Consider the following 144,179-nt stretch of genomic DNA (forward strand, 5'->3'; position numbering starts at 1 on the left):
AAGTGTTATAAATTGTAATTCTTAATGGCACAGATGAAGACCATCATCCATATGACTATGGCTTTTTCTTTCCCTATTTCAAACTTGTGGGATCAAATGAAAAGACTGAATTAGAAGATTTTAAGACTGTGATATGGTTTTCTTACTTTTATACACATTTTTAGATGGCAACATACACCATAGGTCCCTGGTCTCTGGAATTACTATTCTGACATTTATACAAACAATAACAGATCATCTGCTCAGCCTGGTGCAGAGCTATGAGAGGAAGGAGAAAGGTTAAGGAGCATCAGGGAGTCTGAGAAAGAGGTAGACTGGTGGAACTGTGTTCTGCTCTTCCTGAGACAGAAACACGAACAGCTATCAGAAAAAAATAGATCAAGGGGATCCTGCTTCCTCCCCCCACAAGGCTGATGGCAGTAGCTTAAAAGAAAGGAGTGAATGGAGGCAAGTCCATGCTTGGGGTGGCAGGTGAACCGCCTCCTTCCCCACCTCACCTTCGCAGGTGCCTCTGTACAACAGGTATGAGGGTCTGGACATGGAAAGTCAGCCAATGGATGATGTGTATGACAGTCCATCTATGCTAGAGGTGTTGCCAAGGTCAGAAAGGCCTACGTCCTGTACCACAACCACCTCCATGAGGAAGAAAAGATGGGTTATAGTTGTAGGTGATGCCCTTCTGAGAGGAACAGAGGGTCCAATATGCTGGACAGACCCTCCTTTTAGGGAAGTCTGTTGCCTTCCTGGGGCCCTAGTTAAGGACGTTGCTAGGAAACTTCCTAGTCAGGTACGGTCCTCAGACTATTACCCATTACTTCTCTTCCATGTGGGTGGCGATGAAGCCATATCACATAATCCAAGGTCTATCAAAAGAGACCTCAGGACCTTGGAACAGTTGGTGAGGGAATCCAGAGCACAGGTTATTTTTTCCACTCTCCTTCCAGTTGTGGGCAGTGACATTGGAAGAAACAGACAGGCCCAGTCTATTAACACACGGCTCCGTGTCTGGTGTCACTGCCACAGTTTTGGGTTTTTAAATAATGGGATGGCCTACATGTCACTAGGATTGCTGGCATCAGATGCAATTCACCTTTCTTAAAGGGGGAAGAGTGTCTGTTTTGGTTTGGCTTTCCTCATGAGCTAGCAGGTCTCATTGACAGCGCTTTGAACTAGACTTGAAGGGGGAGGGGGATAATATCAGACTTGCCCATAACAAGCTGTGGGATGACATGCCAAGGTTAGAGGGACAGGGTGTTAGTGAGGCCCCTCAGATCGTTGCTCTGAGACATGCTGAGCACACTGCAGTACACTTGAAGTCTTACAGAGATGAGCCAGGGGCTCCTCAAGTAATAGGAACCAACAGGGAAACACCAGTGAAATATCTCAAAAGGAATTAAGGAGTGCTCCTCTAAGAAGGTGACACAGCTGACAGCCCAGTTGAAGTGCTTCTACACAAACGCACACAGCATGGCCAACAAACAGGAGGAGATGGAAGACACCATGCTGCTAGAAAACTACGATCTAGTTGCCATTACTGAAACTTGGTGGGATGAATCCCATGACTGCAGTGTAGCTATCAATGGCTACAGGCTCTTCAGAAGGCACAGGTGAGGAAGGAGGGGTGGAGGTGTTGCCCTCTACATCAAAAAATGGATAGGGTTTGAGGAGCTGTCTCTGAAGAATAGCCACAATCAGGCTGAAAGCTTATGGGTAAGAATCAGAGACTGAGACAACAAAGGGAACCTTGTGGTTGGTGTCTACTACAAGCCACCTGATCAAGGGAAGCCTATTGACGAAGTCTTCTTGCTCTGACTACAGGAGGCATTGCACTCATAGGCTCTCATCCTGACAGGGGACTTCACCCACCCTGGTATCTGCTGGAAAAGTTAGCACGGTGAGCTGTAGGCAATCCAGGAGACTCCTGGAGTGTATAGAGGGCAACTTCTTAAGCCAGATAATAGACAGCCCTACCAGAGGGGGTGCAATACTGGACCTGTTGGTCACCAGCTCAAGTTATCTAATTGGTGAAGTCAAGACTGGAAGCAGCCTGGGCTTCAGTGATCATGCACTGGTGAAGTCTGCAGTCCTAAGGGGTATGGGTCAGGCAAAGAGTAAAGTCAGGACCCCAAATTTTAGGAAAGCAAACTTCCAGCTTTTCAAGCATTTAGTCAGTAGGACCCCTTGGGAAACTGCCGTCACAGACAAGGGAGCAGAACAGAGCTGTCAGATCTTTAAGGACACATTCCACAGAGCACAAGAGCTCCTGATCGTGAGGTGTAAGAAATCAGGAAAGAAAGGCAAGAGACTGTCATGGCTGAATCGAGACCTGATGGACAAACTAAAGGGAAAGAAAGATATGCGCAGACAGTGGAAGCAGGGACAGGTGTGCTGGGAAGAGTGTAGGGATGGCATCAGGAAGGCCAAGGTGCAGCTGGAGCTGAACATCACAAGGGATGCAAAGAATAATAAGAGCTTCTAATGGTATGTCAGCCAGAAAACGAAGGCCAAAGAAAGCATACCCTCCCTGAGGAGCAAGACTGGCAAACTGGTAACAGACGAGGAGAAGGCTGAGGTACTCAACAACGTTTTTGTCGGCCTTCACTGACAATCTCTCTTCCCACACCTCTCAAGTTGATGGACCATATGATGGGGACTGGAGGAGCAAAGTCCCCCACTGTGAGAGAATACCAAGTTTGTGACCACCTGAGGAACCTGAACATATATAAGTCTATGGGAGCTGGCAAGATGCATCCCAGAGTCCTGAAGAAATTGGCTGATGTAGCTGCCAAACCACTCTCCATGATATTTGAAAAGTCATGGCAGTCAGGTGAAGTCCCTGGTGCCTGGAAAAAGGGAAACATTTTGTCCATTTTTAAAAAGGGTAGAAAGGCAAACCCTGGGAACTACCTCAACTCTGCGCCTGGGAAAATCATGGAACAGGTCCTTGTAGAAGCTATTCTAAGGCACATAGAGGACAGGGAGATGATTTGAGACAGCCAGCATGGCTTCTCAAAGTGCAGGTTCTGCCTGACCAACCTAGTGTCCCTCTGTGATGGAGTGACTTCATTAGTGGACAAGGGAAGAGCTATGGATGTCATCTATCTAGACTTCTGTAAGGCCTTTGACACTGTCCCCCACAACATCCTTCTCTCTAAATTGGGGAGATACATATTTGATGGGTGGACTGCTTGGTGGATGAGAAATTGGTTGGATGGTCGCATCCAGAGGGTAGTGGTGAACTCTCCCCTTGTAATAGTCACGTCATTTAGTCATTTATATTGTGTTGATTTGAAATTCTTTGATGTGAGAAAACTAACTCTATCCCAGCTGAAACCAGGACACATATGTATTATGTTCATTTTGATATGCTGCCATGCCAGCTGGCAGACTTGCAAGCTTGGAAGACACTCTCTTTTTCATTCACTCACTTCCTTCCCTCTCTGCCCTTGTAAAATATAACTGTTCCGTACAAAATGGAACAGATGTAACAGGAGAGACTGAGAGGGTACTTCTACGCTGCCATGTTATCACAGATTTCCAGCTCATATTTGAGTTCAAGTTCTCCCATCATGCACACTGTTCCTGCTTTGAATTAAACCATGGACTCAAGGCTATCGTTAGTCAACTGTCTCAGCAGTAAGGAGAGACTTACTTCAGAGTGCTCTAGAGACTGGGCCATAGGATGAGGTGGGAATTGAATCCAGGTGTCCCACATCCTGAAGGAGAATTTGGACTACTCTGTCCTTGAGAAAGAAGATGGGGGAGATGACATTATGTGGAGGGCTAAATTCAAGAGATGCAGTCTGGGAACCCACAAGGAGCTGGACTCTGCAGGGAAGTGCAGAGGGACAGTTTCACATACGATCTCAGGTGAGTACAGCAACCAGCTACTCAATCCTGTCAACACTGTAGCAATTCTAAAGGGCTGGTACCCACGAACCTCATTCAGAAGACAAGGGGAAATGTAAGCACAGAGTTTATAAATGTCCAAATTTTTAACCAGCAGATAATGCTGGTTATGTGCCTACTAGGAGAGTACCTGGGTAAGTATTAACATTTTTGTGAACTTCTAGGTGAGTAAAAATGGGAAAACTGGAAGCAGGACCTATGGACTATTGGAATTCTGACACTGGGACAGACTGAGATCTACAGCTGAAATTAGAGGAGTGTGGCACATAGAGATGGGAAGGTTTAAGAGCCTGAAAATAAGAGACAGACAACTCTCTCTAAGCAGTGAGGACAAGGCAAGATGTGGTGGTGAACAGGAAGTCCTCTGAGGAGCTGCAGAAGGATTGAAGAAGAGGTATATGGAGTCCAGAGAGAAAGACTGTAAGTGGAAGATGATTCTAAGGAAAAGATACGTAGATGAGAAGAAAGACAGAAAGAAGGAAATAGACTAGTCATTGCCAGAGAAATGGGACTGTTATGAGAAATCAAGGGAGGGAAAGAGTTAGGAATGGTCCTGGCTTAAAGTTAGAGATCATACAAAAAAAGAAAACAGACCACCCTTTGAATGAATAGGCAAAAACATACGTATTCACAAGAGACATCTTTTCCAAAAGCCTGCAGTGGAGCTGGCGTGGCCAGAGTCCCACTCAACTTAATCTTGGTGATATTTACAGTTAGAATGTTTAGGTTGAATCTTGCAACTTTCTCATAACCAGAATTTATAAAAGTCACTAATGAAGCAGATGTATAAATTCTCTGTTTGTTATTAATAAATGATTATACCATGAAGCTCTTATTAAAAATCAATTTAATATATTAATAGAGAAACCATAAAAACAGAATGTTGCACAATCTGCTTTGCTATACTCTTGGCCAGAGTTAAATACAATCCCATAACGAAGTGGTTCAGTTCTAGCAAGGCAGCTCTGGTGGCTATAAAGTAAATGCTAGCATGCATCTTAAAGGTTTCATTTAGTTTTGCTACACAGTGTATGGTGCTATGTGAGCAGCACGGTAACAGAGGTAGAACTAAAAATCTTTTTAATCTCTCAGATGGCCAAAGGAGAGATCCACAGAGTCATGAGTACTCTTACAGTTTTCTGTCCCTGAAGTCATTTCCAGGGAGGAAAAGCCAAGGATGATTATATTATTCTTCACATGACTAACAGGTGTAATTTCCTCCTCCTTTGATATCTGGAGTTTACGTGTAATATTTTTGTCATCCCTGTCTCAGAAGGAAGGAACTGAAGTAATTCCTTACATTGACAACATCAGGAATCTTAATCTACCCTCCTCGAAAGAAAGTTAAGGGGAGAAGCTGTTAAATATCTCCTCAGACATCTGCACATATCTGAAAGTAAAATTGTATTTTATTCTTATCTAAATCTATTTATAAAGGTGGATCTTTGGTCTTAAATATGTCATTCTGTTCTTAGAAAATAAATTGTGGAACTGGCATTATGCTGCTAATTTTTTGTGCCGTATCTGTTCAGTTTACAAATAATAAATGTTCTTGTAATTGTGCCAGCCTTGCATATGCATTCTGAAATGTCACACTGTGTATGTCAAAGAACTGGCGGAAACACAATTTGAAGTTAGTACACACACATCCAGTGAAACACATTCAATGGGCTTAAGACTAGACCTAGAGATTCCAAAGATAAAATTTACATCTAAATCCGAGCTTTTTCAGTGGAGTATATAGGTTTAAATAATCCCAGAACGAGACAGTGGAACATGAACAAAATATTCTGTCATGATGCATGAGCTAAATATTAAATATGTGTGTGTACCTGTATCCCCTTAGGACCCAATTAGATCTCAACAAACTGTGCAAGTGTCCAGAACAAACACAGAAAAATAGCCTGTCGTACGACACAGATGGCAGTGTATCGATGCGACACATGAGCAAGCTGTAAACAAGAATCAGAACATACCTAGCCACAGTCACAAGATCCAGCGCAAACGACTGTACTTTGTGTGTCAGAGATCTAACCACCCTAAGTGCCATGCCAGATTGCTGCTAGTACTCTTGAGAGGTGTCCTGGCTGTCCTCACACAGCACTGCAGGGCTGGGGTGCAATCCAATCCATAGCCTCTGTGCAGAGGTGTTTACAATTACAGGAAAACAACATGTGAAGGGCAGAGGAAATGACAAAATGTTAATATATTGTATGTTTTCATTTTCAAATCTCCATCACCTAATTTACAAACCAGACACTTAATTTGCACAGCAACAGTTATAAAAACATGTAAAAATTTGGCTTTGACATTAAAATAAACATTAGTTCCTAATATGCAGAGGTCAGATGCATGGAGTAAGTGTGCTGTTTTTACAATCTAATTTTAATTGCAAATCTCTCCAACACCAGTCTCCAAGCCTCTGTATTTCCATGAGTTATACAAAATAATAAAATATATGATTATCAGTATCTTAAACACGGTTATGTAGAACAACATAGTGAGTGTTATTGTAATTCTAAAGTAACATTAGGAAATCCAGAACTGAAATTTAAGAACAAACTTTTAAGCTTTATCAGACAAGCCCTCCACGATGACCAATTTGTAATGCTGCATCTCATTAGTTATGTTCGCAGCACCATCCATTGTCAATTAAATTGCTCTCTGTCCTTCTCTGTCTGTGATGATAGACATCACAGATAGAGATGGATCTCTAGCTATCACATCATCAAACTAAAAACCAAGCCCAGCTCACTAGCAAGACTGGTCATATAATTAGTTGGCTATAAAAAATCTTCTCACAGCAACCAAGCTCTCCTCTTTCACCCGTTTTTCACTTCCCGCAATGTCAGGAGTCATGCTTCTAAACTACCAGGCTCCTACCTTTCAGGTCTGCCCCAAGCTCTGTGCATTAGCACTGCAGCCCCCTTCATTTCAAGCTGTTTCCTCAAAATCACCATGCCGCTTCCCAAATTCCTCCTGCCTACCACATAAATTAATCCCACTCACCATGCCCTTGCCTAGGAAGCTCTCCACTTGTCCTCACCTCCAGCAGAGATCTGTCCAATGAAACCTCTGAAACCAAGTGTGCATCTCCCAATGGCAGAAGACAAGGACTTCTTGGGAGACCTCTGAGGAAAATAGTCATCTCCACCACTGCAGACAGGTGGGGTTGCTGTGGGACAGCCTGCTCCCTTCTGCAGGGCTGATTGGCCAGGCCAGGGAATTGCAGGCTGCCGAAACAATTCTTTCTTCTCAGAGGAATTAGACAAAGAAATTCCTTGCAAGGTTACTGGTATTAACACAACAACATGAGAGAAATGTGATCGCTATCTAGTAACTCATGTAAAAAAAAAAAAAAAAGGTCCTCATTAACTGATTGAAATTTAAGTAAACTTAATGTTTGTTAGAATTTCAAATTCCTTCATGTGTTTGGCAAAATATTGTTCCTCCTTCTGTCAGTTTTGCCCCACTTCCAAAGTGAAATTAAATCTAATCATGTTAAGAGATTCAAAGTCTTTACATGTATGTCCCCATTAGCTTCCTTCATTTAACACCTTCAGACTACTTGCACTGCAGTCATTAAAGAAGTACCAGGAAGGTAGCTTAACTGCAAAGTAAAATGCTTCATTTTTGGCACCACATTGCAATCTAAAATTACAGAACATTACAATATATTTGGGGTAAGCAATTAAGCTAATCAAACTAAAATGTTTCAAATGTTTCTTATAGACAACTTGGCAACAAATTCATCTCTCGTGAATTTCATTTCCTAAATACAAGAGGCTAAAGTAAGCTGATTTATTATACAGAAAAAGAGATGAAAGGAAGATACCTGTGGAGCCAAAGATCTATATTTGATTTTCACTGCAGACGAAGATCCAATCCAAAATGTTTGGGAGTGGGAGTAGCCAAAATCAAAGAACAGTCATCCAGATACATGTGCCACAAATCAGCAGTTAATGAGCTTGTACATAAGCTTATTATTTAACAGCTCCGTACTTCAGACAGGGACACTGTACAGCCAACAGTGCTTTGAATACAACCAGCTTATGTGCTTTTCTTCAGTCACTAGTGTTCTTCGGCTGAAGTCTCGTTCGTCCAGAAAGACAAAGGAATCATCCACTAAGAACAAGGGCAACATGCCCTATTACTGTTGACCCTCATGAAGGAATAGAGGGGAGAAGGAAGTTTTGGTAAACTTTTCTCTCAGACACTGCTCTGTTGTTGGTAAGTAGCTGCAGCTGCAGGAGGGTCTGATCCAATGTGGTCCAGCCACCAAAATTGGGAACATAAAGAAATTAACCCAGCATTTCGGTTGGTTTTTTTTTTTTTCTAAAAAGGGAAGGGATAGATTCAATAGGCAATAAATTGAAGTAAAACTTAAAAAGAATTGTCATACACAATTACAAAGCTAGTACATGATGGGAAATAGGAGAGGTTTGATATTTACTCTCTGAGCTTCCCATCTTACCCAACAGCATTTTAGACCGTACAATCCTGCTTTAGCTCCATCTCCCAAAATAAGTCATGGGATAGTGTCTGAAGTAAATAGGGAGCTAGCCTACCATGGCACAAAAAGACCTGAGCTCCAGACTTGGCAGCTAGATACCTCACATCCTGTGCAAAAATGTGAAGATTTCAAAATAATCTGAATTGCCCAACTCTGGTGGTTTTCTCATAGCTTGCCCTTTCATTGAAAGAAAATGTTTTTATTTTTTCTTGCCTAAAAATATAACATGTAGTGTAAACCACTGTAGTGCCAACCCCTACACCCAGATTTATTTTAAAATGTCCTCTGACAAGAGCAGATACAGCAAAAATAACTGTAGTGTCTCAGTGAATATATCAATTCTAGCAAGGCTGTAAGACAACGTGGAAATTGGGGAAAATTCCAGTTTTATTAAGCAGGTAGGAAAAAGTTGTTACCGAAGGCAAGGTACGTTTGAAAACTTTTGCTTACTCTTCTCCTCTTTTTGCAAAAAAAAAGCTCTTTCTGTACTCTTCAAAATACAATTTTCTACCAGTCACTACAGCAAATATTTTTCCTGTTCATTCCACCTATTTTTTGTTGTTTCAGATTTTCTTCATTTGTAGCAACTGCCATTAAGTATGGACAGCTGGTGCCTTGGAAGATGGCTGTAAGCAATCTCAAAGGCTTTACTAATGCCCATTGTCACAAAGATCTAGCTAACAGTGAAGTCAAAGTCTATATACATTGGCTATATCTTCAGAAACTTCTGCTTTTAATGTTCCCTCCTCTGCCCTTACTACCTGTTCTGATTCTTTGCTAACTCCATGGTGATATGAGAGCTAGCCCAGCAGAAAATTAACTTTAAAAAAAAGTGACATTTTCTTTGTCAACGTAGCTTTTTGAACTGACTTTTTGCAGAGTCAGGTGACTGCAAGTGCTGACATGAGGGGTGTTGAGTATGGAGCTGGAGAGGACAAATACTAGGATCCTGGCAATGCCAGTATGGATTCACTTAAAAGTTAAGTTGCTTCTTTATGTTCCTGCTTGAAATCCTCCAAATTAAATGTTTAAAACAGTTTAACTTAGACTAAACACTCTATCTTTTGTGCCTTGCTAGGGCTGTACATTGATATCTAAGCAAGGGCTCCAGCTGTGCTGAAGACAAGTTGCTAAAAATATGCAGTCATATTTTGATTAGCTGAAGAAGAAACTTTTTAGAGCAATAGGACTAGGAGAGTATTAACATACCTATGTGGATTTATTTTGCTGTGTTATGCACTTGGAATATATTTGGAAAAAATATAAAGCTGTGCAGTTTACTTTTTAAACAAAAATAACACGTTATGTATTCTGCAAGAAACATGAAACAAAACAAGGTGATGTACTCTGTACTGTATGTTCAGTGACCAGCGAATGACATTCCTTATTGATAAAAATAGTCAGAGGTGGCCAGCACTACTAACACAACTCTTTTCTGATTAATTAAAGACAACAGTACAAATTGGTATTTTGGTGGATATCACTGTGCTACCTAGAGAAAATTCAGCAGGCTATTTCACCAGGTCAATTATGAGAGGTAAGAGAAGATTTATAAAGAGAGGGTAAATGTATATATACTCAATTCATGTGAAAAATATACACTATTTTATGTATTTTGAACACATGTTACTAATTATATTGAAATAATATTAGTCAGATTGAATGCAGTGAGATGAAAGGGCTATAATCGTGTTTTAAAGAGTCTCATGAAGATTTCTCCAGGTTAGGTGAATCCCTAGGGTCCAAGCAGCCTGGTTTATTCTGCTCTTCTGACATTTATTAGCTTATGACTGTGCCAAGACATAGGTAGGATGCTTCTGCAACAGAGTCTAACCAGATATACTAAAGCATTTTAAAAATAATTGCCTGTATGCTTTACTCACACTCTTAAACAGACAGACACTGAAACAGTAGATTGCACTACACAGAATCACTTAGCCTGTCTCCAGCCTCGATCTTAGAGACAAGCTCAATTCCAAACCAAAGAATTCTAGTAAACCTTTTAGGGGAAATAACGATACTTAGGAAACTGGACAAAAAATTTGTGTGTTTTTATCCTCTGGATATACGTTCTATTTCAGTTTAAGTCAGCTGCCTTCACCATGAATTACTGACAAAGAACAACTCTGTGAAAGTGACCACAAGGTGCTTTAAAACATTGGCAGCAGCAAAAACAAAAACAAAAAAATTAAAAAGTAATTACGAATATGGTCAACTCCAAAAAGAAGAATTACCTAAGAATAATGAAGCATGTTAAAAATAAGCTAAAAAGGGTAGCTAAAAGGTGATAAAAAGTTGACTAAAAGAGTTAAGTCTCTGTCAGCAGCATGAGAACAATTTAGAGACTACACTGAAGGTAAAAAGGATATGCATACTTCCTGTCCTGTAAGATCTGAGGAAAGCAAAGGAAGCCAGCATGGCTAAACAACAGTGCAAGAAAGATAAGGCAAATGCAAGAAGGCAACCTTGAAAATGTTGAAGTGGTGTCCATATATGGAAACTAGAGAGGATGAAACTTTGGCAGGTTAAATATAAAAACACAGTAAGGCAAACCAGAAGACCACTTGAAGGAAGCTTGCAAAAAACAACAATAAATTTTTTTCAAAGATGTCAGGTATGGGAAGCCAGTCACAGAGTCTAAAGCATCAGCAGATATTCAGGGTATAAAAGGAGCACTCAGGGAAGACAGGGCCATAAAAAAGAAGCAAAATTAATCTTTAATTTTTGTGTTCACTGTGGATGCATATGAAAAGGCCAAAGACCTTCTTTACTGGGAACTCATTACAGCAGTTGATGCAAATTTAAGTGTTGGTAGAAGCGACTACAGCAGAAATAGATAAAATGAATGATAATAGCTAGGACCAGATGTTATTCACCAAGAAACTCAAGGATAGAACAGCTCAGCTAGTAAGTGTCACGTGCAACCTTTGAATTAGAAGTGCCTGAGTGCCTGTGGACAGGAAGGGGGCAGATGTGACGCCAGTTTTTCAAATGGGTTCTAGGACAGACCCAGTGGTCTAGAGACCAGTAAGATTATCGTTTGCACTGGACAAATTGGTGGTAATTACAGCAAAGAACAGAATTAGCTGGCACACGAACAAATCCAATATACTGCAGAAGAGCTCAAGGCATTATTGGGAAGGAAGGCTTTGCTTTACAAGCCTCCTGGCATTCTTTGAAGAAGGCAAAAAGCTTTTTCTTAGCAGACATACAGCTTGTGCTGGTTTTGGCTGGAGTAGAGTTAATTTTCTTCATAGTAGCTAGTATGGAGCTATATTTTGGATTTGTGCTGGAAACTGTTGATGAAGGGATGTTTTAGTTATTGCTGAGCAGTGCTCACACAGGGTCAGGGCCTTTTCTGCTTCTCACACCACCCCACCAGTGCGTAGGCTGGGGGTGCACAAAAAGGTGTGAGGAGCCACAACCGGGACATCTGAGCCCAGCTGACCAAAGGGATATTCAATGCCATACGACATCGCACCCAGCAATAAAACTAGGGGGAAAGTTTGGTGCAGAGCCACTGTGCAGGGACTGGCTGGGTGTTGGTCAGTTGGTGGTCAGCAATTGTTTTCACTTGCATCATTTGTCTTCCTTGGGTTTTATTTCTCTCTCTTTGTTATTTTTCTTTTCATTGCTATTATTTTTAATGTTTCAATTATTAAACTGGTCTTATCTCAGCCCATGAGTTTTCTCACTTTTACCCTTCCAGTTGTCTTCCCCCCCATCCTGCTGGGGTTGGGGGGGAGTGAGCAAGAGACTGTGTGGTGCTCAGTTGCCAGATGGAGTTAAACCATGACACAGCTGCTGCGGTCTACCTGGATTTCAAAAAAGCATTCAACAAGGTGCTTCATCAGAAGCTCTTGTGGGGACGTAGAATAAGAGAGAACATTTACTCATGAATTAAAGACACATAAAGATAGGAAACACCGGGGAGGATCAAATTGATTTCCTGGAGGAACGTCTACATGTATGCATGCTGAGACTGTGCTGCTCAAAATTTTAGAAAATAGCAAGGTGTCGGTGTTTTCTGTGACTATTACATTATTCAAGGATAGTAAAGATAAGCAACAGCTATGAAGTGTAGAAGGAAAGCGTGAGACATAGTGACCGGTTGCTAAAATAGCAGATAAGATTCAGTGGAGATAAATGTGAAGTGCTGTCCATAGGAAAACAGAAGTGCTAATGGACCAGTACCCCATAGGAATGAGTTCAAGGATTATATCAGAAGTTTCTATGCTCAGAACTCAGTAACAAGTAGAAAAACAATGTTTAAAAGTATTAAGAATAAAACAGAGAGCATCATTATGCCACTGAATAGACTGTCCCCCCTTTCTTCCAACAGAAAAAGTAGGAGTGATCAAACAAAGCTAGTGATTGGCTGGGTCAAAATAAACAAGGTAACACAGCTGACCTACGAAGATTTTCACCACAAAATTTTTGAGTTAATGAAAGACAAAATGGTCAAGGGCTACAAAAAATTTGTCATGCCTGACACAGAAATTTAGGCACTGAGCCACAAATTCTTGGAAGTCAAGAGAGTATTCTGGGGAAGTAACACTGTAGGCTCTCTCTACTTCTGTATTTGTTGTCCTGGAAAAGAGCAGATTTAGGATAGACCTAACAGCAATCTTCCAATACCTAAGAAGAGGCTACAGAGAAGATGGATGTTGGACTACAGTTCTTCTACTATCCCCTTCAACCTGAATGATTTTGTAATTCTATGATTCATTAAGTTTTGGCACTGCTGGAGACAGGCTACTAGGCTAGCTGGGCTCTGGTCCAATCCAATATACCGATTCTCATCTTATACACATGTATGCATTAGAACACACTGTTAGAAACTCAAGGTCAAACTCCAGCTCAGTAGCAACTCACCATCTCTGCAAGCTGAAAGACGCCAAATGTCACATTTGCAGCTTCAAGAAATAAAATTGGCTTTCTGAGTTTCACCTTCATGCTTTCAAAAAGAAAAAATATTGAAGTCCTCACAAATAATGTAGATTCATATATCATATCTGAGTCCTTTAAGAGAAACTTAGTATTAGAAACTCATTCATGAACTGAACGTATATAGGGTTTTGCTAAATAATAAACAGAGCAGTTTAATTGGCAATTTAAAAGCCAGTCACAGGACTGACATATTTCTGCCAAAAATGTGACATGTTCAGGAAGAACAAGCAAGGAAACATTGGAGAAGGCACTCTACTGTGCATTTAGACTGCTATATGTCGTATAGATGTACAAAATGTCAGATGTATAAATTATATTATCTGATATACAGGAAGAGCTGAGAAGCTGAATGGAAGAACGTGTACAAATGAAAGTAAAAGAGGAAAAAGAGTTTGTGTGTTGTCAGGGCATGAGACTACTATATTACTTTGTTAAATTACTAAATTTAATTCAAAAGAAGATTATTTTTCCCCATACTCTCCAGTAAGATATTGCAATACACTCAAGCTCATTTTTTTGTCTTGGAGGTAGAGGGAATTTTTAAGGGGCTACTGCTTTAGAGGAGACTAACAGATAAAGGAAGTGGTTGAGAACATGAAAATGGACAATCGTTTGTACGCAACTGATCAGAAAACACTGCAGTACCACTCTAAAAAGAGCAAGGAAGGGAAGGAGTGAAAGCAACAAAATAATGGCAATAAACAGATATTATAAAATCTAACTCAGGAATGTGTGGTCTTGATCTCCTGGGAAGGTACAGGAAAGGGAAAGTAAAGTAGAAAAGTGAGTACTTACTGAAAGAAACCTTATCAAACACGCAATTAGTCTGAGACACAAAGAAGAGGAATGGAATGGCTTTTGCTTCATTAGGCACAACTGAAGCAGAAACTAATCATACAAGAGGTGAAATACGACAAAAGGCACAACAGAAAGAATCAGTATAAAGGAACAGCAGAAGTACATGAGGTAAATAAAGTGCTATTGTTAAGACATTGAGAAGTAGCAGGTGAAGAGAGCTGGATGAGAACACAACGGGATAGCAGGAGTGCTAAAAGACAAAGCAGCGTGGTGTTGGAAAGAAGGCCAACAAAGGACCACCTGAGCTTGAGTCCTGTAACTCCCAATCCTCCAGAAAATGGGCTATGCAGAATAAGAACTGGGATGGGCAAATACTTAAGAGCTGTGTAGAAACTGCAGGCCTGGGCCATATGAAGGATATGCCATTTTTCTGACATTTCAGGATTTCTGCCATATTGTGCAGAAAGAGAATCCAGTCAGACTCGATGCCTATAAGGCACAGTAAATTAAATAATCTGGCTTGGGTTTTCTTGAATAGTTATCTGTTCAAAGTAGCCTGAGCCAGTGACCACCTAGGTGGATATGTCTGTCACAGACATTTTTGCATTAACTGATGAGACTTTTGGGCCTTTCCTGACTGAATGGTGGAGCCCCCAGGAATGACCACAGCATAGCTTGGGTACTCCGTAGGAGGGGCAATGATGTGATTTGCACTCGCATCTTGAAGAACATACGTACTATCACACCACTGCAGAAAGCAGACATTTGAGTAAGCACATACGGCTTCTATGGGAAGGCCACACAACATAGTTACACAGCAGTATTGCATCCAGAGTTAGTCCAGCCCAATACAGGAATGACTCAATCAAAATCCAGTGGTCTTTATTTTGTTTGTACCTGCAGTACTGTGGGATTTTTTTTGTAGACTGATAGTCATATCCATTAATAAAATCCAGTGATATACAGCTTACTTTATGGGCATATACAAGTCTTTCATCCAGATCTGATTTATGGAAGTTGACTATTTTCTGAAATCTTGCATACATCCTTGATACATGTGAAACTACCTATTAAAATGTATCAAAGTGCAAAATCTTAACATCTTCTGTAAATTCATTAGCTTATAGACCTTGCTTAAATATAAAATATGCAGTACTCTAAACTGCAATACCTTAGATACACTAGTTTAGGAAAAAAAAGGCTTCCGGTCTTGCCAGAGTCAGGCAAATACAGCACTCTTACTCCTTGTCCTTTAGAAGATCTTTAATGGCATGTAAAAATCCAGGAATCAGGGCCTTGTCAAAAACTTAAGTCAACATTTATGTCCCAAGTTTGTAGCTACTTCTCCTTTTTCTCTATGCTAATTATGAATAATTATCTTGCTTAAATGCTTTTTTAAAAACACGAAACCTTTACAAAATGTATAAAATCTGAGTTGATGTAAAAAAACAATTCTATATACAAGAATTTTAAAGTATTAAGCTATTCTACATAGACTTTAGAAGTAAACCTATATAGTTCTTTTTCTGTAATATAATTTCTCTGAACTCTTTGTATTAGTCTGGTGACTAATTTAAAAAGTTGTCTAAGCTCTCATTTAGAACTCTATTAAGAATGAAATGTGCAACACGTAGGAGTCCAGCAGTTTCACCTGCCTTCTTAATGTGATCCTCATGCCTGCGTATCCAGTTCTGGGAGATACAGGTACCACTCTTACTAATGTATGTGCATCATCAACATCAAAGGGAACTTCCCTTCAAAAGGAAAGGAAAGTATTCATCATGACCTAAAAACGAAGTCTTATCTGTGAGGAGTTTATATTGAGGTTCACATTTGCACTGAGTGGTCAAGTGATGGAGAATGCTACCAGTATACTAATGAGCTTCTTCAGAAACCCCAAAATTACATTAGTTTGGATAAATCCACACAGTTAAGGTTCAAATAGAGAAAGCAATAATGCATTGGAATAAATTTCTCTTGCTTCCACTGAGTTAGGTATTCATAGATTTGTACTCATTTTCTCTTGTTCATTTTACAAAAGACTCAGGATGCCAAGTCAAACATTGTGAAGAATATGCAAGAGTAATATCTCTTTTCCCCAAATGACTAATTGTTCTAGGGACACGGTGTGATTTTTCCGTTGAAAGAGATTACAAAAGGCTTATGATCCTCTGATTTTCAAATTACTATGAAGTTGTTATCAGAAAGATCCATTTAGAGGAAACATAGTTTCCTGGGCTATAGTCATATCACGAGTTGAAATTTTATGCCATATGTGATCCATGACATTACAGTATGTGATTCTTATCTCATCTGTGTGTAGACTGTAATGATGAAAATTATATAAAATATATATAAAATATATAATGTAATACATATAAAATATATAATGTATAATGTATAACATATACAACATGTACATGTATGTATATAACACATAATATGTAATATTTAATATGTAATATGATAAGTATTTATGTAATCATATGAATTATGTAAAATAGATCAAAAGGAGGAAAATTTTCAAACACAGCACACATTGCCTACTTAAATACATAACATAGTATGAGAAATAAGTGGGAAGACTGTGAAAACATCTGGAATTCATTCAGAAAATCAAAACTAACACAAAAAAAAAGACATTTAAAAAGCTAAGAGTAAGTTTATTCTTTCCTCATCTGGGTTTCTTTCTGGGTTTTTTTGTTTGTTTGTTTTGTTTCATATGAGCTACGCAAGCAGAATTTTATGAAATAATTATTTTATAACTAATAATGTAAGCAAAAAATTCTATTTGTTCTGCATATGTTTAATACCTTTGTAGAACATCAAATATAATTACTTTCTAGATAAGGACAGAAAAATGGCATTATTCATGTAACTACTCAGGAATGAACCACAAGAGTTATTCAAGAGCCAAGTAGCAATGCTTGATTATCCAGTCAATAAAAATATTGTCTTAGAACTTATTGTCTGTTAAATTCTGTGACATGGATTTCTTCACTTTCATCACTTTGAGTTTAACCAATAAAACAAGAATCAAAAGGTACATAAAGTCTACACCTCTCAGCTTTTTACGCCCACTGGCAAGTTCAAGAACTGATCAAAGTTAGAGCTCCAATTGTGCAATGCAGGAAGAGTGTCTGAAAATGTATCTGTTTTGTGGAGTGAATTTTGCTTCCCAGGAAACGATGGCATGAAGCATGCATTCCCACCAAACAACTCTCTAAAATATAAGCCTCTAGGTGTTCCCATAGACATCATCTACCACAGACTATTTAGCCTTTCCTCCTTCTAGCTCTGGGCTAGTTCCATGGAAAGTCTTGAGACCATAAATCACTCTTCAGGCAACTAAGGCTGCACCTACAGTAATATGTAATTCAGCAAACAAAAGTAGATTGGCAGGCTGAAGCTGCTGATGCCCCTACATCCACATTATGTATGTTTCAGGGCTTGTTCTTCAGATTAGATCTGGCATGATGGCTTGAACTGAACATCTCCACCATGCATGTGATTCATAGCTGCTCCAAGGACTGGTCAGTGGCTTGGACTTCCACTAGGGCTTAGAGCACATCTGTAAGTTCCTGGAGAAAAGTTTCTGGTTTAATTTTACATGGATGGAAGCTAGTACGCATGCACAAAATCTGCTCTAGAAACCATGTCAACGTGCATTAAGTGGGGATGACTCAGAGTTAGTTTCAAAACTGCACTACTGCACTGAATCAACACATTCAGGCACATGAAGCCTGCATCCAATACAGGAGCACAATTGTACATAAAATTTCTGTTGGTGAAAAACTAGCTCAAAGCTTTAGCTGTGCAAGCGAAACCAAATTCTACCTTAATCTTCAGGGAATCAAAATTTACCTTCACATTAGAAATGGACGTACTCCAGTGACACCGCCCTTCTGGAGGGTGGTGGCGAAACGCTGCTGAAAGTGCTGGTTTGGCTGCAATGCACTCATCTGCAGGAGAGGAGCAGGGCACAGGGCTTATGGTCTGGAATCACTTGGCCACCCACGCCTCATGTTCCTCCTTCCGCTGCTGGAGCTTCCCACTATTTGCATGGCATCTCCTACAGCACAGAGGTGACAGGGTAGAAGTGAGTGACTAGACAAATGCAGGACCACCCCTGCAAGCAGCAGGGCTATGGCTGCCTGTTACTGGAACAAGAAAAGTCACTTGGTCCTGTCTAAGGAGGACAACTTCTGGAGAATCACTCCACTGTAGCAAGCTGTGACACTTTTACTCCTGTTAGCTCCAGGCACCTAGCCCTAAAACAACTGGAAGGGTGTTGCCTGTTCTCCATAACTTACTGTGTGATATTATTCTGTGTTTCTTGGGCTGCAGCAGTCACCCTGCAGAGAGCTGCTTGTGCTGTGGAAACAAGGCACAGGCAGAATCAGTCTAGGGTACAACTGATCCCAACCAAGCAGGGTTGACTTGGAAACCAGGAGGACAATTTAAATGCTATACCAGGTAATGAAGTGAAAGCCCCAAAACTCCAAGCCAGGCAACTCAATTTGTGTTACTGGGCAATAAAAATTATCAGACACATATCACTGCCACTGTCAAGGAAGACAGGCAGGTGCTAAAGGCCAGCTGTGTGATAAAATGATTGTAACTGGAAGACCTGATGGAATGAAACCTAGGGGAGGGAAAGACAGCATGGTTGTACAGCAGTTTTGTTTCTCAGGTTGATTACAGTGATTAAATAAACTTACAATTTATCTGTAAGTCTTTTTCCAGGGCAACTGCTCTAATGCTTTTTTCCACTCACAGCCTTATTTAGACAGTAATAAGACAAACATCAAAATGTCTTTCTCAGTGTATGACTTTCTCTATTCCCTAGTGCAAAGCTGGCTTAGCACTTACAGGTCTAACCTTGGCCAAAATGAAATTGGAGATCTCAGGAAAAAAGAAAAAACAGTGAGAACGTTGTTAGTCCTATCAAAGTGCTTAACATTGGCCTAAACTATTTTTAAAGCACTTGTTTAAATTTTAAAGCACTAAGGGATTAAGAACAAACACAGGCATTTCTTGTCTCCTTTGTGTATAAGTAATTTTAAAGGTCATGCAGAGCTTTTTTGGTTCCTGAAAAAGCCCTCTGCATTTTTGAAAGTGAAAAAACATAGGCCAGACAATCAGCGAATGTAAATTAGCAGAGTTCTATCATAGTCAATACAGGAGGCCAATTTACACTGGCTGAGGTTCTGGCTGCTGTTTTATAACATTCCAGAAGAAAAAGATTACTGTGTTTTTAAAGAAATATATCCTGGAAGAGGAGATGCAGATTTCCCTGTTTGTTTCTGCCAGAGGGAATCAACTCATAAGTACAATAAATCAAGACAATAAAAACAGGCAGGTAAAGCCCAGTTCTTGTGATGACAGGTATACTGTTTCTTTAGGTTTGTGATAGAAAGCCAGGCTGTGCATGCAGGAGGTCTTTACCAAGGCACAAACAGCACCACATCTTGAGGATGTCATTCCATTAATTCCAGTAAGTGTCCGAACTTCACAGTCTTTAGAAAAGAATCACACACACCTCTGACACAATAGTTCGCTCAAATGATTTTAGAAGCCCTGTTGGTGTCTCTTGGACAGAAGCAGCAAGTCAGCAACATGAAGTTCTCGAGAACTAAATCAGGAGTTTCCTAAAGCTGACTTTAGAATATGACACTAATTACAGTGTTTTCATCGTAACATGTACAGTGTTTCTTCTGGGATATCAGAGACGAGGTTTGTCATTTTTTGAAAAAGATTATAATTCACCTCTGAAGTGTCTTTTTGCTGATTCTTGCTGTGATGATGAAAAAAGAGCAGAGTGGTATTCCAGAGCTCTCCTTCCAGATCTGCAGCTAGCACAGATCTGAAAGCTGCTTAAGACCTGTTCCAAAGGCAAATCAAAGCAATGATATACCTGACCACTAGAGCAAACAAAATCAGCATTATCAGCCTAATCCTGCTTCCATGGAAAGAAAGGAAGTAAATTTTCAATGGGAATAGCATTAAATACTTAGGCTTCTCAAGGAAGGACTAAAAAGTCCTTAACTGAATACCTTTTCAAGTCATTTCAGTATGTACTACTTAACTTAAAATTCCCCAACAACAAAGACTCCTGAAAGACAGCATGAAAAAAATTAGTAGCTCCATATTACAAAATTTAGCTATTAAAATCAGGCTTTTAATCATTTTCCCAGCGCTTCACAAGAAGACACTTGCAGATCTAGGAGAAGAATTTCTGAATCTTTCTTCTCCATTCCCATGCTGTAATCACTGCAGAGTTTAGAGAGCATATTCGTATGAGAGCACTTTGTTTTCTAAACATTGACAACTGATACGTTTGGGTGATTATTTTTCTGAGTGAATTTCTGAATAGACATGATCCTTCTCAGAAGGTCTGGTATTACCGGCTTGAGTCAAAAGAAACGTGTTTTGTTTCACCTTTTCTTTCCTATTTCAATGCGTGTAAATAATATCCAGGTTTTAGTAAGTTTGTAACTTACTTCTATACCAGAACTGACTTGTAATCACTATTTAAAGACCTAACATAATAAATGTTTATGTGATTGATTACTCTTAACAGAAACTGACTAGTAACAGAATAGTTATATAAGGATTACTCCCAATGAATAAAAGTTGAAAAGTATAGGGTCAAATACCCATACTCCATTCCTGCCTGTCTGAGAGGTTTCTAATTCCAAAGAATTTGAAATTAGAATTGGCAAGCAAGGCCAAATATTAAGCTGGTCTATACCCCACATATAACGAGTCTCTCCTAGCAGACAAGCACTCTGAAATAAGCATGTGGCTGGGTACTGGAATTTAGGCCACCTGAATATAATCCCTCCATAGAATCCTTTAACATGTCAGGTTTTATTATTTTGTGTTTTAAAAATTCATATAAGTTCTACACCAGGATCAAGGTATAGGATTCAAAACCAAAGACACGAGTATCAATATACAATCAAGACTTAAAATGCATCAGTTCAATGATGTTTTGCAAAAAAGCACTCTTTCTATGCTCAGGAGGCATTTCAAACTGCATTAGACACAGAAGGCAATTCATTCCTTTTGGTGCGTTTACATTATCATCTTCTGCTCTGACACCCAATATGGTAAAAAAGCTGCTTGTTTCAAAATTTACAAAATGATGGGGTTTAGCTTTGCTTCCTGGGGGTTTCTATTCTAAGGTGACTATTTTCCTCTTCTCCTCTGTTTTCACTCTGTTCCAAAACACTAATAAATCTGTGTGATAATTAACCTACTTGAACTTTTTTGTTTGTAGTGAGTGATACATACTTAGAGACTGGATTAAATATTATAAATATGCTCACAGGGAGGGAAATCATGTTCTGGGCAAAGCATCTTTATTATCTCTGCTCCCTCAAGAAACACTGATATAAAGTGTCACTATATAAGGAACCTCCAGAATTACAAAGCTTGAGTTAACTTTTTAAACCATATGCATAGATTACAGCTGTTCTGGCATGCATTTTCCAGCCTATGAAATACTATCCTGCTCTTATTAAAATACTTTTAAGGATGCAAAAGCAAGGACTAAGAATCTGAGGAAATGCCAAATTAATGGTTAGTTGTGCATTGGTTAGTCAGGACATTTCATCTCCTTATGCGTCTGTCCTACACATTAAATGAAATGAGACACAGTAAATGGACATATAACTAGACATTCAGTACAATTAATTCATAGAAGACATGCAAGTGTGGTTTCAACAGACACAGTATGCGTACCGTTCATTAAATTTGGGAACATTCATACATATGGTCTAATGGTCACCCTTTCTGTATAGAATTTCTTTTTTTTTTTTTTTTGAAAGAGGGGGAGGGGGAGAAAATTTTCTGATTTGAAAATTAAGTGACGTGTCCAGGGAAAACCCCTAAACTTAATTCTTCAGCAAGCAAGTACACCTGAGCTTGAGCTGCCAGTCTCATTTTAATAGCTAGCAGCTAAGGCCAGCTTCTATTCCACAGCAGAAAATGAGCCGCCACCGCCATCACCATTCCAGAAAGCCAAGTCCATCCTGTTTCCTTTTCTTTCCCACCATTAGAAGCTTGTGCTTTGCTGAGTCTGCAAAGCAGAGACAATATACCTGCCTTTCTCCTTTACTTTCCACTTTCACCATTATGACTCCAAAAGCCTTAGGGCATTTGCTGTTCTGCATGTACCTGTACAGAGCAGAACAGATTCACTCTCAGGTTATTCATGTTGAGCTCGTATTTTAGCAGATTTCTAAAGTTTTCCTGGAGAATACAAGTCCCAGAAAAGAAACGGCATTTTTTTTCAGTTTCTAATTTAGACAAACTCAAAGAGAGTTTCATGAGACAAAGGCAAACACGTTTTTCTAGACTAAATTGTTGATTTGTAGCAGCCTTAGAGGAGGTATTAGAACATTTAACACAGATACAAGAAAAATGTATAATGAAAAGGAACGTATTAGGCAACCAGGCTGTTTCCAGCTCACTGCATAATTAGAAACCTGTTTCCACTCATCCTGTAGATGTTCTGTATGTCTGGAGACAGAGCGGAGCCTCCTTCCAGTATGCAAGTTCCCCTTGTATATAATTCCTTTTCTACCAAGTAAGAAACCAAAAGACCTAAATTGGTTACTGGACGTTTGTGCGGGCCCAGAATTCCAGAAGTGAATGCTGCCATTTGTCTCTTCCTAATTACCATGAATTCTTCCTTTGTGCATTCAATGGAGATTGGATTAACGCAGCTATTCTGTTTAAAAATCAAACCTCAGCATCGTCACTTGCAGTGCTCTAGTAGCTAAATTTATAGTATCTTATCTTGCTGAGGAATCTTTGCTGTGTTCCAGGACCATTTGTCAATGTCAGTGCAGCCAATAAAATGACACAAGTTCATTATACTGTCATTGTACATACAGCATGACAAAAGACTAAACAGAAGGTCAAATTCTGATCATGTGAATATGTATATAAATCAAGAATATTTCCACTGAGTAAAATGAAATTGTTTGAATAGCTGGCCAAAGACCTAATTTATTATTGTGGCCCACAGAAATAGCAATTAGAAGCAAATACATGGACACACATATAGTGAATAGAATATATAATGTTATATATTTGTACATTTAGATTTCTCTTAAAAAGCAAATTGGAAAAGATCAAAAATACAAAGAGATTTTCCATTAGCTTACTATAAAAGAAAATCCACTATGGAGCCTAAACTGCTTGAAATAAGAACTAGTTGACTAAAGGAATTTTTCAATAGGATGAATATATTTTGGTTTAACCCGTTTAGTTTTGTAGCCTTCCTTCACTGCTCCACTTACCCCAGGAAAACTGGCAGTTGTGAAAGCAGATTTCTTAAAATTGAGTGCAGCCCTTTTTAACCCTGTGCTTTGGCCAAGAGTTAATGCAGGTTTTGTAAAATGAACAGAGGTGAAACCTACTACGAAATCTGTCCCATAACATTTCCCCCCTGGGTCAGAGATAGGATTAATTTCCAAGAACATTCTTAGTTCTTCTGTTTCCAGTACTGTTCCACACTCTCAGGGTACTGAAATAGGCAGGCATGCTCGAGGATATCTGAACGTGTCTGAAACTTCCAAAGCCTGACACGTCATATCGCCCCTAGACAAGAGCAAAGTACAGAGAGAAGAGTTTTAGACTGCTGTAGATCTATTTTACATCACAGCAACAGCAAAGGGTCAGTCTCTCTTCTTATAAATGTACGGACACATCCATACATGTTTTGAAAGACCACTTCTTGTTGGCATTCTTGTCTTGTAAAAAAACTAGTTTAAGATATTCCCAAGTCCTTCCAACATAATTTATTACATTTGTAGCTTACCTTTACTATGTAATGAGGTATTTTTCCTCATTCACAGTGTGGTAACATATGATTTATGAAGAACTTACAACATCTACTGATCCTTACAGCAACGAAGAGATGTGCCACTACCTTGTGCAAGCTAGGGAAGACTCTTTGTCCTTCTCTCCTTTGTATCAACCACTACATCCCACATAAAAATCACGTCAGGTGGTTCTATTGCTGAAAGAACAAAGAGAAGATTATAAAGGACATCAGTGACAATGCTTGAGAGGGAAATGATTCTCGTTGTTGTAGAGAAGCATCATATACCTGTCTAGTGGGGCACAGCATATTTGGACATTCATTTGTCGGGAAAACCATACACTGAAGAATTTCATGCACTAGCATTCACCAGACTGTTAGGATTACTATCCCCCTTCTGACAGAACAGCAAGAGACGGCCTTGGTCTCCAGCTCCTGTCACCTGCTATTGTTTCCTCCAAGCACATGATTTCTTCCCTCTGCTCCTGTCAGGAGGCTGGTCCAGCATATCAGTCCTGTGTGGTTTCTTTGTTTCCAGGTTAAGCTGGTTATCGGACAGTTTATCTCTACATATCCTTGTGTGAATATTACTACCTTCTTGTTCCTGCTTGATTTTTTATATCCTTGACTTCCACGAAAAAGTATGTCTCAGCTTTTGTCCTACCAGACCAAGTAAACCAAGATCTTTTACCCTTTTCCACAAAACAGACTTCATTCTCCAAACTAAGCCTTCTTTATTGGTGTTCAAAATGAATAACCTTTTCTTAATCCAGGGTTAACAGAACTCTTCATCCATTATTAAAGGCGAGACCTTGTGTGGGCCTCGTGCCTTGATACTTCTCTATTGCTGCAGGGTGTATGAAGGACCAACTATCATATCTACCTTTTCCACAGCTACAAGTGTCTCTGAAATATTAAAAAGCACATCTGTTCTTACTTTGGTTCATTTACAAAGCTTTTTTTCACTGAAAAAGTGTTATTTCAAACACTAAAGCAAACCATCGTCTACATTCATGATTTCCGTCTTTTAGAAGTGGATTTTATATTTCATTTTACAAAGAAAATGAGTGTGTTCCGAAAGTAAATGTGTTAGAGAAAATGAAACGGGCAGCTCGAAGCTGTCTATTTGTCACTAGCTGCAGCGTACAGCTGTAGAGCTCCAGGATCACGCACTGCCAAGGGAACAGCAACCAATTTCAGGGCCAGGGCCAGGAGGCAAGAAGTTGGCAAGGATACACTCTTCCTTCTCCTATACAGACAAAAAGACGTACAGGGAAGGGAGGACGGCTAGGGCTCAGCCTAAGAGAGGAGGAGGAAGGGTTATTCAAGCACAGAGAGCCAAAGCTCCTGGGGAAAGGCTGCTGTTAGGGGCAGCAGAATTTATTGATGGAGACTTTTAGCAGCTGGGTCCTGTCAGGTTTAACTGCATCATTTCCACTACTGGCTTGAAGCGTGGTGTCCATGTCACTGCATAAGCTCAGCTCCTGTCCATCAGAACAAACACGCCTTCTTTCAGCCTCTTTTTGAGAGGGCAATCTATGACAAAAGATAGAGAATGGAATTTATCTCAGTTATGGTATGATTTTCCTATAAAAATGCACCAAAAAGGTTAAATTATTAGCCTAGAGAAAAGATAAGCAGATATGTGTTAGATATGTAACAAATAATGAAGGACCAAAAATATACTAAGTGCTCTTTTGTAAATTCTACATTAATTAAAGAGCACAATGCAACTAAATGATACAGAAAGGCAGTTTGTTTAAAATAAAGAAGTACTTATATTTTACAAGATGCGTGGTTAGCTTATGAAATCGATAGCAACACAATAATTGAGGAACAACTTCAGAAAATTTAAATAAGACCAAAATATCTACATTACATTTTCTCTCTCGCTCCTTTCCTAATGTTTTCTGAAATAACCATTCACTAAACCTAGGACTAAGGGAGAAAATATGGCAAATTATCCTTCTGAAACAGCTGAGGACGATGACTGTTAGACAGTATTACACAATGCAGAGATAAAGAAAGAAAATCAAAGTCTTTAAGCACAGTCCTCCAGAGTTGGAAACTCTGTGGAAAGAGTTGTCACATGAATCTGTCCTTCTAAAAACAATACTTCGAGTTTATATTACCTCATAAATAAAGAAAGCAGGCTGAACTATATTTCCTTTTTATTACTATTCTTTAAAATTAGTGAATGACAATATATTGAATATATTAAATGAAAATTGCCACTGTTGACAAAATGTTAAGAAAAAAGAACATGCAAACACATTATTCACCATACAAGTGGCAATTTTTTCACATCCAGTAGAAAAGCAATGTAGTGGTTAACCCCACATGAAACTGGTCTGAGGAATGACTCAGGCTTGTGTATGTGTCACAGCTCTCCATTTTGGATTACTTCCAAAACTGGGAGGCGGCGGAAATCTCATCTCCACATTTCTTAATTATCTATCCTGTCAGAGCTCAGGGCTTGCGTGTGGATTATTACTGCCATCTTAATGAAACTGAAAATCAAAGCAAAGTAGCTTAATTCTGTTTTTTCTTATGCAAGTAAACACATAGTAAACTGAACAGTCAGTTTGGGGGATTTAAACTATCGCACAAAACTGATTTGAAACATTTGTCATCATTCTAACTGGGACTCCACTTCTGAACAGGGCCTCTCTCTACAGCTGCACCAAAACCAGCCTAGTCATATCAAGTCCTTTTAAATAGGGAAAAATCATTAACTTTCTACCTTTCCTCTCTCTTTATCTTTAAAGGGATATCTAAAGCAAACCCACGGTCTCCTGCAAAAGGTCTGGACTCACTGTCTGGTTTCCCCATCCTCCCTTCTTCAGCAGTTTGCAAGCTTTAGCTGAGTGTTTCTCTGCAGTAATACACAGTGACAACAAGAGCAGACAATTTCTCAGCGCACCATAACCTTTTCTTGGCACAGTGAGATCTTACTCCGTGGTGAGCTCCAATGGCAGAGGACCTTCTAGTCAAGGTAAGGGTAATTCGGCATGAGGTTGTTTCTGCATTCTCCCTCTTTTTCATGTTAATAGAATGCTTTGATTGCATTTCCAAACCTCAAAAGGGAGGAAATTCCAGAACTAAGGTTGACTTTTACTGCACAGGTGCTGCTGTTGGGCATTTCCTGAACATCTGTTTTACCAAATATTTTTTTCCCTCCAATATAATTTGCAAATACTATTTTTAGTGTGTGCATTAAAAGAGGCAATCCAAACCACAGCTTTAGACCTGGATCCATTCTCTGGCCCCAGGGTAAGTGGCAGAGGATGGTTTGCATCCACGCAGCAAAACTCTCTTTCTTCACCGGAACAGGGAGGAACTGTGTGCTGGAAACAGGTCCTAGCTTGTACCCTTCCTCTGGCTGAGCTCAGGCCTGGAGAACACCAGCTGGCTGGGCCAAAACTGTGCCAAACCAAGTGCTAAAAATTAAACTCCAGAGACCATTGTCTACCAGTATATGAGCCAATGCTTGGTCTCTGTTTTGTTTATTAGTGTGCATACTGCCAGCAGGCTGGGCAGGAGGATCAAAGAGGAGTAGGGAAAGGAAAGAGCTATTTATGGTAAAGGACAACTTTGGCCCAAGAACAAACATGTATAAATTAACAATGAATATATTAGACTTCAAATTAAAAGAAGATTTCCAACCATGAGGTGAGTCAAATTCTGAAATAACTTTCCTATAGAAAAGCAGGGGCAAGAAACTTGACTCATTTTATGCTAGAAATGCATAAACCTTCAAAAGGACTGAATGATAGTTTCTCTTGATGGCAGAGGGCTCAGCCTAGGAAGTCCTTTTACCCTTACCTAGGTTTTTGTCCTTCCTGCACTCCTAATGTAATCAGACTTCATCAAACAAAGAGAAAAGTGATGACATAATATGGCTCTAAAGTCACTGTACCTGATACTGTACCTCTCCCTTTCTTCAGATTAAATGCACTATAAAAAAAAAAAAAAAATCACAATTTTTCATTGAACAGGAATAGTCTCAGTTTTCCCTGTAAACAGTGAATATTTATATCCAATCCCACTTACACAGTGTTTTGATTTCAAATGAACCCATTTTATCATGAAACTCCCTAGGGTTATAATTACTGTGAATAGGATGACATAGAATAATGCAAATCGAGAGATGTAGGCAACAAATCTTGGAACAGAGATATTTATTTCTCATATATTTATCACCTCTAAATTACTGGATTCAAAATATGAATACAACAGGGAGCTACTTAAGTATGGTAAAAATGATAAACTATGTTATATTCTTTGGATATAGAAATGTACAAGCAAAATAGCATGGGGGTTTTTGAGCTTGTGTAACTATAATTAATGCATTAGGTCACACAAACTGATCTCATGGCAGGCAAACAACTGAATTTTAGACATAATAAGCAGTGGTTGTCTTGTCCTGTAATAAATATCTACTTGCACTGTAGATGTCCAGGATGATGTACCAGCTTTAGTCTGCCTACCTCCAACACTGCCTGGCTTGGCGACTGTAGTGTATAACAGTCTTCTTTTTCTCCCAAAGTGGAAAACAGGGTAAAATGTGAGGAAAGTCAGAAATCATATGAATGTTGGGGAAATAACGCTGATTTAATACAGTAACTATAATTCCTTGCAATGCTGTAGGCAGTGTGTTTTACACTATCCGTGAATATGCTCCTTGGAAGTACAAGCTCCAGTACTTTTGAGTAGTCATGCCAGTGTCTCTGGTATCCCTGTTTAAGAAGCAATTATAAATCTCCCTGTTCCTTTGTGACTGGAAGTCTGTGGATACTGAGATATCCCCCAACATAAATGTGGGAATAGAATTTCATCCCTAGAAGTCACTACAGCACCTTGAAGAAATCAACATCTGTAGGATAAAAGACTGCTCTATCTTCATCCAGTGTCAGGGCACTCCACAGTAGATGGCTGCTGGACTTCAGGAAGAGAGTACTCTTCAGAGTTAAGACTACTAACTGCGTCTGCTGAATAGAGAGTTGAGCACTGCTTTCCAATACCCCAACCAAACCCATTACAGAAACCTCTACAGATAAGAGTAAATTGTCCTCGTGGGCTGGGTATTCCATCGCTGCAGAAACAGGACAAAGGTGTTGTTTGGACTCTGGTAAATGGAGCTGGGCTGAACACTGTTGAACAGAACCCCTAGCAACTATCACAGTATGGTGGACTATGGTTAGATGCAAACTCGAGGCTTGGAAAACAGCCAATTTGCCTGTCCCAATATATACTCTGGTCTCTTTCTGAGTGAATGCCAAGACCAGAGTTGGTTGGGCACCACTCATCCCTGCAACCTCCCTCCCCATAGAAGGAAACAGAGGCATGCCATCAGATTAATCGCAGTGCAGTCCATCAGGTCTCCCTGATCTGGACAACTGAATAACTTCCAAGATCACACATGTAAGTAATTTCTCAAAAGCTGACAGTGTTTTTGAGAGCAACCCAGCACACATGTGAAAAAAAACACATGAATTAAGACCAAAAAATATCTTTGAATTGCTGCTGTCCTGATATTCTTAGAACCATAATGGCTGCAAAACTTCACAAGAGTTTCAAGGAGCCTCACATTTCTGTTAACATCTATTGACATCCAGAGGGTCAGCAGAGGCCAAAGGGGGATTCCCAAGGACCACAGAACTCCAGCAACATCATTTTTTCCCAAGTTATGTTCTCCATGTACCAGTTTCTTTCTGAGAATTCCCTCATGCCAGTGAATCTTCAGATGCTCATTTTAGACTGCTTTATAACTGTAGTATATTGGAAGAATAGCAGAAAGAAGCTTTCATGTAAGTCAAGAAAGGACATTTACTTTTTAGCATCTACAACTATATTTTTACAGGCTCTGATCAAGTTTTAACAGCATCAGTGCAGCTCCCTATTTTGGGCTTGTCTTACTTGCCAAAAACCTTTCTTAGTAAAACAGAGTATCTTTTACATGCTAATTATCCCACTGTAAAATCCTAATGGAAACACAACTGTTATTTTACTGCAAACTAAACCAGAAAAGACACTAATAGACAGAAGCAGTTTTGGGCTTTCAGTAAAAATCTGTCATTCTTTCTCTCCATCAGTATTTCAGACCAGGATGGTAGCCAGAACAATAAAGCCCACTTTCCTTCCAGTGAAAGCAAAGACTACACTCTAGCTTTGTCTACCTGCTTGTCTCCATAGCTCCTACTGGGCAAACGAGTCTCACACCCAACCATATAACTCTAGCCTCCTTCACTGGTACCTCCTGAGCAGATTTCCAGTAGTCTGAAGCCACCTGGTTCCACTTCTGTGCTGCACTGCTTGCTTCTTCTTTTTCCTGTGTCTAGCTGGCTTTTGGAGTGCACAGTTTTTCCAAAGAAGCACCATAATGAGGTACTGAGCTACTCAAGCTGTCATGTCAATAAATAATTGAATTTCAGTTCAATAAATATTTTTTTTTTAATTTGGAGATATCTCTGTCCAGAATATTGAATTTACCCCCAGCTGGTCTGCCAATCAGTCTGCCAAATAAACTGGCCAGTTAGTGATTTTACCATACAATAACATCATTATCACTAAAATTCCAGTCTGCACCGACATATATGGACATCAAACAGTTACACAGAAACTGCTTTTTACAAATTAATCTTTAGACCCAGATCACATGAATAAAAAACATGCACCTGAATCCTGTGCTGTTATGATGCTCAATGAAATAAAAGTTGCTCCATAGTGGTGATGGTGTCCCCACAGACCTAAGACTTGATTGAGTCATTCACTTACTGCTAATTAGTAATACTGAATAACCACAAAAATTCTCCCTGTGATTTGTATAAATCACAAAGGATGTGCGGTGCTTAGAAGAAACCAACAGCCTCTTCGGTAACTGTTAGACATAAAAAGGCCCAATTAGAAATTCAAAATATGTATTTTTATCTGATATTAAAGTATCAATATTCAGTTGTGGTTGTGCTCTAAGATTAGAATTTATGAGTTCTTAATCAAAGAATAACACCTCATACATTCTGTGGTACTGGAGATAGGGTAGGTCTGTTAAGGAGATAGTTGTCTCCATGTACTTCCTTAATATCACATCAATTCACATGATCTTCTGTAAATCTTGCAAGTTTGCATGGTTTTTCTTTTCTGTACAGAAGTGATTCCTCTACTATCAAGTACTTCTGTAAAGAAAAGCTAAGGAAGCTTGAGGGCACCTTTTGAGTTTCATGGCTCTATAGACTTAATTTTAAATCTTATTTTTTATTTCCATGTGCCTGAAGTAGGTTAAGAAAGCTGGTACCTATTACTCTATGTCCTTAAAAAAGACCAGGGGTAGAGGAGTGAACCAAGCTAATGCTACAGCCTGGGCCTCTGTGCCAGGAAAGGCTTCCGCACGCTCAGTCTGTAATAGATTAGATGGGATTAGTGTGTTATCTTTCTAATATGCACACACTGGTGTTTGTCTTCACAGCTTAGATTGTTTCACAGGAGAATTTTCTCAATTATCCAAGCTGGTGCAGAGCACTTCTAAACCCAACAACCTCAGTGGCTGAGGCTGGATCTGCTTCTGCATATTTCTGAATTCTGGCTGTTCCAGCCAGCAGCCAACTATGAAGACACTGAGTGGGGTCATTCTTCTCACAGCTGGAGCTCTAAAAAGCACAGCAGATATTCCATAAAATCCCAGAATAAACAGCACTTAACAGCCATTTCTCATCTGCAGAAGATGGTGACACTTTTCCATTCTGTCGTGGTTTATCCCCAGCCAGCAACTAAGACGCACACAGCCGCTCGCACACTCCCCCGCAGTGGGAAGGGGGAGAGATTTGGAAGGGTAAAAGTGAGAAAACTCACGGGTTCAGATAAAGACAGTTTAACAAGAAAAGCAAAAGCCACGCATGCAACAAAAGCAAAACAAGGAATTCATTCGCTACTTCCCATCAGCAGGCAGGGGTTCAGCCATCTCTGGGAAAGCAGGGCTCCATCATGCAGAAGGGTTACTTGGGAAGACAAACGCCGTCACTCTGAATGCCTTCCCCCTTCCTTCTTCTGCTCCCCCTTTTATATGCTGAGGATGACATCATGTGGCACAGACTATCCCTTTGCTCAGCTGGGCTCAGCTGTCCCAGCTATGCCCCCTCCCAACTTCTTGTGCCCCCCCAGCCTCCACGCTGGCAGGGCGAGGTGAGAAGCAGAAAAGGCCCTGACTCTGTGTGAGCACTGCTCAGCAGCAACCAGAACAGCCCTGTGCTACCAACACTGCTTTCAACACAAACCCAAAGCAGAGCCCCATACCAGCTACTATCGAGAAAATTAACTCTGTCCCAGCCAAAATCAGCACACATTCACACTAGACTGGAAAGGCCTCGTTTATGCTTCAGTTGTTGCTATTTCCATATATGCAGAACAGTATTCCTGGTGAAAGACAATCCTGCTGAGTGGGTGGAACCAAATCCTGAAGAGCTGGGATGATCAACACTATTTTCTATAGATTCCCTGTGACGAAACAGGCTTTCACAGAACTATAACAGGAGCCTGTGTTCACTCTCAAGCACTTGGAAATGCAAATGAGGTAGGCCATAAAAGACTGAACGTGGTTTGCAGTGGTGCGTTGGGAAGGTACCACTCAGTGTGCTAATGGCCCATGTCTAACCAGTTCTCAACTGGCCGATCAAAAGTTGGTACTATGTTGGAAATGGGCAAGACTAATAAAAATATGCTTTCTTACATGTTATGGACATAAGTTATTAATGACTTCAAACTATTAAACTCTGCGTTTCATAGAAAAGATTTCCGATACCTTACTGAGGTCAATGTCAGCAGCAATACACTTGCAAATTGCCAATGAAAAGGAAGAGATGAAAAGGGCATTATTCCACTTAGCTGCGCTTTGTTAAACACAAGGGCAGGTTCCAGAACTCAGACCAGGGATGGAGAGAAAAGACGCATGATGCCAGCGTGGTAAAGAAACTTAATCAGGTCCAAGTGTCGCTCTGCACAATTATCAGTAAGGTAACTGAACGCAGGGCATCCACTACAGCTTTCCCATCACAACTAATGGTGGACTGTGATGGAGCAGGGAAAGTTTTTTCCATACGGTAGGTAACTGCTATGACAGACTGCTCTTTCACACTTTCCAGGGCTTCTCCCCAGGAGACTAAACCTGTCATCTGTTCTAAGGAGGAAATATGCCACAACATTTTAATTTCCTGGCCTATTTGCTAAACGCGTAGACTGTGGAAGCAGCTTTGGTTGATCACCACTAAGTGATATACAAAATATCCTTTTAGTGAGTGTGGTCCTTGATTTTTTTGTTCTTACAGGCTTCCTCCCTTTCATTGCTTGTCTATTGCTTGAGTCATACCTTTTCAGAGGAAAAGACTATTACAACACGCAGATAAAACAGTCTGACAAAGCTCAGAGGGTAACACAAGAACACCAAGGTAATTCAGCATGGTAATAAGTCAAGAAATGCAAAGAACTGTAATGAATTCATCAGCAGTGTCATGCTGTAAAAGAAAGTTATCAGCCCATTTTTCTGGATTGCATGCAGAGGCACAAAGAGATTAGAAGTTCGTCTGCCCTATACTGAAACGCAAATAAGTAGTGGAGCTGGGGAGGGTTCAAAATCTTTCTGTGCCTGAGCAGCTCACCTTTACTTTGGCAGAAACCTAGTCTTTGGAGAACTTACCATTAATTCTAGGTTGAAACAAGACAAACTGTCCTAATGAAATATCTTACCGTGTACTCTGAACATATCTAATCTCCCTTAGGAAATGACCATTGACTTGGGCAGACTATTCTTTCTTCATTCCGTGTTAACGTGCTCTTTAATCATCACCACAGATTGTCTTGGGAAATGCTAATTCTATAAACCACCCTTCCTTTCACTTAACGCACGCTCAGGGTTTAGTCTGCGTTATCCTGACGGCCGTCCTGCTCTGAAGAGGACCCAAATTCTGTCGCTGCTACTGGGATGAATTTGCCAGCAGGACCCCACGCAGTAATAATCAGCTGTCGTTTTTCCACACTAACACTCGTGCATGATTTACGCAGTGTGCAAACTGTAACAGCACGTTAAAAGACCTGCAGGATCACCTTTACACAAGCATTAGGAGGCACTGCTCAACAACTTTTCTGCGGCGGGAGCAGGTAGAAGCAGCCTTCAAGCTCTGGGTGAAACCCCGATTCCAGAGCCCAGCTTGTACTGGCCGATTATGGGAAGGCAGCACCGAAATGGAAATCGCACACCCGGCGCTGCCTCCCGGGGGTGCCGTCTCTAGGTGCTGCTCCGAAAACACCGGGCTCTTGACGGGAGCTCCGCCAGCCCCCTGAGCCCCCATCCTTCCCCGCCGCCGGCGGGAGCGACCGGGACACCCCATCCCCCCGCTCCCGGCGTGGGTGGGGGGAACCCAACCCCCGGGCTCGGCTCAGCGCCGGCGGCAGGAGGCCGGAGCCCACCGCGGGGGAGGCCGGCGACCCCCGCCCCGCCCCGGTCGGCTGCGGACGCCTCTCTCGCCCACCGCCGAGCCCCCGGGCGCCGGGCGGGAGGAGCCCTCTGCGCTCTTCCCAACCCCGGGGGCCGGTACCGGGCGCCCTGCGGCCCCCTGCATCCCCGCCGGCCACTCTCCCGCGGCGGCCGCGCTTCCCTCCCGGAGCGCTGGGAAGGGGCAGGCTGGGCTAGTTCCTGCCCCCAACTTCCCCCAGCTCCGCCCGGGTTTCCCCCTCCCGCGGGGTCCGCCCGGGCTCCCGGCCCCGCGGGAGGCGCGGAGCGGCAGGCAGGGACGGAGGGAGGGAGGGCCGGAGGGAGGGGCGAGGCGTGTCTCGCCCGGGCCGCCGCCGGAGGCAGATCGGGGATATAAAAGACCGGGCCGGGGGCCGGCCGCGGCTCCAGTCAGCGCGGGCACGCACGCCGTGGGCAGCGGGGGCGCGCAGAGCGGTGGGGGCAGCGCGGGGCTCGCAGTGGACAACCCCAATGCGTGGACTATCCGCTGCCGCAGCAGCATGCTGGAGCTACCGCTGCGCTGAAGGGAGTCCGCACGCCGCCGGCTGGGCTGGACCGCAGCGCTGCCGTTCCTTATGAAGAAGGCACAAGTGAGTGAGGCCGGGCGGCGGCCGGACCTGCCTGCGGGGCGAGGGGGGCTGGACGGCGGCGGGCCGGCCGCGGAGCGCTGTGCCTCTGGAGCGGAGCGGGTGCGCGGATCGGGGCGGGCGCCGGGCGGGGAGCGCGCACCCGTGCCCGTGGGGGGGGCGGGGGTTCCCGGGAGGTGCGGGGCGCCGTGGGTGGGCACCGCCGCCGCCGGTGAGCGGGGCGGGGGAGCGGGGCGGTGTGGAGGGTGGGAGGGAAATAAAACCAAAAAATTGCCGCCCGGCGGCCCCCGGAAAAGTTGCGGCGAGCGGCCGGGCAGGGGGCCGAGCCGCGGGAGGTCGCGGGAGGCGCTCGGAGAAGTGGCCCGGGTGGGTCAGCGGGGCGGCGCCGCGGCTCCCGCGCTCAACGGCCCCGTTCGATCCGCGGCGGTAGCAGCCCCCCGCGCTCCGGCCCTCGCCCTCCCGCACCCCGCCCGGCGGCGGAGAGCCCCCCCATCCCGTACCGCTGTGCGGGTCCCTGCCGTCGCGTCCCCGAGTTCGGCGGGGATTGTGACCGCTGTGCCGTGCGTTGTTTCGAAGGAAGGATGGGGAAAGACACGAGTGGGGGGGAACCACAGCAAGAAGCAGCTCGGGGGAGCTCTGACGAGGAGAAGTTGAAGGCCGGAGTTGGCGAGGTGCCGAGGTGCTGGTGCCCACCATCCTGGCTGAGCTCGGTGAGAGCCAGGGCTGCCCGGTGCGAAGACAGCTCCGGGAGAGAGCCGTGCGTGGACACGCACGCCACTGGCCCTGCGCTGGCGGCTTTTGCCTGCCCCTCCGCTGCTTGGTGAGAAGCAAGATACTTTTTCCCTTCCTCTGTTTCCTGGAGATTGCTGGGTCACCCATGCACCGGTAGCCTGAAGACACTTCAGTGTATAGTCATTGGAAAAGACATAAGATGTATCTTAAAAAAGGGGAAAGACCTTACTGAAGTCTTTTGGGCAGTTAATTAGTTTTTTGAGAGATGACAGGAGTTAGAAATACTTGCTTTCTGAGATATTTGAATCTCGGATGGCCAAAACACTGGAGAATGTACCCGAGCTTAAGGAGTTATAACTTGGAAACTTAATTTTTGTGATTCTGAAGTACAGTGAGGTATTATCTTAAATGACCTGTTCTGAACTCTAGCAGCGTATATCCATTGCTGTTTTTCCCTTTACTAAATGACTAAAGATGCCTTGCACCTCAAAGCTGTTGTTTCAGACCTTATTTACAAACTTTGTCAAATATACTGAAGAGATGCTTAGTTGGGAAGGGTCTCTTAAAGTGTAAGAGGCATATTTATGTGTGCTTTGTTACATGCATTCATTTAATATTGGAGTGGATAGCAATGAAGTCACAAGGTGTTACCCTAGCCCACCAAAGCATACGTGTAGGGATGTTTCTTCAGAGAAGAAAAAACTGTTTAACAAACAAATGAGGATTTATGAGTGCAAGCGGTCAAGCATTTTATTTTATACAAGCCGTAAACTTCAAAAACAAACAGTACTTTTACAAATTCAGAGCAAAGCAAAGCAGGAATGATCCCTCTTTCCCAATAAACTGGGAAAGACAGGCAGTCTTGGCATTCAGGACCATATGGCTTGACTCAGGGGCTCAGGAGCTGTAGCCTGTGGAACAGCTTCTTGTCATGGTGGTGAAGCATCTGTCAGCCTTCAAGCAGTTACGCTTCCTGCTTTCTGGAGGCAGTGATAGACTCCTAGCTCTCCAAAGGATTATTTCCTTCATTTTAAGGATTAGCAAACAAATGTGATACCAAACCATTAATCATTCTGAGGGGATCCTAGCAGGAGAAGAGAAAGACTTTCCACTAAAACCGTGAAGACCTGTGTGCAAAGGGAGAGCAAGTGAAGCGGATACAAGGAGGAAGACTTAAGCACATTCGGGCACTCAGCATGTTAAAGTAAATTTTAATTTTTATGCTCTCCTGTGGCTACTTTTGCCATTGTCTAGACTGGTAACTGACATAGTGAAAAGAACAGGATTGGGAAGCCAGGAAAAGAAGTTAACATTTCTTATAATAAAATATTCTGCAATAGACATAGTATAGAAAGCGAGAACCACTACATCACTGAGCCTTGAAAATGCTTAGTAATACCTGGATAGCGCTTAAAATAAATCGGGGATTTTGGTATTTGAGGTAGTGTTACACAGGGATAATAGAGAACTAAGTGCAGCTGAAGGAGTAGCTGAGTCATACGTTAGTGCAAGGAAAGTGCTGAAAGAGAGGAGTCTGGCTGAGCGCTAGACTCAAAGTGAGCAGGTTGGTCAGTTTATTTAAGTCAGTCTTAACCTGAGAAACCACAGAACTGCAGAGACATGTTCCCTAGCAGTGTCAGTCCTATAAAGATTGTTTCTGAAACTGTACAGTTTGAAATATATAACCCCCTGTTTTAAATGTAGCAACGCCTCCTGGATATTTTGTTTTTAAGTAATAATGCCTTTAAAAATGTGATTAAACATTTAGAGTCCAGTCATACAAATCCTTTTTCGGTGGGACTATTTCCATGAATTAATCTTATTGAAGGATTACCTGTAGGAGAGGATTTGCAGGCTTATGTACTTAGTAATTAAAACTATAATCAGAAGCGAGTTTGTCATTTTGCATGGTGATATTACAACAAAATATCCCTGATGTCTGGACAGCCTTTTACATTTTGAATAAAACAGGATGAGTGGTGCTAGTGTGATACACTCTTGCAAAAACATGCAGCAGATTTCTGATTGTCTTATTTCTTGATTTGAAGACAATCTAAATAGGATTAAGTTACTAACAAATATGCTACAAGGAGGGGTCACCATGGGGCTAGCTCAGAAGTCTGCTGATGTTAAGGCATCACAGATACTTGGTTCAGACACTTGATCTTCAGCAGTGGGTTGGATGTACAACCTCTTAGAAACCTGGGTATTAGAAGGGCCTTAGACCTGAACTTGGCTTTTTACCTCTGAATGTGTACATTATTGATGGTAGTTAAATGATTGGTAGTTAGGTTGTCTTATCTGTAGTACATTTGTGTCACTGAAGTGGGAGCCTCTGTAGAAATCATTATGGAATGGTACATGGGAAAAGAATTAGTACACACATTACCTGCTCCGGTCTCATATCGGCAGGCTAAATCCAAAACGCAAAGCTGATACATAGGTGTGAGCTTGCAGAGTCATTTTAGGGGAAATAATGAGCTCTGATCTCCAATCTTTCTTGTTCATTCTGAAAAGAAAATTAATACTAGGCACTGGAAGATGTTTGGAGCTCACAGTAGGTATAGGTCTGCTGCTTGTCAGATAGAAACAGAACTTGCTGGAGCCAGAAAGATGATGTGCTATTTGCAGTGAGTAATAGACAAAGGTCTCTTTCCCTTTTCCCCTGGTTTTGACTCTGTTTAGGGGAGGCTGGTTTGCGAGTACTACAGCTGGAAAGAACATCCTGGAATAAAGAGTCGTATGGAGAATAAACAGCAGATGACCTGGAAGGCTCTAGGGTGGGGGAGCATTTTACAAGGCATGCTTAGGGATCTTTTTAATTTTTTTTTTTTTCCTTTGCCTGCTTGTGTCGTTCGCCTGTTTTTGTCTCCATGAACTATGCAGCCCTTGGCTTTGTAGTTTAAATTGCGGCCGCTAACGAAATCTGCTTCTGACCCAGTTCTGCTCCCACACTGAAATCCAGCTTCTCCTTTTGTACACGGCGTGTCAGTCGTTCAGGTACAATTCTGCAAACTGACAGTGTCATTCTCCAAGTTTTGTTATGTGACTGAATGATATGCTGGCTCATGTAATCGCCATATTGTACGAAAGTTAAGAGTTGGCAAGATGCAGCCCTTGGCTTCGGCTGGGCAATGCTCAGTATGCAGGATGTAAACACAACACCCGTTTATTTGAAGCAAGGCAGGAAAAATCTCCCTACGCAATTCCTTTTGAGTGGTGGGAGCTGACAGAGGAAAATGAAAGTGTTTGTTCTCGCCCTGGTTTTTGTTATGCCAAACCTGAGGTTAGTCGGCCTTTTAAACACACTGCAAATCCACTCGTTTTTTGTTTTTTATCCCTGTGCACTTGTGAAAAAAGGAGATGGGCAAACGTAAGGTGAGTGGAGAAGGGGTAGTGCTCCTCTTTATTTTTGTTGGTTTGCCTGTGTTTGCATTGCATACCCAGTCGTATGTAAACCTGCAAAACAGATGTTCATAAATATTACCAATGTTGAAATAACTGACTGTGGGGAGCACTTAAAATAAGATTTCTTTTCTGGATGGTTTTAGTTGTTGACAAATTGAAATAGTATCAGACGTTTATTAGAATGAGAATGAAAACTGGGAATACATTACAGTTACAAACAGAGAAAATAAAAATAGTGTTGAGTATTTTATTTGATTAAAGCTGGTAGCATGCATAATATCTGAGGTCAATTAAAGTAGATAGACTAATGAAGACATCATTTCTACTGTGTGTCTAAATAAGAGCCAGCTGAGGAGTTTAGATTAATGAACACTTTGGATCACAATAACATAGGAAAGGAATTATCCTCTAATTTCCTATTGTTATCTAATAACCACTGGGTGAATGATTTGTTGTTGTTTCTCTTTAAACAATGTTTAAATTATACAAGGTAGATGGATGAGAACCATTTTAAATCTGATGAGGAATTTTCTGCTTTACACGTACTTTTACATCATCGTTGCTATGTGGAGCAGGCTGAAGTTTAGGTGCAAGGCGAAAATAGCGTCAGGTTTAAGATGTTGCTGTGGACATTGCCTGAAGGAGGCCCTTGCGGTACTCACTGCTTTGCAGCCATGCTTTGCAGCACACAGGTTTGCAAAGTGAGTAAGTCCTGAGCCTCCAGCTATTTCATCACTGCTTGAACCAATGCTAGAAGTGAGACCAGGTGGTGCAGGCTCAGGGGAGCGAGTGCAGGCTTCCCCCTGCATGGCCAGCAGGGCTTGTAGACAGTGGCTGGGGCTCCCACAGAATCACAGAATGGTAGGGGTTGGAAGGGACCTCTGTGGGTCATCTAGTCCAACCCTCCTGCCGAAGCAGGGTCACCTACAGTAGGCTGTAGAGGACCTTGTCCAGGCAGGTCTTGAATATCTTCAGAGAAGGAGACTCCATCACCTCCCTGGGCAGCCTGTTCCAGTGCTCTGTCACCCTCAGAGGCAAGAAGTTCTTCCTCATGTTGAGACGGAACTTCCTGTGCTTCAGTTTGTGCCCATTGCCCCTTGTCCTGTCACTGGGCACTACTGAAAAGAGCTTGGCCCCATCTTCCTGACACCCACCCTTCAGATATTTGTAAGTATATATTAGGTCCCCTCGCAGCCTTCTCTTCTTCAGGCTGAACAAGCCCAGTTCCCTCAGCCTTTCCTCACAGGAGAGATGCTCCAGTCCCCTCACCATCCTTGTAGCCCTCCGCTGGACTCTCTCCAGTAGCTCTTCATCTTTCTTGAACTGGGGAGCCCAGAACTGGACACAGTACTCCAGATGGGGCCTCTCTAGGGCAGTGTAGAGGGGAAGGAGAACCTCCCTCGTCCTGCTGGCCACACTCCTCCTAATGCACCCCAGAATACTATTGGCCTTCTTGGCAGCCAGGGCACACTGCTGGCTCATAGTCAACCTGTCGTCCACCAGCACTCCCAGGTCCCTCTCCGCACAGCTGCTCTCCAGCAGGTCCACCCCAAGCCTGTATTGATGCATGGGGTTGTTCCTCCCGAGGTGCAGGACCCTGCATTTGCCCTTGTTGAACCTCATCAGGTTCCTCTCTGCCCAGCTCTCCAGCCTATCCAGGTCACGCTGAATGGCCGCACAGCCTTCTGGTGTATCTACCACATCTCCCAGTTTGGTGTCATCAGCAAACTTGCTGAGGGTACATTCTAACTCTTCATCCAGGTCGTTGATGAAGTTAAACAAGGCTGGGCCCAGTACTGACCCCTGGGGGACACCACTAGTTACCGGCCTCCAACTAGACTCAGCGCCGCTGATGACAACCCTCTGAGTTCTGCCATTCAGCTAGTTCTCTATCCACCTCACCGACCACTCATCCAGCCCATACTTCCTGAGCTTCCCTAGGAGGATATTATGGGAGACTGTGTTGAAAGCTTTGCTGAAGTCGAGGTAGACAACATCCACGGCTCTCCCTTCATCTACCCAGCCAGTCATGTCATCGTAGAAAGGTATCAGATTGGTCAGGCATGATTTTTCCCTGGGTGAATGCATGCTGACTACTCCTGATAACCTTCTTTTCCTCCACGTGCTTGATGATGGCCTCCCGGATGGCTCTCTTGAGCAGGTCTGATGTAGACCCACCTTTCAGATAACCTGCTAGCCCCAAGCCTTCACTGCTGTTAGAGCACACTTGTAAGCATGCGGGGACTGCAGCACTTGGGGGGTTTTCTTCATTTTTTGCTGCAAAACATACTGGATGGAAAAGATCAGGTTCAGGAATGACCCTCAAGGTCGTATTTAGCCCAAGCTTCAAGAGCTGCATCTTCTCCCATCTGTGATTTGGCACCAGTTTATAGCAGCCATTTTCATGGTATTTCTTAATGTTCCAGTGAAGAGGTTCTGGAGTCAAGCTGGGTGTCTTGGTGCTCCTCCACCTTCACGGGCTTCTCACTGATTTAGGGCAGCAGAGCTGGGAAGTCAGAGAGAGGTGTGTGGTGGCAGCCTTGGGGCTGAGGGAGAAGTGGGTGCCACACTTCAGCTCAGGCTGATGTTCTGCAAAGCCTGCAGGTTTAGGCCGGGCTGTCACGAGAGGATGAGTGTATGGTCTACAGAGATTGCCTCTGGTTTTGCGAACAACCTTGATTCAATCCAGGCAGAATAAAGCTAATCTAATAAAAATTACCTGAGCATACTCACTGGAGTGAGACACACACAGGTTCACATCTTTTCTTGGGTAGGAACTTAGGTCTCCAAAAGGGTCTAACCATCCAGTCTGTCTTGTTGAAGCTGTTCTACTTTGTATAAGTAATTATGCATTGTGCCAGAGGGAAGAAAAGAAAAAGATCTAGTCCAGACTCTGAATCTGAAGTGTAACTTCATTATTTCTCCAAATCTGAACTGGGTCTCTGCGGATGAAGATTTTAGCACCCCTGAGTTAAGTCGTACTTTAAAACCAAATTAACTGAGCTGCTAGGTTTATTTGTTCTGTCTTGAGGGTGGCTGACACATGAACCAGGAACGTAGCAGGGACTGTGTTTCAGGCCACAAGTCCAAATTCACAGATTGCAAATCATGCCAACCTCTGAATCTTCATTCAGAAATATTTAGGCATCTGCAAATCAGAGTCTGAAAACTCTGCCAGTCTTCCAGTCCTATCTGTTCTTGTAGGTTAGTACTTCCAAGATGGCCATCCCATGTGACTGACCCTGCCTTCAACACAATCGCAGTAATTGTCTCAGTGACAACAAACCCTCATCCACTGTCTCATTTAGCTGGTCTTTTGCCTCTCGTTTGTTCTGCTGCCATCAGCTCCAGGGCCATCAGTTCACTGACAGTTAAGGCCAAGGATAAGTGTAGTCCAGTTCGTTCTAATATCTCTTCTTCAGAAGTACCTTAAGAAGTTTTTAGAAGCACCCTAAATATAGCTTTAGGAATACATTATGATGTGCGGTCTGTGCAGTAAGATAGAACCTACATTCTGCATTTACTTTGGCTTGAATCTCTCTACTTGATGTAGGCAGGATCACTTGTGCTGGTCGCCTTCCAGTGTCTTTCCTCCTAAATGAATGACACTTTTTTTCCTTGCAAGTAATGAAAGTTGGGAAGACATCCCCATATTTCAACCTATTGAACCAGTGGTTCCACATACAAGGAAGAGCAAGAGGAACATACAACATGCAAAACCAGCTGTTCATATCCAGTATTCTTTATTTGGATGCCAGCCTCTACTTGTGCAGAAGCTTGTGTGCAGTGAAGGTGTTAAGTATGGTGTGCAAGCTTTCTGCCCAATAGATCTGCAAGTTTGTGTCATATGGGCACAGCTGAGCCCTGGGAATGTCCAGTTTAAGCCTAGAATAACGTGTGTGCAGAGGTACCTATCAATGGTGTGTGTTTCCTTTACAGTAGGGACATAATTTGTGTGTGAATTCACACCATGCTTTATCATGAAGAAAGTAAGGCAGAGGATAGTGCAACAGAACCTCCTCAAGGATAAAGGTTTATCTGAATCCTGTGCAGTATAATCTTAAACCCTTCTTGTCAATTGGATTTATAGCTTTTTCTTTGTGCATATTTGTGCTTTATTGTGAAACTCGGAATTCAGTGACAGGTAAAGTTAATTCGTCATTTTTGGCAGAAGAACTTCATAATGCTCAATTATTTTTCTGAAAGGAGTTTTGTGATGATATGTGATAGGTATATACATTTTATTTTAATTTGAAAGTGTACAGAAAAATAAAAATTTCCTTGCTACCTTGTGCTTTCTTGGTAGCAGCAGACCAATACATGTCTTCCATTTATGTTTGCAGTATGATACATCATTGCTGGATGGATTCTTCGGTCTGTTTAGTAACACATGACCTCTGATTACTTTTGGAAAAAAGTTATTCTGTCAATATAAATCAGACTGTAAAGCTAAGTTGTGCATGTCCTGAAAATCTATTTCCACTTAAAACAGAGAGTGAACTCTGCAAATCATACAGCAGCTCCTTCTCTAAGAGCTACTTCTGGACAACAGAATGGGCTGAACAATGTCTACAGCACATACTGAACACTCGGAGCAATGCACTGATGTACAAGGTTCATTATTTTGAAGTGTGATTTTGGACAGTGCCTGTAAATGTGGAGGTTTTAAACCATGTAGGGAAGTTTGTACCTCTGTTTCATGTTGATTCAAAAGTTCCTCTCTGTTTATGGAGATTTTACAGTTGTATAAAATGGGAGTAGGATATCAAGGTACTGACTTTTGTGCTCGAAGTAATGGACTGAAGTAAGGCAGTAAGGAGCCAGGCATGGTAAATTTAAATTAACAGTAGGCTGCATATATGCAAAATAATTCACAAAATTAAAAGATATTCTTTGAAATTTAGGGAGGTTGAAATTTAAACATGTTAATAGTTTATTGTAAAGAAGTCCTGGGTTCCAGCCCTCTAATTTCCAGCCTGCATTTGTTTGTTATTAAGTGAACTCAGCAAAATTTGTCTTTTACATTAAATGGCAAGCAGACAGTATTATGCATTATGTCTTTAAATGATACAGATCTGAACGTCAGTTATTCTTGAGATCTGTTTTTCTTTTACTACTTTGAAGCATGCAGGAGTAGGAACATTAGTCAGCCAAATGAATTTAGGAAGCGTGTATAACACTGCTTGGCACCTTCTTTCCTTTGGATTAAAAAATATGTTCCTGAATAAACAGAGCTTTTTGGTGGTTATTTTAAAAAGGAAGAAAAAATATGTATCTGGTATTCATAATTGTTATCTTGTTCAAATTACTGTGGTTCTGCAAAGCATGGATTGTATTTCTATTCTAATAGCAAGAACTATCAGCAGTGTATTTGACAGCAGTTTAAATGATTTGGATGCATTGTATAGCATTCTTTATTTTCAAGGAAATATGAACCTTATTCAGAAACCATAAATTTAAATACTGTCACTGAAGGTGCTTTGATCTTCTGTATTATAATCCCTGGCAAAGAATATGCCCTGGATTTGCCATGCATTCTCTAAATACACATCTTTTAAAAATTCTGGCTATAATCACAGTCTGTTCCAAACCGTTCTGATAAATGTCTTCAGTATTTGTTCCTTTAATAGTGTAAAACTGGGCAGTGAAAGCCCTCTTTTCAGGCTACTAAATCCAGTTAAAATCTTGCTATTTTTTAAAATTAGACTCCATTCCCAAGTAGTGTGGTGTTCATAATCCCTCACCAATTTTCTTCTGCCGTGGATGTGGGAAGATTTTGTTCCCCCCCAAGTCTGTGACCGAAATTTCTGGATTTTTTTCTTCTATCATTGCATCTCAAGCCCATATCTAAAATGACTGTTCATCCTTCAAGCTTCTCTCTCCTCTCCTTATTCAGACAGAAAATTAACAGTGCTACCCTCATTTTTTTGCGCACCTGTCTTGGCCTCTGCTGTGTTTAGGTCAGGATCCTCACCTCTGACAATAAAACTTCAGCACTTCTGGCGTCTAAAGTACTGAAGGTATCTCTGTCACTGTCCTGCTTCCTTCCACAAAATCTGAGCATCATCTGTTTAATGTTTTATATAATTTTTGTAGTAGTCTATCCAGTGGCCATTTTCATTTCCCACAATCTTTTTGAGGCCCACCTCAAATATTTATCTTTTGAATAACCTGTTTTTCTGTATTTCATCTTGTCTGTAAAAAGTAAGCATCTCAGGATTAGAATGAATCCACTATTCTGTGGAATATGTTGTTTATTTATATGACACTTGTAAGCTATTAATACAGTTATGAAGAGCCCTCTGAAATATTGGTCTGCTTTTTCTAGACGTGACAATACCTTTCCTCCATAACGTCAGTAATTTTCTTACTACGTTAAGAAAATCTTTTTTTTTTAGTCAGATGCTTATTGAGACCAAAGGAAATCCTTTTAGAAGTAATTGTTATTGCATTCTCCTGTATCTTTCAGCTTTGTTATCTAACTATGTTAGAAATCTCTCATTCAGTGTTTTCATTTGGCCTTTAAAAAGTTTTGGCCTAAAATGTTCTTTAAATCAACTAGAGTGAATTTCCTGTCTATCTTCTCTTTCTCCTCAGTGCATTTTAAAAAAAACTACTTCTCACACACGGGTTTTAGGGATCAGCTAGACACTTGCCAGTAACAGTCAGATTGCAGTACTTTCGGTCGTTTCCTACTGTAACAGACTGTTGCTGAAGTTTACAAATGGTCTGAGACACACATGAAATTAATCTGATTTTAGCCTACTCGTTTCTTTCTACTGAAACAAGTCCCTCTTGCTTTGTGTCTGAGCACATTATTTCAGTTTCTACTGAATTTGTACCCATCTAAAGTGCTAATTGTCAAACTATGATGTGCTTTTTGGCTTTATTCACTATGTTAGATTCTTCTTCTTAAGATACACACTCCGTTACTTATTTCAGAGCAAATGGCACAATTCCTATGAAACTGGGAAGATTTTTTCTTGTACAAGTTGACAAGTATCACTTAAGTAAACTTGCTAAGAAACCACATCACTTATGAAAATACCTAAGATCTGACTGGAATTTTAGAGTGTAGACATTGAAAAGTGTATACTCTGAGGAGATTTGTGCTAATCTTCTCAATGATGGGATATGTTTTCTGTGAGATTAATTACAGAAGCCAAATAAATTTCATGATAGGCCAGGCAACTTAATGTGTCCTCTTTAAGATCAGCAATCCTAGGAAATATGTGAGAACATCTAAGAAATCATATTACATTGCGTCAATATCTGCATGAGTTTCTCTATCCGCACATCTGTAACAGGGATGCTGTTGAACATGTATCAGAAGAATTGTTTCACTACTGACAACTGTGGTTTTATCTAATTCACGTGAATACTTTTGACCGAATGTAAAGCTCTATATACAGTAAATGCACTGCACGCAATTTACAACTGCATTTTTTATGAGTAGCCCCTGTGAAAATCATCAGTAAAATTAAGATAAAATAGCTCTTTTTCCAAAGGGTTTTGTTTGTTTCATCATTGAAAATGTTGTGAGGATACCTAACATTTCTTATCAGTTATTAACAGGATTCAAAGTACTGTATTACTGGTGTCTTTAGAATGATATGTTATAAACATCTGTGTTTAATAGGCATTTGATTTTCTCCAAAATTCTACAGACTTGGGGAGCTTTTTTCTCAGATTATTTTTCTTCCAGTTGTATCTGCATCTCTATAGTCATACCAAGCTGCAAACTGAGTGACTCAACTTCTTCTTTCAGTACGTTTATCCCACATTTCTGCAATTTTTAAGGAAAGCCGCAAGTGGAGCTTCAGGTTTAAGTTTAGATATTTACAGTTCTCTCTAGTTAGCATAACTCAAGCAAAAAATGTTGAGGCAGCATTTGAATGACATTCATATTAATTCTGCGATTACAATTCTGCAACAATGAAGTTAAGTGGGATATATATATATATATATATATATATATATAAAAATCTCCTGTGTTTCTTTGCTCTGAGAGCACTTGCACATTGATATACATCGTGGGAATGTGCCTCTTCCTGGAAATGTAGGGGAGTTGTGGGGAAACACTGAAGTACTAGAAACACTGATTGGGGTTTGTAGTCGTTAGCCTATACAAATCCCGATCAAAACAACAAATAAGCAAAAAATCAAACGGAGGAAAAAAAATAAGCCCACCCACAAACCACCAGGATATTAGAATTACAGTTCGTGTGGGCAGATCTAAAGTTTGAGGCGGGACATAAATTATAACTTGGGTTAATTTTATAGTAAAGTCAAGGTGTTCATAACTTGGTAAAAATAGGTGATCATGGTCCCTTCATTTTCTTAAATAGTAATTAACACATTAACTCTTAATTGCTTTCTCTAAAGACAGTTAGTGAATATGTCCAGAGTTTAAAAAAGAATTTTTCATAACAGCTTGCCTCTATTCTTGTGTTGTATGCAGATCTTGCTGTATTTAAATCAGTTAGTAGAAGGAAGGTTGGAACTCTGTATTAATAGGGTTGAATTAAAGGAATAGAAAAGCCCAGCTCCTGTAAAAGAAATGCTTTCAGCATACTTAAATTCTTTGTGTTGCAAATTGGGTGAATAAAAAGAAAGCATTGAAATTACTTATTTAGATTAAAAAAAGTCTAAGAAGAAAACTAAGTAGCCCCATATTGTATCTCCCTTATTGTAACAGTTTCAGGAAAAAAGTTATTTAGGGACAGAAAGCAAACTGTAGGAATAAGCCATTTATTTGTAACATGGCAAAAACCTTAGATTTCTAGTTGTCAGCAACCTCAAATAGTTCAATCTGGTAAGAGGGTTCACAGATTAATGACAACATGTGCCAGCTACATAAATTACTCAGGTTAATTAAAATTGAAAGCAATTCTGAGGAACTTTGTGATGGTTTAGAGAAGATAGGAGAACAGATGGCATGATGGCAAGTGGAGTTCGTGGTGTTCAAGAGCAAGGGGGATGCATTTCGGAAGGAATGTTTTGAACTAATTGTAACTACATTAATAAAAGCAGTTTTCATTAGTTATAAAAACTACTTGCAAGCTCTTTTTTAATGTTCTTGTAGCAATTCTTGGTTGAGAAAAATGTATGACAAATCCCTGTATTGTACCTGTGGTAGAACTAATCAACCACCAGCTTGGGATGCAATAGGAGAGGAAAGAGGAACACAAGAACTGTAATTCTTTTATGATGATGATAGTCAGCCATCTTGAAAAAAGTCCTGATTGCCCCATCAGAAAAAAAGAATGTAACAGAAATAGTTGTCCTAAAATAGGCAAAAGTGTTACATGGAAATAGTGTGTAAATGAAGAGACTGAAATCTGAAGGCAAGAAATAACTGAGTGAGATGCAAATAGCAGAGAGAATGGTTACTGGACATTACTGATCTTTTCTTGGTACAAAAGCAAAGAAATATTTAACACAATGGAAAATCAGAAGATGCTAAAACAGGGAATGCTACCTTCACGCACAATTACCAGTCAGGAGAGCTTTTTGGCACTAGATATTATATGGTTCAAAATGCAGCTTGATAAATGTTAGTTAGTGTGAGCCCAAGAAGTCACTTCCACCGAAAGGGGTAGTCCTAGTCTTCTCATCCTAGCACATCTCTCCTCCGCCTCATCTCGTTCCTCAGGGATTAGTTTTCTGTCTGAGCTGAATTGGCTATTCACTGTCTGTGAATTTACTGGCTTGCAGAGGGGTCGGGTGAATGTCAGGAGGGAAGCAGCAGCGACAAGATGCTGAGAGCCCTCTCTCAGCAGCAGGGAGCTCTTAGATTGCTTCAGACCATCTCATTAACCTCGACTGAAGAAAAAAGGATTATACACTTAAGTAGGTAAAAAGCCAGGGCTGCTTTAGTTTACACTCTGAACATAAGAGATTGCTTATCTTCTTATTCATGCAATTAAGAAGAAATTTTCAAATAGGCAATATATTCTGTAAGTGTGAATGATCAGGTTTCTTCAGTTTTCTGCGGCTATCAGACTGATCATGCACAGATCTGACACTTCTTGTTTTCCAGATCTTCATTGCCTTAATTGCACAAGTCAGATTTGTTATAAACTCAGTTTCATACACAACCATCTGCCAAAATTACCATCTGTAACAATTCAGCCTTTAGTTTTGAGAAAAGGAAAACCCTTCAAAATACATTGTAGCTGAATTCCAATTACATGTGAAAGTATGACAGCTGAGACATTTATACTGGAAGATCTTTCTTTTAGCATGTGAGTATGAACGGTTAGAACTCAGAAAATTTTATGCAATGCTGACAAGTTGCATAGCTCTAGCCACTGAAAAACAGTGGAGTTTCCATTGACCGTCCCTGAGATTCACTTGTTCAGTATCAACAGGAAAAGGCACTTAAAAGTATGTCCTCCCCTGTTAGGGGTGCACAGGAATTCAAAATATACTGGAGTTTCTGATACAGTAATGTAGTCTCTGGCTTTTCGTGTTATAGGAAGCATTTCGATCAGTCTCATCCCATTTTTGCCATCTTCACCTTACATTGTCCTGGAACAACGTCATACTTTGCTTCAAATTCCTAAGATGGCCGTTATGGCAAAATGCTTTCTTTAAAAAAATAAATGCATATGTCTCATGAAAATTTCATAAAGAACTTTTAAAATTAACAATGTTATGATGCATTTTAGTAAATCATGAGAAAGGAATTGATGCTCGTTTTCTGAGATGCAGTTGGAATAATAATCACTTAGGTATTTTTGACATATGGAAATGTTTTTGATCTAAAAAAAAGCTTAATTTGTTGTTACTAATATACCAGCTTAATTGGTTTAAGACAAGGCTTAATGTTTTTGTGATTCCAGCTTGTTGAGGTAAATGGCTTATTGCTTGCCCAGTGCTTATGTTGTCTTACAAGCATGCTAATATGTTTTGAAGATTAGTTTCTAATTTGATATGTCACTTACCTGCTTTGTCTGCTGTCCCACAAGCTGTATATTCAAGGCATTTGAGATTAATCTCATCCATCAGTGTATTACTTTGGATAAATATTCTTTTCACAAAAAACTATAGATTTGTTCTGAATGTCCGTATGTTCTAATGAGTGTAATGTATGATTGTGTTATTCTTTTACTGATCATTACCTTAAAGCTAAATCATTCACTTGGGTTTTGAGTGTGTATAGGAAAGCATCTAATTCAAATATGTAGGAAATAAAATGTAGTCTAACAGCTTAGAGCACTTTTTTGGAAGTAAAATTATTTACTGGGTAGCTGTCAGAAATAAATGTGAGAAAACTGAGTTGAAATCAGGAACTGGAAGAAGTTGGGCTTTTTTTCCAGTAATAAAATGATTTAAATCTGGTTTTGTTTTACTCTGTGTTATTTGGAAACAGCTGAGATTAACTTGCATGATTCTCACAAACATTTCTTTGTGCGTTACTAATATATACAGCTCAGCTTGTCAGGTACAGTGATAAGAAGTACAAAATCAAGATCTACTGAAATCTTGAAAATTAATAGTTTTAATTAGGTCTAGGAAGAACAGAAGCCTAGCAGTGTTGCTTGAGGGGCTCATTGAACCTTCATTTGATTATTGACAAATGTGCAGTCGTATGCTCGATGTTTTTGAATGGTAAAATTTAAAGTTATGCATTTCCCAGGGTAATATTGCTACAAACCTTCTGGTTAGCTAACTATTCTATCAAGAAATGTTATGCAAATGAACAAAGAACAATAGGATTTTTATTTTGACAAATAAGTTCAACACTCTTGAAGTCATCAGGGGTTTTCTTGCATCTTCTGATACAGGCAGATGAAAACTTGGCACCAAAGCCAGGAGATGCAGGTTTCACTTTTCACATTTGTTGTTTTTTTAGTATGCCGGCTTTTAAACTGCTTCCCTGTAGATGCTTTTAATCTTTTCTGCTGAAAAATTATCTTCCAGAAACCTTCTGCATTTTTTGTAAAAATTGACTATAGATTATTGTTTAAATGTCTGCAGTGGCTGTTTATGGGGCCAGAAGCCAACTTCGTTGCCTAACATAGTGTAGAAAGGGTTATGTATTTATTTAAAAATTCAAACTGTTTCTGACAAACTAAGCACTGTTATATTAAATTTTCCTCTGAATATTCACTTAAGGCACATACTAGGTCTTCTATTGAGTTAGCATAGGGTATTGTATGCAAGATACTTATAAAATACTGCATTAAATCTGTAAAGCTACAGGCACATCAGTAATAGACATTATGTGCAATATAGTAAATTTCTTGATGAAATGAATAAGGAGCAGAAACTCAAGTTTCACTATGGACGACCACGACCTGGCCCCATTTCTGCAGCTGAGTTGTGGAATGGCACTCTTTCATTCTACGGTAGAGCAGTGTGTGAAGAATACTTTTCATCCCTGTTACATGCTCCAAGGTAATCATGTAGGTTTAGAACAGTGCTTAGAAAAGTATCTTTCGAATTCTGAAAGAATGAGTAACAGCTTTTATTACTTGCGTTCCAAATTTTAGGTGTCACTACTGTTGATAGAAGGAAGCCTAAAATATCCCTTAACTATTTCCCCAAAGATCAAAGATTTAAAGCAGCTAAAAAACAGAATGACCTTCTTTCATCAATGTTGCAGTTGGTGTTGAAAACTTTGGCAGCAGGCTTGGCTAGATATCTGGCTGTTTTGGGGTTTTTTAATCTCTCAAAATACAAAATCACTTTCTTCAGTAACGTTTTACAAGAGAAAAATACATGTTACATCATAATTAGAAAAGTTATCAACTGAGGTTTTGGGGGACAAAAATGAAAACTCAGTTCTTGTGCATTGAGATTTCCTGTTCCAAGCTTTTTAAAGTTGATGCAGGTGCTGCTGTCTGGAGTATATCCAAAGAAGCCAGCTTTTGTGTGTGTAAGTTGGGAATACCTTTTATGTTGGCTGTTATTCATTAATGGGAGAAACTGCTCTGACTAGTGAGGAGCTATCCCTTTTAAAAGTTGCATGACTTAGTGTTGATTTTACGTTGTTCGCTTCACTTCAGAAGCAACCACCTGGCTGGATACGGCATCCATTGTAATAGCTGCAACAATGCTCAGTAAGAGGTAGGGTAATCCTCTATTTACAGTAGCTGGAGAGGAGAGCCTGTGAAACTAAGGTACTGTAGAGACTAAAGAGATACAATTTGTGATCTGAGAGGAGGTAAAAGGGGAATGCTTTGTTTATTTTCCGTGAGTTTTTGGCATTTTATGTTGCTTCTGTGTCATGGAGCACTAGAAGTCAGATGGGTTTTTTAATTAGTCAGAATTAAGGCTCGGGTCATAGGGTTGATCTCTGTAAATACATCAAGGGAAAAAACTAGAAATATGGGAATATAACTACATAAGCAAAGGAGCAGTGTTGCCATGAGAATACATTGGTATAAACTGCTATCAGTACACTTAAACTGGACAATACAAGAAAACTTAACCATCAAACAGTGAAGATATGGAATAATTTCCAAGGATTCACCTTGAATACTGTGTTCGGTTTTGAGTCCCTCGCTACAGGAAAGACATTGAGGTGTTGCTGCACATCCAAAGAAGAGCAACAAATCTGGTGAAGGGTCTAGAGAACAAGTCCTCTGAGGAGCAGCTGAGGGAATGGGGGTTATTTAGTCTGGAGAAAAGGAGGCAGAGGGGAGACCTTATCGCTCTCTACAGCTACCTAAAAGGAGGTTGTAGCCAGGTGGGTGTTGGTCTTTTCTCCCAAATAGCAAGTGATAGGACAAGAGGAAGTGTTCTCAAGTTGCACCAGGGGAGGTTTAGATTGGATATTAGGAAACATTTCTTCACCAAAAGGGTTATCAAGCATTGGAACAGGCTGCTCAGGGAAGTGGTTGAGTCGCCATCCCTGAAGGCATTTAAAAGACGTGTAGATATGGCACTTAAGGACATGGTTTAGTGGTGGACTTGGTGGTGTTAGGTTTACAGTTGAACTCGATGATCTTAAGGGTCTCTTCCAACCTAAATAATTCTAAGATTAATCCCTCCACTCCCACTTTACTTCTCTGTTCTTTCTGTTTGGTTTTATCCAGTCATATTACAAATGTAAGCTGTCTGTGGCATCAAAGGAGTGGGATATAACGGAATTGTTATGTGCAGCCTACCTATTCCAGGAGTTACCTGAAGCCCACAGTGACTTTGAAAACTGATACCTGATGTTGAACGGGGCAAACAAAGTCAGTCAAGAGATTTATGCTCCAGGAATACCATTTTTTTTTCTATATCATTTGCCTTAGTAGCAGGTGATGCCAGAGCTTTTCTGGACGAACTGCAGAGTACTGCATTTGCCTGGTGTTGGTCATGAGATTTTCACAGTGGCAGAGGGGCTGAGGAAAGCTGCTGGGCTCAATCCCATGATCTTTATCATGATGCAAACCACATCACTTGTGCAACCTCTGTTTCTCACCTTATCCTGAGTGCTTTTGTAGACCACCAATGTAAATAGCAGCTGTAAAAAGTCAGGAAATGAGTAGTCTCAAGATATATAGTACAATCCTGATGTGAAAAAATATCATCCTTCAGTTCTGTCAAAGCTTATACTGGTGTTGGCATATCTGAGAGATCCAAGCAGTGTTCTTTAATCACATCTAAGCTTGTAATTATAAGGATGTAATGCAATTAAGGTAGGTGGATGAAACACACTTAATCTCGACTGTACTGACATCTAGTTTTAGTCCGTGGTTCAGCAACTGTCCTTTTGTAATGAGGTGTCTCATATCGAGCTGTCAGAGAAATTAGTTCTGAATTTATATCTTTATAAAGGTATAGGGCCTGTCAGGGACGTTATCAAAGCAGTTCAGAGTTCAGAAACAGAACAGTCTTTTTCTAAGGACATGTCTTTGGTTTAAGACCAAGTTGACCAGTCTGTGATTTATATTTCAAAAATCATCCTCTGCTTATAGAAGAAAGTATAAAAGGGTTGAAAAGAAAAGGAAAAAAGATCCAAAAAAACTTTTAGTATAGGAATATTTCTTCTGGATGTTGTCTTTCACAGGCTCAAGCTTGAACTGAACTTTCAGACTTCTAATACAGTTTACTTTCAAGCAAAGTTTATGTGCATGAAAGAGTAAGAGTACACTTAAGCTGTTTTGTTTCATGCTACGAATGAAGTACTAGGGAGGACAAAGACATTTTCATCATTTACATGAGTATGCCAAGTATCAAAATAGCTGATGTTTTTGCTGGTCTTGATTTTTTTTTTATTATTATTATTTTTTTATTTTGTCAGTGTAATAGTTCTCCCAACCCAAATTCTGTGTACTTTGTAGCAGATGGTAAGAATTAAAGATGCAGTACAGAATTTCTGGAACAACTTTTATTCCATTTCCTTTACTGGTGCGTAAAGGTCTAATAAGACTAAAAAGGGTGCCTCTGTATACATTTTCATTATCATTCAAAAGAATATTCAAGGTAGTGGATTTTTTTTTTTGCACGAACTTGGCAAACAAACAAGACATCTGAAATAAATTTTTAAAAACAATCTTTAATTAAGTATTTTACTTGAATGTCTTTTCACTCCCTGAGGAAACTGGGTCATCAACTTCCATACAGTGTGAGAATCTTGCCCTCCCTGCCAAGATAATATCGTATCTTATTTTGCCTTCCCCTTTCAATTACTTAAAAATGCCTGTGGATTTGAGCTAGAAAACTCTTTCGTAAGTTCCCGGGGCGGGGGGCGGGGGGAAGACAACTTCCTCTTTGGAGTTTGTGGGAGGTTTTGTTGAGTCAATTGAAGTCTGGTCTTCTGCTTATTTCTATTTTGATTGTGTAGATATTTTCGATCTCAGTGTCTCCTTTAACATAACAAGTAAATATTGGTCTTTATCATTAAAGTGGGATAGAAAACTGTAAAATTTCAGTACTAATCCTGGATAATTGTAATGGAACTTAATGAGGAAGCAAAAAAAAAAAAAAAATCTCTTGCCAGTTCATATGTCCTAAAAAGACTGTACAAGCTGCAGGACCTCTGAAGGTCCTCATAATCTCTGATTATGACATAACAAGAATATTTCTTTCAAAATATATGTTGTTGTTTTTGAACCTTGCTTCCAGTTGAAATGTTTTTGTCCATAGAACTTCTGATTCTTTGCAGAACTAAAATGCCACTTGATGGATGACTATCAGTAAATATTTATTTGGGTGCCATTAACACAAGCTCCAGAGGCAACATCCAGATACAATTACCTGTCTCTTGGTAACTTCACTTCCCAGTGTTTGGGAACAAAACAAACTGGCTGTCATCCAGGACAGATTTAGAATGCATGGAAACTGCCTGAATCTCTGATTGTCAAGTGAGATTAAAGAGTGACAAAATTTATTATGGAACAGTTAACATTTTTAAGGAGCCAAAGCCAACATCTTTAGGACAGCCAAATATTTTACATTGGTATCTTTACAGGGACGGAAAATAAATACATTAATTTACACATTTAAAACACTGTTTTGTAGTTGTAATACATGGATTACATTGATTTGCAAGGCAATCTCTATACTAGTTTTCACTTCCTCTTTCTTACTATGTTCGTGTTGGTTCCAGCTGAAACACGCAAACCAAACACAGCCGAAGTTTGGTTGCACCTTATGAACAGCAACAGTAGCACGATGGCTGGAGCAGCCTGCTGCTTGCTGCATCTGTGAAGGAGAGCTGGAAGGGGTAGAGGATGATAGCAATTGGCCTGAGGTTGCATGAAATGAAGTTGGCTTACAGTCTAAGCAGCTTCCTAGTTTTCCCAGGATCTGGATGGTGGGGAAGAATAGTGTGATTCATCATTTTTCTCAGCACAGTAAGACCATGTATCTTAAATTTGTCTCTCAGGAAAAAGATGCGCATAACTGGGCAGAACTAGAGAATGGTTTCTCCTTCCAGCTGAAGAAAAAGTAGCAAAGAATGTAGTTTTGCATTAGTATTTAACAGGTTTGGATCTATTTTTATCCATTGACCTGAATAGAGTTATTTATGATTTGTTAACAGTGTATTGTAGAAGGGAACAAGGTCTGTAAGCGTCTGGATACAGCAACTGGCTTTTCCTTTGCATGTGTGGCTGATGGAGTGCAGCAAGTGCCACTTTAGCATTCTGCCACCAAACGGACAATTAGCTGAAAAAAACTGTTCCTGTTGTCATTAGGCATTCCAGAAGTCCTCCACGGGAAAGCAAGTGAGTGTGCAAAGGTTAGGGGGAGGAGGTTTTTTGGCTGGGAACATCATGGAAAAGCAAATACAGAATTGTCACAAAAAGATCAAACTGCTGTGAAAGTCAGTTGCCCAGTGAACTTATTTGAATGTAGTGGGCAATGGCACTTTTCCCTGCTTATGATTGTAACAACTCATTAATTTCCTTCCCTTTTACCTCATGAAGTAAGCTTGTATTATGTATTTTAGATATTATATGCAGAACTGAGTGGAAGAGTATTCTGCATTTTGTAAATAAGCAAATACATCTTAAAATATTTCATCTAGAGCGTTCCAAAACTTACTCTGAAAAAAGTGACCAGCATTTCTGTAGTCTGTGTTTAAATCAGAATCCATATAAATCACTCTGATACTCCCTGATGAATTTTGTTTACTTTTATCATCATTCCCTCTACTACACATCATTGTTAACAAAAATGAAGAATAGTATCAATCACTAGAAAAGTATGCATCTGCTTTTTGTAATCATAACAAAGCACGTAGGGTGCGATGCAGAGATTTTTAGGTATCTCACCCCGACAGGGTGACTCACTGAGCTGGAGTTATCCTCCATTTTGTTCAATGGACTGCCAAAAGGTTGCTCAAGAAGACTCACACGTTGACTGGGGAGCTTCCCAGAAGTTAGGGTGCCCAGATGGAGGAGCATGTGTGAGACAAGGATACACATAAACGTTCTGATGCCTGTGCAGCGAACATGCCTTGTTTTCTACATAATCGCTTTCCAGTGTAAAATACATAAATGTTTTGAAAAAGAAGGGTCAGGAATAGCAGTGTACCCCCATTTTGCCCTTTCTGGTGAGGAAGCCATCATAGGTGGGAAAATGCCTCCGGTGGTAACTATGAGGTAGATAGCAGAGGAACAGATCCCAGCTCCTGTGAGTTGGGATTGCCTTGATTAGAGGAGGTTTAACCCAGGTCTGTCACTCGTTAGTGAGCACCCTAGTTGATAGGCTATTATATTCAGTGAGACTAGTGCCAGTCTTTTGAAGGACGGTGTTGGGTGTGCACTGGACTTTATGCTTCAGCTGTGTATTATTCAGGGGTCATGCAGTGTTTCCTCCAACTACACTGAAGTTATCTCCAGGGTACCTGAGAGCATGTAGGGACCTTTCTAGTTCTGAAGATACTTACCAGAATACTTCACTGCTTCCAGAACCAGGTGGTGATGGGTTGGGTGGCTTTTTTTTCCACACCTAACTCATTTTTTTGGGGGGGTTGAATGATATTTAGCATTTAAGCAGTATTTAGGCACAGCTGTTAACAGTACTGAAGCTAGCACTGTCATTTGCACGGATGAAGGTATTGCTGAATACTGTGAAAATGGGAATTGGATTACATTCTATATAAATGCCCTTCTTTTACTTTAAAATTTTTCTACACTGACAATGAATTTCTTAATTGGTTAAAGACAATTCTTCCATGACTAATTGTCTCTATCCAAGCTAAATAGATTAGCAGAAATATGAAATAATTATTGTGCTTTTATGTTTCTGGGTGCTTTGTGGGTTAAAAAAAAAAGGAAAGAAAGAAAGACCTTGTCTTGGTATTTTCATTTTCTCTGAATCTTCTTACAAAAGGCTTTTTAAGGCAGAGCTATCAACATTAAGTTTGCTACCTGTGACTAACCAAGGTTGTCTATGGCAGAAGTTCACAAGCTGTACCTCAGCAAAGCAGCATGCAAACACTCCCTGAGGAGCCAATATTGAGTGATGTTTCTACCCCAGCATTAGCAGAAGTAAAAAATACATTTGGGAAGCCTAGCCCAGGGTGCATATTGTTCCACATTGTCAGCTAACACTGCTGAAGCTGTAGCTTGGTTGTGGTTAAATGGATGGTTTACTCAAACTGGGCTGAAAAGTTCCATGGATAACATGATTTGAACGCACGATATTTTATAATGAAGAACCCATTCATATGTGTAGTTACTACCTCTCCCTGTGCTTAATGGTCTTCTGTGTTTTATTGTGTGCTTTTTTTTGGGGGGATGATTTCTCCCTACTTATGATTAGCATTGTTATCAGTACAAACTAGACATTTGGAAATGTCCAGACTTTCCAATGTTTTGCTTATTTAGCAATGTGGTATTCCCCTTGCTGCTTTCCACTTCAGGGATTAGCAATTGAGTATCTTTGATAGCATACTGTGAAAAAGATGCCAAAGCACTCTTTCAACAGCCTTTATCAACGCTGCAGATCGTAAGCGAAGAACATAACTGAAAAAGTTGTTGATTTACAACTGGAAGAATGGTCTTCAACATGGTGGATCATTAGCTAAGCCTCTAAAATGCTATTAACTGAAATTATAGATTGTGGCACATAGGCGATAATAAAAATAATTTGCAGAATGATCAAAAATATATACTTTAAATCCTTAATTTGAGTTATCATTTCCAGTCTAATCATTATTTTTCCCCTTTCACAAAAGCAACTTAGATATTAAGTGTTTAAGAGATTTCAGAATATTCAAAAAATTGAATAATAATTTAGCCAAAAATAGGAAGAGAACCTTTGGTATACAGGTCTGCCTTCTCTCTGCCACATATCTTGAATCTAATTGTAGTAGATGATGTGTGATTAAATCCTGTGACCAGCTTTGAAAATACCATTTTAGCTTAGAAGTAATTATATATGGAAATATGTTATGAGTGCTGTGTGGGTAACTTTCATTTATGCTTACTAAAGTGTAAAACTGGAATCTCTATTTATAAAGCTGTTTAAGGTTCCCTTTTGTTCTATACTTGATTTAATTCAGTCTAGTCAAGTTTTGCTCAAACAGCAGGATTGGTCACTAGTAAATAACACAAAAATAGCTCTTTGATCTGTACAGTCCTCACATACAATGTGCCTGTAGGCATGTGTAGTATAAATATTTTGTAAGTGCAAGTAATTAAAACATTTTGGATAATAGACATGTTGAAACTAGCAGTATTTTACAGGTTTTCAGTTCCAGTTGGATGACACAGGGAACAAATAAGCAAGAAAAACCTCAAATCATCTCAAAATTTACAAAGCATTTGTTTTTAATAGCAGTTATAAAAATTGGCATTGTTTTAATTCCTATTCTTTACATAGAAAAAAGGGTATTCTTGTTGATATATATAATTATAAAATGTGCAGTGGTTTTAAGCTTTGTGTATGAGCTGTCTTTAGATCCAGAAGTATAAAAATGGACAAGATGCATGAGAGTTCTCATTTAATTTGGAGTGTGCCGCTGCTTTTATTAGTATTACTTAATTGATCTGGCAAAAAAAAGTATTTCCAGTTAAAGAGTTTGGTTACTCTTTTGATTATTAGATTGTTAGGTTAAACATCATCCTATGCTAGTTACACAAGTCAGTGAACAAATCCCGTCTTCCTTTACATACTACTCAGTACTAAGGAACCCAATAAAGAAATCAGCAATTTCTGGTGGGGACTCCGTCTCCAGAGAATACATCAGGGAAACATCCCTGAACCTCAGCAAGTGTAGCTGCTAGTGTACTGTTTAACCCTGAAGGTAGCACTACTCTTTTTTTTCATTATTCTTGAAAGAAGTATAGTTAGCCCATTTTGGAGCTCATTGTCATTAATTTCTTGATTTTCCTATAGCAATTTTGTCCCAAAAATCACAGTGGGGAAGCTGTCTGTTAGCTTGAGGTCACCTTTGGTTTCCTTTGTGATTCTGGAGCTTCTGTGAGGAGAGAGAGGTGTTTCTCTGACCACTTAAAGCTAGTTCTTAAACAACTTTGAGCTCTTATGCACTGCAAGGAGCTCTCAAAGATCCTTTCAGTGACTAGCAGCACCTTTGTTGCATCTCCCCAGAGACTGAATTATTCATATATGTATAACTGCAAAGCGTTGTATAGCATAAGATGCAGAGGTTTTGTAAAAAACACTGTTAAGTATATAACTTCGAGTTAGGTGCTTATTCTCAATTTTTCACATAGGTAATTATTCTCGATAATTATTTGTACAAACATTAAATTAAAAGTATTTCTAAATGCTAGCTATGTTGAAGCAAGAGACGTTCTCAAAAGACATGCTGCATATTGAATGTGTCTTTGTTGAGAATATTTTCAGTTTCTTTGTGTGTAAGTCTACCCATCTTCATGATCCTGTGGTGCCTGGAGGTACAGTTTAGCAAAAGCCAAGTGCAGGCTCCACCGAAACGGGCAGTTCTGGCTTGTCCCATCTGTAACGGAACATTTCTGCAGTCTCAGTTGCCAGGATCAGAAAGCTGGTCTGCCTGAAAAATAGCCCAGGAAAACAAAAATGGAAGTTGTCTGCCTGGTACAGCTGGCTAAACCATCTCATCAGTGCTAGTGCAAGAGGCAGGGGGAGGATGCTAGACTGTCTTTTCCAGCAGCAGCCCACACTAGTTTTGCCTATATGAGTCAGGAAGTCATATTCTAAGAAAGCAAATGACCAGCTTTACTTCAGATGTAAGATGCAGCTAAGATTTAAGAGATATAAGATACGAGAGAGATTTACTTGTCATTTAACAGCTTTAGGGAAAGTGCCTGGCACTGTTCCGTCGTGTTTATGTAGCTCCTGAGCGATCTTTATCATTACGCTTTCTTAATCCTTCTAGGTTACTATAATGATACTTACTCTTTTAAATCTGTGATTTTTCTGTCTGCTTTCTTAGAGAGCTTTGTCTGTTTGATTTGTTTTGGTCTTAAATTGAAAGGTTGGATAGCGTTTGAAGGCAAGGCTGGAGATGGGAGCTCTCTACCTGTCACAGGGGAACAGACGAGGCTGAGATGCATCTTAGTCTGGGCAAAAGCAAATTCTAGTCTCAGTCCTGCCCTCGTGGAGGTTTGGGAGCCTCCACAGGCAAATTCCATACTTGCAGTAAATGTACACCATCTCCGGCTCTTGCTGACAGCTTCAGTCAGCTGGCACAAGAAGCTTCACAACCCGAGGCAACTTTTGATTATCCATAACTTAAATGCTTTAACATTCTGGAAATAAAGATCTGCAGCTTAAACTTGGCACAGGGCTCTGTGGGAAACCAGTGAAGCACAAGGAACAACAGAAGGCGAGGAAGTTCAGGCAGTGTAGCCAAGGAGACGTCCAGGTGCATCGCAGCTAGTTATCTGGTGCTTTTCTGGCGGAGTCTGGCAAGCCTGTGTGAGTATGTTGCTTTGCTGTTCCTCACAGGATTTAGGAGGGGAATGTAGTACCAAAGCTAAGCTGCTGCTCCTGAGAGGCCAGGGCATGTCACTCAGAGAAAATGTATTGGATTGCTGCTTGAGATCTCAGTATTTGGGCAGAATCCAGTTGTATTTTGGCTTGCAGTTTAAGTACCCAGATGTAATGTCTGTGATTACAAACTTTCTCCTTTTATCTTGTTGTGGTCTGGTATTGCTTTCGTTATCAACCAGTATCACATTAAAGGCACAGGTTTATCGAGTACATTATCAGGTGAATGACAAGTATTTTATTAGCTTGAAGTTGACGATGAAGAGTATCACAAAGTTTGTCTTTCTCTTTGGTATCTGTAAACTTTGCAGAAATTCACCTAAGCAAGATTCTGCGCAAGTAAATCTGATGGCTCAATACCGGGTTTTCCATTATTACTCTAAAGGTACTTGCTTCCAGAAAAGATCAATTAAGTGCATTTCTGTGGACCCTTGCCATGAAGATTATACTATAGTGGTATGAGTATGTCCTTATGAAAGATGGAGAGGATTGTTGCATCTAGACTTTGTGTATTGGCATTACTACAATCTCTTGTTACTTTACATTTGGAGATTGTTTACCTGGGCTTTCTTGTTTCTTCTTCTTTTGCTAAATAGACTTGGATTATCACTTGGTTTTGTCTTCAACTACTCCTACTTAATCCTCTTGTCAAAGCCCAGAGTTCCTGCGGGAATCCAGTGACAGATGATGTGAATGACATTGCAAAACTGGTAAGCAGCTTTTATTTTAAATTATTCTTTATGTTAAGCAATTATCAGTGGCTACTGGCACTTACATTTTTAAGCAAAGTTAGCAGATTTATATTAGAACCAGGGGAATACTAAAAAAATTAAAATCTATCTATCTGTCACTTCATCAAACCCAAAAACTTTATTGCAGAAGTTGGAGAATAGTTTCAGAAATCATTAAAGAGATGACCTCCTTGACCAAGCTGGAGTGTATGTGTTTTCCTCCCTCCAGACTTCCATGAAAATTGTCAAAAGTCTTGATTTCCTCAAACATTGTATGGGATCAGATTTCTTCCCATGCAGATGAAAGATTATTGTCTTTGTGTTACTGATCTGTGTGGAGCAGGCTGGTGGCAAACAGAACTGAAATGAGCCAGGAGTCTTTGTCTTAGGTATACAGGAAACTTGTACCATATATAAAAATAGTATAATATTAGACATCATAGTAGCAATCAAGGCAATAATCATTGAACAGCTCTTACAGTGTTTAAGTGTGAGTGAGCTATGCTTGTTACATATTTCTCTCTCTACTTGCTGTACCTAGAAGTTTAAGTCTGCAGGATTCACGGCTTCCTGTAAGAACTGGATTCATTTAAGTACATTTTAACTATTACTTAGCTGAACACTGCATTAACCTGAAAAACTGCATCTCCGTGTGTGAAGTCAGTTGGTACTTCACTGAAGTCAGTGATTATGCTAACTTGCAGTAGTGCAGGATCTAACACCAAAGTTTTTAAGAGGTAATATGTACTGAACACTTAACAAGCATACCTTCACCTACATATTGACTTCAGCTGAAAGTCACAGCTTCGCTGTGGAAAAACAGTTGCAATACCAGTGTTAATGTTATCAAACGCTTGATTTTGGAGTCCCTTGCATTTGCTGCCAGTGCAGTGTTCTTGACTTGTTTTCTTCAGGCATTGTTATATACATTAGCAGGTAATGTAAGTCTCTGGGGTCGCTCTGTAGTCCTACCTAAAAGCTTGGTTCTTCACATTAGTCACTTTAGGCAGAATTCCGATGTGTTGGCATGTTTATTCAAGAAAATATTTCGTCTCTTGAAATTTTGACCTGACAGAACTCCTGTAAGGGCCATTGAAATTGTCTGGTGCAGGGTTAGCAATAACTTTTTGTCAACATCGTACTTTCAGAACAAACTCTTCAACTTTCCCTTTACTCCAATTTAAACTTCAAGAATGTATAAATACAGGTTACAAAAATTTGCATGCAGCTTGAGCAATCACACTTTGCTTTTGAGATAAATTGTGAAAGAAACAATATCATAAATATTAGATTAGTCTAATTTGGCTGTGACCTCCTATGTCATGTTCATATGTCCTGATCTAGTTGAAGATGTCCCTGGTAATTGCCGGGGCTTGGACTAGATGACCTTCAAAGGTCATCTTTTCCAACACAAACTATTCTATGATTCTATGATCTTCTTCCAGACTAGCCCAGCAACTGCAGTTCTTGCACATATACCCACAGCACTATGTTCCCATACCCCCACCCTCTTCCACATTCTCTCCACATGCAGCATGGTTGCTTGTTCCCTCCCATACCCTCTAGGCATGATACCTACCTGAGCAAAGTTTTAAGCTCTTGCCGAATTTATATCTCCTTTTGCTTGGGCTGCTGGCTGGACAGGAAGGACTTTGTGTGGCGACTCTTATGGTATATGTGGTGCTTGTCCTGGAAGAAAACCTCTGCCAACTGTCCAGCTTGCTCTGCGCTTCTCCTGCTGCCAAGCCCAAGCACAGTCGGCTAGGGCTGAGTTCCTACGGCCACTCCCAAGTGAGGATGCTGTACGGTCCTTCTCCTGACTTACACCCATATCTTTCACATCTCTCTACCAAATGCAAAATTTGGGCGGAGTTAACTAACAAGTTCAAAGATATTTTGAGTTGGAGAAATAAGAGAGATGCAGAAAATACAAAGTCTGAGAATGAGACACCTGGATTATCTGTGTTTTGAGTTGTGCGTGTGAGAATGTTTCAAGGAAAATCTGTATTCCTGTTGTGTCTGTCTGTGTTAACATTTGCATAGATTTTTCAAGTGGAAATAGTTTCTATAAAGCCACTTGCAAATTGAAAGGATAACATGGAAATAAGTTTAGTATCTTAAATTTAGTGTAAGAACTCCCAGTTTTCAGTTAAACTGATTGCAAGTTGGTCATTCTCTTGAAATGTTACACCATGACAACATGACATTGAGAACAGAATTAAAAAGCCTATCTATAGTAAGATTTAACGTACTTTTAAAACAAAATATCATTAGCTGACAGTTTGTATATTAGAGGGGAGAAATACACAGGGAATACTGACTGATCAAATTACTTTGCTAAAAAGTGCAATATTTTTATGCTGTATGGAATATATCCTCAGTACATATAATATGGACTCCAACATGACATTGCTTAAACGTATAGTTCAGGCAGGGGCTATAACTCTTTGTAAATTACTATAAATGTTTCTGTACTGCTGCAGCTTTTTGAAACAAAATACACTCATTGAATTAAGGAATAACATCCTGATGACTTACATCTTCAAAATTAGTTATAGCACCCATAGGTGATTGGGTTCTTTATCGATCCTATTGGCCTTTAAAGTCTCATTTTGCCACTGATCCAAAGAGTTTGTGCCAGTAGAACACAATGTCTAATCAATGTCCTCCTCTTTCACACTGAGAACAAATTGTAGTGCTGAGGATTTCAGAGAAGCTAATGATATGTATACAGTTATTGCCCATGTTATTGTGATGTTATTTTCCAAAAAATAACTGCTGGGAGTGGTATGACAGTTGTTTCCAAAGGCTTTATTCTTGTCCACACTGGCATGTTCTTTAAACCCTTTTGTCCACAATCATGAGTATAGTCCTGTATCTGTACGTGATAAGCTTGCTGTTCAGCGCTAGTACGCAAGTCCTATCATTTAGTTTAGGATATTGATGTGTCTTACTCCTATCTCATCATAAATGCTCAGACATCAGCTTAAATTCACTATGGACTGAATCCTCCACTGAAGTGGATTATGATTACTTCATCTCCCCAAAATGTTATTCTTCCCTGGGCCTTTTTTGCTCTCTATAAAGGTATATCACCATCTCTCCCCAGCTGTTCAAGTCTATAACAAAAGTGTCTATTTTGGCTCTTACCACTTCACAGACCTTGTAAGTTCACTTTTAAAGCCTCCATTGTTTTTCCTGTCATAACAGGAAAAAATGTTTTTTGTAGCTCTCTGACCATACAAATTCACTTTTCTTCCACATTCTTGGTGGATAAAAATCCAGTCTACTGAAAAGTCTTTTTCTAGCTTCAACTTCTATAATTTTGCCCTTCTGTCTGTTAATTTGTAATTCTGACCCTATATCTTCTACTCATTTCCTTCAAGCTGTTCCTCCTTTTTTTCGCGATTAATGGCAAGCTTCTTGGTTCTGCCTTTACAGGCACTAGCTATTAACACGGCCTGTGATGTCTTAACACATGCTGAGATTGCCCTCTTGTCCTAGCTTCTCCTCTTTATTTCTGTGATATCTGTTACACCGTTCATGACCACAGGAAGGATGCTCCTTGATGAACTCCAGGCAAATTCTCTTCGTATCTCATGCTAAAATTCTTTGCAGCATGAATTCATGTCCCTCTCTTTCTTTTTTCCTACTCTGTTCTTCCTTCTGCAACCTCTATTGCAGTTGACCTACAACTTGCAAAATAGCACCGCAATTCCCTACTAAACTCTTTTGCCTGTAGCTTGATACAATGTAGTCTTCGTTTATTTAGTTCTGGGCTTCTTGTTCCAAGTACTGTAAACCCCCCGACATCACTGGTAGAAAACCCCTGGGCATGGCTGCAGCTGTGTTCTGCTTGACTGTGTTGTATTCTAGGAATATGAGAGGAACATACCTCAGTCAACACTTTCTGTGAATAGCGACTAGGGATGTTTACTAAATCTAAGCTATCGGAGAATAAATAAGGCATACTGTGCAGTGCTTGAAAATGTGGGTTAAGTAATAAATTCAGGACAGATGTATGGAGTAACTTGGTTTCAGTGGTGTTAATCTGGATTTTCACTAGCATCGTACTAGACTCATACTAGAAGCTAGAGTCGGAAGGAAAGAGCAGATTCAATAACAATAAGGTTTCTGAGCGTTAATCAACCTACCACCACAACAGGCTGGTATATGTTTGTACAAAAATGACTTCTGTTTTCTGTAAGATTAAATTTACTTAAATTTTTGTATTTTAATTTTGTCATATGGAGGATGTGTCCTAAGTACAACGATTTTAAAAAGCAAAGAACAGTTGAACAATCTTTTTTTTTTTAATAGCGAGAACTTTAAAAGAACATAATTTCGTACCTATAGAGAATGAAAGTGTTTAGAGAGTATTTATTCTGCATTACCAATCACTTCAACTCCTGCTTCTTTTTAATGAAGGTGTCTGGAGGGAAGCGAGTTGCTTGATGAACAAATGTTCCGTATTATGAAATTGTAATTGCAGCACCTGCCAATAAAACCTGTCCCCATTGTTCTTTTCAGCACAGTAAGTCAGCAGAAAGGTTCATTGCTGTAATTGTGACTCTGATTTTGCACAACAATTAGGAATCTGTTGTATATATGTTTGTTAAATATGAACATCAAAACTACATATAAGTTGAATTTTCTCTGAGCTGTGCAGTATTGTACCTACATATTTTGGTTTTATCCACTAACCAAGTCTAAGACATTCCTGTCCTCTTCCATGATCTACTTCTCAAAAACAACTTTTTTGTTTTGAATGTTGGAAGCCCAAACAACAGTCAGCATTTACTGACCAGGTTGCTTGTTTGAGACATGCTGTTTCAAACACTTTGCTTTCACATTGCATCTTTGCTGTAAATGTGTACTTTACACTCTCTGCAACATTTGACATTTATTTTTAAATGGATCTGACTCTCCTGTGTGAAGGGGTTATAAAAAAATCATCTAGTGTTGTTATCCTGCAAATAATCTGCCACTATGTCTGGGAGAAGTGTGAACAGAAATCGTTAGCATGTTGTCTTAAGCCACATGATGAGGATTATATTAACTGCTTCATTAGCAGATGAGATAGAGTAGATTTCAGAGATGATGGACAGAAAGTGGAAGCTCCTGCAGGAAAAGAAAAGCCAAGGATGCAAATAAGGGAGATGCAGAGGCATTAAAGAATAGGAAAGGAGAATGAGGAAGAGAGAAATGAGAGGCAGAAATGGCAGTGAAAAGGCAGGTATGGTTTTCCCATCATATGCCTCAGAGTAAAAAAATTAATCACTAACAATGGTAAATGGTAACTTTTGCTTTAAGGACTTACTTTATTTTTGATCCGTGTATAAAAAAATCATGATGTCTATGCTTGTCTCCTTAAAATTTTCAGAATAGTCACAATAAAGAGAATTTCCAAGAGCAGTAGCCCTTGTTTCAAAGCACTTGGCTGCAGAGATGGGTCATCTCATTTCTGTTCCGCTGTTGCAGTGAAACAGCGGTTTATGGAATCCAAATCACTTTTAAACATCCCTTTTGCATTCCCCTGTCTATGTGACCATGAGCATGTTTTAAAAGTATACTTGGGTTATGCAATGTTGACAGTGCTGTATTAAATATTCAGACCTCTGTATGCCAAAAGGAATCTTACATTCCCCCGTTTGAGATTTTGTTACAACTGGGAATATAGCACTTAATGTTATTTTTATATGGATTTAAAGACATAAGTCTAGGTTCCCTGTTCTTCACCTCTTCTCAGAGCTTGATAGAATTTACACAACCACTCACGCTCACTAGAGAAGAGAAGAGAAATTTTTTGTGGCATTTTAATTGCAATGTAGGGTTATTTTAGTTCTATACATTACTTTCCAAGATTATCAGTTGACGTTCTCTATAATCGTCAAAACTGTTACTTTTGTCTAAACCAAGGAAAGTCACTCAAGCAGATGTTTTGTTGCCCCCAGATTTGTCACTGTACTTAAGTTGAGTACAGGAACCAAAAAAATCACAGAATCACAGAATGGTAGGGGTTGGAAGGGACCTCTGTGGGTCATCTAGTCCAACCCTCCTGCCGAAGCAGGGTCACCTACAGTAGGCTGTAGAGGGCCTTGTCCAGGTGGGTCTTGAATGTCTCCAGAGAAGGAGACTGCACAACCTCCCTGGGCAGCCTGTTGCAGTGCTCCGTCACCCTCAGAGGGAGGAAGTTCTTCCTCATGTTGAGACGGAACTTCCTGTGCTTCAGTTTGTGCCCATTGCCCCTTGTCCTGTCGCTGGGCACTACTGAAAAGAGCTTGGCCCCATCCTCCTGACACCCACCCTTCAGATATTTGTAAGTATATATTAGGTCCCCTCGCAGCCTTCTCTTTTTCAGGCTGAACAAGCCCAGCTCACTCAGCCTTTCCTCGTAGGACAGATGTTCCAGTCCCCTCACCATCCTTGTAGCCCTCCACTGGACTCTCTCCAGCTGTTCTGGGACTTGGAACAGACCCTTTCCCATCCCCCTGTGCTCGGGCAGCTCAGAACCCGCTTGTCCTCTGCCTCTTGCAGCTTATTGTGAGCTGCAGCAGTCAGGCACCTCGCACAGAGCAGGTATACAAAGTCCTTTCGTTCCTTTCATGATCATTTCGGCAGTTGAAAAGCAAGTGGCTGGTTTTGGATCGTAGCCTTGGTGGTTAGTCTTCAACAAAATTTAAAGATTTGTTTCAGGAAAGCAAGACAGTACAAAATACACAGATTTAGTATAAACATATTCTTCACTCTTACATCAGGGGCTGTACTCTTTTTTTCTACGTGTGAGTTGGGAAGTCCAACGGGGACACAAAGATAACTCCCTCGCTTTGACTGAACTCCATCGTTTACCATCAGCAGAGCATCTGGCGTGTGGAGTTGAATCAATAAAACTTTAACAAGTTGTTTCGTCTTGAGGCAGGGCATATATTTTGTTTGACACTGTCCCTCCAAGTTATCTTCATTTTTAGTAGTAAATTCAAAAATATCTTTTCTGATTCACAGTCTGTCAAGGAGAAAAATATCTGAGGCTGAGCTGTATTCTCTGGCTTTGTTTGAGAAGCTGTAAGAGCTCTTGGGCAACTACATTTTTTTTAACTGTGCATGAAAAGTGCTTGACAGGCTCTGATGCCAGTAAAGTAGATTGTATACATAATGCATATCAATTCTTGTAGTGTTCATTGATTTGAAACAAATTTAATCTTCCAGTGACCTTTCTTTAAGAACGGTGCTTTTACTGACATGGCTGAGTATTGAGTCCCTCTAGAGTGAGTATGGGAAACTTTGCACATACAGTAGCATCTTCACTATCTTTGCTGCCTGAAGTGCTGCTGATCCTAGTTCTCCAGGCACACAAAGCAAGTGAGAAGAGAAACTGGATTACCTATTAATGTGCCATGATGTCAGGATGTTTTTAGAGGAAGGAAAAATATACAAAAAAAACATGGATGAGGATTTAGGATAAATCAGATGCTCTAAAGAAAGAACACATTTATTGCAGTATTTTTCAGTATTTTCAGTATCTTGAATCAACTCCCTAAAATACCAGGTAAATAGAAATTGATACAGAGGATTTTAGTGGCACTTTTGCAGCTGCTGCTTTGGGAATGTATGGGTGTGAAAAGAAAAAAATTCCTTTCAACAGATCATTTTTCTTATCAGGATCATTTGTATAAAACTTGCTTTTTAAAGCTATCGGAGACAGGTAGATGTCATTGAACTGAAGGATTGTGCTTCAGCCCACATTGTAAATAAAAAAAATGTTTGGAATTCACTGGTGACTGACTGTGTGTAAGTATTGTCCATGATCTTTTCTAGAACCACAACATTTTGAAATTGCAATTTTAAATTTTAATTGAAACAAAATTTTAATGAACAAATAAAACATTCTGTTGTGTCAACCAAATATTACCTAAAACCTGCACAGAAAAATAAAAATTCCTGTGCTGGTTGCTATAGCAGCAGAATCAAAAGCAGCCATAACAGAATGATCTTTAACCCTAAGTAGAAATGCTTTGCTGAACGAAGTGTAGATTCTGGTTTCCCAAATGATTTGTGTGTACTTACTGTCTTTGGACTAAATGAATTTCAAAGCAGGATGAGAAATACCAAATGAATCTTTCACTGATACAAATGAAAATGTATTTGCTGTATCGCTAAGAATCACACTGTTGGTAAACCTTTGGAAAAAAGTACTTCAAGAGAGTGGATTGTGGCGGCATCTCCCTCTTCATCTCTCCACTCAGCACATTCCCGAGATGATCAGCCACGTCTCACGGTAGTGTTGGATCCCATCTGTGGGGAATGGCATTGTATAATTCAGGAAGAACCCTTGTTCCACTCCTTGTCCTTGCTTCAGTACACCCCGTACTCACCCACATCTGCAGAGCTGCACTCAGATCTGCGGAAGCTCTCATTTGCCCCAGGACATTGCTGAGATATAATTATTAAAGATGAGTAATATAAGAGGCACAGCTTCAAAGTTGAAGTTGTGCTCAAGTTTTTCTGTCCTGGTACATTACTAAGTAGAAGGCAGGCAAGTATTTGTTTAGGTTCAAATCCTTGCTGAAGTTGAAATTTATTTTTGGGGAAAAAAAAAAGGCTTAGAGACTACTGGGCCCTGTACTGTTTGGAGTGGTTGGTGTTGCATACAAACTGTCACTTAAACACTTCAAGACAATGCCATTAAAAGATGATAATGCAGTAGAGTTTCTGCAGTAAGAAATAACCTCAGATGACTTCTCACCACATTACTGACTTTAATTCTGCTGGGGAGTGGTATCATTAAACATGATCAGATCTGGGGGTGTTACAGAGGTGTGGAAAGATGCTTCACTTGTGAGCAAATAAGGGTCAGTAGCAGGTCCACAGGAAACAGTATGTAAGCTTCTACGCATGGTACGTTACTGAAAATTTGTGTTGAATATTTGATAGATTTTGTTGAATACAGCGATGTAACTTAAGTCTTACTTTGTGTAGTCAGTAATAACATTTTTATTGTCTGTTTATTGTAGGTCGGAAATCTCCCAAATGATTATATGATAACCCTTAAATATGTCCCGCAGATGGATAGTCTGGTATGTACAACCACTTCAAGTTAATCCCAACAAAATAGCCCACTGGAACCAGTGAAGGCTGTAATGTTTTATACTTAGTCCTATGGTTTAGTAAGGTACAGTTAAATAATGGTTATTTCACTTTTCATATGCTTCGCAAGTATTCATTTAAAAGAAATGTAGAGAGATTCTTGCAGTCACTTTTTAATTACAGGAATCTTAGAAAAATGTTTCTTCATATTACATTTTTTAACATTTTCTCTGAAAAAAATCAAACTACTGTATTATTTCATAATATCAATTGAAATTTTTTTCTTTTTTTAAGTAGTTTCTTTCTAATTGTACTTTGGAATTTACTGTAGAATGTCTTTCTCATTTTAACCCATGGAAATGCAATTAAGGCACAATACTGTGTAGCCAATGAAGAGAACCCTAAGTTCTCTAAGCAAATGGTAGTGTCAGTAACTAAACAAACTGGTAGAAAGTGAGCACATTATTTTATTCAAATTCTTTCTGTATAATCCAATAGTTAACACATAGTCATACTTTCAAAGAAGCATCATCTACTGTCTTTTAATACAAAATGTTATAAAATGTTAAACTTTGTCGTATTATCTTATTGCTTATTCTACTAAATATTTCAATGCTTTTCCTTAACTTAAAAAAACATATCTTTAAGAACAATACATTGGAAATGCTCTCTTGGTTGTTGCATACACTGCAAAAAAAAGAGAGAAGGAAAAAGGTGAATGTTATAATGTATTATATTTTTTTAAGGAAAAAAAGTAAGAAAAAGACTAGTTTGTCAGTTAAATTGAACAATATTGTGCATGTCATTAAGTACACATACATCAGTACCTGGAAATCATCTGGTAGATCTAAGAAGCTGTGTTTGTGTCTGTACAAAGTTTTCATTATGAGATCCAATCTATATATATCATATCAAAATGAATCCTATTTGTCATGCTTTAACCCAGCCACTAGGACTTCAAAGCTCCTCACTCGCTTCTCTCTTCCCCCACCAGTGGGATGGTGAGGAGAATGGACAAAAAGTGAAATGTGGGTTGACACAAAGACAGTTTAACAAGACAACTAAGGAAATAATAATGACCACCACAATAGCGATAATGAATATACAAAACAAGCTATACACAATACAATTTTTCTTATTGCCAGACAACTGATTGCACAAGCAGTCCCCAAGCAGCAATCGTGGATTTCACAGAACTCGCGGATTTTGCAGCGATCACAGATTTTGCTGAACTTGCAAAAGAGTTCAAACTCACGGAAAAAGGGTCAAACTCCTGAAGAGTTCCTGCTCTGCAGCCAACCCCATTTATAAACTGAGCATGGCATCTATGGTATGGAATATTTCCATTGGCCACTTTTAGCTGGCTGGCTGTGCTCCCTACCAGCTCTTGTACACCTGCTCATTAGCTGAACATGGGAAACTGGAAGAAGTCTTTGGTTTCTTAGCAACAACTAAAAATTGTATCATCATTCTTGTTGTATTGTCATTCTTCTCATACAAAATCCAAAACACAGCAGCAGGTACTGGGAAGAAGATGAACTCTAACCAGGACACTATCCTGCAAAATGGCAGCAAATCTAGCAATATTCCTTCTTGATAGAGAACAATGCCAAAAGCAACATTCTGTCCGAAGAACGCGAATTAAGATGGCTGGAGGAAGGGGAGACTGTGGGATAGTGAAGGGCCCTAAGCTGTGAGGCCATGAGGTATTATAGCTGATCTGGCAGTGTTCTTACAGGTTTTGTTGGATGCTTGAAGCTTTTACTAAAACTTGGAGCACTTTAGAAAATCTAGTTTTTACTTTCTAAGGAATCAAGTTTAACTCTGCAGAACAAATGCTGTGGAAGTCAGGTATGAGATCCTGTGTGATATAATTAAAACTAATGGAAAAATTTCCATTTCTGGAAATAGCCAATAGCCAGGGACAAAGGAAGTGAGACTGGCTGCTACCATCCTCTGGTTGTGGTGCTTTTTGAAAGTCGACGATTTTGATGCCTGATGTGATGAAATTCATGTTTGTGGAGAACTGCTGTAGCCCAAGAGCTACTCCCCAGCCACTGGGATGAGCACAGCAGCTGATGGGTGAGAGCCGGGCTGGATCAAGGCCATTCCCTCCCCTGCCCTCCTCGGGACGTTGGCACTGCAGATGAAGAAGGCCAGGGAGCCTGCTTCAGCGATGAGTTCTGGTCGTTCTCACTGCTAGCTCTTACCTCGCTCTCTGGTTCAGTTTTGGCTGCCAGTACACAGTTTCTTTTAGTTTAAATGCCATGTCATCTTGCTGCATCACATCCAGAAACCTAGATCCAGTTTACATTTACAATGAGCAGCCAAGAAATAAATAGGAAGAAGAGCTGTTCAGAGCTGGGATTTCCGTATTCCATTTGCTCTTATGCCACTTTCAGTCATGGTGTTGGAAGGTGCAGCTCTTGGCCACATGCCTGCGCAGGAGGAAATATTCAGCAGTATTCACATCCCACTTTGCCAAATTCCTCTCTGGGCATTTCAGGTTGTGTTATGCATACCACAGCAAAGGCTGGCTGAATAAGTAGGTTTTACTCTGGGTTCCTCAAGGTCCCTGCAAGCTGGGAAACCCATGGCTTTGCATAAGGGGACTGTCCTTTTTCATCTCTGAAGGTATTGAAACAGTGCTCTGCAATTCTTTTTCATTAGATTTCAATCTTCAGTGCATGCATAAAGTGGGAAATGTACCCAAGGTAGCAAGTCTCAAATGTAGATGACTAAAGGTAGGAAATCGGGGTGAATGCAAAGCAGATGGGAAGCCAGTGTAGTGCACGTAACAGGAACAGACTGACCCGATCCATTAAACAGAACAGTTGTTGCATTATGCACTAGCTCAAGGCTTCTGAGTAGCTTTAAAAGTCGTCTCGCATAGTGAACTGTGTAGCCAAACCTGAAGGTTAAAAGGCAAAGATGACAGCAGCAAGGGCTGAACTCAGAAGAGGAGATAAACTTTAAACTTTTAGATAGGCGTAGAAAGAAAAAGCTAAATGTGGACTACCTGGAAACAGAAGGGAAGTCAAACTTGCAATTGCCCTGAAATGCAAATCTTGGTCAAAGTTTAAACAAAAAAGCAGAGTTAAAACTCCATTTCTCCTTGGAAACAACATCACATTTCTCAGTTTCAGCAGTTTCATCCGTATGTTTGGTAGGTACTGAGATAGCAAGTGATTGCACAGCTTGAGACTACTGAAAAGAAAACTTTAAGCTCTTGTGAAATACAGCTTTGTAGGCCAGAACGGTTCAGTCAGAGGAGACTCCCACGCACATGCTAAGCCGCAGGAGCAATAAAATAGATTCCCTGCTGGAATCGCCAAATGCTCTCTAGGAGAAGCGGCAAGCTTTTGCTAGTCCCTGCCAGAGGAGGTACACCCACAAAACCTCAAAGGGTTTCCAGGTTTGCAGTTCAGTGAAGCACAGAAATTCTGTGTCCATGTTCCTACACCAAAGCAGAGCAAAGGGCACACTGTCTCATGAGGGCAGTGGGACATGGCACCACGCATGCTGCTTGAACAGAGTACATTTCAGCGAGCTTCCTCTGATTTATTTGCTTCTGCTTCTCTTCTCCCATTGCTGTGCTTAAAGGAAAAGAGAAGCAGAATCAAGCCAAATGCTATCCTTTTCACATTTTGTTTCATTTTTTTTAAAATTATTGTCAAGATAATTACAGGAGGTTATGATACTGACTTGCCACTTGAGAGAGTTGTCCACAAAAGTGATAAGTCAGGTGGAGCTGAACAGTGCGTTCACATTTGGTTCTCTGTGCCTGGAAGCCCAAAGATCTGATTAGTCTTCAAAAGTGTGGAGTGGGTTTTTCCTCATCAAAAACATTTACACATCAAGGCATAACAACACCTGTGTCACTGAGAAAGGGATTTGTCACCAAGTGATGATATTGATAGTAGTGGATAAATTTTTTTTGAATAAAGAATCTGTATACAGGTTTGTTGCAGAAATTGAGTAAAATTAGATTAAATCCAGAAGCAGATACATTGCCAAACATTTACAGCGTGTTGCAGAAGGTGGAGTGGATGGATTCATTGGATGCCCATCCAATGGGCAGCAATTGGAAACTGTTTTAGTGATACTGAGAGTACTTAAGGATTGCTGGGCCAATATCTTTGTATCTGGCAGGCTTTAATGATCCTGAGACATTTTCAACCACTGAAAAAGTAGCTTCAAGTATGGAATAAATTTCTATAACATTTACCATTAAAAATTCAGCATTTATTGGGAAGGGATTTACAGGTACATGTTGCAGTGTGACTAATGTATTTTGTGTATTTTTGGTAACCATATTGAGTTAGGGTTTTTCCTGGACTGGGTGGCTTTTCTGTTTATTTGACTACTGTACGTGAATCTAAGTAAAAGAAGTTAATGACTCCCTGTAAGGCAGCAAGATGAATGACCAGTTTTCAGTCACATGGACAGCTGTACAAACTTTATCTGAAAACTAGTTGCATAGGTGTTGGTGAAAGGACTTGAACTCTATTCCAGTGGCACAGATGTGGCAGATACTGCAACAGGCTGTGCAGAGCCCTTATGTCGCTTAAAACTCAGGAAAAGAAAGATCTTTAGATCTAGAAGCTGTTCTCAGGAATGGCATTTAGTGAAAAAGCTGAAGAGAAGTAGTTAACTAAGCTTAAAGGTGGATAAAAGAACACATGGATTTCATGCATAACGTTTGCAGAAACCTTTGTCAGAAAAGAGTTAAATCAAAGGTCTTTGAGGTTAACTGAGTCATGTAGGGTAACAATAATAAAATGAAAATTGAGATTTGTTTAAAGAAAGTCTGGAGAAAATTGTTGAAGCTGTTATTTAAAAAAAATAAACATGTTAATGGAAAGGATGGAAGAGTCCATAGTAGTATATCGCAAGGCTCAAATTCTCAACAGACTGATGCTTAGCATTCATTAAGAACTGAATGGAGGGACAGCATGTAACAGACAACCACAAATATGTCAGTATCAGTGAGAATAGGAATTTTACCAAGAGGACTAAGGAGAAAGTTGGCCATGCTAAAGAAGACAAATTTTAATTTAGACTTTCAAGGTAATTTACATTGGAAAGAACGATCTAATCTACTTTTGCACATTGAACTACCTAACCAGTTTTTTCAAAAGTCTGATGTTTAATCTACCTCTCTGTTTCTCTTTTTATCCCCTGACAGCCTAATCACTGTTGGTTGCATTTGATGGTGCCTGAATTCTCAAGGAGTCTACATAGTCTTCTCCAGAAATTTTCAGATATTTCAGATATGTCTGATGTTTTAAGCAACTATTCAATCATCAATAATCTCACAAGGATAATTAATGATCTTATGGCATGCCTAGCTTTTGATAAAAATAAGGTAATCATACAGATTTTCTACTTTTATGCTGAATATTTTTATTTGAATATTCTGTTGCACAGTACTCAGCAACAGTTTAAAAATGTCCAAAGCTTCATTAGATTTGTTCTCATTTCTATTCCTGTACATCTGAAATCCTACTTTGTTTAGAAATTAACTGAGTACACTGTGCTAACGTTGGCTAGTCATTATCTCATGTTTCAAAGAAAAATGGCTTACAAGGAATTACAGTATATACAATGACCTGTATGCAGTTATTTAAGTAGTCAAAAATGTAACCATCATCTTTAAGATAATTAAATTCATTCTGGTCTGTTTGAAACTGGCAGAAATCTTCCTTATGCATCCAGCTTAAATTATTCATTTTGCTAGTGATCCTAGTATAAATCTAAAGATGATGTGGTTGAAGCTATTAAAATACTCTTAGTATGTATCGCAGTGTGTGAAGCTCTGAAAGCTTCACCATGATTTAAAGAATTTTTTTATACAAAGACACAACAAAAACTAGATGATATCGGCCCATTTCCATGTGTTTCTGGATTCCAGCAGCAGCTGGAAGGATTCCAGAAGTCTCACTCAAGAGATGTCTGATTCTCTTGTGTGGAAATGGTGGAGGGTGTGTGGGTGAATTAACTTTCTAATCCTTTACCCAGCTCTAACCAGTCTATCAGTAATTAAAAATAAGTTTTGTAGTTGAAGCTTTTGTCCCACTGAACAAAATGGGCAAAATCTATCATGCTCTTTAGGGTAAGGGTTTCATATTCCATATACGTTTATTTTTGTCAAGAAAGTCCTTAGCTGTTGTAATTGCACCTCTTAAACATCCAGAATGAATCAAATGGACTAAAACACTCAATCTCATTTAGAGTGGCATATCCATGTCATGTATTGGTGTTATATTGCTGGGAGTATTTAGACATTCCCTAGATTTCCACTTCTGTCCAATCTTCAGTATATCTCCTTTTTTGGGTGGGGTGTTTTTTTTTCTCTCTTCTTGTCCTGATGATTCAAACTACTCAGCTGGGATGTGGTTGGGGAAGAGGAATTTTATTTTGTAGAATGAAGAAATAAATATCCTGTAATTCAGAGAAACAACTAGCTATTGATTTCCTCAGAAGAATGATCTTAGGTCTAGTACTTTCAGCATTAAAAATAAAATAATTTTGGAGACACAACTAGGAAGTTTTCCTTAGTACCTATTTAACCCATATTGTTACTGCTGTCCTCCTTCTTAGTACAGAGTAGCCCCAGGCCAGATTCAACCTGTTGGCATAAGAAACCATTGTAGTGAAAGCCAGAGTCAGGTAAAAAGAAAAAAAGGTGATAACCATCAATGGTATTAACATGGAGTCCAATCTTGTTGTTTAGGCTGGCATAACACACTTGTCTGGTAAACCTCAGAGCTTCCTTGTTTATAGCCCTGCTCTTATTTTTAGGTACACTATCAGGGATCTGAGCCTGCTTCTGTGCGGTAGTGTATCCTAGCTATTGTACTGTGTTCCTTGTACTCTTATGACAATAGCTATGATTGTGTTGTGTTCCTGTGTTCAGATTAAAAGGATCGTGTGGAACATTGCAAGGCAATGTGAAATCAAGGTAATTTTTTTAATGTGGTGGAAAAAAAAGTTTCTTCATTTTCAGTGTAGGATGGGAGACTGCTTTTCATTCCTTGGCAATTTTACAACACTGGATTAATAAATTACTTCTGTTTGCCAAGCTAATTCAAACTTCTCAGATCAGAGGGCTTGTAAGTTTTACGAAGATTGTATACAGCAAATTTGGTCTTCTACAGGTTAAAAATAAACTATTTTGTGTCATTTTTGGATTTTTGTATCATCTGTTGAGGTGCTGAGGTGAGCATCTCTCTTGACCTTCTTTCAAGTTGAATTCTATATTTTATCCTAGAATTTTGTAAAAGAAAATGGTCACCTTTATGAAGAGGGCCACTTCATCCCCGAGGATTTTTTTAGGCAATTTAACAGTACCATTGAGGTCTACAAGGAGTTTGCAGACACGTTGGATAAGAATGACTGCATTCTGCCTTCAACAGTAGCAACACCAGGGAATGGTAAGATGGCTCTCATTTTGGGAAACGGAATCTAAGTAGATATGAATGGATGATTTTCCTTTGACTTCAGAGATACTAAGGATCTGATGCTGTACCTCCATGTCTCCCTTTTACTGCCAGTTAAATTTACTACCAACACTGAAGCTTGTGTTTCTGTTCTAAGTCAAGTTTTATCTGGCAGTAAAACTAGTGCCATCATTCCTAGCGACATCATTCCTTAATATAATCCAAATAACCTCACAATACTCTGCCCTGTTTCTTTTCGTCCCAAATATCCTGGATTGTCTGCTTATGTTGTTCTTCTCATCTTCTATTAATGCTCCATTTAATTTTTGTAAGGCAGTAAAGGAGCCTAAGACTGCACTACTGAAGGGATCAGAAGCTAGGACAGATTGTAAATTGCAGCAGCCTCAAGTCACCTCCATGTTCATGCTACCCCTCCTGAAAAGGGCTGTATTTACTTCATTTAAAAATTTTAGCAAGCTGAAGTCAGGCTCCTGCAGTTGATTATCGTCCTTCCAGTAGATGGAGGTTTTGTATTCTCTTTTCTTTTACCCTCTCTTGTGACAGCTGTTGGCTTTTTAATTAGGGCAACGTATCTAGTTGCACAGTTACACCGCTAGTAACTAGAAGCAGATCAGCGCCATAACTTAAGAACTTGTTTAAAGCAATTGCCTTTCCAGAATAGCTATTAAGCAGCAGCTCAGTGTGTAGTCCCTTCTGCCTCTGAATAAGACTGCCTTTTTTGGCTTAATCCACTTCATAAACAGCCCTTGAGCCAGATTTTTAAAACAGCCCTATAGCCACATCAGAGTAGCCCGACAGCCCATCATCTTATATAGAGAGAACTGTATTTTAAATTACATAATGCTGACACACTCGTTTTCGATTTAGATTCCAGAGTTGCTGTCACAAAAACATTTTTGTTTCCTCCGGTTGCTGCCAGCTCCCTTAGAAATGACAGCATTGGCAGTAATACTAGCAGTAACAGTAAGTACAACTGATTGAATTAATATACGTGTCTCCATTTTGTTCTGGTAGCTGGTTGTTACAAGAGCTCAGAGAAAAAGAATGTCATTAATTGTGTAAATTAATGGGAAGTTACTTGTGCCTGATGGTGTACCATGTGTTTCTCTGCTGTCATACTGAAGTGCAATGAACTTGTCTAATAAGAATTCAGAGATGCTATCAAGTTACAATGATGTGACAGCTCTCTACAACTTGGAGAGGGCAGATCTCTTCTCTTTGGCTGTCGTGAGGTCTCACTAGTCGTATGGCCTCAGCAAACTTTGCTGTCCCAGACACCTCATTTTGACTCTCAGAAAATGAAGTTACTCTTAACAAACAGAATAGCTGTCCTAAATGAGGCCCAGGGTACTCATGTGGACAAAGAGGTTGCCTGTACATTGCATTTTGAGAGTACTGTCAATCCCAAGCTTGACACCAAACCTGAAGACGGTCCCCGTGTTTGCTTGCTGTAGTCGCAGTAGGGTCAGCTCCACAGTCAGCTTGCTTTTGGTTGAGGTCAAGTACAAAGTCACTCCACTTTTGGCAGGCTGTAATCTCTTCTCTGGCATTGCCATCTCTCTGTTTGTCATCTGTCTTGGTCAGGTATTATGTGACTGGTCACTGACAGATAAGAGAGCCTGGAACTGTTGCTCTAAGAACCTCAACATTACTCATCACAAGGTCAGAAGGGGTGTAGGAATTTGAGGCGAAGAGAAACAGCAAAGTTTCAGGGGCTTTTAGTGACATCATGCACAACAAGGTGAACACTCTCTGGAGCTTTCTATGTGAACAAAAGAAGGGGATTTTCCGTAGAGGTTCCTAAAAGGGTGATTAAAGTTTAACCATGTTGGTTTTTCCCTTGTTCCTGTTTCCTGGACGCATCAGGATGACAATGTGTATCTGTTTTACAATTTCCCCCTTTCACTTCACAACCATCCATGTTATCTAAATGTGTAATGATGAAGCGTGTGGCTGGTACGCCTTGTGCTTGAGAAAACATGGGCAAGGAGGCAGCCTGATGTAGCGTGGTGGGCATGATGGTAGCTCCTGATGATGGGACAGATACTACTAAGATTGAGTTTCTTCTCATGCTCCTCTTGGGAATGTGTAATCTAGTTATTCTCTGGGGTTTTAATCATGATGCATGCTACCTCTTAGTTGGCTAACAGCTGCTGTCAGATTTGAAGCCCTTCCTTATTGCTTTCTAATTAAGAGAAGGTCTTAAGTCGTCATTGCCCAGAACCCTCTGAGTAGACGGTTGGAACAAAAACCATGTTCAACTCCTGGCTGCCAGCCTGCCTCTCTGGAAAAGAGAAGCCTCACTGCTATAAATTCCTTGCCAAGAGGTCACAGAGCTGGCTGCAGATAACCTGATAAGCCCAGGGCCAATTATGAGGCACCAGGAGGGAGCAAGAGTGCATACCTGTCTCTCCCAGGTCTGAACATGCAATAATTTTAGCTGTCGCTGCTAGAGGAAGAATATTCAGCTGCAGCCTGAAGCAATGAGAATGGATCACAGAGCCAAAAGAAAGGCAGATACATTACAGGAGCAGTTCAGATGAAAGGAGTTTGACCCAGTACAGTAGTGGGAGGGATGCCGGGCAGTGCAGTGAAGTGTGGCACCTGTCTCTATACTGTGGAGGGGAGTGCAGAAGCAGGTTTATTAATCTTGTTTTATAGCTGGAACTGATAAACAAGTAAGAAAAAAGTCTAATTGAAATAATGCAGTAAGTCTAAGAAATTGCTTGGCTGGCCGTATGTTCTACAGGTGTGTTTTAAGTGATTATCATTCCCTTAAGTAGTTTATTGGAAAACTGGATATCAGTTAACAGCCTTATGTAGAAATGACATGAGGACTGCATGTCTGGGGCTGGGGACAGTTTGAACTCCTAATCAGAGTAAATTACATTAACTTGCACAATAGATGCTGACTGGCTACACTTTAGTTACTCGTTTAGAGTTTCTTGCGGGGAGGGACCTGTGGCGTATTTGTTGGCATCTCTGTCTTATTCCCTGAAAATGGTCTTCAGTACTGATTTTGGTTTGGTCTTGGCTTTATTGCCGAGTAAGTTTTCTTTTTTATTTAATCCCTACCTTCTTGAAAGGCACAACAGTGAATAAACATTATTACTTCCCATGTGAAGACTCTCCAGTGCAGGGGACCCTGTCTGCTGGCTTCAGTGCTGCTCTCAGAACAGCACCACTAGATTCAAATTTCAAAAAGGAAAACATTTGGAGAAGAGGGGAAGCCTGAAAAAAGCATCTCTAGACACAAACTACTGCAATATTTTTTTTTATGACACTCTTTAATTTTAAACAGTTTTTGAGCTATTTAAAATTAATGGTTTCCAGACCATTCTAGGCCATTTTCTAGATTCACTGTTTGCAAAAGAACACCTCCAGATTAATAATAAATTTTGAATCTATTAATAAAGTCTGTGTAGTCAGATGACTTGAACTGTTCTTAATTCTAAATTAAACTTAGACAAACCTGAAGTGCATCATCTAATAAAATCATTTGTGAAATAACTAACTTGAAATAATTAATTTGTATGTAAATTAGCTAAATTATTTGTTTGCATGTTGTTGCTACATTTGAGTCATATTTCACTACTTCCATGTTATTACATAACAATAAAATTAAACTATTACAATAAAGTGGAATCTTAACTAAATCTACACCAAAATTCTTACCCAACAAAGTGTAAAATGGAACAATTATCATGTTCTAATTTTTTCTTAAATGGCAGTAGTGCTGGTTTTGTCCTTATAGTACTAAATGTAGATCTGTGGCATGTTCCCACTCCATCTTTTCCACCATAAAATTCTCAAAACACCACCACCATGCCCCCCCAATTGATTTAGGCTGATTTATTTTCTTTTATTTGTGTTACATAACTGTAGTCCAATTTAAATTCCAATTAACTCTTGAAGTCCCAGTCTCACTGATATTTCTCTGCATCATTATACCATGCATAATCTAGAGAATTCAGTGAGGTGGTTGCTGTGTGAAGAACAAGTGTCAGGATAAGAAGACTTGAGTCCTGATCTCTGCTTTCAGTGGTTGAACCAAACAATAAATAGTAATCTTTTCTTTTTTTTTTTTTTCCCCATCAGATGAATCTCGTGTTGTTCTGATTAAAGCTTGAACTTACTAGCTGTTACTACCACTTCTCACTGACTTTAGTGCTATGTTATTGTTTATATTCTCATGGAAAGTTCACTGTTGCTTTCTTCAATTTTCACCTATAATTTCCTCACAATAATTTAGCTTTATTATTCAGTACTGAACAGCTCAAAGAACATGTAAATATAGAGATCTCTAACTGTTTTAGGAAGAAGGTCTATTTTTATAATTAAGCAAAGAATACCATAGTTTAATCCAGTAATTGCACAATGATTTGAAAATGTTCATTGATGGCCTAGTGCAATTGGTGTTGCCTTCTGTGCCTTTGTTCCAACTTTATAGTTAATGGAAAACCCTAATGAACAGGTGAGAGCTGCTCTGCATTTTTATAGATAAGGTCTTGTGGTAACTGCGTTGGAGCTGAGCAGAGGTAACCTGAAAATTTTTGAGACATACATGGCAAAAAAATCGAGCCAGTGCTTTGAAGCTTAATTGGCTGCTAAACCTACATACATGGCTCAAGGTGTAGAGCAGTTCAATAATTTCATTTTGTCACTGAGTGGCTTTTAATGTATATATATTTGGTTTGCAGCTTAATATTCCAGTGTTCATGAAGACTGTATGTAAATCTACATCAGTTGAGCTCACTTCCTAAGGGTTTCTTCCATAACATGCAGAATGAGAGCTCTGAGAGGTGCTGGCCTGCTTCCACTCCCCTTTTGCACCTTGCTGGATAGAGTATTTTAAGTGAATAATATTACTAACTGCAAAGCCAGCAGTTTCTCTGGCATTGCCCAAGGAGTTCACAAAGTTACTGACACACCTGGTTTCTCCTATTCCTTCTCCTGCTCTGCCTTTACAACTGCTGGGAGTGGGAGTGTTTCTGTGTAAATCTCTGAAGTTTCTAACAGAGGAAAAGGTCTCTGTGGAAGGAATAAAAACCTATTGACAGCCAGCTTGCTTTCCTTATCTCCTTTTTCTTCATTAGGATGCAGGTCCCCGGGAGGGTCTCCAGACTGAAAATTCTCCAACCTCTTCTGTTTGAGATGTTAGTATAAATAAAGGGCATGTGAAGAAACCTGCCATGACTCATTTCATTCTCTCCAGATCTTTCAAGAGACTTTTGTCTGGACTTGAATGTGAAATTAAATAATCAGTTGTTGTTTGCTTTTTAAGGTAGTTATGGGTTACTTAACTTTCAAATTAATTCATACACTATCAAGTTATGAAAAAAAAAAATCTGTTGTCATTTTTAAAAGGTAGGCTGGGGAGGGTGTCAAAATTTTACTGTACTTAAGCTCTGTCCCTGGGTTGCAGGTCCCCACATGGAAAGCTAATTATGAATTTCTTTCAGTTTTATACAGATGCTAAAGAAAGTATCTGCATTGAAGAAATCTTGGAAATCAGATTTTTCGACTTTTAGATACCTCATTGTGAAGGGAGTTCTTCTGTTGTCTAAGACTCTCTAAAGTTTGTGAAAAATAATGATAAAAGTGAGGGTGCTAGATTATCACTGATCACCCTGCATATAGCACACTTCTCTGGAAGTTCATGTAAAAATCAGCATGCTTGCTATGACATGCTGCCCAGTATTGCAGAGTAGGCAGAGGATTTTTGAGGTTATGCACTCTACCATAACATGCTATCAAAGCAATTATGCTCTATATGACCTGAAGACTTTTTCCTTTGATTTTTATTTCACTCTTCCATTTTTTTTAAGTTTGCAGGGCAGAATCCAGACAACATGGCCATCCCCATAGGATCTACATAATTCAGTTGTGTAACTCAGCAGTCTCTCACTGGGAAGAATGGCTAATGGTATTAGGCAAATCAGTGTTGCATTTTTCTTGACCAGAACACAAGAGTAATATAGGAATTTTCTTCTGAGAATACAATTCACATAAAGTAATAAGAGGAAAAATTTTTTTGAGATGCTCAGACTGACTCTAGTTTGTCCAGATTTCTTGAAGGTCTGTTCTGCAAGCAAATCTCCTCTATGCCTAATCTGGGACCGACAGTTTGAGAAAAGATTTGCCCTCCAGTTATTTTCTGCTCTTGATTTTAATGTCTGAGCAGAGAGAGGCAGACTAATTGATAGCCTCTCTTTTTCAGCTGATGTTCGCCTCTGTAGAGCTTTGTCTGCTATCTTTCCCTTCTCCTCTGTAGACAGATTTCTTTCATGGTAAGCTAGCAATAATTTTGCTTGACCGGTATTTCCTTTTAGTATGCTGAGTCTAGCAGATGTAAGTAAAATTCAAGCCCCTATAGTCAGAACCTAGAGTTTTTAAACAGTGTATGAAATACAGAGATATATCTAGTTATATGAGTATATAAGATACAGACTTTTTTCTTACTTTTTAGTTCTGTCTACTGTGATGCTAGAAAACATAACTGAATTTCAGAGATAAAAAGACTTTCTGTATAAACTTGCAAAATGTAAACCAGAAAATCTCAGAGTTGAAAATGAGTTGCTAGTTAATAATGTGAATGCTCCTTTCTAAACTAGTGTTTTCTTAAAGGCTGTTTAATAATGTACTAAATGCACATTGCTTGACCCAGTATGTCATACTGTACATGCTTAAGCATTTGTTGTTTGCATTAGTCACACAAATTTCTAGTGCTACCAGTCTATTTTCATCTCTGTATCTAATCACCTACACTTTTCCAGTGCTTAGTTTGGTTCTTTTCCTGTACTCTGACAATGTACCCACCATTCAAGCTGCAGACACCAAATCTTGACATGAACCAAAACTGGGTGGTTGGTGTCTAAACTAGCAGTCTCCTGTGGCTCACTTTGCAATTCAGAAGGTGGATCCCAGGGCAACTTTTCATATCCTGCTCTTGATTAAGTAACTGGAGGGCCACATTTTAGTCTCAGCATGTGTGCACCTCCTTGTGAGGTGAATGGAGTTACTTGTGTACATAAAAGACTAGGATTGGGGCTCTTCCATATAAAATGTAAAAACCTATCAAGAAATGGTAGCAGAAAAATAACACACAGCTAGACTTCAAGGTACAAGGGTTTGATCTTACTGAAGTCAGCGTGACCTTTCCAGACAGACATTAGAAGTGAAGTCAGGCTTATTTTGTTAAATTAACCTCCCTCAAGAGGCCTCATTTTGGTCATTCATTAGCGGCAAGGCAAAGTGTCTGTCTGCAGTTGGTGGGATGTGTCTGATGGAACTTCAGTAAATGCAAAAAGTGACAGATATATTGTCTTCCAAAGAATTATTTATGTTACAAAATAAGACCTTTAAAAATTGATAAACCCCAAACTTTGAAATGCGGGAAAGAGTAAATTCTCTACAAATGACAAAGAGAACTAGCATTGGAACTGTTCAACACAGCTGTTTCAGAAATTGGAGGAGCATCCTTGTGGTCAAAAATTTCCTGTGAGCTTTTGTATGAAGTGCACTTCATGTACACAATACCTGTTCTGCTATTTAAGATGCTGTTATCTAAGTGGTGCATAGAAGTGCTCTTGCGAATAATGTTGCCATGAAGATAGTTTTCTGTTATAAATCTGTGTTCACTAATGAGAACATCTGTAATTACAGAAGAAGCACTTGGCTTCATTAGCAGCTCCAGCCTGCAAGGGATCAGCATAGCACTGACATCATTGCTATCTCTTCTAATTGGCTTTATTCTGGGAGCTATATACTGGAAGGTAAGAAATATTGCATTTAATTGTTTGCATAGTGGTATTACATTTCTTAGCTATGGGGAGGCAGGAAGAACGGAACCATTCTGCATTAGAAAGCAAGGCACATCTCTTTTGATCTTCTCTGACCTATGTGACACACAAATGTAAATATGTTGTCAAATTCTTGAATTCCACAAAGTGCAAATTCTGTCTTACCAGCATGATAGCTGGGTAACTGGAAATTAAAAACATGGGATTCCCCCAATTTCCCAATTCTTCTCTTATACGTTGAGAAGAGGATTCTTTTGGTTTTGCCCCTTGTGCCCCTGCTTACAATACAAAGGCTTTGATAGTAAAATTATACCAGCAGCAGATGTATGTTAGAGGGCAAGATTTGGCCTATATTTTGCTAGGTGACTTTGATATTGAAAATCTGAAGCAAACTGAAACATACAATTGTTCAGGGAGTTGTTAAAGAAAGCTTTAGAATATTTATATTTAATGCATTTTCTTCCTAGAAAACACATCCCAAATCCAGATCAGAAAGTGGTGAAACTACACAGTGTCGTGACTGTCAAGAGGAAAATGAGATAAGGTATATGGTTTCACTTTATGTATGTACATACAAATCTAAGCTTATCTTTGACAGCTACTTCCTGAAGGTTGCTCTCTAGCCCTAAGACAAACACAAAAAAGCCCTAACACAAGGTCTTACTGCAGAGGTAAAATGTGTGCTTGGGGTGTGTCCTTTAGAAGCTTCTAGTTGAAATGTAAAAATTGATATGGAGGAGATTTCTGTATACAAAATTTTATGAAGGGGACATTACCTTTACATTATCTGTCCTTACTCCCACTGTGAGAAAGGATTGCTGACACCTATAGTGGAAGCAACAAAAAAAAGTGAATTTTGTTATTTGCTGTGCGGTGTATAGCTAGGTTGATATTATGTAAATAAACAGAAAACAGTGTTTTCCTGGCTGTGCTCCTAAATCCTTCTAAATATTTTTCACATTAACATTTTTTATGTTCCTTCACTTTTTTGCATTCCCCAGGCATAGTGTATATAAGCATCTATGTTTTCCGGGTGTTTTTGATGTTCATAGAAAGTTAATGAGAGCTCATTCAAATTCTGATAAATTCCTAGGTTTGTCCTGAAATGATTCACAGCTCTGTTCATGCTTAAACACTGCTTTGTCTGATTTTTAAACAGAAAAAATTCTGTGTAACTCGGTCAACCAAATATACCTTAGAATTAACAGCTGAAGACATTCAAAGCTGCTTGGGCATGACTTGGACAAAGAAGTCTATGAAATTCATAAAAGGGCTTAGAGATATTTTAATTTAGAATAGTTCATGCTAAAGCACTTTGAGAGTATTGTTCAACCTCATATTTCAGGGTGTTTGGTCAAATTTTAACTGTGAGTTCAGGGAAAGATGTGATGCAGGTGGCAGGAGAACACACCTTATCCCGTAGGCTGCTCACGCTGTGCGCAATGCCTGGTGCTACCCGCTGTTGAAGGCAGGAACAGGTGAGGTTCTGATGTAGCGGTTTGCTCACAGGAGCTGACTTTTTCAGTGTTTAAACCTTCTAGAATTAAAACAAAATTTCTTCATGTACAGTACATAGAATGGAAGACTTTGTATTCATCAAGTATATTAGTTGCTACAAATAACTCATCCTGCACCTCATCCTTGCAGGTATTAAAACTTGTGAAAGGGAATATGCATCTTCCTTTTAACTTCAAAGGAAATATGAAACATTGCTTTATAGGAAGAAATGCAGAAAGGGGAAACAATTAGTTAAATTCAAGAGATGGCCTTGACCAGAAATTTAAACAGGTTACGTTCTCCATCAGATGTCTTCTTAAATATATGCCGTGTTTTTTTTTTCTTCGCTCCTTCCTGAGAAATTTGTAATATTCATCTATAACTAGGAAGACATAATAGCAAACAATAATTCTGATACTTTGGGTTTCCTTTTATTGTAACTAACTGGTAAACCCTTCCATTTTCTTTCCTTGAAACACTAGCGTTGTAGTAACAGAGTACCTTTTTTTTCCTCAGTATGTTGCAGCAAAAAGAAAAGGAACATCTACAAGTGTAGCTGTTGTTTTTTCTCCCTCAACACTGTTACTGTTTCATGTACTGGTAAGTTGTTACAGTGGAGAGTCTTACTATAGGCTTAATAACTTTTGGCTGTTGAAATATGAAGTGATTCAGAGTCCATTTTGGGAAAAAAATAGAACAAAACTTGTTACCAGTAGGCTTCATTTGTACCCAAGATCTTTAGCAGCTAATGTAATTAATCATGTATCATTAATTTAGGCATTTGATTTTTAACCTGAATGTTACAAAATTAAATGTGCCGAAATTCCAAAATGAAGGACAGCTACGGCTGCTCCTTTTTGGCATGAGAACGCAATCCTTAAACTAGCAGGTGAGCGTAGGAGAACAGGCTGAGTAGAGCTGAGTTGCTATTAATTGTTGCTTACTCAGCACAGTTTGCAGTCTTCTGTAGCCTTGTCAGATACATCATTCTTGCTTTAGTATGTAAGAGTGAGCAGCAAAGGCAAGTGAGCTTTCCCAGTCCCAGCTGTCCTCTGCAGAACGGTGCATGTCTCTGGCAAGTGGATTCTTCCCGTAGAAGCTGTGCTGTGCTTAACCCACAGCATCTCTGGTGAGGGCCTGGGAGATTCAGGCAGTGCTGAATACTTCGTTTTTTATCGTGAATGGAAAGAGCAGCATAAGACTGTAACAGGCAATCCGGGGTTTGCAGTTCATCCTGTAGTGGTCACTCAGGTGTATTCCAGTGTTAATTGTGATCAATTTAACTACAACTTGAGAGATTTCCAGTCTCCTTAACTGCTATGTTCTAACATCTGCTTACTGAGAAGGGAAATCATCACTGCAGTGGACAAGTTGTTTGATTTCTCCAAAGATGTAAACTCAGTTTACTACTGGCCTGTCCAGATGACTTCAAAGGGAAGTTTGCTGCCAGAGATTGCCAGATACAATAATGCACAAACAGAACAGTACTGTAAAACCGTGAGAGTTGTTTCATCACCATAAATGGCATCAGTGAGCTTTTGCAGGCTGGTGTGTTCTTGGACCAGGAACGTGCATCTTATAACAATAATTTTTCTTTCAGAATAAAGGAATATCTATGCAAGTGTCACTGAGTGTATTTCCGAAATTCTAAGAAAAAAATGTCTATGTTATATGTCTGTGGAAAGCTCTACTGTTTAGTAATACAGAGAGGAAAACTAATCAGCAAAATTATAATTTCTGTTTTTCTCTTCAGGCAGGTAACAGTTCCATGTTCGCTTCATAAATGAAGCAGCTTTAAGCACATTCATATTCCTTCTGGAGTGACAGACTGAGTCTGCATCTGTTGTTGCTGCCCATGACTCCATAGACATGATATAGAAATGAGGAAATTTGTGTTTGTTACTGTGAAACCAACACTGATTGAACAACGACTAGAAGAGTGTGCACTTAGCAGGACTGTATCTTACGTGAATATCTACCTTGTATGGCATTTGGGGATTTTTAATTGCAGCTGACTCTGGCAAACAAAGTACATGTCCTGAGCAAAAAGCATCTTGAAAATGCCTCCAACTATGTGTAATCGTTGAAACTCATAAATACCTTTACATCCTTAATTTAAGTTTAAGTTCTGTGTCCTCTACCTTACCTTGGTGTCTTCAGGTGGAGTTCTCCGAACTGAAAGAAAACGCAGAAGTGGATACAGATAACATACTCTTCAATATTGTATATAAAACTTGAAAACAAAACCATGCCATGGACCTGTGTTCTAGCCTTTTACTTATAAGGAGCTGTGTTTATGCCTAGCAAAGGTCATGTATACAGCAACATGTAGTCTTTGTAAGGTGCCAGGTGGCTGGTTGCCCACCCCAGAAAGCCTCAAGAATTCGTCAGAGTTGGTGGTCTCTGTTCAGGAGAAGCAAATGCTGGATGAATAACAAAATAAACAGGAGGTGAATGTACCTCATGGAGCTTCGAAGCATTAAGACAAACTGCTGGGTATGTGAACACTGGTGAAATTTCCAGCCATGCCAAGGGAAGGGAAAGTAAAGAGTCTGAATTGCGTTCAAACATCAGAACAAAGACAAACCCATGAAATGCATTTTAAATGCTGAAGGTGCATGCCATTAATACTGTTTCTTTAAATGTATAGCATAGAAAATCTGAAAGATCCTGAGAGTGTATTTAGCTTTTATTTACATCAGCTGTAATTAATGTTTGCATTGCGTTTTAAGTGATTAGTAAGCTTTGATATCCTGGCATTCTCGACTCTTAATTCTCTCAAAACAAAAGAGAAAAGCTTTGTTTCCCACTTGTCTTCTGCATCTATTGCTGTTATAGCATCCGTGGAATCTGTACAGGACTGCTGTACAGATATAAATTTTCAAGTAAATCCTGAAAATACCATGGTGAAAGTTACAAGTTTAATTGTGCATCTTTTCATCTTGGCTTGTTCCAGATAATGGGTATGAATTATTTATGTGTATTAGGGGTTTGTGCTTCAGAAGGTAAAGATGGCTCACTTCAGATGACAGACTGACCAGGTCAGAAAGACAGCAAGAGCTGTAGTTTTAAGTAACCTGAAAACTTTAAAAAAAAAAAAAAAACAAAAACAAAAAAATAACAAAAAAAAAACAACCAAAAAAAACCACCAAAAAAAAAAAGAAAAACAACAACTTAAAAACAAAAGTTTTACAGAAAGTTAGAGTTCTCTTTAAAGTATGTAGTTACTTAATTTTTTTAAGAATTCTTGTGAAAATTTTGATCATCTGCTGAATTTTTCTGAGAACCATGCATAAAAATAATGACATACATATAATATATACGTGTGTGTGTGTGTGTGTGCGCGCGTGTATTATTGGTAAACCTGATTAACTGATTCCAATTTCATACTTACCAAAAAGAAAAAACCTCAAAACCTTAGTATGTTTGATGACAGAGCTTATTTGTGCAGGTAGCCACTCTGCTGGAGTTTTTGCCCTACTGAGATCAATGTTGAAATGTCTCGTGGATTCACTGAAACAAAGATTTGATCATGTGGAACTACTATTTATGCTGAGGCTTTTTTGCACATCCTGAGTGTCAGAAAAGGATCCTCAAGTCCTGCTCAGTTGGTATAAATTAGCATAGTTCCATTAATGCTAACAGAGCTTCAGGGTGTGCATCGTCTGAGGAACTTCTCTTAGACTAGATCAAAAGAATCTTAGTATGAGAATTATGCCTTCATTTTTATTCAGAAGATACTGGAGCACTCATCACTTAATGAGAAATAATCAAGGTTGCTCATCAGTTCTAAAAAGAAGAGCGTTCCAAATTTTAGCTCTGCAAAAATCCAACAATGTAATTCCCCACCTGCAGCTCAGTCTCATTTGATATTGCGTAGTTCTTTACTCACAGGGCCCTCAGACTTTGTTTCAAACTTATTTAAGAGTTACTCTGAAAGAAATGTCAGCATGACCTAACTGATAGGAAATTTGCACCTTGCTGGTAATGCAGAGAATAACTGCATATTGGTTTTGACAGAGCAGAAAATGGAAGCAATTATCCTTACACATTTTACAAAAACTTTGAATACTTCATGTTGCTATACAACATGTTCTCAAAGCAAGCTTATGCTTTGAAGTTTTACAGTATTTTTCTTAGATTGTTAAACAAAAATCTTGTATTTATTAATGTTTTTTGTTCATAAGAGTGTTAGTTTTCCTAAATGCGTTTTTTTCCAGAAAGCCAAATACACAATAATGTTGCACATTGGTGTGCCTCAAATTATACCTTGATATTCAAAATGCATGATGTTTTAGGCTTCTTAGTCTACTGTTCAATACTATAGAAAATATCCGTTATAAATTGAAACATACATTAAACCCAGATAGATTGCTGCAAAACATTCACCTTCCAAGAGTAGCATCTTAAAATAGTAGCTAAATCACTTTCAAATAATGTCAAATACTTTAGTCTCTTCCATGAATCAAGGCAAATTTAAGGTTACATGGCAACAGAAAGAAAATTCATATATAAATCTTACAACTTCACATCACAAACATTGTTCTTTGAATATACACCAAAGTAGTGTGACACAATGAGTCACAAGCATTGTTGGAGCTCATGGTTCTCCTCTTCGCTGCAACCCATTTTTAGTGATCTGAACAAAACATTGGGTGTTCTCAATGATTTTGCAAAGCAGAAGGTCAATTCTAGACATTTGTGATTACAGTGAATGGCATGGCACTTGGAAATGTGATCATGAAGTTATTTGAAAATTTCTGTGTCCAATTTGTCTGCCCACTGAGGAGGCTCTTACTTTGGATGTAGTGAAATTTTGGAAGACTACTGACTTGTGAGATATCTTTGAAATCAATGGAAATACAATGAGTTACTCTTAGTGGGAGCAGGAATGGCAGAAATAGTCCTTTAATTGCTTCTTTATCCAGTTGTAAGCTATTTAACTGCTGAAGAGTGATCAGATATTCAGTCTTCTTTTTTGGGTAGACAGAGCCCATGCATTAACATAGTTAGAAGATGAACACCCTTTCTCTTAAAATGAAATTGGGGAAAAGTGAGTGTTGTATTTTTAATGCGAAAGTCAACCAAATTTGTTTTTCAGATATCTGTGGTTTTGTGAGAAACTAACATTTGTAGGTTTCCTTTGGAGTAGTTGAACTTTGCATGCAATTAATAGTGGCCTTGTGAGAATAAAAAGCAGATAGTGATACACTGAGAAACTCAATGTGCTACTTTAGATGTGTGTTTACTTGAATAAATTAATGGTACTTATTTCATCACAAAGCCATTTTATAAGTAAGCTTATAAAATGTGCTATACTATGGAGTATGTGTACAACCTGCACATCTTTTAGATTCTGATCTTCACCAGCTCTGTTTTCTCTGTTGCTCTCTGTAATGTGCTGAAACTGTTCAGTACACACAATACAACTACTAAATTGAAAAGCTAACTTATATATAAAATACAGATATTTTGAGTTAGATTTACATTTAAGAATTATCCAACATTCTTCAGTTCAGGAATCTGGTTCGACTGTCTATTAAATGCACATCTACAGTAATGGTGGCATGTTGCTATTATGTTATCAAATTGATGGAACGCGGAAACTTCAGACTCTTTAGTGATAGAGACACAGACATTTGCTGGTTGTATCATGGGCAAATTCGTTTATTTAAATGTAAATGTCAGCACAGTGTTGCATAGTTACATTCTGACTGAAGGCAATCAACAAAGTTTATAAAATGTGATGTGTATGTATATATGTGTCCTCTTAAAGATAGATGTTTTCCCAGATCCTTTTTTATACAAGTTCAAATTTGGAATTTACATTATATACATATACTTTATTGTTATAAATAAAGATATTATGCACTGCCAAATAATTACTATATTGCATTGTCAGTCCCATTTAAGACCTTTTTTTAAGTCTGTCATCCTGTGTAAGATTTTTCTGCCAGAATGTATGCTGTTAGATGCAGACTGCTTCATAATGCATTTCATTTCTTAATCAAACATTGAAGTGTTGTGCCACCAAAGTATATGTCCTCATTATCAGCCTTCAGTGCTGATATTATTCAGTGCTGAAAATTATTCCAGCTTTAGAATTAAGTTTCTTGTAGCTCCTTATTGAGCTTAAATTTGTTTGTGCCCTGCTTTAGGCAGTGTTTTGCATTCCATTCTTGCTACTAGCCATGTAATGGGACTTTAATTTAGTTTGCCACTAAAAAATCTGGACGTTGTTGATTCATATCTTTTTCAGTTAGTGGCATTTACTAGCTCAAAAAATTATTACAAACAACAGGGTTTTTCAACTGAGACCAGAGCTTATCCCATAAGGATGGCATTTTTCCTTTCAGGTTTCAGCGGTTTATTGTGGCTTTTCAGTAAGAAACCCAGGACAGGGGATCAGGTTAAGAGGAAAAACTGAGCTGCTCAGGGAGCTCTGGCACCTCTCCACTCCTGAGAGAGAATGTCAGCCTAAGAGGAAGAGATAAGCCTGCTGAAGGTTTCACCGTACCTCAGAGAGAGGTAAGGAGCCTTGGAAGAAAGAGACACAAAGCTGCAGTAGGCAGATTTATGGGGTTTACAAATAGGAGTGAGGTACAGATAGGACTGATGAGAAAGAGCGGAGAGCAGGGTTAATGGGCTGGGTGGCAGATTTCAGGGTGTGAATGAGAGTGTGGCTGTTGTCTGTACACAGCAAGAAACGCAGAACTGATGGGTCTGAAGGCATCCACGGGGCAATTGAGCTCTGCACTGATTGTGTAGCAGAAGTCATGCCCTGAGGAGCAGCACTGGTTGGCTCAGGTGGATCAGAGGTACGATAGGCACTCAGTTCAGCTAGGGCTAGGTGAGATTCACATAGCTTCTGAGGTTGGAGATAGGCATACTTTGTGTGGAAAGTAGCGTTAATGTAATAAAAAGGAGGCAGACTTGATCTGGAAGTTCAGGAAGGCAGAATTAACAGCAGGGTACCTGGAAATGAGATGCGAGAGCTCTTAGCTAACCAAACAACTCTCGCTGAAGTCAGGAGCTGGTAATTGGTAATCTAGTTCAATGCCTAGATGGAGATCAGTGACAAGTGGTCTACCTCAGGGATATGTAGTGGGACCAATACTGTTTAAATCATCATCAGTGACATAACAGGATCGAGTGCACCATCAGCAAGTTTGCAGACAACAGCAAACTGAGTGGTGTGGTTCACACACCTGTGGGATGTGATGCCATCCAGAGGGACCTAGACAAGCTTGAGAAGTGGGCGTGTGTGAATTTCATGAGGTTCAATAAGACCGAGTGCAAGGTCCTACACATGGGTCAGGGCAATCCCTGGTATCAAGGCAGGCTGGGGGCTGAAGGGATTAAGAGCAGCTCTGCCTAGAAGGACTTGGGGATACTGATGGATGAAAAGCTGGACATGAGCCACCAATGTGCGCATGCAGCCCAGAAGGCCAACTGTATCCTGGGCTGCATCAAAAGCAGCGTGGCCAGCAGGGCGAGGAAGGTGATTATGCTCCCCTTACTCTGCTCTGATGAGATCCCCCTTGAAGTACTGTGCTCAGCTCTGGAGCCCTCAGCACAGGAAAGTCAGGAAGCTGTTGGAGCGGGTCCAGAGGAGGGCCACAAAAATAATCCGAGGGCTAGAGCACTTTCTCTATGAGGAAAGGCTGAGAGAGTTGGGGTCGTTCAGCCTGGAGAAGAGAAGGCTTCATGGAGACCTTTTAGCAGCCTTGCAGTACTTAAAGGGGGCTTGTAAGAAAGATGGGGACAGACTTTTTAGCAGGATCTGTAGTGATAGGACTAGGATAATTGTTGTAAACTAAAAGAGCATAGATTTATATTAGATGTAAGGAAGAAATTCTTTACCATGAAGGTGGTGAGGCACTGGAACAGGTTGCCCAGAGAGGAGGCCCCATCCCTGGAAACATTCAAGATCAGGTTCAACAGGGCTCTGAGCAACCTGGTCTAGTCGAAGATGTCCCAGCTCACTGTAGGGGGGTTAGACTAGATGACCTCTAAAGGTCCCTTCCAACCCAAAGCATTTTATGCTTCTATGATTCTATGAGTTGTAACATAGACAGATAGTGTAAAGGGTAAGACTGAAAATCTGGGAAAACGGATGTAACTCTTCAGCCAAAGAGACATGACCATAATGTTTTTGATAGTCTGACTTACAATTTTTGATGCCTTATATAATGCTGACTAACTACTCCCCACCATCATCACCACTTAATCTGGAGACTTAAGTGTGCTAAAGGATCGAGAGAAAAATTTACCTTCAGTTTTCAAATTTCGGTGCCTTCAAAATAATGAATAGAAACATCTCATTCCGTGGATAAAAACAAAGGCAATCCTTGTCCAGAGCATGGAGAACATTAATAATGGCATTTTCCTACTTCTGTCATGCAGAAAAACAATGCTTATTATAATAAACTACTGTTTCTTGATAGCAATACTTTTGAGGAGCTGAACACTTCTGTGAAATGACAGTATTTTAGATCAGCTGGATATATGCCCACTCCACATATACTCCATGTTACACTCCAGTGTAATTTTATTCCATGTTAACAAATATGCGTTACTAAACATATTTTTGCCCAAAGTTTCTGAATGGCAATACAGAAGAGGTTTTTAGTTTTAATGAGATGGGTGTTTCAGGATTTCGCACTACATTAACAACTTCTAGAACCACTTCCTTACCACTCCTGTAGTAATCCTGTAGCCGCAGATGATAAATTTTCTTCCAAAGTTCAAACATTACTGGAATGGATTAAATTTCTCAAGAACTATACTGAAGCACGTGACAAAATAATCAAGTTTTGTGCTGTTGTGCGCTTAAAGGGAATGATTATGTGCTGGTGCATTGTAGAAAATAAGGCTAAATTAAAGCAGACTGCCAAAATTGTGAACAGTGAGGAAATGGAAGTTTAGCCCACTTTTTCCTCTGTCATATCCTGAGAAAAGTTATTTCAACACATAACAGCAAAATTCCCAAATGCTATTATAGTTCCCCTGACTTGTGGCCTTTTCTGCAAGATCCCACGATAAGCAAGCAACAGACGTGAGCCTTGGGCTTCTGACCAGTCACAAAATACAGGAACAATTTTAATTCTTTTTTTGGCAAAGAAGATATTTTCTTGAGCTCATGGAAAAATATTCAACTGAGATCACAAAAGCCTTTTTGTTTGTCACCAATTCTGCTGTGCAGGATAATAGCATGATAGTAAAATTGGCCCAATTAGAGTAAAGAAGCTGCAGAGCAGAATGTATAGCTTTTGTCAGTTTAAGTGACTACCCCAAGTGACAAAATGTCATCTTAGAAATTTCACCTTGTCATCTCCTACATTGTGATTGACGATTATTAGGACCCCACAGGTTATTTAATCTGTCATGTACTTAGAGTTAAATATTTTAGACCTTCCTTTTTCTTGGCAATGCTGTCATCATTAACAAAACATGGAACAGCCTTCACCTTTAGAAATGATAAAATGGGGATGTGTCTCAAACCAATTAGTAGCATCAGTGAAGGCAGAGACATAGCATCTAAATCTTATGAATCGCATCCCCGAGAATAATTGAACTCATTCTTTGGAGCAATTATTTCTTTGCCAGGAGTTGAGAAGAAAGTACCGATCGACATGGTGGTACTGCTCAGCAGTCTGTTGTTAAGTCTCGTTTCATACAGTTCCAGAGGAATCCAATTGCCTCAGTCAGTAAGCACTGTGTTTTCTTTATTTTGTTTTAAATGCTTTAACCTTTGGATCAAACAAAGAGTTATGCAAATGAAAGATGCTCCTACATGCTATAATTGGGCACTGATTAAATTTCAAATGGAATCACTGATGTACAACAAAGTTTCAAGCAGGCATACTAATGTATCTCTAGCGTAGTGTGTGCATGTGTGTGGGATGGGGGGTGCTGGGGAGGTAGAGGAGGAAGCAGTGTTTGGATTTAGCAGACTTTACAGGTAACTACCATGGACTTCAATCATACGCCCTGAAGGAATGGCTACAGGTTACAGAATCTCTTCACAAATGCAACCCTTGGCAAGAGCAAGCATCAGGACTGCCAAGTCCCATGTGCTGATCAAAAGGCTCGCTGGGTGCCCCACCCTGTGCTGCGCTCCCCAGCCATCGGCAGATCAGCACCGTCACTCCTCCTGCTCCGTGTCTGCACGTGCCAGAACCACACGCACCTACCGCGTCCCTGGGGCCAGCTGTAATGTATCCACCTATATTTCTACATAGGCCACTAAGGTTATTTCACTGAGAGTCAAAATCTGGCTCCCGGTTTCATGACTCAAACAAGTCTTCTGCGTTTCAACCTGGACCATAGCTGGAAACTCTTCAAAGCTCCAGGTTTCCTCTCTTGTACACACACACCTTTCTGTCCTGTCGCTATCCAGTCCCTCCTTCAGCCCCCACCCCAACTCCCCATGCTCTCCTATTGAGTCATGCTCTGCAATTAAAGCCTCATGTATACCAGTTGCACTTAGCAGCCCTACCATTAGCAGTTTTTCTGTAGGCGAGAAACATTTGAGTTAGTATTTAGGAAGAAAATACTTCAAATTATTTAGCAAAAGATTGGACATCTGAAACTGTCCCAGATGGCTTGATCTCAAAAGTTGCTGCATTTGTAACTTGGATTAAGGGTGAGGTCACTAGGACCACCAGATGTGGATGTAGTACAGCTATAACTGGGGTACTGCTAGTCTGACTGCAAAGTGTACTGCACAGATGTATGCGTGCAGGCTACGAGCACAGAAACTCCCTGAGAGTTTTTCCTCAGACAAAACAACAAAAAAAGTTGTGCTACATAAAAATGTTAACTCTGTTTTCCCCTAAAAATATCTGCCCTCAGATGATTGTTTGTGCAATTGGTTCTCATAGGGTTCCTGTTGATGAAGCTGCCTGAACTGACTGACTGAATTCTAACCTCTCCTTTTTGTAAACCTCTTGTTGCTCTTGCTCAGACTGATTATAGCCTGAGCTCATTTTGCTGGGTTTTGTCTTGCTGCATCCCTACCTCCTGCGACCCTCGCCTCTCCAACCATGAGTGAACTCAAGCCCTGTGCTGTTCCAACCCCTGACTCCAAGTCTGTTACCAAACCTTGCTGTGTTGACTAAGGCTGAGGAGCAGTGTGTGTTTCCTGACCTGAGACATGCAGCGGACCTGGCCCAGCACCATCTGCACCTTTTTAGGGCCATCCAGTACCCACATTTGCGTGCTCTGACCAGTGAGACAGCAAGAGGGAAGCATACGGCCTTGAGGGGCAAACAGTGTCCACTGCCTCTTCACCCTGCACCAGCAGCACTGCACCACAGGCTGTGGAAGCCATGCTGTGCCTGTCTTAACTTCCCTCTGCCCTGGTCCCAGGAGCACAGCACTATGTTTTGCACAGCAGCCCAGATTCAAAGGGACAGAGGAGCACGGCCTTGCTCCCAGCCTGACGAGCAGGCAGTTGAGAAGCTCTTTATTTTATCGTCCGTCCTTCCCAGGCAAACACTTTAACAATTAAGCAATTGAGTAACAGGAGGAATATCCATCATTCTCCTTTCATGCAGTTAAATAAAAAAAAAAAAGAAAAAAGCGCAACATTTCTAAAGAAAATGTTAAGATAAGCAATGATGCAGGAAGTCAGTATAACTGAATGCAGCCCAAGATTGTGGTCAAATTTCCTAATGGTCTTGTAAAGATCATGTCTAAATACGACTGTGTCTTAAAAATAAAATACAAAATTTGACTTTTCTACATTTTTAACAGTGGAAAAATGGAATAACTCTGAGAAACTGTACATTAGCAAAAAGTTAAATAGCTTTCACAAAAATGGTAATGTTTAAAATTGTACTAAATCTGCCTAGCTCTGTATATAGTGACAGTAAGCAACCCAAAAAATTAAGAGAGCAGTATTGAAGAAACAAGTCATGTTGTACAGCAGCTCTGTACTCAAATGAGCATGTTTTCGTGGTTTGCAGGTCATTTATTTTTTTAGAAAAACTTATTTCCAGGTCTTGGAAATCTGTAACTTCTTTGGAAGGCCAGAATAAGCATAAAAGAAGAGGATAATGTAGCAAATTATTAATGCACATTAACCACTTAATTATAGGAAACTCTTGCATATAAATCATCGAATTTCACACAGGGATTCCTGAATTTAATCTGCCAGTTTATAATGGACTTCGAACATCACACATATCCTTTTAATCTGAACTGAAAGAGATATGAAAGCAAATTTATTATGCAGAAAACTATTATCTGTCATAATGTAAAAAATTAATTTCATTTCCACTTCAGATTTTTCTGTGTGGCTCTATAAAGTGATAACATTTCTCTAATAGGGACAAAGTTCAACTACAGGAGACAGAGGCAGACATCATATGATTCTGGCAATTAAATAAAGGATTTGGAATATCAGAACATGCCATCTAATTGATAAGATGTTGCTTGTCTTGGAAATGTAAAAATCTGTACAAGGTGGAAGAAGCAAAACAAGAAAACACAAGTTTTCTTCTTTGAAGGTGTAAGATATCCCTTCTGTTCACAACTGTTTTTATGACCTTACTCTGCTATATCAGTAAGGTACATAACTTGCTTTCAAAGCCACTGAATACATTTCTGACCTGAACTTCGTGACTGATTCTTCATGAGTTGTTTCCAGTCTTCTTCCAAGTTTCTTTCTGTATCAACACATGTTTTGGATCTTAGCACTTCTGGAAATCAACCACAGCTACAGCTCTACTAAAAAATTGTCTGCAAGAAGTCTCTAGAGTTTGTGTGTGTTCAGTTTCCCATCATTTATTACAGCTCCTCTGCCTTAGGTTACTGCTTTCATAGAAAAGCTGTCAGAACAGCTCAGGTAAGCATTTCTCACCCATTTTGATACAAAATCAACCAGGCCAATGTGAAACACTTTAAAAAACACTGTTATTTAATAAATAAAACTGAGGTTGGTGATAAAGCATTGCAAGGGTTGAGGACCTCTCTCATCACTCTTCCAGCTCTGAAGGGAGAGACAACATCCAGCAAAGGACTGCTAATGGACAACTGAAAATGTGAAGAATCACATCATGGAAGTCATCTGACTGCAGTCTGCTAGTAAAAATAAACTAACATGCCAACAGAGTGAGCTGGCAAATAACCCATCCAGAGAACAAGCTTGTTGACTGAGCATAGAAACACAAAAGCTGATACTTGATTTACCATATGATCTTCACAAACATCAAAGTGTAAGCTCCAGTTTTGAAGTTATTCCCTAGAAACTAGATTTACGACAATCAGGGAAATGAAACCCTCCCTTCTTGCCTAATTTCCAATTATAAGATGCACACTTTGTTCATTCCAGGCAGTCTTTCTCAATGACAGCCAGGACCTCAGAGCACCAGTGGGGCAAAAATAACCAAATCCACTGGCTGTTGCAGCTGGAAACACATATGGAAAAGAGTTTTAAAGTACTTTTTCTAAAACATTATTTCTCTGGGTTCAAAAAAACTTTTGAGTCAGTTGGTTTCTTTGCTGCAAGTACTGATGTGTAGAATTTACTTCCTGCTGTAATCTTGAGGATAAAGACTCAAGTTTTACCCTAGAAAAATAACATCTGTTACATTTTATCCACCCATTGGTAATATTTACTTTACTATGTACAAAACTGAATAGTGTCTAGAAAAATCTTCCGTTTAGAGTTCAGCCAAACATAGTAGCTGCATTGTTTATTCCAAGGACTATTGTACTTTTCCTTTTTCTTTTTTCTTCACAATATCTGGCAATTTTTTCTCTTAAGCTTAAGCCACTTCTGGTTGTTCCTCTCTTCAGCTCATATTTGACCTTTTCAGCCTACCTCTAGGAATAACAAACTAGAACATTTTGTCAAATGAAAGCTTTAAAAAAATACTAAAGTGTGTTCAGCAAAAAAAACTGTTAACCAATTTCTTGAAAGAAATAGTATTTAGTCTTATGTGGATCTAACTCAGGTTTAACATGTTAGGGTGGGTCTAAATAAACTTCATTATATTAAGTAGGTAGCATAACAAAGATACAAAAGATCAATAAGCCTCATTCATAGTAATAAAAGACAGGCATTTCAGCTTGTGAGAGATCACCTGTTTTCTTCCACCTACTTACAACTATCTGTAAGTTCTCCTCTCCTATATGTCTGGAAATATGAACTGAAACATTTCTTGCAGAAGTTCCTACTATGTCGTAAAGCTTTAAAATTGATCAATTTCTTCCTTTAGTATTTTAGGAAAACAAGCTAGAAGAATAGCCTAACCTCCTATCCAGTACAGAGTCAGCAATATCTTTGTCAGTCCTGAAGCAAGTCATTTTTACCTGCCAGTAATAAAGAGCCCATGGTCTCCCTGGGTCTATTAATTCAACTGAACATCAATCTTTACTCTAAAATAATGTCCTTGAGTGTCTCAATTATAGCTCCCTTGCTGCACTGTGTTACTTACTTCTCTAAAGAATAGAGAACAGAGAACAGACAATTTCCTTTCTCTCTTCAGAACCCTTCTATACATTTGAAGTCTATTAACTTGGTTCTTTTCAGCCTTTTTCAGATTAAACAACCCCACTTACTTCAGTCCTTTTTCACAGGCCATGTTTCCAGCAAGCTCCACCTACTGCTGTCCTCTGGACTCTCCAGATCTTGATCTTTATTCAAATATATCCAAAATGTGTTGTCTATAAATTAGTAGTTCATTCCTGAAGTGGCTGCTATTTGCAATAGGATGGAAGTATTTATTACTTCACTGCACTCGATCAGTAGATGCCAAAACACTAGAACAGAATCTCTCAGAAATCTTACTTTTCTCCAGTACAACACAGATATGAGTTAGCTCCTGTTGCTCTTCTATTTTACGGGTCAGAGTACTTTCTGTGAACTCTATGACCTTTTGAAGAACACAGCAGTAGGTGTTCCTGTTTATTTCTATTATTTAAAGTACTGTTATCCAAAATTTTGAAACATTTTTGTCTTACAACAAGCAGTGGTCCAGGACAAAAGAAGCTGGGATCTTTGCAAACAAGAAAATACCGAAACGAAACCAAAAAGTGAGTTCAGCCATATAGTGTCTTCAATCAACAAAATTAAGTTTCATATTGAAAGGCTCTCTTTTTTGAGTGTGTTATGATGAACTTAGGCATAGCCATTTCAGAATTGTTTTTCAGCTAGGAGGTCACTGTGAGCCTCAGCAGCCATACTGCAGTTTCTTCAAACTTTTAATAGCTGATGTGCTACTGAAGTTTTCTGTTAAGGTCCCATCATGCATATTGAACAGAAATATTCATAAGATGTTTTCCTCAGACTTTCTGAAAAATGGTAATTGTATGGGACTTTAAAAGATAAGCACTTTTCAGATAGTATAGCATTTCCCTGAAGAAGGAAATGACAATTCTGTCTCTGAAGGAAGATAAAAGTTTGCCTGCATGGTACTTGTTCCAGCATAGCTACTTCTGATTAAATACAGGAGTGGGCCTTCTAAATCTGAGCTAATACTGTCTGCTTCCAAATAGTTAACCCATTTTGAAAAGGGATTAAGGTCATTTCGTACAAACAGTATCATTTCCAGTCAGGATGTCCAACACCATGTACAAATTACCTGCATAATGGAGATAAAGAGGAAAAGTCTTTTTTGCTTTAATTTAAACACTGCTCTAATAGAAATTAATTTTACTGATAAACAAGTCACAAACCCAACCACATTCCTGGTGCAATATACATGCCAGCAATGGAAAAGTGTTGAAACCCATTAGACAAATGGGTTGCGCAAAGCTGGAAAATGTACATTATCTGGAAACTAATTATTCACCCAACTTTTTAATATATTTGCTTATGACAGGACTTTCTCGAAATATTTGTGTGTATTATTCAACCACCGTCAATAAATGCACATTACATAAGTTATATAGCAATTATGTCTCTAAATATCTGTTCATTTAAGTGAAAATGCTTACAACTTTTGGACTCCAGTCATTACAGCCATTCTAAGTCATGAGGTTTTATATATTTGGGAAAAAAATCAAAACAATAAAGAGCTCTCTGAGTCATATTGGAAGGAAACGAGCAGGTACTGGCATTTCAGCAGCAGACAGCTGCAGTGAAACCTATGTTTTCAGACGTAGGCTTTACACAGTTTCTCTCTTCCTTAGATGAAGAGTCACTCACTATCAAATGATAGCATCAGAATCTAGCACCCTTTGGAGCATTAGCCTATTCAAAGTGTATTAGAATTGTCTCCAGAAACATGGCTTTTATTACCAATGGACATGCATATGATCAGGATTGCTATTCAGGTAAAATCTCTCTAGCCAGTTCTGTGTCACAGGCCAAAAGCACAAAAGAAGCTCCTTTTGAGCAGAATTTAAATCACACCTAAGTATCATTCCATATTTGATTGGTCTCCTTTTCTCTGGGAAGCCACTTAAGTCCAATGCAATGTTGCAGATCGTTTTGTATTTTGCTTATCTGCCACCAAGCACCTGAAGTTGATTCAAGACATGGATGGGAGCGGTGTGGCAACAGAAGACTTGGCAAACAGGCTGGTGACCTCTCTAGATGTATGAAGTTCTTCATTGCCAGTCAAAAGGGTTAGACACAACAACTGTCTCAGAGATTATGGAAAAGTGCTGCCCGGGCCAGACACTGAGCAGGTCTGCAATTTCCTCTTTCCTATGACTTCTCAAGAATCTGGATGTCCTCTTTTTTTTCCCCATAGACCCACCCATGTTTTCCAGAAATGGTTGGGAAACAAGTAAATGCATCAAATGAAGGGAACTAGTGAAGCACAGACTACCTTAGCACAGGTCGGCACCTTCACTGTGGAGACCTACATGTGAGGGCCTCTTGTAAGGGCATCCCCAGTGGTGATGTATTTGTTCTTGTGCATAGTGGGGACATTATGCGAGGAATACTTCATCCTTCCGATCACCGCATTAAACTCAGTTTTCTCTGAATTCGTTTGCAGCCTGCTCTGTCTGTTTCTTTTTCTTCTCACCTAGTGAGGAGCTGCTATCTGTAGCAGTGACACGAGAACAATACTTTATGTAAATAACTTCCAAGTGGAGGTAGTCATTAATGCAGACAGTTCTGAAGGCAAGTGAAACAGCGTTTGGCAGCAAGCACCACTAATGAGACTGTCTCTTAGAATTGTAGTCTGATTCAGAACATGCCTTCCTGCCTTGCTTATTTTTTGCTTTTTTCCCTGGAATACAAACCCCCACACCATGGGGCTTTCTCCTGTTGCAGCAGAGATTATTTGGGAAGATGTTATTAGCTCCAGCTCAGAGAGGAGTTAAGGAGCAAGCAAGTGTAGGATTGAATGACAACACAGGGAGGAGGGAGGTGTTTGGTATCTATAGTCTGTAGGTTGCCAGCCTATGCAAAGTCAAACTCAAGCTTAAAGCTAGCTACATCCACAGCCACATGTGCATAGCTGCAGTGTTCAAAATTCGGATAGGCTTAGGTAAGTGCCAGCTTGCCCTTAATGAGTGGCCTGCTCCTCTCCTTCTGCCCCGGCACACACTCACCAAGACACACAAACCCAGCAGAGCACACTGGAGCATATTTCATCTGAACGTGCACAGTTCCATAAAACATTCTTGTGCAAATGCCACCTTCCAATGGCTGGACAAAATGGACTGGTCTCAACTGAAGGCGAAAAAAGCAGAGCTAAGTGTCTCATGTAAAGAATTTTAGCGGAGGATGAAAGAACAAGCTCTCCATTGTTGGAAGAGACACTGCAGAGTGCTTGGAGAGATGTGGATTATTTTGCTTTGATTTTTTTTCCTGTAGCACATTAGGAAAGCTGAAAGATTAGCTGGGAAGCAATGAAATATCTATTTTCTTAGGCATGTGTTACCACACATAAAAAAACCAGAGCCAGTAGCAGACCCATAAAAGGTGCAGTTCAGTCCCCGAAGTGGGAGAATTGGATGGTACATGCTCCCTTGTCCATGTTTTAACAACAGTATCAAATCAAAACCATGGGACAAGAATGTAGGTCGGAAGGGATGCCTGGAGATTGCCTGGTCCAACACTTGCCAACATTTAGCAGCTGTATCACCAATGTGATAGAAGGTATTCTAACCTTACAGAGAAGGTTAGAGTACATTTTGTTGTGGGAAATGGGAGTTTTAAGTGTATCACCTGAGTTGTATAGACAGGATAGCTACAAGGGGAAGGCACACCTAAATGATGCAAAGAACAAATGAACAACACAGTGGAGAAAGGAAGTGGAAAATGGAACGAGATGTAGGAAAAAATACAGAACTGTACTCACACTTTCTGAAGGGTACCATACCCACGCTATGTCTTTTCTTTAGGACCTGTTGCTCTCTGCCTCATAGTGTGTGGCCCTGCGCCCTTCATTAAATGAAATGAAATACACTCAGTAATTACATTCCTTCAGTTTAATAGGAAATTTGTTGTAATATGATGCACTAAATAAATACTTTTTCTTCACTGTTCAGAAGAATACCTGGGAGGCTCAGAGCCAATGCGCATTCTGCTTTACCCTGAAATCAGTTTTCTGTGGGGTTTGTATTTTTGCTTTTGCATAGGCACCAAGACATAAAATAATTTTCTGTAATATACTAGGGAGATTGAGAAAAGAAAGGGCTCTCAATATTTTAAGAGAGCGAATTAATGTGGCATTGTGGTAAAGGGTTGTGCTGTGTGTATGACCAGGGAGTGGACATGCAATGAGTCAGAAACCTGAACCTGGTAAGCCTGTATTTTCTTCCAGATATTACCTTAATTTTCTTAAGGAGCAAACATTACTTTCTGACTCATCACAGTGTAGAAAGCATAGAAGTGTTTTACTCTGTATCCTTACAACAAAAATATGTGTTCTGCCTTACTCCAAAACTACTCATATACTATACTTTCAGTATACAAGTTCAATATCTGTGGAACTCAGTTTCCATTCCTTATTAGTAGCTGGGCAGTGCTAAAAAAACCACAAAAACACACGAAAAGTGAAAACAAATACTATGAAAGGTGGTGTGGAAGGAAAAGGAGGACTAAAATTGCCTGAGCGGGGTGATCCCTAATAAAGAAAAAAATGAGAAAATGTATAGCTTATGTGACTTGGAATTTTCCTAGAATAATCACTAGAAAATTATCTTTTCTATACCAGAAATTCCATATGTTCCACATAAAAGTGAAGGTCCTGCCTCCTCAGTGGAAGCTATTGGAATATCCAATATTCGAAGAGAGTGTCTGTATAGAAAGCCACGTTAGGACAGCCACCATGGAAGAGCTTGTACTAAAGTTTATATTCTGATCAATTCTGCTATGTTACCTGAGATTCAGAGCAGTATTTCTAAGTCTATGTTTATTTACAACATCTTGTTTTGCAGAAGGGAGCAAACGGCTGCAACATGACACAAGTCTTGAACCAAATGGAACAACTCATACAGCCAGTGAGTTGCCCAGCTACACAACATCAGGCTCAACAAAAGACCAACTAAGATCTTTTGGATGTTAAAACAACAACTAATTTGGAAGGAAATGCCAGAGTACTGAGATGTTAGACACTAATACCCACATGAGGGTTTTTATAAGACTCCATTTAGTTTTGTATTCCATCATGACTGCACAACAAGCCCAGAATAAAATAAGCGCAGATAAAAAGGGCTACTGTTCAAGCATCTAATCATGAGTTTTTCCAAATCTATTCTAGGAGCCAATGTAGTGGTGATGGTATCAGCACCAGCTGTGGGTTTGTAAGAGGGCAAAGTGGCAAATGAAGTTAAAACATGACGCTAGGAAGAAGGAAAGAAGTGAAAGCTTTTTCAGCAAGAAGCTTACACAGGTAGCATACCTGAGTATTTCTGAGCAAGAAAAATACCTGCTTGCTGGTTTTTTATTTCTCTGGTTAGGCAAACAAGGTACTGTCTTTGTATTGTGAATAAAGATTTTACTAAAAACATCGCTGTTTCATGTAGTAAAATTTTTGTCCTAAATGAAAAAAAAGTAGCAGGGCCCTATTTTGAACTTTATTAATGTAAACATATTTAAAAAACATTAACTTGTTATTGGTATCAAAGTTTGAGCAAAATTGTCAGGTGCAATGCTACTTCACAAAATATCTAATTAATGTATTTTATTTTGTACTAAAGTGACCTAGAAGCACATTTATAGATACAGTTTATCTGTAGATACAGACACAGGAAATTGCAATGTCTGGGTTAAAAGGTGATTAAACTTGCCACATCCTAACTGCCAAACTTTATCACAGGACCAGTCCTTCAGACACCTAAAACCTCACTTAGGTCCTGAGCATCAAAAGCACCCTCTGAAGATCATACACAGTGTTCTTCTCCAGAACTTCTGAAAAGCAGACCCTGACACAAGGCAGAGGTTAGAGATTTTGTGCTATACACCTTAACTCCTTCTATTAACATTTCAGTTTATTTGTAAGCATGTAAGTCATCTGTCACTTGAAGTCTGAAACTTTTCAGGCAAGAAGTATATTTTTATTGAAATGAAACATATGTACAGTTCACCTATTGGTGGAAGACCCAACAAGCACTGAAGTAGGACAAACTCTGAAATGGCAGTACATTTATAAGTGAGATAGGTTGTAGACCAGGGAATCTACAAATTGGCAATCTACTTAGTGAGGTAACACCCAAGTGTCATGAGAAAATCAAGGCCTTTCTGTAATCCTGCCCTATCTCCTGCCTTCACTAATCTTACAGGATCAAAAGTACATTTCAGGGCAGCTTAACCATTAGCAGAGTTCAAACAGAAAGAGAGAAATATCCATTCAGCCGATGTTCAGGCTTTCATTGATCTCAGTGAAAGCTGGGAGAAAATTAAACCTTTCCATGGCAATCAGGTTGTAGGAGTGGTTAGAAGAGAGAGGGCACAGCTCTTGGCTGGTGGGGACACCAGGGAGTGTCATGGTGTGCCCCAGGATCCCAGCATTATAGAATCATAGAATCATTAAGGTTGGAAAAGACCTCATAGACTGTGAAGTCCAACCGTCAACCCATCACCACCATGCCTATTAAACCATGTCCTGAAGTGACACATCTACACGTTTTTTGAGCACCTCCAGGGATGGTGACTCCACCCCTTCCCTGGGCAGCCTGTTCCAATGCTTCACAACTCTTTCAGTAATGAAATCTTTCCTTATACCCAATCAAAACCTCCCTGATGCAACTTGAGTGTCCTTCCACAAGCAATACTGAAGGAGTCTCCATAAGCAATACTGAAAGAGTGTCAGAAAGTTTCTGTGAGGCTTTCAGTGACCACCCTCTGCCCCATCCTCGATGATGGTGTGCGCAGCCCTCACCACTCACCCCTATCTCCTGCTGCCCCTAACCGCATGGTCCTGCATGTCTCCACTTCTCCCCTTGCCCTTCTCTCCTTTGCTTATCCTCACCAAGGTGTTCAACATTCAATGCCTCCATTACATCCTTCCACTTAACTCTTTCTAGCTTCCAGAAAGCTTCTCCTCTCCCCAGTGGAGGAGCAGCCCAGCCAGTAAGTGGAAGAGCGCTGGTCAATCCCAGAGGCAGCAGCACAAGGGACCTTCCCAGGAAGGGCTGGGTGCAAGGAGCTGGGAACGAGGAGGAGGACTGGGTGAGGCAGGAGCCAAACTCCATCTGCTCTGGCAGGCTGCTACATTCACTCAGCTACTTGCAGACATACAGCTTCAGCCTGAGGGAATGCAGGTATAGGGTCTGAGTGTAGGTATTTACAAGAATTCCTATAGACTGCAAGAGGTGTATGACACCAACAGGTCAGCAGAGAAAAAATAGAGAAAAAGAGCCATGATAGGCTAGATGGGAGTGAAATGCCCAGGTCCATTAACTGAGATCATGACACATAGCCTTCTGTTCAAAATCAAACCAAAGTTTTTTGCAATGGAATTTAGATTGGATGAAGATATGGTGTTTATGCAAATGATGACAATTGTTTGTAGGAGACTGTTCATGTATGGAATTACTCAGTTATTTATAAAATCTGTATACAAATATGAAATCTATATCCTCCCAGTGGAGAAATACTTCAAAATAAATTAAAGAAAAAACATGACAAAGGCAAAAAACCCCACACAATGGTATTTATTCTTCAAAAGTCTTAGTGTCAAAGACTGGTTTCACACTTTTTGTTACTCTGAGCGATGGTCTTTTCTCATATCTGAGACTAATAGTATTACTGTCATCTCTATTTCCTCCCTACTGTCCCTCCCTAGGAAATTTATTCTTTTTTTCTTGGCAAACTTTAGTTCTCAGACCTGAGGGACCAAATGCTTCTAATTATGACAGAAGATTCTCCGTCTATTTTCATCTTCTTATTTTTTGGTTCCCTCTTGAAAAAATGTATCATCAGATCTACTTCCTTCCATATGGAACATTTCTAAAATATGAGGAACAGCCAACAGTAGCCACTTCAGATATATTTAACTTGTTAACCCTTTTTTCCCCTTGCTCAAGTCAAGGATTAAGTATGTCAACACAATAAAAATATTTCTATTTCTAAAAATGGACTTTTGCTGGTTTTCATAATCAGATTCTTTTTAAATGAACAAAATTGTTCTGTGAATCTATAACATGTTAAATTGACAACTGCAGATAGACTGTGCAAATATCTTACTCAGTCGGAAAGGAAGCCCGCAAATGACTAAGGAATTACTACTACATTGTTCCCACCCTCCCATTCCCATCCTCATCAGAAAAACCTTTAAGAACTTCTCTTGAGTGAATGAAGCTGTAGAAACTTAGAGTTCTGGCAGACTAAAAATAACTAGATCTCAAATAGAAGTAACTTTTTTTATTCAAGCATTACTTGCTAACAAGCTAGATCAGATCATTTTCATCAGAAGCAGTGCAAGGGTTGTGTTGAAGCTCTTAATTTTCAGAGGATCTTATCTGATTATCACATCATACTAATCAAAAATGACGCTGTCACTAAATGAAACTTAGCATTGAAACATACAGAAGTACCATTTGATAGGAACTCAGCCTATGAAGTTAGCCATGTTTCACTCATTGCATGAGTAATTCTGTATTTGAAATGTGAAATGTACTTCCTGTTAAAGTATCTTGGTTATTATTTTGAGGATGCCAGATGGAAATAATTCCCTCATAATCTTAGGAAAACTCCAAACTCTCATCAGGTATGCACATACACATTGTGTTAAATCTAAGAAATAGACATCCATAGATATTTTAAAAGATTAAATTTCACATCAGTGGTACTAAAAATGAGAGAGAAAAACAGAGAGAACACGCTGGCCCAAATCCATTTCATTAAGGCCTGGGTAAGGGGTATTAAATGCAATTATTCACCTTAGCCTACGGGATGTGTTTCACTGAACAAAATTATATATTGCTTTAATTTAGTTCAGTCAGCACTAACTTTTCCTCCTCTTTCAATCTGTCTGTCTGTCTATCTGTCTGTCCTTTGTGTGAGAGCAAGAGATTAACAAAATTTGTAGAAAAACATGGGCTTTTTTTGAGAATTTTCTGCTTTGTCTGAATTCATCCAGCCACACTTAGTACAGGGTTTGTGCTTACTAGAGGTTAGGCGGTTATAAAAATTAGTCATTCAAGGCTAACTTCAAAGATCTATGTTTGTGTTTGAGGCATAAGGGTTGTTCTCCATTGCAGCAACTGGCTTCTGTAACCTGTGACTTTGACACTTTGAGCTGTGCTATAGTATGCACGTATCCTCGACTGGTATCAACAGAAACTCTGAAGCCGCCTATGAAACAGCCCTCAACTTTAAAAGTAGTTTGCACTGAGAGCACACATTACTCTACTAGATTGTAGATACATCTACACTGCCAGTGTCCCCTGGGAGCATTCCCTGAAGTCCAGGCCAAGTTGCACAGCGTGGGTCACGTTCTCACTGCAGATGGTGATGCTCTTTGAAACACACAAGCTGTGTGCAAGCAGAATAGCACTTGGCCCAAAGCCCTCCTTTGAATATCCTCTGAATCTCATGTGGTATCTGTCTGAACCTTGAAAGGTGTATCATTTTGTTGTGATTTTTCTGTTAAAAGTACCTTAAGATAACACAGAGAATGCTGCAGAGCCCAGCAGGATGGCAGGATGTTGATGGTGGACGTTGCATATGTGGAGGTATGGAGTAAAGGTGAGGCGAGTCAGCTGAGGACTCCAGACTTTCTGGGGCAGCGTTAAAGGCAATTCAGAGCAGGGAGACTCAGATCTTGTCCAGAGTACCTTTGAGAATTCATTACTGGAGCAACGCACTTTTTGAGCTATGTCACAGAGGGAGAAATGGCTAGCTTGTTCCAAACAAGAATTTAGGAGATAACTAATGCATTTATTATGTGCTAAAGAAGTGAGACCTGAGGAGAAACCAGAGTGAAGTTACTGTCAGCTTGTCTGCCCTGATGGCTGTCTGCTTGTTCTGAGCTGGAGGTAACATGTCCAAATTCCAAAGAGCATTTGTGAACCTGTCTCTCACCTTGCCAAAACCTGGCATTATGTAACACAGTCTGCATCATCTGTCACAATTCCTGTTTATGTTTCTACTTTTAACATTATATTTATATATAAAAAACAAATTTCGCAGAAATGCTTCTGCTGTTTACTGTTCTGCTTTCCTTGAGGGAACTTTTCATAAAGAGTAGTCGTCTGAGATTGCCCAAAGAGAATATGAAAAAAAGTTTTCCCTTTGAATAGAAAAACTGTTTTTAATGAATAACTAATGAGTAGACTTTGATAATGAAAAAGGTGGGTTTATTCAACTCAGCCTAGTAAGGGAGTAAAAACTATCCAATGGGATTTGGGCAAAAATGTGGATGAAAAAAGCCACCATCATCCATACTACAGCCTGGCTCAGTACCTTCAGAAGGCTTCTGTGGGTGAGCCAAAGGCTCTCAAGTCAGCTGGCTTTCAGGAGAGCACTGGCATTGCTTATGGCTTGGATCACTAAATCATATTCCTAGACTAGATTTCTTATCTCAATTCTTGCATACAACAGGGTTGATGCTGCGCCCAGGCCCCTGAAATCCTCCACATATCCTTTGATCTCAGCTTAGTCCTTCTTGTAAATTCTTAGATCGTCAGCATTTGAGACTGGACAGAATCTTTCCTATTTGCACGAGCCCTTAGTGGTAGAAGGCACACAAAGCCAGCTTCTGCTCAGTCTCCAGAGCTCTCAGCTCAGTAAATCATGTCCTTCTGACCCATGCCCCACTTCTGCCAAGGTCTGTGCCTGCTCTACAGGAAAGAACTGGCATTTGTGCTTCCTTCTGAGCCATGCTTTCTGTCATTTTTTTCCCCAGCGTAGACTGCGGTTTTGATGCCTTTTTAATAAGCTGGAATTTCTCCTACTGCAAGCAATTCTTCTCAAGCAGCAGCTTGAAGTCTTTCTAGCTTTTCTAGTCCACAGTTCACAGCTGTGTGGACTCTGGTGGTGGTGTTTTTATGCATTGATTTTAAAATAAGTGAATAAAGAAAAAGATATAAAGAAAGTGATCTGTGAAAAAAATGCAATATTTTTTCTTTGCCTTTCTTCTCCTGCACAGATTTTAGTAAATGAGACAATCTGCATTTTGAAAGACCTTGTGTATGTATCCTGAAGTAATCTAAAACCTGTAGAAAACAAATTTCTCACCAGCCCTAATAATCACAACCATAAGTTAAGGAAAGACATAAGCTGAAGGATCTCTTTCAAAATTCCTTTTGCTTCCATCCACATCTATTTAATATACAATCTTTCAGTCTGCTTTAGCAAGTACTTGTAAGCTGATTCAAAATCCTGACGTAAATAATTCTGCTGCAATACAAAATGTTATTAGCTTTGAACACTATGTTATTAACTTGGCATCCTGAGATAGAACAGCTTTATTAAAGAAGGCTGATACTAGAAGGCCACCTCAAAAAGATTTTTAAGGGGACCGAGGTTGGTGAGCTCTTCACAATGAATTGGGACAGCACTGTATTATTTCTCTTTGGAGAAAGCAATCTCATTTTCGGCCATGCCTCAACCGCCTGTGAAAAGATTAGGATTTTTTTAACTCATGTACATGACTTGTAATACATAGAGTTTAAACAACAGAACTACAATGATATCTGTTTCTTTAAAAAGAAAGGAAGAGACCTGTTTGTTTGCTTTTTTTGGTCTGCTGGACAATACAATGGTGGGAGCCAGTTTATTACAACTTTTCCCACAGGCCTCCCCTTGGGAATAGCTCTCTATAAAATCCCATTCTTGTGGCCTTACAGAAATAGAAAGTAGTGCCTTTTTAACTTGAAAATTATTACACCAGACACCCTACTGCAAATGAGCTACAACAAAGCTGTGTCCTGTAGTGTGATACTAATTTCTCCGAAAATGTCTATATGCTTTCATAATGGAATATTTAGGGAAAGTGGCACAGCCGCAAAGTGTATAAACAAAGAATAAGCAGATCTGGAATTCTCAGCATTTTTTTAGTATCCTAAATGGAAGTGAATTTTAAAATATAAGCAGTCGTTTTAACTTGGTCTTTCTGATAAGGTCTGTCACAATCACCCTAGCTGAGACATGGAATACCTATTCTCCAACTGTAATGTTTAATATAATGCAAAAAGAAAGAAAATATTTATATAGCATCACAAAACATTGGTCAACACACTGGCACAAAGTGTATACAGTCCCCAGAGCACTCTGCAAGAAACACAAAACCTAGCCAAACCCCAGAGATGCTAATGCAGATTCCTTGGGATTCTGTAGATCATCTCCTGAAGCTGCAGAAATGCTAGTGGATTTAGGTAATATAAAGCACTTGCCAGAATTTAGCGGGGGGATGGGAAAGAAAAACATCTTTTCACACAGGAAGGTTAGATGGTATACTCAAAGTGACTTTTATCAGGGTAAGTTTTTTACAGCCTCCTAAGACATTCTGAATAATCCCCACAGACCACAAGTTTTCTCAGAACTTAACTAAGAGAAATAATTGAATTGCAGCTCTCTTCAATGTCATTCTGTTTGCACTTGCATACACAAATTGCTTTCTGCCTGAAATTCTGTAGAATCTGCTAGGACCTTCTGAGGAAGAAAAAAGACACAAAATAGAAGAAAAGCAGATGGAAAAGTAGATGTAAGTTTTGCACAGGTTGCCACTTCTCATTTCTATGCAACATATTTATGCATAAGCTGCTAAGCCCAGGGTTGTAGCCAAGTATTCAGGCACACTGTGATGGATGTGGAGATCAATTGTTTGTGAAGGCAGAAAAGGTTCTAACCCAAGCTGATACTTTTCAGTTAAACAAATTATGTCACATTTTTTTCCATAACCACAATGTTACCTGCTCATGTGTTGTGGTCCTTGTTTTCAGAGGCATAGTCTAAGCTAGGCTAATGTTTAGCTTTAAAACTTTTAAAAGTTCCATAAAGATAACAAGAAATTAAGAACGAGGCACAAATTATTTCTTAGTAGAAACTCACTTTATTAACATCACTTGTCACTGTGTGTAGTTTATTCTGATGTTACACTATTGTGCAAAGAAATACCTCTGAAATCCACAACCATCCTAAGTGATCCATTAATGTCATGTCCGTTGAAACTGCTTTTCAATCAAAAGTCAGAAAAAAGCTCTAGTATTAGTACAACGTACATGTCAGTATAACATGAGGTTATCCAGTTATTTGTTTCTAGAAAATATCAGGGTCAATGTGAAGAGATACTATTCATTCATTTAGGAAGTAAGAAATGCTTTTGCCCTATAGTGAGTGACTTGGCTACTCGCTTAGATTACCTTCAAAATAATCCTTCATTTGCTGCATGGAAAAATAAGGTTAGTCCTGGATCATACCCAAGAGACATTAACTTTTCCAGGTTAGATAAAGCAGACACTTATCTGGTAGCAGGCAAGTTGAAACTTTGCCCAAAATCCTGAGTCCTGCAGAGGGAACTTTCATTCTGTTAAACCTCAGCAAGGGAATTATGATATTTGTGAAGCAGGAGCAGCAAATCCAAGACCTACTTTCATGAATGCAGTCGGACAAAGTCGAGTTGCTTACAAAACAGGCTTCAGACAGGAAGGCTGTGAAGCATCCATCAGCTTCCTAGCTGACCTCTGCAGGGTGGAATCGACCTTGAAAGCTGAAATGCTAGGCAGATATATGTTACTTCTTTTTATGTCTGAATGTTTGCAAACAGTATCATATATTTATATTTGGTAAATAAATACTTCTTTTGTTTGTTCTTATGTAGCCTGGTTTGAGATAACAGCTGATTTAAGTGCGTTGCCTGACCTCACATCATTCCATGATTACTGACGTGGAGCGCATAAAAGCAGGTCCTGGTCCAGGCTGACAACGTTCAGTTCCCCAATGCATGTCATTAAAAGATCAAAGAGTACTAAGAGCATGCTTCCATTTAAGATGAACAAGCTGATTTTAAAGATGTTAATGCAGATGTCTGAGAAAAAAGACCTCTTCTGGTGAGGTGGTAATGTATTTTGATTTCCACCAATAAATAATTTCTTTCATGAATTACACCTCAGCTTTATTGTGATCAACACCAATATTATTGAGTGCAGCGTTAGTCTATCAGTGCAAATTAGTCAACGCAATATAATAAAAGTGCCATCAAAGGTACTAGCATTATATTTCATTTCAATTTCCCTTTATCACTTGCATACTTCACTGTCTCATATTTTTATTACTATAAATAGAATTAGTAAAAAACCCCATACATTTTCTTTCCATTATACACAGCTGAAGAAAGCTCCAGTTGGTATTACTGGAACTGTCACAATCAGACACAACCTATTACTGGAGACTGGGGACTGGAGCATCTCTCCTATGAGGAAAGGCTGAGGGAGCCTGTAGAAGAGAAGACTGAGAGAGGATCTTATAGATACCTTGATGGTGTCAAGAGGATTGGGCCAAACTCTTTTCAGTGGTGCCAAGCAACAAGACAAGGAGCAATGGGCACAAACTGAAACATAGGAAGTTCCGTCTGAACATGATGAAAATTTCTTTTACTTTGGGGGTGACAGAGCACTGAAACAGGCTGCTCACAGGAGTTGTGGAGTCTCCTTCTCCAGAGATATTCAAAGCCCACCTGGACGCCGTCCTGTGCAACCTGCTCTAAGTGACCCTGCTTTAGCAGGGGGGGGTGGACTAGATGATGTCCAGAGGTCCTTTTCAACCCCTACCATTCTGTGATTCTGTGACTTCTCATTTTGCAGATATATGGTCCAGATAGTATAGTAAGTTTGGGAAGTTGCTTTCTGAATTTATATATTTCATTTCAAAACCACTCTGGGAATGCTCTGCAGTGACAATGGTCCTATGAAAGGGGCTCTAGTTATCATCCTTGCTGCCCAACAAACATAGTGTACTTTGATACTGAGATAAAAACAGTGCTTTAGAAATTTGTTTAAAGAACTTGTAAGAATAGGACACACATGACACCTGCGTGTTTGGGTTTTTCTAAAACCAAAAAAATTTTGGTTTTGATCAAACAGGAAAGACAAGCAAATACAGGCACAGAACACTGTCCAACAATGACATAAACACACACCAAAGACCTCCATCCCTGATGTGAAGAAGTTTGTCCCAAACATAAATTTTCAAAAAGAATTACAAAGTATTGTGGCTGAAAAAGCAGATGCCACAAGTGTCACAAAAATGAACTACTTATTTTAAGAGTCAATGCAATAAATAAATTTAAATAAATACATGCAAAAAATAACATCTTCAAATTTATAACCTGGTTAAAAAAGTTTAATATAAAATTTTTATATCATCCTTGCTATTAATCCCAGAAAATGTAAAAAGATCCTAGATAGCTCTGAAGAAAATATCCACCCTTCTTCACCTTAAAGTTCCTCCAAAGCTAATAAGACAGGGTTTGCAATCATGAAATAACATAGCTTTCTTGTGACAAATTTAGTTGCTTTCTCAGGCGAGCAACCAAAAGTATACCAAAAAAAAAGAAATTTGAAATAAGGTTTTGCATTTTACACAATGTGCAGGATTACATGTGTCCCTCCTCCAGCATGCCCACACCTGAGCTGCTCTGTTTGACCACTGCCATGAGCTGCTGTTCTGTCCCCACAATCCATATGACCTGCAAGCTCCCTCCAGCCTGCTATGGCCTTGCTCACCCCTTAGTCTCCTTGGGGGTCCCGTGAGCATGGCAGCATCCAGCACTCATCCCAGACTGCCCTGCTTGCATGTGCATCATGCACACTCCTCCCAGACAAATCTGCTTTCTCATTCTGACACAGTTTTTCCTTTCCTTTCTCTGCCTCATTTGCCTATGGAGGCTTTCCCTCTGATGCCATCACAATTTTTTAAGGCTGCTCAGCCCACGCAGGTCTTCCCTGTTCTCTTTTATCAGAAAACATTTCTTGTTTGTAAGTGACTAAAATATAGCATCCCACCCACTTTCTTTGGAATTTTTTACTATTTGGTTGCCATGGTACTGAAGGCTTGTGGGGGCTGGACAGCCTTCTGTCCTTTGGTGCTCACTGGCCAGACTCCCGTATCTCTGCACTCTCCTTGTCCTCCTAAGTACACGACTTGAGGGTCATATGAAATGTTCCCCAATTGAAGCAGAGCTCCTCCTTGCCCAGGTCAAGGGTCAGGTTAGTGGCTTTTGCACTCCACCAAAAGTGAGGAGGAGAGGTGGAAGGTAGGGAGTTAAAAGCTCTCTGAATTTGAGAGAACGGACAAGATGTTTTAAAGTGCAGAAATATTTTCTTATTTCCAAATGTGAAAGTATTTTTCTTTTGGCAAGTACAAACTGTCTTGGCCCTGAAAACCAGTCCTTACTTAACAGAACTTCAGGGACTGACTACCCTCCTGGAGAACTAACAGAAAACAACAGAGAGAATATTTACATTTAGGCCAGGCCTTCTGACTGGCCAGGACACATTCATCAAAGTACAATGAGAACACATCAAGAAAAGCCACCCTTTCCTACTGAGGCCGTCTGGACTCTCTCAAAATCACTGAGATTTATGTGCCCAGAGGCCCTCTTCAGGCTATGGTCTGGGGTGACTGCTCAGAGGAAGTCATGACATATATATAGAGGCAATGATCCTGCTTGTCCTTTCAAGGCAGCTAAGGAATAAAGTTTCACCTATGACAGTAACATGTAGCCAAAGAGCCATTAATAAAAATAAGGGTTGTTTCTTCTTTGCCTTCATAATAATGAATTATAATTACAATTTTTAATGAGTGGGAAGTGGGATCCCTGTGAAAGCCACCAACCAAAAATGTCCATTCAGAAAGGACAGAAATACCTGATGGACCTTTACCGTCCTGTAGACCCATCCTGCCAGGCACCATTCCCATACCCTCCCTTGTCTCTTCCTGCCTGTTACAAGAACCATTTCTTTAGGTCAGGAAGCTTCTGCCAGCATCACTGCCATTCTGACTGGAGGCTAAGGCCAAGACGGGCATGGGCATCTATGGAGTCACCCATTCAGTGGGTCTGTGAGAATACCACCTGTATGTTAGGAGCAGGGAGAACTGCTCTGGTCTGGCTAGATTGCCAAATATTTGGAACCTATGGAGTCCTGAAGCCCTCTAAATCCCAGCCCTAGTGACCTTTGACAATGTGAGACAACGTTGTTGTCCTTTCACCAGGTTCTGTGGTGTGATTTTGTCATGCCCTGGCCATAAGAAATGCTGCTGGGATGATGCCAAATTACATGCCTTTGGAATCAAGCATCTTGCTGTTACAGAATGATGCTCCTACTCAGTCTAGTAATGGTCGTGTTGCTTTGGTGTCACAGAAGTATGAGGCCTGTGCTTTTTCACATCAGAGTCAGAACCTTAAGTGTTCTCCTCTTGCCTCATCGTTTCTTCTTTGCAATGGGGTGTACTTTCTTTTATCTTCCCCAAATTCTGAGAAGCATAAATGCATTGTCACAGACCTCACTTCTATGGACCTTTTACCCTCAGTACTCCTTCTATAGGTCTATGTGACCTTGTGCTGCTTGAGACAGAAGAGTTTCTTCTCTGTTTTTCCTCTGTCTCTGCTATCTCTAGTCTCCAAGCAGTTGTTCCCATCTTTGATCTTGCTGCAAAAGTGCTTTCACCTTCACCCACCACTGATCTCCTACCCTTATATAACACAGCTCACCATCTGATCAGAGATGTAAATAGCTGTAAAGAGCCTTTCAGCCATTTATGTCCTTCTTCTTCCGTGGAAAGGAACATATGTGCCTCCTTGAATATTCAGAACACACAATGTGTCCATTTGAGGCAAGTGTTATTAAATTTAAGTAGGGTGATTCAAAATTGTGCATTCATCATCCAAACAGTTTCTAAAAATACTATGCAAGACACAATAGCTAAGTGGTCTTAATATTTTACCCTTAGTGATGTTTTAACCCTCAATATATTACAAAAGACATTCCAAGAGCTAGGAAGTGGAAATGGTCAAGGAGTTTAGCCTTTAGTACAATCATGTTGCCATTGTTTTAAACAGTGTAGCAAAAGACATTTGTGTCTGAATGATTTTGTAAAATGGAGTACATAAATATGATGCTAATGTCAAGGGTTTAGAAGTCTGCAGCCTTCCCATTTGTGCTACTTATTTATCTGACAACGTTCATGCTGTGGCACCATTCTCAGTCTGGTAACGGGTATCTCTCTCACATATTTGCAGCTATTCTGTCAGTTCCATGAGCCAGACAGTTTGATCTGCCGGACTATGATACACAGGAGAAATCAAGGCCTTGCACTTCAGCTGAGGGGCACATCACATAGTGAATTTCTGAGCTTGTAACAGCCCTGCTACAAGAGACCTGAGCAAAGCTCGGTGCCAGCTCCTTCTGTTCTTACATAAGCTGATCCAGCACATACTCCTGATCAGAGTGGAGAAGTGGCAGTTCCCTATTTATGTTGCAACAGCAGCTGGTACTGCAATGTATATACTGTAGCTAATGGCAGACTTCTTGAATAATACATTACAAAAAGATGTATATAGATTCTGGGTGCAATCCAGTGCTTTGTGTCTATCTATTGAAATCAAATGAGGTAAATGACTGTATTATTTTAATATGAATATTAAAGAAATTATTCTTAGATAAGATCTATCCCTATATTTTGAATAGGGTAAGACATTGTGAATCAATCACAGAATCACAGAATCACAGAATTTTCGGGGTTGGAAGGGACCTCTGTGGGTCATCTAGTCCAAGCCTCCTGCCAAAGCAGGGTCACCTACAGCAGGCTGCACAGGACCTTGTCCAGGCAGGTCTTGAATATCTTCAGAGAAGGAGACTCCATCACCTCCCTGGGCAGTCTGTTCCAGTGCTCTGTCACCCTCAGAGGCAAGAAGTTCTTCCTCATGTTGAGACGGAACTTCCTCTGCTTCAGTTTGTGCCCATTGCCCCTTGTCCTGTCACTGGGCACTACTGAAAAGAGCTTGGCCCCATCTTCCTGACACCCACCCTTCAGATATTTGTAAGTATATATTAGGTCCCCTATCAGCCTTCTCTTCTTCAGGCTGAACAAGCCCAGTTCCCTCAGCCTTTCCTCGCAGGAGAGATGCTCCAGTCCCCTCACCATCCTTGTAGCCCTCCGCTGGACTCTCTCCAGTAGCTCTTCATCTTTCTTGAACTGGGGAGCCCACAACTGGACACAGTACTCCAGATGGGGCCTCACTAGGGCAGTGTAGAGGGGAAGGAGAACCTCCCATGACCTACTGGCCACACTCCTCCTAATGCACCCCAGGATGCCGTTGGCCTTCTTGGCAGCCAGGGCACACTGCTGGCTCATAGTCAACCTGTTGTCCACCAGGACTCCCAGGTCCCTCTCCGCAGCACTGCTCTCCAGCAGGTCCACCCCAAGCCTGTACTGATGCATGGGGTTGTTCCTCCCCAGGTGCAGGACCCTGCACTTGCCCTTGTTGAACTTTGTCAGGTTCCTCTGTACTCAACTTTCCAGCCTGTCCAGGTCACGCTGAATGGCAGCACAGCCTGCTAGTGTATCCACCACTCCTCTCATTTTTGTGTCATCAGCAAATTTGCTGAGGGTACATTCTAACTCTTCATCCAGGTCATTGATGAAGAAAATGCTACAGTCCTGAAATGGTGTGTCCGTACACCGGGTAATTATAAAATGCAGTAGTAAAGGTACACATTTTACAACATGGGGAATAAACTTGATGGGATAGGGATGAATGTCTGATTTATCTGAGAAGAAGCAGGAGGAAGGAACACACCTTTAGCTGTGAGAGAAAAGCCAAACGGCCTTTATGTTTGGGGATTCCTTTGGCACGCTCTCTTAACTGGACTGTGAATCAGATTAATACCAGACAAACTAAGTAGTTATATTTCTGCCAAATCTGACGATGAATTCTCAGAGTTCTAAAGTGCTTTCGTTTGAACAAATGAGTTTTGTAAATTTATTTATGAAGTGAAAGGCCTGATTCTTTGTTGTATAACTTGGCACAGCTCAAATGATTTCTAAAGCGTATAGCTGATTTACGTCAGATGAGAGTGTGTGCCAATGAACAATGCCACAACTATGAGACCATCTTAAACAAAACAGGCTTGAGTCCACAACTAGGAAAGTATCTCCATTATTTCTTTGAAACGCCTGCACTCAGGGCTTCCAAAATATTTTTAAAGACTTTAGAGTGTCTGAAGCCTTCCTGCTATTTTTCAGTCCTGAGAAGGATAGTTTGCAGGAGCTCACAAAGAAGATGACTACTGAAGCCAAGACTGTTGAAAGGAGGAGAGCCCGTATTTTAGGCTTAGCCCAGCACTGGAGGGTAACACAGATGAGTGGAGGCTGTGTCAATGGTCCAAATGGTGAAACAGGTCAACCAGTCTCAAGTCATAGCATGCTACTTGTGGCTGAGACTAGTTAAATAAAGTATCTGTAGAAGGTCTATGCTGCTGCGCTTCAGCCTTAAGCAACAGGATGAGATTTGTCTACTGGGTTGTATTCTGTAGGAATACAACTTTGTCTTCTCAGACACTGCTACCTAGACATGCCAGGCTTCCAAACGGGTATTATTCCCAAGTTAAGAGGAAGAGATAATAACAGTGCATCAATGATAATCCCATTTATCCCCATAATGTGACAAAGAATAGATGTTATATTATGTTATGTTATGCTACCAGGGATGCCGTATTTCCATTACCACTTCTCTGGTAAAGTTTGTTTTTGCTGGCTCGCTAGGTGAAAACATTAAACCAAGGAGCCCATCCCTTCATTTCAGCAGCTCTGAGCCAACTCCAGAAGGAAGAGTATTGCCAGAGGGAGGCATTTACCGGACAGGTTCCTATGTCAGCCCATCAGCTTCTGGTCAGTTGGCCCTACAGAACTCCAGCAGAAAAGCTGCAAAACTGCATGTTTCCCCCATGGGATCCTATAGAAGTCTGAGACTGCACTTGCAATTTTGGCAATCTGTAAGCAACTCCGATGATTATGTTTTGGAAGGGCAGTATTTTTTGAAGGAGTGTCAGAATATTTCTGTAGAATACGTTTTTTTTTCTGATCTTTTTGGCCTAGAAAGTGAATACAAAGTAAATCCTGTCCTCTTCCTGTAAATTCTTGGATCATTTTGAATGTGTGATGGCTTCCAGAAGTCAGAGACACTGTGTACAAATGTGTGCATTACTGCACTGCGCAGCAGTGTTGAGTGACTGTACACAGAGGTTAGTTTCAAACAAGTATCACAACATTCTTTCTCTAGTTAGTGGAAAGAGATAAGCTACTCCAGGGGGCAATTCAGAACATCTTTGAGTTTCTGAATTGTCATCTGAAATAACCTCTTCCTATTAACCTCTTTCTATTCCTGTTTCTAAGAACCTCTTATTTGCTGTAGGGAGAATCCACAAAAATCTCATTAGTTTTTGGGCCTGTTCCCTTTCTCCCTTGAAAAAAACACATTCACAGTGAATGCGGATTCGTCCCTAGTCACCCCTTTTAGGAAATGAAATTTCAATTTTACATAATGATCTAGGTTCGGCTGGGATACTGTTAATTTTCCTCCCAGTAGCTGCTGTGTTCTGGATTTAGTACGAGAAGGATGTTGATAACACTGATGTTTTCAGCTGTTGCTAAGAAATCAAGGACTTTTTCCAGTCTCCCATATTCAGGTAATGAGCAGGTGTGCAGGAGCTGGGAGGGAGCACAGACAGCTAGCCCAAGGTGGCCAATGGAAATACTCCATGCCATAGACATCATGCTCAGTTTATAAATGGGGCCAGCAGCCAGTTTTCCCTGACAGTCTCCTATCCAAATACAAACTGGGCCTAATCTTGCTTAGATCCCATGGACACCTCTGATTGTTTACGGTTTGTTTTGCATATTCATTATTATTATTATTATTATTGTTGTTGTTAATATTTCCTTTGCTGCCTTATTAAACTGTCTTTACCTCAACCCATGAATTTGCCCTTTTGTCCATTGCTCCTCTCCATCCTGCTGCAGTGGAATGGGAGGGGTGAGCAAGCGGCTGTCTAGTGCTTAGTTGCCGGCTGCTGGGTGAAACCGTAACACCTATCAATCCATACTTCTTCTAGAACTGATGGCAGTGACACAAACTTTGTTTGTTTGTTTGTTTGTTTGTTTGTTTGTTTCTTTCTTTCTTTCTTTCTTTCTCTTTTTCTCTCTTTCTTTCTCTCTTTCTTTCTTTCTCTCTTTCTTTCTCTCTTTCTTTCTTTCTTTCTTTCTTTCTTTCTTTCTTTCTTTCTTTCTTTCTTTCTTTCTTTCTTTCTTTCTTTCTTTCTTTCTTTCTTTCTTTCTTTCTTTCTTTCTTTCTTTCTTTCTTTCTTTCTTTCTTTCTTTCTTTCTTTCTTCCTTTCTTTCTTTCTTTCTTCCTTCCTTTCTTCCTTTCTTCCTTTCTTCCTTTCTTCCTTTCTTCCTCTCTTCCTCTCTTTCTTTCTTCCTTTCTTCCTTTCTTCCTTTCTTCCTTCCTTTCTTTCTTTCTTCCTTTCTTCTTTTCTTTCTTTCTTCCTTTTTCCTTCCTTTCTTTCTTCCTTCCTTTCTTTCTTTCTTCCTTTTTTCCTTTCTTTCTTTCTTTCTTTCTTTCTTTCTTTCTTTCTTTCTTTCTTTCTTTCTTTCTTTCTTTCTTTCTTTCTTTCTTTCTTTCTTTCTTTCTTTCTTTCTTTCTTTCTTTCTTTCTTTCTTTCTTTCTTTCTTTCTTTCTTTCTTTCTTTCTTTCTTCCTTCCTTCCTTCCTTCCTTCCTTCCTTCCTTCCTTCCTTCCTTCCTTCCTTCCTTCCTTCCTTCCTTTCTTCCTTTCTTCCTTTCTTCCTTTCTTTCTTTCTTTCTTTCTTTCTTTCTTTCTTTCTTTCTTTCTTTCTTTCTTTCTTTCTTTCTTTCTTTCTTTCTTTCTTTCTTTCCTTCTTTCCTTCTTTCCTTCTTTCCTTCTTTCCTTCTTTCCTTCTTTCCTTCTTTCTCTGTTTCTTTCTTTCTCTCTTTCTCTCTTTCTTTCTCTCTTTCTTTTTTTCTTTCTTTCTCTCTTCTCTCTTTCTTTCTCTTTCTCTTTCTCTCTCTCTTTCTTGTTCTTTCTCTGTCTCTCTTTCTCTATATCTTTTTATTTCTCTCTCTTGTTCTTTCTCTCTTTCTTTCTCTCTCTCTTTCTTTCTTTCTTTCCTTCCTGTCTTCCTAATTTCTTTCCTTCTTGCATTCATTCTTTCCTTCCTTCTTTCCTTCCTTCTTTCCTTCCCTCCCTCTCTTATTTCCTTCCTTCCTTATCTTGGACCACCATGTAACTTTGCTCAAACTTGCATAAACATCCTGTAGCTTATTATCCTACAGACAATCGGGCAGAATTTGAAACTCTACCAAAGATACTGACTTATTTCACTTAGTCGACCAAACAAGTATCACATCTTAGCAGACTTAATCTGTAATTATTAAAATTGATACAGGAAATTTCCTGTGAAATAACTTTTGTTGAAAGATGGTGATTGACTGAAGCCAAAATTTTTATGAAGTTACTCAGTTCTGGGATGAGATAGCTGATGACAACTAGTCCAACTACAATGGATCAGGCCTGTAGAAGCCCTATAGGGACTGTAGCAGCTCAGCACATAGCTATGAAACTGTATGGACTCCAGCAGCTCCTACATTTGGTTATTTGTTTTATCTGCATTTTCTACAGATTAAAACTGATAACTGAATCTGCTCCAGTTTCATGACTGGGTGTTTCATATACACAAAACAAAAAGTCTCATTAACTAGTGGCAAGGCCACTCTTTCTGCCTGTGGGAGACCCAGCTTCAAGTTCTACCTCTAAATTAGACAGAGATGGGAATTAAACTTGGCCATAACAGAGTTTATATGAATTCTTTGGCTAGTCAGTGGTTTCCCTTTTTGCGGAGGTGTGAGAAATTTTGGAAACATCAGTTTCAGCTGTACAGAATGCAACCAAATTCCCTTAAGCTACATTTAAACATGACACAACCTGACTTTCACCAAGCAATTTAAAATTGTAGGCTCTGATGCTCTAAAACCTCTACTGCATTTTCTCTTATGCCAAACAAGTATCAGATGTGCTTCCAGTCCTTACTGGCCCTTTTCCCAAAGCAGGTGATGAGATGCAGACCTAGAAGGAAAGCAAAGTATTTCATATGACTTTTATTTCTAAATTTTTATAAGTGAAAATTGTTGCCAACTGGCCCTCAAATTAAAAAGACACTTTTGTATCTTTATATGTTTTTTCCTTGTACTTTCACTTTATAACAAACCTTTTGGAGGAAAAAAAAGTGGTTTATGGAGTAATGGTTTGTGTCTTATAAAAGCTATGCAAAATATTATGATTTCTGATGATATTCAGTATGATCAGTACATGTCTGAACACAACTGTGACAAAGCAAGTGATACGTCTTTTTTTGGTATAACAACATTTTTTTTAAAGATTTTCAAGTTTCTGAATAGTCTACCCTATAAATATAGCAACAAAATAATTACATAACAGGCTGGATGTTTTTCTTGTTTTCATTGTACTTCCACTTTAAAAATGGTTTAAATAATTGGCATTTATCAAAAGCCCTCATTAGCAGGGTGTTCCAAAGCAGTTCACATTTGGTGCTCCTCTTGAAAATATATTACAGGCATATAGGCAGAGCTGTTGATTCTCATGAGCTGGAGCAAAAGAAAATGCACTTACAGTGTAGCCTAAGAGTGATATCCAGAAAAGATGTAAATGGCAAAAGCTGAAAGTAAACACTCAGGTCAAAACCCTCTAAATCACTTTTCAGTTATTGCCCAGTTCTTAAGTCACTAAAGTATGGAGGACACTTAGTGCAAATAAGAAACCTTTAAGTTTAGTCTCTGGATCTGAACATGAGTGATGTATCTCGCCTTCTGCTAGACCTCTGTTTCATGTCTAAGCCTAGTCAGGATTCAGAGCCTGGGCATTTGTCTTCTGCCTTGTGCATCCTATAGGCAGTCTCACTGCACCCCAATAGTTCCAGTGGGAGAAAGTACAACCAGTAATGTCAGTATTGCTTGGGATGCAAGAGGTTAAAGGTCTGCTCCTTTCTCTGTTACATGTCAAGCTCTATCTCCTGGAGAGATCACCAAGCAAGAAATTCTCAAGCCATTTGTAGCCAGACATCACACGAGAAAACTGATGTTGCTCTATGCTCCATCCGCTGTCATCCCTGAGAGGCTTCTCTGCTTCCTTACTTTCCTGTATCCTGCCCAGGGCTGCTTCCTACTCCTTTCCCTCACTGCTCTTTAGATTTAACTATTAAAATTTACATTTTCATCTTCTGCACTTTCAGAACACCCATTTCTGAGAGAACACATTTGCTTGGATTATGTCTGCCAACTTGGGTGAAAATCGTGGTTATATGTTCAGGAATTAGGTTTCTCACTATCACCTATTTAAGCTGCTCCACTTTACATAGTAGAACTAAATATTCATGATACAAGAGAATGTAACAAAGAGTGAGATCCTGAGGGCATTCACCTGGGAAGGAGAAGAACTGGACTCAAATCTCTGCTCCAATTAATATTTTTAAATTCTTTTTTTAAATTTTTTTCAGGTTCAGTGAATAATTTCCTGCAAATCTGAGCAGCTCCCTCAGATGTGTTAGAGAAAATCACAGCCAAGAGTACTTCCTAGCAAAGATGGGAAACCATTCAGCCAAGGTATGCGGGAAAAGAACAGTTGTTTCTCTTGCCCTAACCCTCTGCTCTTCTGCGACTGTGAGTGCACATGCCACAAGACCAAAATGCACAGAACAGTAAAAGAGACTACAGAGCTCCCAACTGCTAAGAGAATGGAGACAGTAGGTCAGAAGAATGTGTCTCTCACCTTTGATTTCCAAAGTATCTTGATTGCAGGATATCCTGGTTTTTGATGATGCTGTCAAATAAAATCCCCAACTATTTTTATTTTCAAGAAATAGAATGTAGGGATCGATCAAAAATATTAGTATGAAAACCAAGACGAAGAGACAGAGCAGAACAGAAAAGTAAGGTGTGAGATAATAGAAAGCTGCTTGTGTTAGTGATTTTGACTACTCTTGGAGAAGAAGGTCAGGAAACCTTTGCTTCCCAATCTGTGACTGTAGTGTCATGCCAAAGCCACTCATACTCTTCCTAACTTCTACAGCAGACTGAATTATTCCAAAATTGTATCAGACATGGGAACATAACTAAGGTATAAGACTCATCTCCGCAAAGGACAATTTGCTTTCTGATGGAAACAAAAGGGTAATTATCTCTACTGGGAATCCAGTATAATGAATGCCAGTAATATATTATTATTTAACAGTCCCCATGTGTGCTTTTAAGTAGAAGAATGGTACATAGATTGCTTTGTAAGCAGTGTTCTTTTATTGCTTCCCTGATATTACAGGAAGCTGTTCTTTAAAATTTATGCTAAATATCACTTTTTCAGTTCTTATTGCACCCTAGAGAAGTTAGAGTTATTCATTAATACATGAGGCAATTTTCAGAACGAAACTGAATCTTGTTTTTAGGGAAAGAAGAGATCAAAGATAGTCACTAGAGACATATATTATATAATTCATAATAAAACAATGACATTTATGCCATATTAGTTTAATTAATTATATTATTGAGTAAAATTATTTACAAAAATAGATATTAATGACAAATTAACAGGCTGTGAAGGGCTTAAATGTGATATCATAAAATGGAAAACTTGCTGGAATGTAAGTCACTGTTGAAGAGAAAACATTTTTTATTACAAAGACATTTATTAGAATGGCCAAAACTCATAAATGGAAAACAGCAGAACCAAGCCTGAATGTATGACTAATAACAATACACCCCTGATTCCCCCATTATGTCAAAAAACTTGCTTTCTGAAATCCAGTCTTTTTCATATACATTCATTACTTTCCATCTATAAAATTATTATATCCTTTTCCTTGCTAGATATTTTTTTTTGTTCAGCTTTATCTGGCTAACAGCATATGAGGTTTTTGAATCAAATCAGAAATGGTAACTTTCATTTTTTGGTTGAACTGTTCCAGCTGACCTAACTGTTTGGAAATCTGCTTATCAATTTAATTTGATTAACTGCACCTAATTTATGTTAAAGGCAACTGGGGTTATAAAAGCCAAAACAGAAAAAAGCATCTTGAAGTTAAAATTATTATAAAATCGCTTGCTTGTTCAGCATTACTATTTGCTGGAGTGGTTAGCTGGAGTCCAGTGACTTCAGAAAGTCTCCTTTGAGACTCACTTCCCATTTATTCCACGTTTATCTGTAAAAATAGTCATCAACTATCACAAATCTGTAATTAGACATTACAGTCTATTGTGTATATATATCCTTCCAGAGAGTAGGTGATAGCCTGTACTTAGAAAACTGCTTCCCCTTTCAATCTTCAGATTGACTGTTTGCAGAGTATTTCAAAATAAGCTCTTGGGAGGTGGGGGGGGAGGAGAAAGAACTGCGATATTATTGCGCAAAATGCATTCAATTAGTGAGAAGCCATGATATTTATAAACATTATTTAAACCCAACTTTATATTGACAATGTGGGTGGGAAAAAAACAGCAGTGCAGTTCTCTAATTATTCCTCACTTTCATGTAAGTCTTCTCCAGCCAAAGATAACGTCAGCTATGTCAAACTCTTGTCCAACCTTTCTCTAACAGTTTCCAGCCATGGAAAATTAACAACCTGAGGTGAATTCTCCCACATCTCACTCTTTTTTTTTTTTTTTCTATTGGAGACATTTTCTTTGTGTCTACTCTTATGGTACTTTACATTAAAATTTTTTTTTTTTAATTTATTTTTTACTGCTCCCTTCTATGTATTTTTCTCTGGATGAAATATGCCAATTTCTCTGGATTAAATATATAATTCTCTTTCAAGAATTCACTGCAGTTCATTTTTCAAAACTTTGGTCATACAGTACCAGATAGCACAGATCTACTTCATGCATTTCACAGAAAATACTTTGGTTTATTTATTAATGTATGGCTTTTGTCTTTTTTATAACAATATAAGTGAATTACCTCATTTTCAGCATGTGATTTACTATAACTGTACAAGCTGCTCTGAAGTATTTGTGCATCCTCCCTCAAGCTATGTTTGTACAGCTGAATATTTCTATGTGAAGATAGATTTTTGCATTTATTGTACTGTATTGCACCATGTTTTTGTCAGAGCATTTCTTTGATTTGTCAAGATAATCTTGAATTCTAAATTTGCTGCAAAAACACATGCAGCCATTCATCCGAGTCACCAACAGAAGTGTTGAACACTTGTAGGTGTAGGAGCGATTCCCATAGAAACCTATTTTATTTAGCTGCTAGTCTGACAGTGAAACATGAATGACTGTTTCTCTGGATATGTGTTTCCAATCAATTGTGCATCTGCTTCACCCAGTCATCATTTCCCTAGCTTTCTCATTAGAGTGCCTTTTAAGTAAGTACTGGACAAGGCAGATAATGTCTGCCAATTCCCCTTTTCCAAAGTAGTTTGCTACCTAGTCAAAGAAGAGGAGTAATTTTTGTGAAAAAGTTATGTTTGGAGAAGTCCATCTTGATTGTTACTTGTCTCCTTGTTATGTTCTATTTGCCTAGAAAATATTTGCATTTTTTTTGTTTCAGCGGGCTTGCTTGTTTGTTTTGGAACTGAACTTCAATGGATGAGCCTAGAGATCACTAATTCCTTGCTTTTACTAGATACAGTTACATGAATCTGTTAGGCCTTCAAAGTATTTGCAGCTCATCCAGCTATTCTATAACCCATTCTTTCCTTACTGAAGCAGTGTAAACACTTTTTTCTCTGATGCACCTGTACCAATTGGCTGACTACAGTTGACTTTTTAAATGAAAAAAAAGAGAACATGAAGCACATGCTCAAATCAAGATAATAGCTCTATGTCCTTATTCAGGAACAAAGTTTCTTTTCTGAGTCGATATTAACCCCTGAATCTCTTGTTCATTTTGCACCTTGGATTTTCTGACTATGTCTCTTTATGTCTGTGCTACCATATTATATTAATCCTTAGCAATATCGATTAGAATCTACTTTCTGTGCTCTCCCTTCTTGTTTTCTGAGTGACTGAAACCTGATTCAACCACAATGATCTTCCAGCCTGCATGTGACCACTGATGCATCCCTGTACCACGTAAACGCAAATTGTGTGTTGTGTAACAAGACTGTGGGCAACAGAGAGAGATGGTCTCTGACCTGGCTGCCATACTTTTGGTGCCACCTCTTCTAGAAAGAAAGAGGGAAGAGGAGTTTGTTCTTCCCCTGAGACCAGCTGAGCATATCCAATTCCAGAGAAGTCCTTGGACAGCAGCATAGGCTAAGCAGCCAAGGGCAGAGAATAGAATGGGACCGTGAAGCATTGAGATAAGCAGGACTTTACTCTTGAAAGGAGCAAGGGGCCTTTCTGAAGCAAGAAGGAGGTCCAAAGTTAAGACTCAGAAGCAAAAAAAGCAGGAGACCCAGAAGGAACTGTGTGGAGTTTGTGGAGACCCAGGAAGCTACTGAAAGTTGCTGGAATGAATAGCAAGGCTGAAGAAAAGGATGTGTCCCTGTGAAGGCACAACAGGCATGGTACTGGTTTGTTTCAAACTTTTAACTTCAGTCTCCCTGGGGAGGTTTCATATTTTGTGTTGTAGTAAAATAAAACTTAAGACACTGGTTATATTTTTTTCTGTCTTTGTGTAAGGAAAAGGGCTAGACAATTCTGTCTCAAAGTTTTGGGAAAAGTAGGGTTTTCTCATACCGTATGTGGGGACCAAGTCAAGAAAAAAGTGTAAGAATTCATCATCTGAATTCTTGCAGACTCCTAGAGCTGATTAAAGCCATAAGACAGTAAGATCTCCTAAACAAGCAGTAAAGAGGGAAGGAGAAGGAGGAGTCATCAAAGACTTCAGACATGTTTAGGTGCTCTATTTACACTAAAATGAAGCTAGAAAATCTCCAGGTAGCTTAATAGTCAGACAGCCACAAAACAACATTGGAGTCAAAGTGCTGCTGAGTCAGTCCCTTAGTTCCCACAGATGAACTACAATCATAAGTGTCTCTAAACCAATGAACTGTCAAGCAAATAATACCGCAAGCAATGGAACAAAGAACTGCAGGGAGAAGAACTGGCTGTCAAGAAAGTTCTTCTGTTTATTGTCTGTGGCCCTGCATTAGGTAGTGTTTCCCTGGAACAAAGAGGGGAAGGCTAGATTAGGCACCATATGAGATACGATGTCTTGTCTTCATTAATGATGACATACATCAGAATAAATACTATATGAAATCATCCAAGTGTAAAGGTCAACTTGAAAGGAAAAAATCAGCGAAATTTTTCTGGAGTTCCCCATACCCTCTCCACCAGATGAAATGTACAAAGCAGAAAGCACTAGAGATGAGCCAGCAGTTTCACCATTGGTACAAAAGAAACTTCCTGTTAGATGGAACACTCAGCCATTTTTCTATGGGATGGGTTGGGACGCTGCATAAACAGTTTTGCTTGCATTTCATTGGTTCTGAGGAGCAGTTTTTGGGGGTGGGGTGGTGGGTGAGTTCTTTCCAGTTGATACACTTGTGCCAGAGTTAGACTGAGAAAAAGCTACATATTACAGTAATCTTTTCTGTTGCCCGGAAAAACTGATTCAAATAACTATTGGATCTTTTGTAAAAAAAATCAGCCAAAGTATCACAGTTACTTTTCCAACTATAACCTGAAGATTAATCAGAGCTGTTCTAAGTAACCCACCCACCCACTAGTCTCAATTGTATCTGTTCCCTCTTGGAAACGTAGCTTCCTGTAAACTTGTGAATTTCATTTTCAAGATTTTTTGTTTTCACTGGTGGTTTCAGGTCTTCTGTTGGTCAAGAAAATGTCTTTCTTTTGAGAGTTCCCCTTCCCCAGCCAATTTTGTCCAGACATGACAGTCTCAGGGTCTTACAGCATTCCCCGTGAGCTGTAGCTCTGTAAGGATTCTGCTGTTACATCTCCTCCAACAGTTATCTTTTCTGGTCCTCACTTCTTTCTCGAACTGTCATTTTCATACTGTGCAGCATTTAAGTTACCTACACTGGTCACTTTAGGTTTATTCTGACTGAATTTGAGAAAGCAGGTGGAGCCCATGTAACAGAAGCTATTATTCTGCCAAGTCTTTCTCTGTAACAGACAGGCTTTGACTTATTCTTGCTACTCATCTCTGAAAGACACTGTTACTTCCTTCACACTGTTATGAACTCCTTGTGATGGTTAAACACTAGTTCTTGAACTGCAGCTTGTGCTATAGGAAAAAAGTCGTCACAAATTGATTGCCTTAGATACAGCAAAACAAGCATCTCAACAAGTAATGCATACACTTAGTTCTTCAAAAAGGTTGATTTCCCAAAGGTATGAGAATTTTGCAGATTAAATTGCTGTGAATGAAAATTGAACAAGTTGTGAATTCTTTAGAGGTAGTAGACAAACACAGAGTTCATGTGGTATCAGTAATGAAACAGGATATACCAGAGCAAATATGGTATTATAACAATTGTATTCTGCCTTCTAACTCCTGTCAGTCAGTACATTTTCATGGAGAATATGTCTTTAGCATCCACTCCACCACAGAATAAATACAGTGTATTTTACATCTGTATATAACCTTACTGAGGTGCTGAAATACTCCTTCTAGCTTTAGTTTGTACTTTTTAAAGGGTTGTTAAAACATCTCTTTCAGGGAAGATGCAGACATAAAAACAATCCAAGTACTGGAAAATGTATAATGGGAAGGGTAATAAAAAGCTCAATCTGTCCAGTTTTTTGAAATATTATAGTGTTTTTTATTTTAGTGAAGAAGACATTACAAAATCCAGTGTTTGAAAGCTCAAGTCAGAAATCCAAATGAGAAACAAGACACATGTTCTAAGCAGTTTCAGTAAAACTTCTCCAAGCATTGTCTTCAGATCAACATTGCATGACTTTCTGAAAAATCAGTTTTACTATACACTGGTATGGCTTAGTGAAATACAAGTTACTGCATTGAAGGGGGGATAACTAAGTAAAATGTAACTGCATATGACATTCAGGTTAGGTTATGAATATTTTCCTTTTAGCCTTTAATTCAGTGAACTATAAAGGAGTTATTTGCTGAAAATTAGTAGCCGAACACCTTCTCTATAATTTACATGTTCTTACAGAAATCTATGAAAACAGATGATAGTAAGAAGACCTCTGCTCAGAGGTCTATCAACTTTGGAAGCAGTTGGGACTTCAGCTACAGTTTACCCATCAAGGTAAGTGTCTTACAAACCAATGATTCATATTGACACATTTTACAAAAATAAACTTAATTAAAGCATGTAAAAATATCTCCCACTTCTGAATGTCTTTGCATGTTTTCTGCACTAACAGCCTAGACTCTCCTGTTCCACAGTATTCTACCAAGGGAGAAGTTTAGAATGGTATTAGTAGACTACAGTTATTGGTAAGGCACATATGCTATTGCTGCTTTGAAGGATTTGCCATTTAATGTATAATAGGAATAGGACATTTTTGTTCTCCAGCACAAACTACTTTGATTATATGGCAGTGGTATTACCATAGGTATGTTGTCAGTGATTACAAGATTATTTAATGATTTTTTTCACCGTATGCACCAAACAGCAAAAATCACTAATCTTGCTATTTGTTTTTATAGTTATGTTATACGATTCCAGCAGTAATTAGTGATCATCATGTTGGTATCATGCAGATATTTGTAGATTGCTCAAAACCTTAAACTAACCTTTCAAGTACTGCTATCATCATGTTTTCCCCTGTGTCTTAATTAATCTATTGTTGTCTGAAAAGAGTCATATTTCAACTTTCTCACTGCTTCTTTTAAACAAAGAGATAAACCTCTCCTCATCACTGGCCTAGATGAAACTTCCTGTTGTGCTGCAAAGTGTAGCCTTAAATATTTATAAATGTTTATAGTCATTAAAAACACATGATATTCAGTTTCTCTTTTTTTTTTCTTATGAAGCATACACATGCACACACAGATAGATATATATACAAATATGAATAGACTTCATTTTTCAACTCTCTGTAATTGAATTCACCATACATTCAGGGAATGTTAGATGGTTTGAGTAAGTGTTGTGCATATCCAAAATATTTCTAGCACAGGTTGAACAAATCTTCTCTGGAAAACAAAAAATCATGAGCAACTTCAAATAAAGAGAAGTCTATATCTTTAGTGTTTAAAACATCTTCATGTAGTCCTAATAGATGCATTCTAACCACTTTTTCCAATATTCCTATAGGCATACCAGGGTCAAAAAAAATCTTAGTAAACTTTTGCAATCAAAATACATCAAATCACAATTTTTTTTTGTCTCCTAAGCTAAAAATTATAGAGAATGAGAGAAAATAAATAAAATACTAACTAGTATAAACAAGAAAATGAAAGCTTCTGCCAGAACAACTTTTTTCCTGTTTTAAACTTCTTCCCACACCAGTCATAATGCCAGAAGACATTTTTCAAAGAATTTTAAGCACTGTTGAAAAAAACCTCAAAGATAGTTTTGAGATATAAAATCAGAGAATCACAGAATGGTTGATGTTGGAAAGGACCCCTTGGTCCAATCCCCCTGTTCAAGCAGGGTCAGCTAAAGCAGGTTGCCCAGAACTGTGTCCAGTCCTGTTTCGAGTATCTCCAAGGATGTAGTCTCCATAACCTCTCTGGGATACCTGGTCCAGCATTTGACCATTTGCACAATAAAAAATGTTTTCTTGTGTTCAGATAGAATTTCATTTGTTTTAATCTGTGCCCATTGCCTCTTGCACTGTGAGCGTGCCCCACTGAGAGGTCAGTGCAAGGTTTTCAATTTCATAACAATATACAAAAAAATGTGATAACTGAAATTTGCATATGGGTTTCAACCAGATTATTAGCCTTAAGAAAATTTAATTTTTACCAGTATTTCTTTTTCATATGCAGTCTTCATAGTACTTTGTAGGGTTAAATTTCTGTCAGCATTCAAGCTCTGATGAAATAGGAATGATAAAACAAAGAAATATATTTTTTTAATTAATCTGTCAAATGAGTCTCATTAACGCAGATTCTCATCATAGTAATTGCTTAAGAATCAGGCATTAGAATATCTAACATCTTTAAAAGTGTTCACTGTATTCAAGTTAATGTTGCATAAGTGTCTTTGAATATAATTTTATCTCCATAATTATTTCTGACGAGGTAGAAATAGTAGAAGTAGAACACAGTATAGAATAAAATATCAACAAGAATCTAGTGGAAACAAAATTAATAAACAGATTTCTAGCATTTAGTTGTCTTTCTCTACAGTAGGTTCTCATACGAAATGTAACTCACCTGATTGTGAGATTTTGTCCTTTTGGAATGCCTTAAAGATGATAATAATGTGGACCAGACTGATGGGTATCTCTTGCAACATCCTTGTGGTGACATCTGATAATAGCATGCCTTTGGTCATGTATTTGTCACACGCTTACACTTGTGGCAGTAGATACACATGAGTTGTGTCAGAAACAATTCCCTTTCAAAAAAAACGAGAAAAAAATAGACAATGTACAGAAAGTATATTAAAGCTGGTTTACAACTTGCAACTCCACTGCAGAAGCTACAGGTATTTAGAAGGACGTAAACGAAGTGTGGGGGAAATCCAGACACTTGGTGATCAGATTAAAGAGTAGACTTTCTAGCATCAAGAAAACGTAATGTAAATTCTCTTGTGAAAAAAATTAGTTAGTTCCAATATAGAAAACAGAACTGACTTGGCTAAATGTGAGATTTATTATTAAAGCAATCATCAATACTGGTTCCTGTCATCAAGAGGTGTTGTATGTCAATACAAACACTCTTCAGATGAGATGATGTATATGATAATAATTATTTAATAGCAATGCCCATCATGACTGTGTTTATGCCATTAGCCACTCCTATCCTGCAGTAAAAATTACGGAGTGATGCTGAGTTTTTTCTTAGTCCTTTCCAAAGTAGAGCTTGAAATAAGTTACAGGATGCACCTCAATCCATTGAGCTAGGTATGGAAAAGTAACTGTTCTTTCTTCTTCAATGACTGTGGGAGGGTAGCTTTGCAGAAGCACCAATCAAATGGAAACGGAACTTTGTTTTTCCCAGTCTCAGCATTTGAAATACCTGCCTACTGTTTGAGTAAAATCAATGGATTACTTCAAGTCACACACAACACATCTCTTGAGGACAGGCAAAATCTTGCTTCAGCCTATAAGATCTTGTTGTTGGCTGGGAAATTGCCCAGTGAAATAGAGGCTATTGTGAACTTTGATGCTTCTAGTGGGTGAATGATTTGACTTTTACAATATCTGGGAGATGTAATGGTCTTGACATTCATACTGAAAAAATATGGCTCAGAAAATGATTTGCGGAAGGTGCCCCACATGACATTGTCTTTTCTTAGGAAGCCTCCCCTATAGAACAAAATAAAACTCCAAAAACACTGACTTCTCCCAACAACAACATGAATCATTGTTTGGAAGGCAGAAAGGCTGACTGAGTTATGAAGAAAGTGAAATTAGTGACTGATCTGAGGAGACACATCTGTAATATCTGATATACAAAATGAAATGATATACAAAATAAAAAGGGTGATGTATAAAATATATGCTATATCTCGAAGGGGATTAGGAAACTAAGAATACTGCTACGAAGATCCTGTTGTTAAAGCCACTGGAATGTAAGCTTGTAGGTAGAAGTGGAAGTTTCTACTTCAGAAGTCTCATATTTTGTATGAAATAACGTTTTCAGGATAGCCTGACTAAAGTGTCTTCAGTATTGTTTAGAAAACTGAAGTATGAAAGTGCTTTTTATCTTTCCCATCTTTTTATATCCACCAAGACAGAGAGAGAGAGAGAGAGAGAGAGAGAGAAATCCTTGTATATGATGCTTCAAATAAGAAGTTGGATTTGAAATCTTTTAAAACTCTATCAATTTACTTTTACATTCATATGCCTTTGTAGGGTTAATCCTGTGATCAGATGGTTTACTTAAGAGGAGGTCTAGAAAAAGTGTGATTAAACTAACACTGTTCAGAGAGACACTTTTTTTGAGAAGGGGTATCACGCAGAGTATTTCCAAAGATATTAGCAGGAACTTAGCAAATAACACTAAGGAATTCAGGGACATACACCCAGAGGACACACTTTGGTGAGGAATGCAGTTTTTAATTATCTTGGTCCATGACAAACACAATCTTGTGTTTCTCAAAAAGAAAGAAGCAAAATGCTAATTCAAAACAATTTCCTTAGTCTCTTTCTCTGTTCTTTTCACTTCTCTGTTCCTATCCTTCTACCTGCTCAGTCTCCTTTTTCTCACGAAAGGCAGCTATTTTTATAACATAAAAGCTTACATCAAGACCATGATTCACAGAATGGTAGGGGTTGGAAGGGACCTCTGTGGGTCATCTAGTCCAACCCTCCTGCCGAAGCAGGGTCACCTACAGCAGGTTGCACAGGACCTTGTCCAGGCGAGTCTTGAATATCTCCAGAGAAGGAGACTCCACAACCTCCCTGGGCAGCCTGTTCCAGTGCTCCGTCACCCTCAGAGGGAAGAAGTTCTTCCTTATGTTGAGACGGAACTTCCTGTGCTTCAGTTTGTGCCCATTGCCCCTTGTCCTGTCACTGGGCACTACTGAAAAGAGCTTGACTCCATACTCCTGACACCCACCCTTGAGACTGATGATTGCCTATACCCTTCCTCTAGTCTAGTCTCCTTTAATCTTAGAAGATAGATTCTTATCTTCATTCACCACAGTAAGGCCAGCTCAGGATCTCTGTAAACACATGCAAATCTACTTTCTTGTTATCCTTTGAATTCCTCTTTAAAAACCTCTTTTGCGCTGATGCCTACATCACCACCCATTTGTCAGTGTTGATCTCTCATCTCTGCTCCTGTGTTTATAGGCACAGCCTCAGAAGTTGCCAGTATTTTTCTGTATTTATACAGTATTTAAAGAGTCAGTACTGATCTGTCACTAGTGTTCCTCAGCTCTGTGTTATGAAAGTAATCAGTAATAGCTTTATTAGTCTAGTTCCAGAAGTTTGGAGAAAAGTCAGCATTTCACAGGATTTGAGGGTTTAAGCAGGCTGATGGTGTGCAGCTGAGAGAAGACCCCCTAAACTTGATGTATTCTAATATCCAGGGGAGGGAATAACAAATACAGTTGAAGAGGCTGATGACAATCAGAAACTGCTTAAAAGAGAACTATTTCCTTCTAGCCTATTATTTGTATTATTTATGAGTGTTATTATCTAAGACAGTAAGGGGCAGGGCCTGCCAAGATTTATACCTCGAAGTAGCTGCATACAAGCAGTCCCATCAACATCAAATTATTGTTTGTATTTAATTATTAGTTACTTTTAGTTAAAATACACCAAAAAAGGAAAACAATTATGTTCATGCATTCAAAATGTCCCTTTCATGTGCACTTCGATTTTTTTTTTAATCAATTATTAGAAGACAAAAATAAAGAGAAAGAAATAACAGCAACTTATCTACAGGTTAATTTATGATGAGCAGTTGCTGGGAACATCCTCATGTTATACTGCAGATGGGTGTTGTGTTAAGTGAGGGTTCAGAAGCTAAACACAAAAAAATACTCTTAACACAAAGAGTATTTAGCTGTGGCTGCGTATCTGACCCACAGCTTTTGCCATTCCAGGCAGTGAAATTTTATGGATCAGGTTCTCATAAAACTCTTTTCTATACCTTGTTTGTTTGGGATGACAATCAATTTATTATTTCAAAGACAAAGTCTTCATGTGCTAATGAACAACATGTGACTTGAATAAAATACTGATTTTTTCTCATCACAGCTAATTAGGTTGGGCAGAACCTCCTGCTGACGAGTCCATGCAGTTTTGAACTGCATCTCACTTGGGACATCTGTTTGCACTTGACCATGTCAGGTCACCAGAAATGCCATCAAGCTGACTGTGGAACCAGGAACCAGTGTCAGACCCTCTAAGATGCTGTAAGCAGCTGATTTTCTTCTAATTGTGACATACCCAGACTCACCTCTTTTGGGGATGGAGAAGGTCTTCCTAGGAACAGGAGAAGATATTTAATTATCATACTGCCTATTTCCATTGAAGTTTTTACTGTTACTTCTGAAAATGATGATAGAATGATTCCTTTTCATTAATCATATAATTTAGTTATAATGAAGTTCAACAATTCAAATTAACCTACCTGTGCTTTTGTGCGCATATTTTCTACATGACCAGCAGGCAAAGGGGACATGTTCAAAATCAGGAACAATGATTTATGCTGGGTCTACCAGTACAAAAAATTGTTTTGGATGTGTTAAAAAGAACTTCTGGCCAGAACATCCCAGCTGACAACTAACCATAACTAATCAGTTAGGGACATCTCCAAAAGAAGAGAAAATAATCCAATTTTGTTGATATTGTTATAATTCAAAAAATGAGAATTTACTTACCACAAGAAGTGGTGATAATCAGAAGATATCTTAAATACCATAAGGTATTCCAAATTCATTTAACAGATTTTGTTATATATCCTTTAAAAAGGAGAGAAGAGGAAGAGTGGGTCTTTAAGTCTGTACACGTATCTGCTCTGAACATTCATCTTGGTGCAGCAACAAGCAGTCATGCTTGTATGCCATGTTCAAGGCATGCTAAATAAGAACTCATTATGGGAAATACACAAAAAAACACTATTGTGACCTGCTTTTATTTCACCATCACTTCTTGTATTGAGATCCCAGAGGTCTCTGCGATGATTCAGTAGCCTAAGGGTGTGAAACCCATGCCAGTGGAAGCATTGAATTAGAGGGATTCAACACAGAAGAGTTTAAGAAAAAAGCAAAGCTTGGCTCCCTTTCAGATCCAGATCCTGTATCCTCTGCTTCCAGAGACAGGATATTAGATATTGGTTTTAATCTAATATCCTCAAAAAATTATTCTTAAATCAGCATGATATTCTGTGCTCCTGAAACCTGTTACATAAATACTTTTACAACAAGTTCTCTTTCTTTCAGTAGCGTAGGGGTCCTGTGAATCTTATTTCTTATCTAACTCTTAAGAATAAAATTCTGGCAATATGAACCAGAAATTCCCTTTTAATATATTCTCACTTTTACAGGGAATTTTCGTCTTTTTAAATGTTGCCTTTGCATACAAATACAGGTCTACTTTACTAAATAGGTCCATTTATCAGAACCCTGCATTGGCATGTTCTTTCTTTTTACAATGAAATATTTTGGATTGCCTTTCTGCATTTATAAATTTTGAGTACTCTGTACAAAGAAAAATGTGAACTTTTAGAAAGAGAATCTACCGAATAAATCACTAGAGTAATTTGCAGTTGATAGGTGTCTGATATTTTACCAGAAAAGTGCAATATTTCTCCTTACCTTCTGAGAAATACAGCCCTGCTTTGGGCAGACAACTATTTTCATGTCAGAAAGATCTACGTCTTTACTGGGAGCACGGGATTTTTTATTCAGAATTCTCTGTGACCACTCTGGTTAATCTCATTCTCTAAACACAACAGCTTTCCTACATAAATAGTAAAATGGGCATTTAATTTATGACTATTTGCAGACTTGGAATTTATTGGATTTACAGAAGAGAAGAATAAAGCCTGTTGTCATCTGTGTGGATCAAAGCACTACTTCGTTAGTAGGAAGTGCGCAAAGAGCACTGCTAGTGACAAAATTGTATCTTCAGAGCAAGCCCTGTAAAGATTTAAAGCTGGAGTAGTATTCAGAGGTGAGGAATCACAGAATCACAGAATGGTAGGGGTTGGAAGGGACCTCTGTGGGTCATCTAGTCCAAGCCTCCTGCCGAAGCAGGGTCACCTACAGCAAGCTGCACAGGACCTTGTCCAGGCGGGTCTTGAATATCTCCAGAGAAGGAGACTCCACAACCTCCCTGGGCAGCCTGTTCCAGTGCTCCGTCACCCTCAGAGGCAAGAAGTTCTTCCTTATGTTGAGACGGAACTTCCTGTGCTTCAGTTTGTGCCCATTGCCCCTTGTCCTGTCACTGGGCACTACACTACTGAAAAGAGTCTGGCTCCATCCTCCTGACACCCACCCTTCAGATATTTATAAGCATTTATTAGGTCCCCTCGCAGCCTTCTCTTCTTCAGGCTGAACAAGCCCAGCTCCCTCAGCCTCTCCTCGTAGGGGAGATGTTCCTGTCCCCTCACCATCCTTGTAGCCCTCCGCTGGACTCTCTCCAGTAGCTTTTCATCTTTCTTGAACTGGGGAGCCCAGAACTGGACACAGTACTCCAGATGAGGCCTCACCAGGGCAGTGTAGAGAGGAAGGAGAACCTCCCTCGTCCTGCTGGCCACACTCTTCTTGATGCACCCCAGGATCCCACTGGCCTTCTTGGCCACCAGGGCACACTGCTGGCTCATGGTTAACCTGTTGTCCACCAGGACACCCAGGTCCCTCTCCAGAGAGCTGCTCTCCAGCAGGTCCACCCCAAGCCTGTACTGATGCATGGGGTTGTTCCTCCCCAGGTGCAGGACCCTGCATTTGCCCTTGTTGAACCTCATCAGGAAAAAGAACATGGCAAAAATATAAACCAATAAGATGGTTTAACTTTTTCAGTACAGACCACAAGTAGAAAAGATTCTGTTTTCTTTTGTAGGATTTTCATATTGACAGCTGTACTTGTTTTCTTGTTTTCTGAATATACAGTCCATGCTGCCAAGAGCTCAATGATATCCGAAATAAAATAAAGGTGAGATATTTCTCTTTTAGATTTTGCTCAAGACACAGATATAAGTACAATAAAATCATACATACAGCAGGTATTGAGGTTTTGTTTGTTTCAATGGGACTTGTACTTGGACCTCAGTGAAATTAGTTCTTTAATATCTGCTTCAACTTCTTTTTGTTTACAGTGCAATTCACTACAACACAGCTAGTAAACTCTAAAATACCACCAATATGCAGCTGTTGTGCAACACGTAATGCAAGGTCCAAAATTAACACTGTCACTCTTGCCTAGAGGACAAATTTTGGTGGGATTTTCTTTAAAGTCTACTCCTATATTTTCAAAGTGACAGGGAGACTTCAGGGTTCTACTTTTCAAAGGTACCATTAGTACTACTTTCAAAGGTATAACTGAACATTACAACACAAAGAAAACTGTTGCAGGTTTTTTCTCATTAAAACCTCACTACAGCATGTTCCCTGCATACTTATGCAAACTCCACAGATGTCTACATTTTATAATAGAGATATTTTTAGCCAATCCATCATCCATGCCTTACTGCACAAAAGCAGCTTGACACAGGCTACCACTTGCATGAATCCTTTAAGACATCTAACACCTGAATCATCACAACTGTTAATATTTACATTCACAATCTCATTTACCTTGAGGGCTTTGCAGATGCTACTGCTAAAATCTAGGATACCCAGAAGAAGACACATGTTAGCACCTGAAAAATAGTTACACAAAGCAAAGGTAGAATTTGTGAGGTTGTTTCTTAGAGGATATATTTAAGTACTGCAAGACAGAACTATACGAAGACATCTAAGCTAAGTCTAAAAACACATTGTCACGAAGAGGAAATGGCATCGTCATACTAACGTG

The 144,179-nt window shown here is 39.5% G+C and overlaps 1 protein-coding gene across 2 annotated transcripts; it reads left to right on the plus strand.

The window, feature by feature from the left end:
* Positions 1–34,835: 34,835 nt before the first annotated feature.
* Positions 34,836–96,157, plus strand: KITLG (KIT ligand). 2 transcript variants are annotated; one of them, XM_075428884.1, is made up of 10 exons: positions 34,836–35,096; positions 62,219–62,332; positions 71,365–71,427; positions 76,626–76,805; positions 78,711–78,873; positions 79,768–79,863; positions 86,566–86,675; positions 87,170–87,246; positions 88,716–88,799; positions 89,953–96,156. In XM_075428884.1, the coding sequence occupies exons 1-9, from the start codon at positions 35,082–35,084 to the stop codon at positions 88,753–88,755; spliced, it is 858 nt and encodes a 285-aa protein (XP_075284999.1). In that variant the 5' UTR covers positions 34,836–35,081; the 3' UTR covers positions 88,756–88,799; positions 89,953–96,156. The 2 variants fall into 2 exon arrangements, with proteins under 2 accessions (XP_075284999.1, XP_075285000.1); XM_075428885.1 differs by lacking the exon at positions 79,768–79,863 and having other exon boundaries at positions 89,953–96,157.
* Positions 96,158–144,179: the final 48,022 nt, after the last annotated feature.

The sequence above is a fragment of the Opisthocomus hoazin genome, chromosome 8 (assembly GCF_030867145.1).
Source record: "Opisthocomus hoazin isolate bOpiHoa1 chromosome 8, bOpiHoa1.hap1, whole genome shotgun sequence".
In the NCBI taxonomy this organism is placed as follows: domain Eukaryota; kingdom Metazoa; phylum Chordata; class Aves; order Opisthocomiformes; family Opisthocomidae; genus Opisthocomus; species Opisthocomus hoazin.

Bases quoted from the DNA above. Each gene is read 5' to 3' on its own strand.
- KITLG (XM_075428884.1), top strand. The intron at 76,806-78,710 runs GTAATCATACAG...ATTTTATCCTAG, and splicing joins TAGCTTTTGATAAAAATAAG to AATTTTGTAAAAGAAAATGG. The intron at 87,247-88,715 runs GTATATGGTTTC...TTTTTTCCTCAG, and splicing joins CAAGAGGAAAATGAGATAAG to TATGTTGCAGCAAAAAGAAA.